At 42.1% G+C, this 144,179-nt stretch overlaps 5 protein-coding genes across 9 annotated transcripts in view; 2 read left to right on the forward strand and 3 right to left on the reverse strand.

The window, feature by feature from the left end:
* The window catches only part of CYB5B (cytochrome b5 type B), a 22,880-nt gene extending 14,332 nt beyond the window's left edge, over positions 1-8,548 (forward strand). The window contains exons 2-5 of the mRNA XM_075189104.1: positions 3,141-3,269; positions 5,035-5,061; positions 6,467-6,501; positions 7,896-8,548. Of these exons, the coding sequence (XP_075045205.1) occupies positions 3,141-3,269; positions 5,035-5,061; positions 6,467-6,501; positions 7,896-7,980 (276 nt within the window). The 3' untranslated portion in view covers positions 7,981-8,548. The remainder of the gene's footprint in view (positions 1-3,140; positions 3,270-5,034; positions 5,062-6,466; positions 6,502-7,895) is intronic.
* A 13,022-nt stretch (positions 8,549-21,570) lies between these two features.
* Positions 21,571-83,920, forward strand: NFAT5 (nuclear factor of activated T cells 5). Of its 4 annotated transcripts, none has more exons than XM_075189105.1 (14): positions 21,571-21,994; positions 48,715-48,840; positions 57,493-58,024; positions 60,088-60,274; positions 61,355-61,545; positions 62,433-62,605; positions 64,678-64,812; positions 65,706-65,758; positions 66,189-66,321; positions 67,577-67,654; positions 75,146-75,294; positions 76,032-78,315; positions 78,535-78,761; positions 79,617-83,920. In XM_075189105.1, exons 1-13 carry the CDS (start codon positions 21,904-21,906, stop codon positions 78,756-78,758), a joined length of 4,356 nt encoding a protein of 1,451 aa, XP_075045206.1. In that variant the 5' UTR covers positions 21,571-21,903; the 3' UTR covers positions 78,759-78,761; positions 79,617-83,920. The 4 variants fall into 4 exon arrangements, with proteins under 4 accessions (XP_075045206.1, XP_075045208.1, XP_075045207.1 ...); XM_075189106.1 differs by lacking the exon at positions 21,571-21,994 and adding an exon at positions 27,290-27,491; XM_075189108.1 differs by lacking the exon at positions 21,571-21,994 and adding an exon at positions 56,939-57,000 and having other exon boundaries at positions 48,713-48,840.
* Positions 83,921-85,479: 1,559 nt separating this feature from the next.
* On the reverse strand, positions 85,480-102,163 carry NQO1 (NAD(P)H quinone dehydrogenase 1). Its single transcript, XM_075189109.1, has 6 exons — positions 101,976-102,163; positions 90,274-90,438; positions 88,867-88,997; positions 87,720-87,833; positions 87,054-87,155; positions 85,480-85,846 (listed from the first exon to the last, which is right to left on the reverse strand). Exons 1-6 carry the CDS (start codon positions 101,980-101,982, stop codon positions 85,532-85,534), a joined length of 834 nt encoding a protein of 277 aa, XP_075045210.1. The 5' UTR covers positions 101,983-102,163; the 3' UTR covers positions 85,480-85,531.
* A 10,889-nt stretch (positions 102,164-113,052) lies between these two features.
* LOC142104445 (NAD(P)H dehydrogenase [quinone] 1-like) lies at positions 113,053-122,482 on the reverse strand. 2 transcript variants are annotated; one of them, XM_075189110.1, is made up of 6 exons: positions 122,033-122,482; positions 120,543-120,707; positions 116,456-116,586; positions 115,335-115,448; positions 114,435-114,536; positions 113,053-113,640 (listed from the first exon to the last, which is right to left on the reverse strand). In XM_075189110.1, exons 1-6 carry the CDS (start codon positions 122,037-122,039, stop codon positions 113,329-113,331), a joined length of 831 nt encoding a protein of 276 aa, XP_075045211.1. In that variant the 5' UTR covers positions 122,040-122,482; the 3' UTR covers positions 113,053-113,328. The 2 variants fall into 2 exon arrangements, with proteins under 2 accessions (XP_075045211.1, XP_075045212.1); XM_075189111.1 differs by lacking the exon at positions 122,033-122,482 and having other exon boundaries at positions 120,543-121,222.
* A 21,488-nt stretch (positions 122,483-143,970) lies between these two features.
* Positions 143,971-144,179, reverse strand: part of LOC142104446 (NAD(P)H dehydrogenase [quinone] 1-like) — a 10,369-nt gene continuing 10,160 nt past the window's right edge. The window contains exon 6 of the mRNA XM_075189112.1: positions 143,971-144,179. This exon is cut by the window's right edge and continues 379 nt beyond it. The gene's annotated coding sequence lies outside the window, so the exon portion shown is untranslated.

Genomic DNA, 144,179 nt, shown 5'->3' on the forward strand with positions numbered 1-144,179 from the left:
GTGTTTGTAAACCTTCATGGTAAAACTTGCAAATCTTGACAAGCTACTTTCTGTGCCATCTACGAGGTCATTAATAGAACAATTGAAAAGCATCGTACCCCTACAGATCCTGTGATACATTGCTAATAACTTAGGCATGGCCTTAATGTGTTTAATTTACAATGCCCCTCTCTTTTCTGCCCTCCAACCAATTATTTTCCCCTGCATACAATTTTTCCACAGTCCCTTGTACACTCTGCTTGTGTACCAATCTGAGTTGTGGGACAGCAGGTACCTCTTCGTATTTATCCTGTTGCGCTTTTTGAAAATGGTATAATTAGAATAATGAAGATTGATAGTAGAAATACTTCATGTCTAGGTGATTCATGGGAAATGTGTATAAAGATTATATTTTATTCTGTGGGTAACTAGGCATGTGCCAGACACAGGACACAAGTTGTATGTTTCTTTATCATTTGTTTTTCCATTTATTAGTATTTACTTGTGGTGGATTTTTGTCCTGTTTGTATTAAAAGGTTAAATAAAGCTTTTGAAAATTGATATAATCTGCTATAGCCTCCAGAAAGGAATGTATTGCTTTACTACTGCAAATGTAATTACATAATCACCTATACTAATTTGGTTTAAATGTATTTCCGTAACTTCTAATTGACCACAAGATGAGCAGCATTGGTCATAGTGTGGATTTTTCCCTAATAGAGAAGCATGAGAGCTACATAAAAGCACAGATCTATAGACCCGTCAAATTTCTGTATTTTTAATACCGGTTGAGACTATAAATTTTACATTATATGACATGACAGTGGACCTATCTTACAGTGGCCTGTACCATTATTATTGAGAATGCAGGCTAATAATTCAGTAGAAGCCAATAGCGATCACTGATTCCTAATGTATTGAAAGACTACACTAGAATATTGGTTCAACCCACACAATAGGTGAGGTGCGCACTGTAATTCACTGTCGGCGTAATGACTTAATGAGCAGTAAAAGCGGGAAATTCATCCCAACTGTCCTTGCTGTCGGGACAAAGTCCTGGCTGAGCTGGACAGTCACCCAAAAATTAGGACTGCCCCACCAGAATCGGGACAATTGGCAGACTGTGCTGGTCTCTCCTACCTGTTGTTGCCTGAGTCTTAAGCTGAGTTGCTGCTTGTCTGGCTCCTGGAATGTTGGGGCCCTGTTTGGGAACTAAGGGACAGGTACATAAAACATGGAAAGTCTGGCAGTGAGTGAACAATTTAGCACCCCCCCAACCAGCCCCAATGTTAAGTTAATAGCATCCACTTTTAAAAATTAGGCCTCCTTAACTGAAACCAGTGCTGACATTTAAATGCATAACATCCATATTTAATAAATCTGTTTCCTCTACCAACCCCAACATTGAATTTGTAACAGTCTCATTAAATAAATAGACCTCTCCCCAATTAGACCCAACATTAAAGTAATAGCATTCAGAATTAATAGATGTAATAAATACAGCTATTTTCCCCCAATGAGCAGCAATATTAAATAATTGGCATTCCCATTTAATAATAATAAATATTTGGGATGCACAATTAATATACAGTCCTGCTGCTCCATAATCTCAACCCCACATTAAAGTAATAGCCCCGAAATCACCCTAGCATTAATTAATTAATGTCGTCGCACAACCTTAAATTAATAGTCTTTACTTTGACCCACTATTTAATTAAATAGTCCCAACCATCAAATAAATTGCCAACACAAATTAATTTATATTTTTCACCCACTATTAAATGATCCTCGCCCAGCCTCCACCCCTATTACAGTAAAAGCATACTTGCCCACTCTCCCAGAATTCCCAGGGAGAGCAGGGTATTCTCCCGCATTCCTGACCACTTCCTAGTGAAGTGGGCAGGATAGGAGGCTCCATGACTCAATTTGCGGTGAATAGTGTCCATGTGGCCCCGCCCCTGCGGACAACTGATGCTCTTGCATCACGAGGGCAGGGCTAAAATGATGTGATTTGCTGCACCATGCCCCTAAATTTCGCCTACCCTCTAGGATCTCCTGGAGGGAAAGGGTATAAAAAGTTGGTAAGTACAAGTAAGAGCCCTCCCCCACACTTACCTTCTACCATCCGGCTGTGTCGATTTCGGAGGCAGACACTTCTGTCTTATTTCCTGCCCGGGAAAGAGGACGGCGTGCTGTATAATTTAGAAGCGAGGCGCGGAACAGGTCTGTGCATCTGCAACAGTAAAGTGACCGGTCTCAAGGAGGGAGGGGATCAGCCTGTCATGGAGTCCTGGAAGGGGGAGGTTCTGGGCACCTGGAAACTTTGTTGGTGACCTAGAACTCGCCCTGCACTGAGCAGATTCCTGTTGCATACGTTTCAGAGGGCAAATGAATACCTTGGGAATGCAATGGGGGTGAACTGGTAGGACGGCATTTTAGAAGCCTGAGGAAATGCATAAAAAACATTTCTACTCTTGGCACGGAGACGCCTGCATATCCTGCCACATAGATTATTTTCTACGTTTGCAAAGAAGTAACTATTCATTATCCCCATAAGTACATTAATAGCTCTGACACGGCCCTGTGATTATAGGGCCATTAAGTATAATGTATACCCTAATTTACTATGAAAGAGTACCTTGTAGCAATCACAAATGCAAAAACTCCCATAGCATTACGAAACATGAGCTGTTGTGCATCGTATTTACTGTACTGTGAAATGGGTGAGAATAGAGGCTTGTACCCAGCTGCAGACAGAGAGGTCTATGGTCTTGGACTTTAAATAAATTGATAATGGCCAGACTTGGAAAGAGAGTCTTGTTTTTCGGCCATATTGGCAGTTTTGAATCCTACTGGCCCAAAATTGCCGCTTCTGTGCACCCAAAACCAATGGTCAGCTGGGGAAAAAAATATTTGATCATTTATTGGCTTTTTTTGTAAATATAATAGTTGGGCAAATGAGTTGTTTAAGAGGAGCCTCATGCAGTGTGTTCAGCTTGTGGCCAAATACACACGCGGCTATGGGATGCACACCCGTTGGGTCATCCTGATCACCCCCTGAACTACTGGATCTGTGCATTTTAAGAGTAATTTTTTATTTATTTTTTTGTGCACCAGTTTCCTTAAATTAACGTTAATTTTACCCTTGGTTATTTCTGCAGCATCCCGGTGGAGAGGAGGTATTGTTCGAGCAGGCAGGATCTGACGCTACTGAGAGTTTTGAAGACGTCGGCCACTCGTTGGACGCGCGGGAGATGCTGAAGCAGTATTATTTAGGAGACTTGCACCCGGTAAGGCAAAGCAATCTGTGTATGTCTGCGGAGCTGAACCTTCAGTAGCCATTAAATACAAGTTCTTCCCCTACAATTCCATTACCAGTGCCTATAAATATTTAGCTGAACACCCACATCTATAGCACTATGCCTGCACTGTGAAGGCCACATTTGAAGCTGTTCAATCTGTTTACTATCTGTGCAATGTTTCAGGATTATCAAGCTCTTTTTTCACATTGTCTAAAGAGGACAATTGCATCCTTGCCATAATCTTCTTCTTCAGTTGTAAAGTTGACCTGCCGCGTACCACTGTGAACTCGGGCAAACGCAGGATTTGTAGAGAGCGGTTTCCACACCACGCCACCAGTGGGCGTGACCAGCATGCATGGGGGCGTGGCTATAATATTAGACAGTGCTTGGCTGCTCTCCAACTCTTCCTATCCCCATAATATACATGGGCAATGCTGCGTGCACTACTGTTAGGTGCACGCAGCTCTCCCTTTTCAAGCAGAGCCGTGTGAAGCGGGGGCAGGGTCCAGCCACCTCAATTATACAGTGACCCAGGCTTGGAGGAGGGGTTTCCGGGCACTAGGTAACCCCCCCTCGGTTTGCCTATGGAAGGCATCCCGTTTTGTGGGTTAAAACAGCATGCAGTGTGCTAGGAACCAGTGACCTTGCTGAAGTGCGGCCTGGGCTGATGTTCCTGCGTCCTTGGTTCCTAGTGATAAATAGGCCATATTCTTGATTAATGGTTCAGGCCCCCATAAAGGAGGCATCCACTGTGTGTACTTGACAGCACCACTTTAAAGTGAACCTGTTACCTTCACACAGTGGAGGCAGCTGTTTTATAGGCTGAACAATTATTCGCTATACAGAGTTCCAGAGGACTCAATACGTTCCGTAATATTTGTCCTTGAAGTTCCCTTGTGATGTCCCTATTACCTAGAGCGTTGATAGGGTCACTTTATAGAATCGCCAAATTCCAAAACAATGTCCTTTTCAGATACAAACAATGAAGGTTAAGTACATAGCTCAGTGTTATCCATACGTTGCACTATAGCACTATTAAAAAGTCAAGTTTTACCCCCCCCCCCCCCACCACTCCCCTGTCCACTACAGATGGAGCTTCTCACATATTTTTAGGATCATGTAATGATGGCATCTCGCACAGGTCAAAAAGCTGTAACTACAGGCATTTGAGTAAATTAGACCATTGTCCCTGCCCTATCTGTGAATGAATGAATTGAGCACTGCACTGCAAGTCTGCAAAGCTGTCATTCCTCCTGTTTCTTAGTCCAATGTCAAATAGTGTCTTTACTTGCTCTTAAATAAATAATTGATATGATTAATTTATTACTTTTATGTCTATAAACATTGCATTAAAATGCTTTTGAGCTGGTTGGCTTCACTTATTTATTAAAGATCCTCTTTGAAGTTTTAGAGAAAAAGAAAAAACTCTGACAACCGTTTTATTGTAGAATAGGAATAAAATTGCATAGTTACAGCGTGTGTACATTAATTATCCCTCTTATTACTATCCACTGCCCTGCCATCTTGAGTATATTTATTCTAAGTATGTCAGAAACCCACATAGTGAAAACTTGTAAAAAAAAACAACAACAATTTGTTGTATAAGATAAGCAGGTTTTTCCATAATCCAATATATAATTTTTTTGGTTTTGTTTAAACTGTGTAAATAATTAACCTTGAGACTGTGGTTTTATCTACTGTCTTCTACCAGTTAAACTGACTCTGTTTGTTTTCCTTTCACTTTTATTAACAGGATGACTGCAAAAACCGCAGTAAAAAGGTAAGAATGTCCTATATACAAGCTACCAAACCTTTAAAAGGAACATTGATTTTGTAAGGTGTCTTTTGCTTGTTTTGACAGTCGCCACTAGGGGCAGTGTTGTTATACTATTGAATCTACTGATATTTCATATTGGAACTGACAGGTTTCACCTAAAGGATATTTTACATAATGTCTTCTGCATAATGCACAATAATGTGTCCTAAAACCAACACGGCTCTCAAGTGTTCCTCTTTCCAGGAGAGGACACACAAATATTTTGCTATGTGCAAATGCAGGAGGTTTGCTGCAGAGGAAGGACACTTATTGCTGCAGCCAACAGATCAGATTTTAAAACAAAAATAAAAAGTTTATACATTATATTAAATATAGATATGTGTTTTGTATATAGATAATACTTTATTTTACTACTGTATTTTAGCTAATAACATGCCTTCCTTCTGTTAGCAGATATGCAATCTTGTTACATCATACTTGCCAACTTTTCCTCGTTGGCTTCAGGGAGATCCCTTGGGAGGTGGGGGTAGGGCTTGACGAATCGCATAAGTTTGGCACTGCCCTCTAAACGATTGTCACAATTTTGTCCAATTACAGCAGGGGGCGGGGCTAAGGTCTTTCATTAAATCTTGGTCTCCATGAAAATGGCCACCTCCATAGGCATCAATACATGGACATAGGACACAATTTTTTAACTGTCATATGGCGAAGCCAACCACGTCTTGTACTGGCTCAGCATCAGGGAGAATTCCAGACTCTTCAGGGAGTGAGGGAGATCACCCCTATTTCAGGGAGTCTCCCTGACATTCAGGGAGAGTTGGCAAGTATGGGTTACATTTGTGATGAATGAGCCCCTTGGGGTAGTTTTTTGGCAACCAGACGTAGCGATACCTAGAACATTTATTCTCGCCCATAGAAATCCCTAGCTCTTTACCTGCCAAATAACGACTGTAAATAAATGGAGTAACACTGCTGTCATCCTGCCAGTAACGTGTAGAGTATACACTTCATGTTACTGGCAGGCTGCCCTGCAGAGATTAAATATGACTTCCGACTTTCCTAATTAGACCTTCTTATAATTGCTGTTTATTTTCTTAATGATCTCTTGTGCCCCCCCCTGCACGTCGTGTTTACCCTGGGCTTGTTATTTCCGCCCTGGTTGTGTACACGCTGCAGGCTCCTCCGGGGCTATTAATTAGGTCACAGTGCAGCTCACTACTGGTTTCAAGGAGCAGAGTAAATAGTGTTTTCATGGCTTTAATAGAAAACCAAACCTAAAATACCACTTCATCCATTAACCAAATGCCACATGGTAACATGACCACAGTGCAGTACGCAGTGGCCCTAACACGATCACATTCTGTACCTGTCCTGCATTGGTTTATTTAACAGTTGTCTTTTCTTGCAGGATGACTTGACCAATGCATCGTCTAGTTCATCCAGGTAAATGGCTCTCTTTATGTTATACACGTGCGATATTTATGTATAGGTGTCTAAATAATGTACTTATAAAACGGTGCTTAGTGATGTTCTATGTTCTGTGTCCTTTAAATAAGCCCAAGTCCTGTGAATGTTTTTAAGGTTGCAAAACTCATGGTTGGCTTCTAATATCCTAATAATATACAGCAGGGGGGGGGGGGGTATTGCCTATGCCAGTGATTTCCCAGCTAGCATGTCACAACACCGAGCTTCCAGCACCACAAGACTTTATGGGTACTTGGAAATCTGTTACGATGAGTTTGATATGGACATTACATTTCGGCTATATTTTCATAGCAAATAAAATTAGCTGTAATATTTGATTGTCAAACGCTTATTTATTCATTTTATGTATTTGATCTTGGTGTGCATTTTGGGGTATCCATGCTGTCAGGTGTGGCCTTATATCCAATACAGGGCCCTCCAGGTGGCGGCTACTTGTATTACGCGCCAAGGTATTTATATAGTATAGTACACACACAGTGCCAGTTAGTAGTCTGCGATGTACACAGAAAATAAATAAGAAAGCTTGAGAAATAAGAGACAGAGGAAATACGTCACATCAGCAGGTGTGGCTATATGAACTACACAAATAGCTCACCATACTAATGTAGCAGATCATGCTTGGCCAGGGATCAAGATATAACCAGGTTTTCCTCCCCCATGAATACCAACCCCCCCCTTCCAATGCATAATGCACAATATGCCCCTGCCACGAGCACGGTGCCCAGCCATGTGCACCCCTTATTTACAGACTAGATGCATATTCAATAACTGATACCTCTTGAGCTTTTTTGATGATGATGATGATGATGATCATAGGGTTCTCCAGCTGGTCACCCCCTAAGTTTGACCTGCACTTGGATTTAAAAGGCTGGATGGGGGGGGCACTGGGAACAGCCTCAGGGTGGTAGTACCCGGGGGAGGGGGGGTGCACTGGGAGCAGCCTCAGGGTGGTAGTACCCAGGGAATGGGGGGTGCACTGGGAGCTGCCTCAGGGTGGTAATACCTGGGGGGGGTGCACTGGGAGCAGCCTCAGGGTGGTAATACCTGGGGGGGTGCACTGGGAACAGCATCAGGGTGGTAATACCTGGGGGGGGGGGGGTGCACTGGGAACAGCCTCAGGGTGGTGGTACCCCGGGGAACAGGGGGGTGCAATGGGAACAGCCGCTGGGTGGTTATACCTTGGGGGCCTTTTGTTTTGTTGTTGGATTTTTGAGGGGGTTTTTTCATCATAAATTTGCTAAAAGCAATATATACCTGTGATAACACTTACAGATTGTATTACACATAACATTTCTGTACCAAGGACACAGACTGCTTTATGACCTTTTACTTTGTTCCTGCTCCCCTTACAGTTCCTGGTCCAATTGGCTGATCCCAGCCATAGCGGTGCTGATTCTTGGCTTCATGTATCGGTTCTACTCCTCCTCCTCCTCCTGAATGTCACCCTGCCGGTGTCTTCACGCACAAGAAAATGAGCAGGATCCGAAACAGAAGTAACAGTCCTCCGACATCTCTGCCACAGATCCGGATGTAAAACTTTGAACGGAACCTCCTCATTTTTACCTGGTGAACGAGAACTGTCATCCATGCTGTGAGCGTGCATTGTGTTTTTATCCCTATCTCAACTCTGGATATTCTTAGAGGACTTTTTATCAGAATATTGCTGTCAGGTTGTGTCCCAGAGCATGCCTCTTTCTTTGTATTCTTATAACGCTCTTCATATAAGGAGCCTACTGGGTTTCCAGATTATCCGTTATTTGCTTGTATCATTACTGTTGCAGAAAAGCAGATTTTGTTTTGAGTCTGGTGAAGCTCTGGATGCATGTTGGAACAAACTGTATAATGTTCAGCTTTTTAAACTTTTAATGCTCGTGGAGGTGAATGATTCTCTGCTTTTTAAGTAACCAGAATAATTGTCATCAATGTCCTATTTACACTTAAAGCCATAACTATGGGAATTCAGAAGTCACTGATTTTAATAAACTTTCTTGTGTCTTAATTCTGATTCATTTGTGCATTGATTTTTTTAGCCTTTATAATTGGAGTCTTATGAGTGAGTGTTTAAGCATTTGTGCAGTTAATAGTGAATGGAACTTGTTTGCGACGATCTACAAATAACTGTTTGACACTAGTGGTCTGTTGCCATGGAAACGGCTTTGTTCGCACTGCAGTGTTACTCTGCTGCAAATGCACAGTACAGGCTGCCGTTGCGTTTGTCAAACCAATAGTCACGATCTAGCTGCTGAAATCACTAGGGACTAGTTTTATCATAGAGGTGTGAGGCGAAATTCCTCATGCCTGAGTAATGCCACTAGTCTTTAATGCAGCGGTTCCCAAACTTTCTCCGTTCGAGGCACCCTTAGGGTCTCCATCATTTTTACAACGGACCCCCTAAGCTTCTAGAGAAGAACTAACCTCAAGCATGCTTTTTTCTCTGATCAATTTATTTAATTGAGTAAGTATCCCAAATGTTAACACACAAGTAAGTCTTTGAAGTATTACTTGTTGGGAAACTTTAGAAGATGGTTATGGAGTCCTGAGATGGAGGACCTATGATCTTTTTCAAACAAATTATGTTGGTTCATACCCAATATTCTTATCTTCCATTTATAAGGCCCACAGGGGTTTTGCAGTGCGGGGAGACATTGTTGTGACGTTGACAGATGTCTAAATGGTTCATCCCATAATGAAGGCACGAGTGTGCCTCTGAAATGTTGCCGTAAAGTCTTTAGAATAGTCTTTGTATTCTACATTGTGTAACGGTATAGCCCCATCCTTTCCACCACTTTCGCCTCGCCGTATTGTAATGAGTAAAAAGTACACGATTTATTACTGCCACAATAAACACTTTTATCAAATACATGTTTATATTTTTGTTTTTGTGACTTGTTCCTGAATCTGCACTGGTGAACGAAAAAAAAAAGTAGGAAATTGACCTGTCTGATGAATAGGATAGATAAAACATTTTTAAGGACTGAAACAGTTGGCTTTCACTTCCTAAATAAACTTCAACAGAACTCCGTTTTATATTGTTTGGTTGTTCCATCAGAGACGCTTCTAAAAACCTTTTCCGATTCCTCCACTTTTACAGAGTAACCCACAATTGTCATTTTTACTGTGCAGTTTATAAAACGAATGCTAATGCTCAGTTGCTATGGCGCACGCCACCTTTTTTTCTGTGCACCAGTTTCCATCGTGTTCCATAAAGGTGTTTTACACTAAAGGCAATGATTTACATGAAGCATCTCCCTGTACCATTGGTAGAAAGATAACCAGGATAATCTCTTATATCTAACTTGAGTATCCTACTGTACTGTCCAAACGTTGGCATGGTATGCTGGGACTTGTAGTTTCCAACCAGCTGGGTAGCTGCAGGTCGCCATACCTCTGCTCTGCACTGTCTGTGGCCTGCCTTGTCTCCCGATGCCGTTCCTCTGTGAATCACGTCTTCCTCCCACTCCTTCATCCAAGAAGTTTGTTTACCATTTTTGCGTGCTCCCCTTCCCCTCATTCTTCCTTGAGAGACAGAGCTCCCTGTGTGCTGCGGAGTCTCACACAGTAAATGTTTGTTTGCTTGCTGTGCACCTCGCACAATGAGGCTCTGTAAAGCCTGTAGTTTGTCAGTACAATTGTCTCTCTGCCATCCAGGAGACAATGATACGGCAATGTGCTAAATGCTCGTATATGATGTCTAGAAACCATTTAAAGTGATTTGTTATAAAAATATACATCATACATGCTTCTTGGTTACAAAAAGACTTGCTTTCTAACCCTGTTTAATCATTTTTGCCCACTTTAAAAGGGAAAGTTCGGGGGGGGGGGCGAGAGAACTGCATAATTTTGGCCTTACTACCGCTGCAAAATGCAACGATTGGATCATGCCGTGATTCATTGCAAATCACTTAGTTGAGGCCCTCGTCCTGCCCACTATACTAGAAAGTAGGAGAGATTCTGGAGAAAGGTCTGCTTTGCCTGGGGCTCCAGGAGAACTACCCAAAATTCGAGAGTCTCCCTGACATTTCAGGAGAGTAGGCAAGTATGTTTTAAGGGAAAGGGAAGAAAGTGACCCATAGCTCTGGTCTGGTCAGTCTGGTGGTTCATGTGAACTCATTAAATAGGTTACACCCACTTACATGTCATGGTAAATAATATTCTCTAATCCAGGCACGTCCCACTGCACTCCTTGTGTTTTGCTATGCATCAAGATGTCTGATTTCAGAATTATTGCCTATGAACCAGCTTGTTTTAAATGGTCACCCTTTCCCTGATAGTATCCCTAACGCCAGTGTAATCCTGAATGCAGAGTTTTATTCTGCAGCATTTTCGGAGTTTCAGGACTTTAAATCTGGCCTTGGGCGATAACCATTGTTTTTTTAATAGGGAAGAGTGGATCCAGACAGTTTACTGAAAGTTGGTGTAGAGTTCACGTCAGGGGCAGAACGAGACTTTTTTTTTTTTTGGGGGGGGGGGGGGGGTGTTTTTTCCTAGCCCCGCTCCTTCTCCGCTCTTTAGTTGGCCTTGCCCCCTTCCTTCCCAATGATTGGACCACTCAGCAGCAATTCTAAGGTATGAAGATTGCTGCTAGGGGGGCAATTGCTCCTCCTATGGATCCACCAGTGATTCACAGAGCAAAAGCAGGAATAGTGGGCGGTCATTGGCTGCAATACCTGCTTTTCCTGAATGCAGTCCTGCAGCCTGGCCCTGCTTCATCACCCCTGTCAGCTAAATGTGAACCAGTACAGACCTGGGATTGAGAAACGATGTCTGCCCAGGGGTCCGCAAAGCGGCAACTGCACTGTTCTCCAAAACACCTGCCCGGTCCACACCACCGTGACACACCATTGTATCCATATTATTTGTCTGAAAGGTTTCCCTTTTTGCAAAACTCCTTCTGTGCCCTAATGTAAGAGCTCTCCAGTCACTTCCACCTTTAGAAACATTGCTAGAACATAACCTTTTCTTACTCAACATGCTACCAAAACTCTTTTCCATTCTCTCATCATCTCCTTCTTGACTACTGCAACCTCCTGCTATATGGCAATCCCGAAACACATGTATCTGCACTTCTATCCATTCTCCAAAACTGATATTCCTCTCTCACCGCTCCACATCTGCTGCACCACTCTGCAAATACTTACACTGGCTCCGTGTCCTCCAGAATCCAATTCCAATTACTCACTCTTGCCTACAAAGCCCTCAACAACACCACCCCTGCATAGATCTCAAATCTCTCAAGGGACCATGAAGCGGACGAGCACCTTGAAAAGTGGTAGTTGCATTTGTACATATGAAGTGGTATTGCAGGTACGCACGCTTTTCATTTCTTAAATGAACCTTATTGTACGTGTTCAGCATGGCGGCTTAGTGGTTAGCACTTCTGCCTCACATCACTGGGGGTCATGATTTTGAATCCTGACCATGGCCTTATCTGTGTGGAGTTTGTATGTTCTCCCCGTGTTTGCCTGGGTTTCTTCCAGGTGCTCAGGTTTCCTCCCACATTCCAAAAACATACTAGTAGGTGAATTGGCTGCTATCAAATTGACCCTAATCTCTCTCTTGTGCTCGCTTTCTCGCTATCTCTCGCTCCAATGGGGCAGGAACTGATGTGAGTTCTCTGTACAGCCGAATTAGTGGCGCTATATAAATAAATGATGATGATATATAGCAGGGGATTGCTGGGTTTACATGACAGTGGAATATATTTGTATATAGAGTACTTGTAGGTTTGTGCAGGACTTTCACTGCTGTAACAATGACATCACCAGGGCCGGATTAACCATAGGGCTAACTGGGCTACAGCCCAGGGGCCTATGGCATCCAGGGGGCCCTTGCAAGTGCTCAGCAGCAGTATTGATCGGTTGGGGGCACCCCCGGCGCGATCAGTGCTGCTGAGCACTTTCACTGTGGTCCTTCTCCGGCGCGCTGTAGTCTCCTTACTGAGGAGATCTCGTGAGTCTCGCTCTCACGAGACCTCCTCAGTAAAGAGTGTACAGTGCGCCGGGGAAGGAGATAAGTGCCGGGGGGGGGGTGGCGTGCAGGGCATTCAGCTTGGATCACGGTTGGGGAGGCCCCGTTAGCCCAGGGGCCTCCATTCCCTTAATCCGGCACTGGACATCACATATTAGTTTGAGAACCAATGACAATATTGAGTTTGCTGTAGATCACTTTTACTTATGTCTTTTATTATGCACCTGCCTTGGAGCTGGTGAGGGAGGATAGAATTTTAGAATACTACCTTAAAAAGGTTCCCTAGATTATTTGCTGTAAAAGACAATCAATAAAAGCATTAATGTGAAGTATAAAGTAAGTTAATGACAAGTGCCAGGATACAGAATTTATATCCTGCTACTCAGGAAAGGATTAAATCCTTGATGAGGACGAATTCTGTGGGGAATTCTGCTCCTCTCTGTTTCAGTATCTGCTTTTCTTCCACTACCGTTTAACAAAGGTGCAGATCTCTGTGTCAATGCAACAGACGCTTTCTTGGACAAACTAAACCTATAATGGGGATAACTAGTTTAAAGGGAATTGTCATGATATGCATTGAGATAGAATCATCAAAATATGTTTAAAAATACAATGTTGAGTGGAAGTATATAAGTTTTCTATAGTTTAAATAACATATATTTGTAAGAGGTGTCGATTTTACCAACCACTGCAAAAGAACAGTCCCGATCGGCAGCCGATTCCTGTGTACACACTATATACGTTTTACAAGATTTACCTTCAGATCTGTGCTCTTCATCTGTCATAACCATCTGCTGAAAAGATGGCGACTCTGCACACTCCATAGAGATCTATGGACACTGCTGGTCCTGAGTGCGTACACACTGCAGGATTGGAACGCCATCGTTGAACGAGATTTTTTTTTCAGGTTTAAAAATCAAGTGACAATAATCGTTCATCGTTGGAGCGTACACACTAATGAGATATCCGGCTAAACTAGGCCTGTCCAACCTGTGGCCCTCCCAGGTGTTGTGAAACTACAAGCCCCAGCATGCTTTACCAGTAGACAACCTGTTGATAGCTAGAAGGGCATGCTGGGACTTGTAGTTTCACAACATCTGGAGGGCCGCAGATTGGACAGGCCTGGGCTAAACAGTTTATTGTGGACTCCAGTCCTCAGGACCCCCTAGCAGTACATGTTTTCCATATCTCCTTGCTGGAGCACAGGTGTAGTCATTACTGACTGACACAGTGTAGCAGGTGGTATAATTATTTCACTGGTCACCTGGTAATCCCGCACTGTTAGTGGGTCCTGAGGACTGGAGTTTAGAAACGCAGCTATAGTGTGTACCCAGGCTACGATTGATCAGCTGTCTTCTTCTCTGGTTAGGGCATACTCACTAGGTACCTGGTCGCTGTGCAGTGGTGGATGTCATGGAGGACAAACCCAAAAGCTCCTAATGTTTTCTAGGTCACATTAAACACAAACAGCAGCAAATGTAGCTCATCCAGGACAGACTCTGATAACACCAGCACCATCTAACTCATTGAGGGGGCAACGTGACAGAGGTGGAGTTCTGAGTGTGCAGCCCTCCACCTTTTAAAGGACCCCCACGGAGTAAGAAGAGAGAATACAGTGCACTCTCTCCTCCGGATGTACCGTGTGACCTCCCTGCACGGTGCAGAAGGGATCACGGGACGTGGATGTCGGCTGCCCCCATTCTGATTAGAGCGGGAGCTGCCGACTGGGAGGCCACAGGTGAAGCTAAGCGGGTTGCCTCTTGCCCACCGTATGGACACACCGACTTACTAGTCCCTGGGGGATTGATAGGCCGCAGTTGCATGAATATTGATGGAGGCCGCCATCTGAAGCTTTACAAGTTGCTGCTCTGCATTCTCGACTTGTACAGTTGTTATAGACTATTCTGCAGAGGCTGTGGGCATAGGCAGATCGATTGCAGCCTAAGCACAAATAAGTGGGCCCCTAACTTACAACCCCCCCTTGATCTCTTCGCAGATGGTACAGCCCAAGATCCAGCGTTGGCTCTTTATCACGATGCCTCTTAACCATGCATTAGTCTTACTGCAGAAATGGGTCAAAACAAAATGTAAGTACAAAACCACTTTTATTTTATTTTTTTATTTTTTACGGCTGTAATTTCCCTTTTAAACATCTTTTTTTTCCCTCCTCTAAACTAAACCATATACAAGTGCCTCCCACAGGAAGTGTAGGACAAGTACTGTCTTCAGTGTACCTGAATCTTTTCTCAAGGTCAGAGCAAGGATAAATTAGCCCCATACTCAGTACCCAGTCTAACGGCTTCCCCCCTCCGCTGGGCGTCCGAGTAAGACAACCGTACCTCAAGGCAATAATGTTTGGTTATCAGCTCCAATCCTAATAATGTGGATTAGCCGCATTCCGATTTAGTAAATCTTAAACCGCTTGTTGTTTTTTTTATTGAAAAATAGGACTTGGGTACTCAAATGTCAAAGTATGTATAAATCGTGCCGATACCGTGTGACATGCAAGCTGTTTATTGCCTACTGTGTAATGTAAACAGAGAGACAGACCCAAGGCTTGACAGACCGGCTTTAGGGACAATGTTGTCTACAGTGTGGTTACTGGAGGCTTCGAAGCTGGTTTTTTAGTCTCTGACGGAATATTTCCTGATCTTTACTTAAGGTGGATTCATTCTCAGTCTGATGTCAAACGCTGGAGGACACAAACCTTCCAACCGCACAAGTAGAACTGTTTTGCTTGGAGATGTTCCTTTTCCGTTTTGTGGTGGAGTTTGTGTATAATTAGGGATTATTGGTTTAATTACCCTGCTTGCCATGTTATTGCTTCTCTTGTTCTTCTCTATAACTCAATAAAGGGTTCCGTACTCCGCTTAGTCTACCCACAAGAAGATGTTACCTTCTGCAGAATATATTACCCAAAAGAGTACGACAGATTCATAATGAGAACTTTTGTATAATGTTCCTGTTTTATGTTGTGTATCCAGAGTCAGGTGCTAGTAGTCCGACAAGACTAGATTTAGGGGGTTGGATTTAGTAAGACTTCCAAAAAGTAAAAGTGGAGATGTTGCCCATAGCAACCAATCTGATTTGACAGCTAGAATCTGGTTGCTATGGGCAACTTTTCCTTTTTTTTTTTATTGTTTTAGTAAATCTACGCCCAGGTCTGTTTCATACAGTGTGTTTGTATGGGCACCCTTCACCCCATACATCTTCACTTTCCAAAACAAAGCTCCACTCACGTGCCCCGAGGTTTGTACAACAGGCCACTTGGAGTCAAGTAAGTCCTGTTCATATTATAGGCAGTGGTTGAAGTCGAAATTTAGAACCGGCGGTATGGAAAATGTAAGTGAATGGAATTTGATAGTTTTACAATCAAAGCCGTAGGAGAAGTAGCGGTGTGCATAACTCCCAACCTTGGGGTATATTTCCTAAACGGCGGGTCTGGAAATGTGAAGATGTTGCCTATAGCAACCAATCAGATCTTCGCTGTCATTTAGTAGAATGTACTTAATAAATGACAGCTAGAATCTGATTGGTTGCTATAGGCAACATCTCCACTTTTTCAAACCTGCAGATTAGTCAATATAACCCCTTGTCTCTTCTTCATATCGGGACAGAGGTTGGGACCCGTCACAATGGTGGCATGACCACACCCCTGGAGGAGTGCCTAGAGCTTTTGAAGTGCTAGCCTGTCCTGTACTCTTCTCCCCTCCCATCCGAACACATTGACGAGCGGCACTCGTTCACCGCTGCTGTGCCGTGCAGAGCAGAAGGGAATGGGACAGATCTGGTAAATTCTCCACCCATGGGACAAAGCTGTCCTCACGGGCATGGTAGGACAGAGCCCTTATATTGGGGAAGTTAGGAGGAATGGGCATGGCATACCACCCCATACCAGCCCACATTAGGTTAATCAGGGCCATGCAGATGGAGTTGGGCCATGCTCTCCAGCCATGTATTTATACCATCCAGACAAAGCTGAATATTTCCATTGCCTTTGGATTCAACAAAGCACCTCTCTGCACAATCGTATTCACAAAGCATCTTTATATCATATCCAAGGGAAAAATAAATAAACATGGTTCTGAATGGTATGAATACATGGCTAAGAATCAGCAAAAGAAGCTAGAACGATAAAAACAGGTCATGTTCAGACCGATAAGTTAAAGTTGTCTGAAGGTGGGACCCCATTATACAAATTTTTGGTTCAAAACCCAAATTATGCAGCAAATTTTTGAGACAAATTGCATGACTGAGTATTTTCCGTCTTCCACTGTCAGAGGGTGACCGGTACACTTTAATGTTCCCTTGTTCCCCAGCAGGGACTCGATAGGGAACTATAGTAATTGTACATTGTATTAGCAGCCTGGACAAAGCTTGAATGATAGCTACGCAGCTGGGCGAGTGCTTCTGTAAGACACTTGCATCAGACGACTGTGGAAACAGACCCTCAAAGAAAAGGAAGAAAAGACATGTTAAAAAGCTGACACCAAGTACAATGGCATAGTGCTTACCACTGCTGTCTCACAGTGCTGGAATTAGAGAGAGAGAGAGATAGATGTCTAAAGAGAGGACAGGGCTGTATGTGACAGAGGCAGCGTCACATTGTCAGGTGGGTAATTAAGATAAGCAGGATGTCACAGACTGAGAGTTATATAGTGGAAGGAGCAGGGTCCCCCAACAGCACAGAGTAGCCCTGTGAGGCTCCTGTCACCCTGATGGAGGAAGAAGTGGTGTTAAACTCGCCTCTATATGAAAGTTCATACATAGATCTCGTTACTTACCCAATGTTATGTTCTTATGCCAAGTATCATCAAAGCAGTATGATGTAAGATTACCAGTTGCTGATGGTCTAATTATAAACATCAGATGATAATCCATCTACACTAGAATCACAGTGCTTTATCATTGCTTTTTGTAAGTGGACAAAGCACAAACAAACAGTCCACTTAGCTGGTCACTGCGCCCTTTGTTCATAATACCAATCATGGGCGACAGTCGGAATTCAAGAGGAATGTGGTAGGAGTCTAGATGCAGGGTCCTCTGCGGAGATTGTCGGTGCAGAAACTACTACACGTTACAGCGGACAAGGCTAAGTGAGCACGCTAAATCTGGCATTCAAACGTGGGTTAAAGGATTCCTATGGAAATATGTATTTATTTAGGGGATGTCAGAACTTAGTGGCAGAAATAAGACTGATCTCCAAGCCTACACACAGTGGAGACAGTTATTTTGTGGGCTAAACCAATTTTCATGACAATGTAGCCTAATAATTCACTAGGATCTGGTGATGTCATTAGTTCCAAGTGAACTGGGATAGGCTGCACTTCTAATCAATACTGGATGAGTCCCCCCCCCCCCCCCCCCCAAAAAAAAATGTCTGCCTCTACTAAAGTTCATTAATAAAGGTGCAAAATGGCAGAACATTTATTTTTGCACGAATGTGCTTAATTGTCCGCTAAGTGCCAGTGGTGGAACCATTGGGGGTACATCTGCACACTACATGTGGTGCCCGAGAGGTCGGAAGAGGATCCTGATTGGCTCAGGCTGTCCGATTATGTTTTTTAACACAATCGGTGGGGCTTTATAGCATCCTTTGCCTGATTCTCAGAGAAGGAACAGGGCCAACCAATCGGAGCGATGGGAGGAACGGGGTTCACCAATCAGAGTGAAGGAGGGGGTTTGAATCTGCATTTGAATGTTTTTATTACATTGGTGAATGTGCATCTGGAAATGAGTTTTCTCATAAAACTGCACCATGAAGTTGCAAAAGACATACCCTTCATTCATGTGCCTAGCGCGTACACAGCAAGGAACAGCCCTGGCCCCCCTGGCTCCTCCCATCAGAATATTGTGCACCTCCTGTAGATACCACCTGCACACTCCATAGAGATCTATGGACACTGGCGGTCATGAGTACATACACACTGCAGAATTGGAACAACATTGTTCCATTGTTGAACAACATTTTTAGTCCGGTTTAAAAATCAAATGAAACAATACGATGTGCTATAGAATGATAATCGCTCATTGTTGCAATGTATACACTAATGAGATATCGGGCTGAACATTTGTTTATCGTTTGGCCAAATAATCGTCTGAAAACACTGTAGGGCCTAAGTTATTAAGCAGAGCAAAGCATAAATGAGTCATTTTGCACCTGGGCAAAACCATGTTGCATTGGAGGGGGAGGTCTGTTTAAAATGTGATGGCAGATTTATAGTTGGAGTAGAGCATGTCCTAGATCAACTTTAGATTTCAGTGTAAAAATAAAGCTATCAAGTATTTGAGTGCTAGATGAAAAAACAGCCAGTATTTAACTTATGTCATAGTTGCCTACTCTCCCGGAATGTCCGGTAGACTCCCAAATTTTTGGGCGCTCTCCTGGACTCCCGAGAGAGCAGGCAAAAATCCCGGATCCAGCTGTCGCCGTTCTTTAAGCTGGTGGGGGCGGGGCTAAGCGTGCCATCGTGGCCCCGCCCCCTGCTGCGATTGGCTAAAATTGACCAAGATTGACAGGGACGGAGCCTAACGATGCACCGCGTGTGGCCACGCCCCCTCGACGGAACCCCTCCCGGACAGCTGCCTCCAAAAGTAGTCAAGTATGACTTATGTGCAAAATAATAAACTAATTCGCACCTCTTGCATTATAACATGGTTTGTCCCAGAAAACATTTACTCCTTTTTTTTTGCCTTACTTTCCTTAATGACTCAGGCCCGTAGTGTGTACCCATCCTAAAGGATAAATGCATTCTATGTCCTTATGCTGTGCTGTATTTGTCTCCACCACATTACAGTATGCAGAGCGTACAGTAGACCAGCGACAGCTCAGAACCCTGTGTAAATAAGTGGGATGTATTAAATTTATTTCATTTGGAGTTTCATTTGACACTACAACTTTCCCATGTTAGTTTAAGAGGAAGCTCCTGTCACTCTGGGGGATCCTTCTTTTCTGTGCATAGCAACCAAACAACTTTACTAAATACTGGCAGTAAAAAGTATAGGGGATAGAGGAACACAGGAACAGAGGTATCGAACCATGAATAAGAACAATTCTTTCCCAAATCTCCCCTGATATTAAAACAGCTAAAACTTTTTGTGTGGTCCAGATAATCTGCTTTCTACTAAGGTATAGATAGCATTGACTCTTTGTTCGATGAACACAAGAGTAATTTAAGAAGATACTGGTAGGTTAATTGGCTGCTATTAAATTGCCCTTAGTCTCTCTCGGTCTGTGTGTGTGTGTCTGTGTGTGTGTGTGTGTGTGTGTGTGTGTTAGGGGATTTGGGGCTAGATTTACTAAACTGCGGGTTTGAAAAAGTGGGGATGTTGCCTATAGCAACCAATCAGATTCTAGCTGTCATTTTGTAGAATGTACTAAATAAATGAAAGCTAGTATCTGATTGGTTGCTATAGGCAACATCCCCACTTTTTCAAACCCGCAGCTTAGTAAATCTAGCCCTTAGACTGTAAGCTCCAATGGGGCAGGAACTGATGAGTGAGTTCTCTGTACAGCGCTGCGGAATTAGTGGCGCTATATAAATAAATAGATGATGATGCTGAAAACGATTACTGCAGTGTCAACTGGTAAAACTTGAGCTGTTCTTGAACAATATCCAAAATATATTTCCAGCCAGTGAGTTCTATTTGAGATCTTGCACAAATGTGCACTCATGATTCTCTCAAAGAATGACCACAATTGTTATTATTATTATTATTATCCTTTGTTGATAGAGCTCCACATGAGGTCCACAGGGCCGTACAGAGGGCAGACAACAAGACAGTACATGGTATAACTACAATACAGTAAACAAATAACACTACAACTCTCACAACAGCTACTGGGGTACGAGGGGTATATTCAGTGCAGGCTGAAAACTGTGCCCATTAGTGTGGGCGCAACTAACAGGTTTAGAGCCACTGAAAGGTGCGAAAACAATGGAGGAGAGGAGACAATGGGCAGAGAGCCCAAGGAGGAGGTGCACAGTGTAGCTGGTGAGCCAAGGTTATAGGTAATGAGAACAGAAGGGAAGAGGGCCCTGTTCACCAGAGCTTACAATCTAAAGATTGTAATCAGTAACCTACAATAATTTACAATCAGTTTTCATTATTAGGCTGGGTACACACTACAGGGTTTGCAGCCGTTTATCGGGTCAATCACACGACCGTTCGGCCTGATATTTCATTAGTGTGTACGCTCCAACGATGAACGATTATCGTTCCAGTATCGTTTCATTTGATTTTTAAACCGGACTAAAAATGTTGTTCCAATTCTGCAGTGTGTATGCACTCAGGACCGGCAGTGTCCATAGATCTCTATGGAGTGTGCAGAGTCACCATCTTTTCAGCCAATGGTTATGACAGATGAAGGGCATCATCACCATTTATTTATGTAGCGCCACTGATTCTGCAGCGCTGAGTTCTGTAGAGATCTCATTCACATCAGTCCCTGCCCCATTGGAGCTTACAATCTAAATTCCCTAACATACAGAGAGAGAGAGAGAGACACTAGGGTCAATTTTGATAGTGGCCAATTAACTTACTAGTATGTTTTTGGAGTGTTGAGGAAACCGGCGCGCCTGGAGGTAACCCACGCAAACACGGAGAGAACATACAAACTGCTCACAGATAAGGCCATGGTCGGGAATCGAACTCATGACCCCAGTGCTGTGACACAGAAGTGCTAACCACTAGGCCACTGTGTTGCACAGGTCTGAAGGTAAATAGTGTAAAATGTGTTTAGTGTGTACACATGAATCGGCTGCTGATTTGGACTTTTTTTTAAATAGATTTACCTTCAAGCAACAGCATACCTCAATCTTTGTATACGCTGCTCTTTAATAAGTCTGTGCAAGGTCTTCCCGGTGTCCTAACAATTACTGAACGGCCTTTTACCAGCTACTGTGGATGACATGAAACCAGTTGACTGACATTCAGAGAGCCTCTCTTGCAAATGACAGTGTTTTGCAAGGAGTTAATTTTTAGCAAACACAAAAGGAAGAAGGACCAACGTGTTTAACTTGGAAGGACATAGCTTGTGAGCTGCCAGACAGGTTTAGGCAGAGTAGCAGAGAGGAATTCTCTTTAATGATCCACAGCTCCTGGCTCGCATAAGCTGCAACAAGCGGGTTTGAGACTACTGCTGTGTGACCTACTCGGACAAACATCTGACCCTCTATATCCAAAGTATAGGGAGGGCAGTCGCAGGTTTAACACAGTGCTACTGTGCAAATGCCAAAATAACCGAACCGATCAGGAATCTGTTCGTGAGAAGCTGAAGGGGTTGCTGTTCCTGTATTTCAGAGACAACATAAAGAGTCTTATTGATTCCAAAACATTGCTGTGACCTAGAGAAGCTGACAAGCGTCCCGTGGCACAGGAGTCAGCAGCGTTATGCGCTCCCTCTCCGAGGACATCTACACTGCTCCACGGCTTGCAAGTCGATGGCGACACGGTGGTCTCGTTCCTGGAGTGAGGCGGAGAGGTAAGCGTATATAAAAACATAATTGTAACATTTCCTGGAACACTTAGGGCTAGATTTACTAAGCTGCGGGTTTGAAAAAGTGGGGATGTTGCCTTTAGCAATCAATCAGATTCTAGCTGTCATTTTGTAGAAAGTACTAAATAAATGAAAGCTAGAATCTGATTGGTTGCTATAGGCAACATCCCCACTTTTTCAAACCCGCAGCTTAGTAAATCTAGCCCTTAGAATTGATACAAAAAAAGTTTTCAGAGACTAAAGATAACTTAGAGAAGAGACTGATGCAAAAGTAGTCATTTACTAGATATTTTGCATTTAATATAGATGACAAGGATACATTTCAATATTGTGAATGAGCTAAAACATTTTAAACGTTCTCTAGTCTTTGTAGACTTTTGCGCACTACGGCTAGCCATAGGGGAATTATCTATATGTAGCCACTTTAACTTTCTCCTAGTTCCTTGTTCACCAAAGTAAGTCTCCTCTTGTGCAAAATGCTAACTCATTGCTAGACTTTTATTGATAGATTAGATTCCCAGGGCTGGATTTACTAAACTGCAGGTTTGTGAAAGTGGAGGTGTTGCCTATAGCAACCAATCAGATTCTAGTTATCATTTATTTAGTACATTCTACAAAATGACAGCTAGAATTTAATTGGTTGCTGTGGGCAACATCTCCACTTTTTCAAACCTGCAGTTTAGTAAATATACCCTCCCAATGTCCAATGGCCTGTGTTGACCTTCATGAATGGGTGACGTGACTTAAACTTTAAATGCTTGCTGGGGGCTTTGACTCAAACCTGTGTAATTCTGCAGTATTATTCTCTTTAGCAGCCTATATTAAAAAAAAAAAAAAAAAAAAAAAGATGTTTGGCCGTCCCATCTATGGAGGGACCCTGATGAGCCTAAGTACAAGCGATAGGATTTTATTGTGGCACCGTATTTGAAGACATCCCCCTCCTATGAGACCCTCATACTGTATAATGCATGTTATCAGATGTCAGCACCACTATATTTCTGCCATAAGAGATTACCATGGCAAACACCAGTGGACTTCTTGGACTCAACCATTTCATAATAGAGGGCAATGCTCATGGACAAACCTTTGGGTTTTGCGCCTCTCTCCTGTCATAGAGACCCCACTTAAGAGCTGTTTCAGCATCTGTCAGGGCAGTGACGTATTTCCAATGTGCAATACCAGAAAACTGGACAGACAGGTTGTTCTTTTTATTTTAGATGTTGTTAATTACCTGCAATTAAATGAATATACGACTACAACTGCTGCACCCCAGTGAGTTTGCCTCTCGCTCTGTCCCTACATATCATTCAGTTATGTCTTCCTGTAAAGCCCCTCACACCAGTCTGACGATGGGATGTTCAGACAGATAGATAAGATCTGGACAGGGTAATGTTTGTGATTAAGACCGCTGACGTGTTCTAAGCCGAAACTCAACACTGTGAGATGTTGGGAGATAACTTATGTGCTCCTAGTTCAATGTACCACTCGCTTACCTATAAGCAGATAGGTGTCTATATCTGATATACTTTAATTGAGTATCATAGACTACTGCGCGTTACATAAATGCCTTTACTTGTCCTTGATTTGCATTGTTTTGATTTTTTTACTGTACATTTAACTCACTGTATCTGTCCTTGTTTCATACTATATTGGGGATAGGAAATCCTTGGCTCTGTGTGTAGCCGCTCAACCGTGGGGCAGGACCAAAGTTACAGATAACACTGCCCTAAGCTTTAGGAGTACACCCAAATTTCCTTATTGTCCTCCCCACATGCTCATCCATCCAACTACCCCAATCTCGGTTATTGCTAATGGGAAAAAAATGTAGTTGCAAAGGCATTTGCCTTGTTGGTCTATAGAGTAATTACTGCCTTGTCGTGGACGACAAGACTTAGGTTGGACCCCATACATTAAAACGGTTTTAATTCTGCAAGTTTTTGTGAACTGTGTTCTCCCCGTGTTTGTGTGGATTTCCTCCGGGTGCTCCAGTTTCCTCCCACACTTCAAAAAACATATTAGTAGGTTAATTGGCTATTATTAAATTGACCTTAGTCTTTCTCGGTCTGTGTGTGTGTGTTAGGGAATTTAGACTGTAAGCTCCAATGGGGCAAGGACTGATGTGAGTGTGTTCTCTGTACAGCGCTGCAGAATTAAATATATATATATATATATAAAAATAGCTGATGATGATGAAGGGTAAATTATAACAGGTGTAATAACTGGAACTGAAAAGAAAGCTGGAGGACTGGGTACAAAATATGAATTAAAGAAAAGGTTTTCCTTGTTTTGACTCCAATCAGTTCATGGAGCTAAGTGTGATTGCACAGTACCCAAAGTACCCTTGCCCTGATTCTATTATGTAGAAAGAAACATGCTTCCCAACAGTCCACATTTTCAGAGGCCAAAAAGGGCGTGACATGTATAGATTAGGGGTCGTGACCTACCGTATGTTGTCCCATTTTCCAATAGTAGCTATTGTGAGGCATGTAATAAGTACAGGTAGTCAGACCAAAAATAAACTAATTTGGCTGGAACGAGGGACAGCTGATTTAGTTCAGCAATGGTTTAGAGGTCTCAGACTCCATACACATGGTGCTTGTAACGTGGTCCATTCGTTTTGATACGTAGAGGTGTTACCCATAGCAACCAATCAAGTTCTGCAGGGATCAGTTATTTTGCAAAAATAACTTTATTTCTATAATATATTACTGATTGCTATGGGGCCAAATTTAAATTGCATCCGGCATCAATGATAATAAAACGTTAACATTTAAAAATAGAAATGTATTATTTATTACCATTCGTATAGCACCACCAATTTATACAGTGCTAATAATGTTAGAAGTGTACCAGGACCAGGCTGATTCACATGGTGGCTTAGTGGTTAGCAATTCTGCCTCACAGCACTGGGGTCATGTAGACTGTAAGCTCCAATGGGGCAGGGACTGATATGAGTTCTCTGTACAGCGCTGCAGAATTAGTGGCGCTATATAAATAGCTGCTGATGACGATGATAAGATCCTTTTTAAGCAGAGTGTCTCTTAAAATAGACAGCATAGGTAATGAATGCAAAAAAATGTACTTTAAAAAAGTAGCACAGTATTGTAAGAACATTGACACCATTCATAAATCTGACTCTAGGATTCTGTAATTTCACTGCACTAATACAACCTAAAACGGGTACAGAGAAGAAAGTGAGAAGATCACTGACAGGATATCACTTTCCTGCTAGTGTCCAGCTCACACATTGGTTCATTAAATTTGCATCTGGTGCAAAGAGACAGCTAAATTATATATGTTGAGACTGAAAGCACCTGGTAACAGGTACATCAGCCAATCTGTAAATTCAAATTAATTGTTCATGTTGCAGGTTACAAATGCGGTTCCAAACTATCCAGGTTCTAATTCCTTCTACCATCAAGGTCCTTTGACATATTATTAAAGAGATTATCCACTTACATCGTTTCCACTAAGCATAAGAATGGTGCGCCGGTTCAAGGTCAAACCGTTGTCTGTCCGGTTCGAGGTCAAGTTTGTTTTTAACCTGTAGGTGGACAAACCCTTTAATATGGACATTTATGATGCCAATGCTCTTGCGGTTCGGTACAGAGTAAGCAAAATATAAAAGCCATTATAACATTTGTAAGTATATTAAAAAAATTAATAGGCATAGAGAAACACTGTGAATGATGACACTGCACACAAGAGTTTACAATCTAAAGTATAAAAGGGATTACAAAAATAAACACAAAGAAACTTCCAAAACAATCTAATCTGTATTATACACAGTGGATTCTATTATGCGGAAAAGAAACAAATACCTTTAAATGACAATGCGGGAGATAAAATTCCACACAACAGAACCAATGTTCAGAGACCCACAGGAGTCTGACAGAGGGACAGGTGAATAGGTCCAAAACACAGGATTTACTGAAACTAATCAAAGGTGCAAATCTGCTCTAAAACCATACAACAATCAGAGATTTGCATACATTCTTGTTCTATACAAAAAATTAATTGCTAATTGCTGATTGGTTGCTATAGATGCAGTGCAGATTTGCGCCTTTGAATGGTGGTCGACCAAAATCCTACCTCAGTCTCCTTCAGATCATGCTTCTAATTTTACTTTTGACTAACGGGTCTATATATGAACAATCGGAAATTGCTCGTGTTTCATTTCCTGTTGTAATGATAAAAATTAATTAACATGGCAATTTATTAAAATTGAATATCTGGGACAGCGGTACCAATCTCCTGCGATGCTCTCCTCATAACGGCTAATGTCATCTTCAGATGGCGTTAGCTACCTGGATTAAGCTCCGACTTTCGGAGCTTGATAAATATGGCAAAGTCGTACTCCCCACAGCAGTTATCGGAGATATCTACTCCGATCCTCTATTAATAAATAATCTTGAAATTTGCAAATGCAGCAATCCCTAGAAAACTTTTCGGGGGATTTAAACCGGATTGGAGGTTTATGAATAAGCCCCTAAACATTTACATAACCTAATAACACGTCAGGAAGGGATGCTAGGGGCCAGTAGTATTAATATTTTTTTTTTATTAAAAATAAAAATACTCTATTTATATGGGATGGCAAGCCTGAGAGACCACAATGAGGAAGGCTGCTCTTAAAAGCTGCATCAATCACCAATACCAATATAGCAGCATTGTATGAAGAGGTGGGAGACAGAAAGTTACTGTGTTGAATAGAAAAAGGGATTGCAAAAAATGTGGATGAGAATATTGTTGCTTCCAGTACATATTTGCTTCCAGTATATAATATAGAGGTTATACTATATTATTATTATTTTATTATAGTATTAGTAATAGTATATGTTAGTAATAATATATATAATATTATGAATAATACAAATACTAATACATAGAATAGGGTCTGACACACTCAGCCTAGTAATAGGCGTTTCCTGCATCCTCGCTGATGATTGGCAGGAGCCCTACAAACACAGTCAGGCTGCAGCCAATCAAATGCCCCATCGAGCCATCAATAGCACATGCTGTAACCCTGCCCAGCGGATGACGTCATCCTACCGTCATTTACCCACCTCCCATGGGTGTGGTCATTTTTACGTCATCTTTTCACTCCGCCCACAGCTGAGTCTCTTGCCTGTCAAGGGAGTAGCTCCGCCCTTAGTTACCGTCACCACCGCGTTATTGCTCACGTCCGTGCCATGGTAACCCTCACCTGCCACTCAGCGCTTAAACCCCGCCCCCCCTCTCCACGGAACAGGCTCTGTCAGCAGATAGGCTCCGCCCCGCGCCTGCGCAGTGTGCTGCCAGTGGAGGGGGGCGTGCCGTCGGTTCCTGTCAGTGTTGTGTGAGCAAAACCGGAGCAAAGACCGGGGACTTAACGGACTGAGCCCGCACCTCCCGCCGGCCCGAGCGGCCATGCCCTCCGACTTCATCTCCCTGCTCAGCGCCGACCTTGACCTTGAGTCGCCGAAATCCTTATACTCCAGAGGTGAGCGGGGCCCGGGGGCAGCTGGAGGTGGGGGGCAGACGGGTGACTGGACCCTCACTGGTTCTCTGGGCTCCGGCCGCGCTTTGGGTCATACTTTGGTTGCCGTGAAGGATTCTGGGAAAGGAATAATGTTCTTGGCTAGTGTTGGGGGGGTGTTTAACAGTGTGACCTGCACAGGGGGCCTAATACTTGTCTCAAGAGCTTGCACTCTATCACAGCATGACCTGTGCTGTCCTTCCACAGCAGACATATCACTTCTATAGTGTATTGTAAGCTTGTGTACATTGCACAGCTAGGCAACCTGTGGCTCTTTATGTCTTATTATAAGTCCCAGCATGCCTTGGCAGGTAGGCTATGCTGGGACTTGTAGTACACTATAGCTGGAGAGCTACTGGTCCTTAACCTGAGGTGTGTTGAATAGTGTCTTTAATGTAAATCTCAAACAAGCAGAGCAGATATCATTGTATTATTAGTACTTAAGTGCTAGCTCTATGCCTGTATTCTTACTTCAGGTTTCTGGGTGGCCAGGCATTGGTATATTTGACATTTGAGTACTTTTTGTCCAAAACTAAAAACTTAATTGTGTAGTATTGACAATGCATATTCTAAAACAATGCTTATGTAGTAGAATAGACCTAGATATTTTCATGCTGGCATGTTTTTCTTTGATCTGCCACAGAGATAGCATAGCAAAGGTGTACAAGTATTGCATAGGACATTTTTACAGGTGTCTAATCCATAGCTAAGGGCTTAAATCATGTTGAGCCTAGTACACAAATGAATAACCTGATACATGTAAGAAAGTAGTAGTTGCTAAATAATTTTTACATGCAATTGATTTGCAAGTTTTAACCTTAAATTAATAAATAAATTCAATATTTGCTTGGTGGTTGCATGGAAATAGTGTTTTTGCCTAGTGTAGGGCAAGAGAGGACTTTGGTTTTGCGTTGGTCCATATCCATTCAAATATAACATAAATAGTTTAGATCCTGGTAATTAATGCAACAAGCCTAAAGGCAAACTTTTTTAAATTGAAATACCTGCTGTGAAAAGCTTATCATTCAGTTATGTAAAGTGCATATATATATGTCTTTATTTGTGAGATGAATAACCTGCTACTTTCACATTAAACATTACAAACTTTCTTGTTTGGCTAGTTCTGGTTAGTACAAAATTAACTTGTAAAGTTAGAGGTCTCCCAATGATATTCTTCCTTATTATTTTCTTGCCACCTGTTACCTAGAAGTAGTTTGACCTTAGTAATGCTAAAGAATGTGTTACTCCTAGAGAATATATTTTATATATTCATATTTTAGTTTATTTCATGTACAACTTATATAGTTATAGTGATCTGTAAAAGTTTTCTTAGTTTTACAGTCTTACAGTATCATAATCGCTGCAATGAGCCTACTTGCATAGGGTACTTTATAGTCTCCAATCCGTGGTCAAGTCTGTGAAGGGAACTGTGGAATGATCTTCAGCTCTTTGCAAAATGTCTGAGTTCACCACAAGATCTGTGGAACATCTCCAGGGACTTTGCAACTGCTGAAGCCGTCCAAGCGGAGACATGAAAACTTCAGTTGTCTGCACACAATTGTGGTTTGGTTGTTCACAGCAATGTGTTTGCAGTTTGGCGACTCTCGTTGGTGGCCAAATTGTACAGATATGGCTGTTCAGTCCCCATGCTTGTCTTATCTCTTGCAGGTCCACACTAATTTAAGAGATTGCCCATGAAGGGACTTGGCTGTAGCAAATATGTATGGACACTCTATTCTCAGAACATGTTTCTGCTTATCTGGGTAACAAGGACATCCATACCTGTCTTATGAAATACATTATATACCTATATTTCTTGGCTGTGCATCTCATCTCTGTAGGGTTTGGCACCTTGATGTTCAACAAGCTAGAAGTCTACGGGCTAGATTTATTAAACGGCAGGTTTGAAAAAGTGGAGATGTTGCCTATAGCAACCAATCAGATTCTAGCTGTCATTTATTTAGTGCATTCTACAAAATGTCAGCTAGAATCTGATTGGCTGCTATAGGCAACATCTCCACTTTTTCAAACCCGCAGTTTAGTAAATATAAATGATCTAATGAGGGCTCCCCTTTGCTCTCTTCTGCTTGGCCATACTTTCCTTCCCGTTGGTAATGCCTTATTTGAATAGTTTTAATTATTTCTGTTTACTTTTTAACTTTATACTCCTTTGTTTAAACCTGAACTAATTTGCTTAGTTTGCTGTTCCTTTTTTTATCATTAAAATGTTAATAGAAAAAATGTTTGCTTAAAAAAAATGTCTGTAGTTCTGTTTATTTAATGCTTCTGTGCATTAAATATGTTGACCTTCCGATGTTCAGCTGGCAAGATCAGTAATGGCTAGAAATAGGAGCTTTCATTTTAGGTATGATTTTTGTTTAACGCTCAGTGATCTGCAAAATCATATATAATCCCAAAGGATTATAAGGATACGTGTGACCATTTTGGTTTCCATGTTCTTGTAACAAAAATTCTGTAGATTGTAAACTCTTAACAGTTAGGAGCTCTCTCTTGCATCAGTTTGTAATGTTTATTTCCACCAATGTTACCGTAGTGCAAAAAATAAAATAAACAGCATAACATTTGCAGTTGTAAAAAGACTGACATTTGTGGATTGATAAAAAATGGTTGTATATTTTTGTTTGTAACATTATCTTTTTAAAGGTATGTTTCAAATGCTAGATTTTTTTAGTGCAATATTTGCTGCATTATATAATATTGCTTAAGTTTTACACATTGATATCACTTTTGCTACCTGTCGCTTTTCAGCTTTGCATGTTAATATGTCTCCCTCATTGTGCAAGTTTTCCTGACATGCATAAATTAAAAAATGGATGAAACCCGTACTTGCGCGTTATATCAAAATAACGTTACCAGACTGGCAAAATGTAAGAGTTGTTGTTTTTTTTTTTTAAAAGCACTTGTTGCTTTTGAAAATGCAGCCAACCAATTTACTGGAAAGTAGCCATACGACTGAGGTACTTTTGTGTCACTACTTCCTAGTGTGTTGATTGGCTGCTCTTTTTATATTAGGTTCAGCCCGCAAAATGGCTACATCACCTTCATACCTCAGCGAGGTGAATGGTTGCTAGCTAATTTGTAGGCTGCGTTCTCATGACTGGCTCCACCCTCAAAATATCTGTCTTCACTGCGTCTAGGCAACTGATATGCTTTAAATCGGGCCTGTCCAACCTGCGGCCCTCCAGATGTTGTAAAACTACAAGCCCCAGCATGCTTTGCCGGTAGACAACCAGTTCATAGCTGGAAGGGCATGCTGGGACTTGTAGTTTCACAACACCTGGAGGGCCGCAGGTTGGACAGGCCTGCTTTAAATGATGCATATATCCAAATATCTGAAGTTGTCTGTTCAGAGTTGCTTATTTTAGAAAAACTTTTAGTTAACGAAGCCTGAACGTGCATAACATTGAGGTTTTTTTTAAAATCAATGTGCGATACAATTTAGTTTGTGAATGTATCTTCAGGTCTGACCATTCTTTGAATGTTCTTTCAGATTTTATGGGAGTTTGTCATTGAAAGTTTGTTGACACAAAGTGGCATTCTGAGTTTTTTTTATTTATTCTCGGTAAGTTTTATGGTGCATTCTGAAAGCTTGAATTTTCCTCAAACCATGAGATGAACAGGTGTTTCAGGTGACTGGCGTTTGTTGCACTTGCAATGCATATCTGTTACCATGGGATTTGTCAAGGTCATTCACTCTGCCTGCTGTCCTTGGTTTGTACGAGGAGGAGTTCTAGCAGCGGAGGGTTTGTGAGGACAAAGCGATCCCTCACAATGCAGATGGCCAGCTTGGCACATTCGGAGGCGTCCCTGGACTTGTAGCCTTTTTTTTTTTTTTTGTTATTTGTTTTCTGTGAGGCATCAAGTTCAGGGAGCTTTTGATCTCGCAGTAACGTGACTCTGACATGTGAGGTCACAGAGAGGACGGGATCTAGTGGTTTCCCTTGGAAGTGACAGCATTTTGATTGTAGCAACAGTGCCAACTTCTTGAAAACCCTTGGCAGGTCCATTCACGTAGATGCCAAAGCTAGGGGCTGAGTTATTTTTGGGTACAAATGCATTGTGTATGCTTGTCCTGTCAACACCACGAAGAGAGAGGTGGGGTGGGGGGGTGGATGAATGTTTTAGCATGAAGCACGTGACTCTTAGCTGCCATTTTAATGTCACAGGGCTTGGAACTGCATTAGTATTTGCATGAAATTAATCCGGCCGCAGGCTTCCCTCCTAGATCACAAACTCCTTTCTAAGCTGGTCTGACGTAGGTTTAAACTCCAAAGTATCTTAGCAGCCTAGAAAAATGCAGTCTCCAGCATAGAGGCTATTACTGAGCTCCTCCAACCCACAAAGCTCTAGTGAGGATACCTGAAGGACCATACCTATTGCTGTTCAACCTGCTCACTGCCAAAGGGGGAATACACACAATATAGTTCTATATATACATACACACTCGGTGGGGATTTCAGTGTAAACTCATGAAATCAGCTAGCCATAAAGGAGCCTTTGTTTTGTCGTGCAATGGATCGCTCTGGAGTTTACACAGACCTTTAAACGGTGAATAAAGAAAAAACTCTACAGCTTTTGCAAAGTGTAAATATATTTATGTTGTCTATTTTGAAATATTTAATGTTGGTGTATCAAGTTAGCGTAAAAAAATAAATAAAATAAATTTCTTTCCCACTTAGCCGGATAAAATCATAATTATCCCATGTGTAGGTGACGCTTTTTGGTTACTAACTAGTCAAGGGAAATTTTGAATTGTATCTCATTTTTGAGATTTTAGGGGCACTGTTTATATGTAGTTTGTGGATGGCCTGTGCTCAGAAGTGGAACTAGCAAGCTGTGGGCCCTGGTGCGGGGAGGAGGGCCCCATTATCTCCATGGGCCCCGGTGCACAGTACCTGCCGGACCAATGTAGTGCTACCACTGCCTGTGCCCCTCTGTCAGCAGGTCAAACTATATTGCAGTTCTGCTTATGTTGACTAAATCCCCACCCTTTTACCCGGAGCCATGTATTTTGGTCCCTCCCCCTTTTATCTCTGTAAAGTCTTTTTTAGCTAGGTGTAGGATGGTTTCCCACCAGTGGCGGAGCTATCATTGGTGCCACAGGTGCCGTGCACTGGGGCCCCGTGGCGATAATAGGGCCCACTGTATGGCAGATGCAGATGGTTGGGGGCACCGGTTCCCTCCTCTCCGCCTCTCTGCATCAGAGCCCACAGCTCACTAGTTCCACCTCTGTTACCTACTGATGTTTTCTTAACGTGATTACGTGTGTAACCAGCTCCTGTGGTCAGTGGAGGACACTCTGTTGACCCCCGCACATTCTCTAAAGGTGAGCGTCAGTGAATAAAGCAGCCAGTGTCCAAACAACACGGCCTCCACCTCTTCCAACTACAGCTTCAAGCGGAAGTGGGTATTGGGTCATGGGAACTAATGGGTTCTATTCCCATACTTGTTTGTATGCTTTTACAAGCGTTAAAAACCACCAGTAAATGCAAGGTTTTAATGCGTGTGTAATTGGCACAGCAGAGCTTTGTAGAGCATCTGTTTTTGAGAGTATCAGGAACTATGAACCCTTTTTTTTTATTCTTTCACTTCCCATACTTTTGCACCGTTAAGGATAAAACATGTTGTGTGCTTAAAGTGCATTTTCTGGTTGTGAAGAGCGACTCAGAAGCTTTGCCTGAGAGATTCACAATCTGCTGCAGTTTTACCGTTAGTCACTAACATTAATTTTGCCCATTTTCCAGCTTTTCCGGTGACCGGTTGCATAGCTCCTATTCTAGGGATTTTGCTTCAGATGATTAACATTTTATTTGAGCTTAATTCCCTTTTAGGTATCTATATCAGTGTGTGTTACTATCGAAACTACAATTGTTCATGTGTGTCATTGCAAAAAACCTGAGGAGTTTTAAAAAATGAAAGATGCTCTTTCGAGATTAAGCCGGTCACAGGAAGGGTTAATGGGATGTTCTTCTCTTGCCAGATGCAGGACTCTGGCAGGAGCTGTGTGAACTGATCCATTGGTTTGAAACATGAGATTTTGAAGTTGTTTAAGCTTGGCGCTTGGCTCCACATATTCCCTCACGGCCCCCTCCGTCGGGCCATTGTAGTAGATGGCATTGTGTAGCGGCTATTACGCTAGAACACAGTGGTTCTGCCCCCCCCCCTCATCAAAAAACTATTAACCGTACGACTCCACGGTCAGATGTGCACAGCTGTGAATAGGCTATCTGGGGGATTTGAATGCTGAGATGGACATTTTAGTATATGATGAAATGTGCGCTCTGCAAGGTTGAGATGTTATGCCAAAGATGAAAGAGTCCATTCACGTTTTGAGAAAAACCTATTACTAGTCGTGTTCCACACGTATACTTAAGTTTCAGCCCTTAAAATAGTGTTATTCTGTAAGAAAATGGTCAGTCTGCGTGAGCGACATTTCTGCAGCGGAGATCTGTACTTTATTTAATTTGCTTTAGCAATACATTTACCCGTTCTTGTTCATAGCACATATATCGTTTGGGCCACAAGCTGGTCTCATACAATTATCTGTCAGATCTCTGTAAAAGAAGAGGGGAGCCTGCAAGGATTATTTATACACTTTGCTCAAAGTTGCAAACCTGCTGTAAAATACTAGCAAACCATAGCAACCAATTTATCTGTCTAGAGCCATTTAGAGAGCAAAAGTGCAAAATGTTCACCTCCCACAGTGCTTATGTCATCTGTGCTTATGATTAGAAGAAAACACTTATTTTTGTGGAGAAGTGCATGTGCAGGTGCATGAAAGCCCTGCCAGTTTGTTTTGCACTTTTGTAAACTACCTTTAGTGAACAAATATCTGGTGGCCATGATTTTAGTATGGATGTGCAACTTGTTTGTAAATAACTTTTATTATGTTTAAATATCCCCTTGAGGAAACTATCCTCAAAACACATGTTGGGAGAGCAGTTGGGGATCCTTATTTGTGATGATCACCTTTTCTGCTCTTTATCATATCACACTACCCTATGATAATATAATCAGTGTAGTTACATTTTCTCAGTAGCCGAAGTCGATATTTATAGTGACTATTTACTATAGATACACTTGTAACTGGTCATCCATTTAGTATATTGCATGTATTAGAGAACTAATTCTACATCTCTCTGTAGTGGCATTTTGTTATTAACATGCTATCTCATACTTACCAGCTTTAGAAAGTTGGTTTACGGGAGCCTGCCGGGGGAGGTGATGGGGGGGGGGGGAAGGGGGGGTTGGCGGGGCTCCAAAATGCGCGTCATTTTGCACCCGCTCCCATGATGTATTGACGCAAACGTGTCATTTGACAGCATGGGGCGGGGTGAATCGCGGCGTTTGGGACCTAGATCCGCTCTCTCCCGGGAGTCCGTGAGACTCTCTCAAAATGCTATGTTTGTTTTTGGTGGAATGCAAAAAGTCCAGCACTGCCCATACAATAGCAGATGTAGTTAAATCACTTGTCCAATCCAGTTGCACTGCCACACAGACTGGGCAGCACGTGGCACAGTGGTTAGCATTGCTGCCTCACAGAGTCAGGGTCATGGGTTCGTCTACAAACAGGACACTATCTGGGGAGCGTGTGTGTTATCTCCGTGTCCTCCGGTTACCACATGCTGGTCTATGCGCCAATGGGGGCAGGGACTGATGTGAATGACTAGGTATTCTCTGTACAGCACTGCGTATTATGGTTGGCACTATGTAAATAAACAGTAGCGATAATAAAAATAGTGTCATAAATCAAGTGGTTTATTAGGAAATATTTAAACAATTAAAACAGTGAATGGATAATAACCACAAACAAGCTGCAGGTACGAGCCAACCAGATTTTTAGGCTGTCCTGATTTGACTTTGATCAGATGCTCCTCTAATTACTGGCCACACACACACACGTTTGTGGCCAGTTTGGTCTAAAATGGGCCTAGAATAGCTGTGGGCATCTCAAGACTAACTATATCCTTTTTATTCCCCCATACAAACAGAGCACAGAAAAAAAAGACTGAAAAAAACCCCTTCTTCTTGAGTGTAAGCAATGTCACGTGTGGCACGTGTTTCTTCATACATGTACGTAGACTAATGGATCATGCTAACAGAATAAGTAATACTTTTGCCATTGTCACAACTAAAGATGTTCACTGACCCCCGTGTTTTGGTTTTGGATCTGGATTAACTTCGTGTTTTGGCAAAACTGCCCTTGCGTGTTTTGGTTTTGGATCCCTATTTTTTTTTTTTTGCTAAGATCACATAATTTTGCTCTTTTAGTTTTTTTTTGTTCCTACATTATTATTATTAACCTCAATAACATGAATTTCCAGTCAATTTCTGTCAGGTGACAAGAACACTGCTACCCCTGTTTCTGTGTGAGCAATGGCACTGAGCAATGTTGCTGAAGACTGGCGAGTGACAAGAACACTGCTACCTCTGTTTCTGTGTGAGCAATGGCACTGAGCAATGTCACTGGAGACTGGAGAGTGACAAGAACACTGCTACCTCTGTTTCTGTGTGAGCAATGGCACTGAGCAATGTTGCTGAAGACTGGAGAGTGACAAGAACACTGCTACCCCTGTTTCTGTGTGAGCAATGGTACTGAGCAATGTCACTGGAGACTGGAGAGTGACAAGAACACTGCTACCTCTGTTTCTGTGTGAGCAATGGCGCTGGATCTCCTGGGGTGGGAGGTACTTATGAAATCCAAAACCCACGAGATCCGACAACGCAACAATGACGTTTTGCCTCGAGTCAAACAAGAGGACGCGCAGAAGTACAGAGCCGGCTCACGAGCCTACTCGCATCCCTAAGTTCGGGTGGGTTCGGTTTTTAAGAAAACTGAGCCCGAGCGTCTCTAGTCACAACACACTCAAACATATTTGGCAGCCCGCTATATCAAGCCGATTACAGCAGAGTTTCCTTAAATACAGCCAACAGGTTATTTAAGATTTTAAGATTTCCTTGGCTGAGAACAAACAAGATCATTACTGATCCAGGTGATTAGAATACTTCCCCTGAGAAAAGTTAAGGATATCTACAGAAGATCGGCTTTACAGAGCATCTCCTAAAATACACTAAGCGTTGTGGTGTTTTGTAACCAAACCTTTGTATGTTTTGGAAAGAGCTTTGTGCAATACAAGTGACACAGACGTGCAGTCTGCGATTCTCCTCTTATTGACGCTGGTGTCTGTTACTGTGTCCACAACACGGTCATCTGTGTTATCAATCGGGCCCGTGCGTCCAATAGTCTTCATCATAAATGTGCGTGGGAAACCTGATCATGTTTGAGACCCGTGTGTGTACGTGTACATACTGCAGTCTTTGAAGAACTGGTGACACTGAATAGTTTATCACGTTCACGTTATTGCTCCCCTGCCTTAGTTACTGTTTAACGTAGATTATTTAACATTAATGCAGGTTTCAGCCCTAAGACTCTCGCTGTGCATTGGTAAAGAGCTATAAGGGAGGGGATGTTGCGTTGTTAATCTTTAGCGTTTTGTTGGCGTATAGTCATCCCCTGCATTCCTCAGATACTTCGTTGGCTTTAGAAATCGCCTGGCTCCTCATGGGGTACTTTAACCTCTCCACAGCTGAATTGCCCCTGACAACAAAGGGTTAAATTAATGTGCACAGAGAGCAAGCAGTTTTCATAGTCGTTTTTCATACTGACAGGTTATAATACTTACTGCTGAATAATACAAATACACTTTTTCTTTTTTTTTAAAGTAGGTACCTTCTTGCGTTGTAGGATTTTGTTTAGTGTCTGTAACTTGTTACTAATTATTGTTTACCATTCAGTACTGTGCTGTTGTTTTGTTCTCTGTCCCATAATCCCTTTCTCTCCTCCCAAAGCCCTCCCATCGGTCTTACTCTTGTGTACAAGGCCCTCACAATAGAATGACTTGGGGCAGCGCAATGGCTCAGTGGTTAGCACTTCTGCCTCACAGCACTGGGGTCATGAGTTCAATTCCCGACCTTGGTCTTATCTGTGTGGAGTTTGTATGATCTCCAAGTGTTTGTGTGGGTTTCCTCTGGGTGCTCCGGTTTCCTCCCACATTCCAAAAACATACTGGTAGGTTAATTGGCTGTCAACGAATTGACCCTAGTCTGTCTGTGTATGTTAGGGAATTTAGACTGTAAGCTCCAATGGGGCAGGGACTGATGTGAGTGAGTTCACTGTACAGCGCTGCGGAATTAGTGGCGCTATATAAATAATTCTTGATGATGATGACATGGCCAACTTGTAGTTTCCCAACACCCGGTGAGCCACAAGTCCCAGCATACCGGGCTAGCTACTGACAAATCATGTTGGGGCTTGTAGTTTCACAACACCTGGAGAACCACAGGTTGGCTAGGCCCGACGTAAGGTTATTGCCCAGTGGCCGTGGGCAGCAGATAAACCTCTTTCTGGATATGATATTATGTCATTGGGACAAGAAGAGTATGTCTGAAAATATGACACAGAACAGACCAAGGATGGCCGTAACAAACCCCTAGTTTGGTTTATAGCCATTATAGAGGATTAGAGTGATTGTTCATTCTTATAAAAATATATCATTGCATCGCGTGTGCCTTACTTGGAAATGTATCTAATCGTGGATGAAGTCGATTCATTGTTCTAAAACAGGAAACAGTTTGAGCCTATGGCCATACTTACTATCTTGTAGTAGAGGTTTGTTATCCTAGCAGATTAGTGTAGTTGACACAGGGTGATGTTTCGTAGACTGTTACTGAACGTCTATGTGCTCTTGTATTACAGGTTGTGCAGATAGTAGCAACCTAAAATATTTGGTGATTATTTAGCGCTTTTCCATTTCCGTATTGTTACTATGACCAGATAGCAAGTCTGGACTTGACCCACAATTATACTTTATTGCTTTCGACAAAACAATCACATCATCATCTTTTATTGTTTGATTAAACCTGTTAAATATTAACGATTTCCTACTGGATAGTAATAATTGTGTCTCTGACATCTACATTTTTGTAGTACATGTCTGTTTTTATCATGCTGCTACCATACCGAGTGAGCACTATGATACCAGGGCTATAGGACACTGCTACCCAGCATTCCACAGTACAAGGCCAGCATGTGATACACTTATAGACTATTAGCCAATAGAAGGCTGGCACTGTATGGTTTCCAGTGGTGAAACCTATTTTGGTTGGAAACAATAGTTACCCATTTTAATGTCATTGGGGATCTACATGATCAGTCTATTGGCCATTGACAGAGTCTAGAGCCCTGCGCTCCCAGTTTGATGATGGAGATATTGGTAGTAACTTCTATGTTTTTACATGCTAGGTATGGAGGACTGGAGACCAAATCCAGAGGATTTCTCCCAACAGGTCCGGCTGTCACGGACTTCCCACCAATCCAGGTCCGGTGTTGCGGTGTTGGCTTTGTATTGGCGCAGTTCGGAGTTTGTGGTGACAGCTTATTTAGCACAGTTCTACCCTTCTGCGTGCATCTACTAAACCCGCTTCTGCCAGTCTTCTTTTGTGAATGCCATTAATAAATCATAGTGTCATGGTGACCAGTTATTCATTCAGTGATTTTAGATCTGGGAGTCATAGACACTCTCCTCTTCATATCCTTCTCCGCTTAATTGGAAAAAATGAATAAATAACTGACGGAACACTACAGACAAAGCAAAGGAACATTTTATAACTTACAGAAATATATACTTCATACCTTTATTGAACATTAGATAGTTTTATCACATGTGCTTTTTCAGACTGACTGGGAAGACGGTTTATTACCCCCAGAGTATGTTTAAATAGCTTAATTTCACACTTCTTAATAATTAACACTTTTCTGCTGGAAGGATCTATATATCGTATGACCCATTTTGTTACGCAGATTATTTTTGTCATTTGTCTTCTCCCTCTTCCACGTTTTCAGCCCCTTCCTAATGCCAAGGGCTTCTGGGATTTCCAGTCTTTCAATCAAAACTTGGTCTGCCACACAAGCAGGAGCGGAAAGTCACGTGTGGTGACCAAATGGATTTTTCTGGTCTTTTCAATGCACCGTCTGTTATGAAAAGGCAGCGTTTATTTTGACTGGAAGGTGGTTTAACGCCAGAATGGCCCAGCTAGCTTAACGCCTTGAAAGTTCTCGGGAAGTGTTTTGCACAGACCGTTCGCCTCGAACAACTGGGAATAGTAACTGTGTATTTTCACCCGTCAAATACAATAATATAGCATAGTTTGTGCTGCTGGTTTACAGCAAGTCTACCTTTTCTGTAAAGTATGGCACAGAACTTAGCTGCCAATGTGTCCTTTTTATTGAGCTATAGAAGAGGTGTTTCCTATAGACAATACCCCCCTCCCACCTCGAAAAAAGAAAGAAAAAATAAAAAGTCCCATTGCAATATTTTAATTATGTTAATATTTTGGTTCCCTTGCTTCTGAGAATTGTCCAGTATTAGACCTGTAATCTATCTCGGCACGAGATGTCCGTTTTTAGGGTCCTGGTAAATGTTGGTCTACTGCAAATTAAAATTTCTGAACGTTTCATCAACCACTATATCTACCAGTATAATTTCAATGTGGGGAGGTTGGTACCGTCAAACATTGGTCATTTGCTATAACTGAGATGTATTGCTGTCATTGTTAATGATGGGTTTGGGACATGAGAGATCTTCACCAGTAAATGTGCAATTTTCCATTATGGTTGGCCACCGATAACAATATCACACCAAAGCGCACAGCAAGTGCAGCCAAACTAAACTGCAGACTACCATCGAGCTGGTCATGACGTCTGCAAAGGGCTCCAATAACCTCATGTATTTCCAACACTTTCTCACCATGAAATCCAGTCTGACTGCAGAAACTGTATCATCACATGGCTGGGAAATATTTTCTTTGGTATCTCCTTGTGTTATTTTGTTATTGTGGGTCATTTGGAGTTTATAGAACTGGTTGTTGCTGTTTTTACAAAGTTGTATATTGACAGTATTTTAAATTCTTCTTCTATTTGAGTCTGTACGTTTCCTCTTAGCAGAACACGGGGAAGGCATTTGTTTAGTGTGTGTTGACGTGGATTAGGAGGTATTGGGGGGCAGCTGCTACCTTGGCTATGGAGTATTCAGGGCGTTTTTATACTAGACAAACTAAGGTTTATAATGTCTAGTGGTCTTATGTTACATGTGACTTTGGTGAACCATGGTCTATTTTCACTTACATTGACTTTTTAAATGTATTGTTATACTTTATTACTGACTAAGTAAAGTAAATCAATAATTAAAAAAACAACAACAGATATTTAAACCATATTTGCCACGTGATAGGGTGGCATTAATTAGTGGTAATTAATTGTTAATTAGTTACCATTAGGTAATTGGTGTGTGGGTTGGGATGTAAGCGGCATGTGGGAAGTTTCAGGGATATGTGGGGAATCCTGAGGGCATTTTAAAGCAAGTGGGAGGTCTGAGTGGCATGCGGGGGTCTGTGTGGGCATTGTGTGGCTAGTGTTGGATTTAGGGCATGTGGTGGTGATTAGTTAGTTTTGGGCTGCTTTTATTTTTCTGTGCGTTTTAGAGAAAATATCTATATACAGAGACAGAAGGAGAAAGCATGTGTGTTTGGCAAATGTATTATTCTAACTTATTAAGGGTAATGTGCAGGTTAGAGGGCCACGCAGTCTTTTTGAAGGCCCTTGACGTATAAGCGGTTCTCCACCCATTTACTGTGCAGTTAAATATTGAGGTACTGGCTGGAACATGCACTGTGCACGTGAGAAACGTTCTTCAGTATCATCAAACAATAGGAAGTCTGCCAACGTTCTGGACCGGCTCCTGATCGGCTTTGAATGATCAGTGAGTTTGGGGTTACAGGGTCTTTGGTCCACACAAACCGCTAATATAAATAATGCCTAATGCTTTGTTGCTGCAGGAAATAGACATAAAGGAGGAGTACAGTTGTATGGCCTATTTTATCAAGAATAGAATGTGTTTAATAACTGATCTTTGCATAACTGGTCCTCTGTGCTAGATTAATATTTATTAATATTCATTTAGTAATAAACGTCAGTGCTGAAAGCCTTACCCTGAGGATAGAATTCTTGTGACTTTTCACTGTATTTATAAATATCCTGAGTGTTTAAACTATCTCACATGTACTAACACAATGACGTGGATGAGTTAGAGGAGTTCTCTATAACACAGGCACCCTGAATCTCTTTCTCCCGCTTTCTGAATTCCTACCACAGGCCTGGACAACCTGTGGCTCTCCAGGTCTTGTGAAACTACATGTCCCAGCATATCTTACCAGTTACCGGCTGGCAAAGCATGCTGGGACTTGTAGTTTCACAACACCTAAAGAGACACAGGTAGTCCTATCGGGTATATGGTCACAGACAGCTCATGGTACATCATCCTGACAAGTGTTCATGTGGCCGGTGGCATCACACGTTCTTATATCCTCTGTGCACCTTCTGGGCATCAAGCTGCATAGAGAACACAAACGCAGGCTTTTGAATGAATGGGGGTGGTGGGCAGCCGGGGGTGAGTAATGTATTATGTACTGACCATGAGCAATGTATAGGTAGTTTGTTACCTCTTTTTGTGGAGAAACCCTTAAACGTTTTTTTCTTTTTGGAATTGGGCAGCACGGTGGCTAAGTGATTAGCACTTCTGCCTCACAGCACTGGGGTCATGAGTTCAATTCCTGACCATGGAATTATCTGTGTGGAGTTTGTAAGTTCTCCCCGTGTTTGCGTGGGTTTCCTCCAGGTGCTCCGGTTTCCTCCCACACTCCAAAAACATACTGGTAGGTTAATTGGCTGCTATCAAAATTGACCCTAGTCTGTCTCTCTGTGTGTGTGTGTGTGTGTTAGTGAATTTAGACTGTAAGCTCCAATGGGGCAGGGACTGATGTGAATTGGTTCTGTGTACAGCGCTGCGGAATCAGTGGCACTATATAAATAGATGGTGATGTTGATGATGCTCTTTGTGTTGCATATTAAAGCTGCGCTCCCGGTTGACGTATTGTTCACCATTTTAGAATGGCCGTGTAAGCGGGAGGAGTAACAGTATAAACTGCACGCTTGGTACTTGCAGGTTTATATTGGTCCACACAGACACGGCCAGCTCTGCAGTGTTGCACAGCCCTGCCCCCTGAGATGACCAACGTGGTGGGTGCAGCCATTGGACGACCCTCCTCTCCTCTCCTCTTTTCCCTCCTTTCTTTTTTTCCCCATTTTTCATTCCTCCTGTTTTCCTACACCCTTTAGGGTTCCCTTTAATAGTAATGTCCACGCAGCCATACAAGGATCCAGCATTGACCACTTTATTTGCTGGTTCATATATGGTTCTGCTTCCTTGTGTTAATTTGACAGGCATGGCTCATTATTGCAGGCTATACTGTGATATCATGTATACATTACACTATAATGCGTTATCTTAGTCTGGCGCATTATACTCACTCCGGTATCTGAGAAGGTCCCACAGTGGTACATAGGAACTGTGACAAAAGCTGTGGAGATAACCAGCCTGGAGCCAGAATAAGATAATCGCCAGTAATAGTAACAGTCAGCACCGAAATGTGAACTGTAGATGGTCATTAACGTTCTAATCATACACTGAACGGGAGGTGGAATAGGATAAAGATCAATTGAAGGTGAATAACCCCTTTGAAAATAACTAAATTCTACCTTAATGTTGGGGAAAATGTATATTAAAAATCCAAATAGGATTAGATGTATAAATTAATGGGATGTATAAATTAATGGACATTGGCATCTTGTAAGATTGTAATAATTCTATGTTACTGAACATCTATGTATTTAAACTAAAATATATCACAACATACTATACGGTACGACTACCAGAGCTCAGTTGGAATTAATACTAATCTGAGCCTTTGCTAGGGACTGACTCTCAGTAACATTCTCAAGGTTCCTGAATACAATCTCGTACAAAGGGTCACATTTTCTGCAGCTAACCTCAAAGAACCAGCCTGGCGTTCGGCCAGCTAAAGATCCCTTTTATAGATGTCTTAAATGGGAAAGGGGGGGATACTTGGAACACAGAATAAGCTCATCAGTTTTTAATTTGGTCTTTAGTCCCAGATCTCGGGATCAGGCAGGGGTTAAATACTGTTTGCTCTGCTGGGATTGTCCACACACCACCACTTCCTTCTGAAAAAGCTGGTCATTGCTGATACTTGCTGGATTATGAGTCCAGCGGGACCGCGTTTCCAAGTTTAGGTTCACCTCGCAAGCCTACATTCCTCCTCCGCACGCTTTACTGTCCAAGTTTATGGATACTTTGGAAATGATCAAATTGCCGAAAATATTAACGGGATGCAAACATGATTATCGTTCAGGGAACTGGGAACTTCATGGTGCCAAACTGTTTTCCTTGTTTGGAAAAATGAAAGCATTTAACAGCTATGTTTGTGTTCACTACATTAATATTTTTTTTTTTTTTCTTGGACTAGATGCTGGGGTTATATGACAAAACTCTATTTTTAACATTATTGTCGTTGTTTTGAAGCTTTCAGCAGATAAGGTTCTGCACCCCTGATAGAGTACTTAACGTTGCTCTCGCCAGCAAAAATATCTCCTTATATAAAGAATCTTAAAGTGGGTCTGTCACCCGTTCATGTTATGGTTGTAAGCTTGAAAGCAGGCATCCTTACCTCTCTCTCTAACTTCTTGGAGGGGAACGCAATGTGCATTGCAAAGTATAATTTTCTTGGGTAGTTTAAACGTTCTCTCACCTCTTGCTACCTATCTAAACTCAAGTCTTTATATGTATAACTTACTCAGCCTACCAGGTTGCCTCCTTTAAGGACACACATTGTATCTGACTCGTTTACTGTCTAGCTGGTCCTGTATATTTCCTTCCCATCCTCATTTATGCATATTCCCAGACTTACCTCTCCTTTCATACAAACAGCCTTCAAATTTAAGACATCTCCTCGTTAGAAGTGCCCTCTCATCACCATCAGAGACTGGCACCTTCCCTTGCAAAAACCAAAAAATGCAAAACCTGCACCCATGTCCGACCAACATACACAGTCCACATACTCAACACACAACAGCACTATAAAATACTGACAGATTCTCATGTACATCCTCCAATGTGGTGTACATGATACAGTGTACAAGATGCCCTGAGGGAATCTACATTGGAGAGACCAAGCAGAAACTGCAATCCAGGATTAATCTACACAGACACACAATAAGGAAGTCTCTGGACACCCCTGTGGGTAAAGACTTCTCAGGACCAGGACACAGTATGACAGATTTAAAAGTCCTAATACTGAAAGGTCTTTTTTTTTTTTTTTTTTTAAACTCTTTATTTGTAGAGGAAACAACAGGAACAGTACAGATAACATTTTGGACAAGAAAAATATTAATAATCAAAGTGTTTCCTCTGAGTTTTATACTTTTATATCGGTGGGGGAAAGAGAAGGGGAGGGAGGGTGGGGGGTAGAAAGGCACAAATATTGTCAACAATATAACTAATAAACCAATAGGCACGCAAACTTGGAACATTGCTAGGAAAAGCTAGGGCACACAGTTACAATGACTGCACGAGAGAGGGGTAGCATACAGACATTACTCACCATCCGCGCACCAATTCCAGCCTGGGGGGTCCAGAGGCGGCCCAAGAGCTATGTTCCATCTGCAGGAGGAGGAGCCGTACTGGAAAGGCAGCTATGGCTTTCTAGAAAGTACCACGGGGCCCACACCTTATCAAAGTTATATGATTTATCATGAAGGTAGCACGTTATACTTTCCATGCTTGCGACATGTCCTATGTACGACCGTAACTCCTGCATAGAGGGAGCCCTAGGGTCTTTCCAGTGCTTTGCTATTAGGGATTTAGCGGCTGCCAGAAAATGAGAGATTAGCTTGTTAGAGGGCGCGCTCTCATCAGGTATAGGGCGAGAGAGAAGGAATGACCAGGGATCCTTACTTATCTGTTGTTCTGACACAGAGTTTATGAGTGTAAGAACCATGTTCCAGAAAGGAACAATGCGAGGGCAGGTCCACCATATATGTAGCATCATACCTCTCTGGCCACATTCCCGCCAGCAGCTCGGAGTGGCCGTAGGAAACATTCGAGACAGCTTATCAGGAGTATAGTACCACCTATAGTACACTTTATAGGCAGTTTCCTTAATTAATGTAGAGATCGAGCTCTTGGCAATCCCCTCCCTGACCTCCTCCCAGCATAAGTCGTCTGGAGGAGGACCCAAGTCATTTTCCCATTCCCGCTCATGTCGGCCTGGAGTATCAAAGGTATAATCTATGAGCCAATTATAGATCTGGGAGATCATCCCTTTAGTGAGAGGTGAATGTAAACACATGTACTCGAAGGAGGTCGGGGCCCGAAGAGCCTCCTGGGGGGGCAAAGACATGGCGTAGTGTCGGACCTGGAAGTACTCTGAAAGGTCTTTTTTAAAATGACAGGGAGAGAAAAATATGGGAATTCAAACTGATAAGAACATTCCAGTCATTGACTAAAGGACTCAATCTAACACCTGGATTTATGACCCACTACATGGACAAACTTCACAGCAGAGTGCAGACCTCTGAACTCGTAGGACTTTTACTCTTCCATCCATAACGAAAATCTCCTTTTTATTACTTTAGCTTATCTTAATGATGTATTTCCCCCTCCCTTCTCTGTACAAATTGCTTGATGTAACAGCTCTTAAATATTGTGCCTTTTTCTCAGTCATTCATTTGTAACCTTGCCTGATGAAGGGGCTCTGTGCTCTGAAAGCTAGCATATATAATAAAAAATATTTGGTTAGCTAATAAAGGTATCACTCCTATAATACTTTTTGTCTTTTTTGACACGAAAGTATTTAACATCACATAGATTTTTCTGGCTAACACAGTACTGCAATAATAATAAAAACATATTTTTTGCTACACATTATGCATATCCCAGTCACACCCGTGAGTTATTCAGCTTTTATACAGATAGACACTTGGATCATGTTTATCTTCAGAAAAAAATTAATAAAGAAATCTATTGTAAGGAAATCTACAAAAACTATTGGAATGAAATGTTAAAGGATGTTTGCACCATTGTGTGCAGTCTTATTTTACAGATTTAAACGTGAAATCCAAAATAAAGTTAAAACAAAATGAAACAACCAAACTATATAGTCAGGTGTATGTCGGGGCGGGGGGGGGGGGGGGGGGGTGGGGTTGTATGGGGAGGAAGGGAACATATCGACACCCTCTGCCACATCGTGGGATCAACATAGGCGGATTTGAATTGTAGAACATAAGTTATTTTGCGGTTCTGCAGTTGATTCATATGCCTGGATTGCGTAGAAGTTGGTCACCATTGGGGATCAGTTGGGTTACGAGAGAGCAGGAAAATAATGGAATCACATCTACCAATAGCCTTATTGTTCACAGGACCTTCCTGGTTTATGTATTTATTGATTTCACCTTCAGCTCTTCACCATATTAAATCCTTTATAACGTAGCCAAGTGGAAAACAAACACTTTTCTGATGCGCACCGTTGTACTATATTTGTGTGTACACATCTGACTTCATACGATGACACTACATATATTCAGCAGCAACTAGCAGGCTCTGGATCTCCTTAGTGCTGTAGCATGATACAGTAGTAATTGTATGTTTTGTCCAGGCAGATGAGGCACGATGGTCCTTTAATGTGGTCATGAATACGTAGGTGGTGATGTAGAGCGTCAGAGCTGCCGTAAGCTGACATAAGAATGTTATTAGAGTTAAGTAATCTGTAGCTAATTGTTCTGAGGTTAGACTCTCCCTTTCCTTCTAATTGACTCAGATCTCCTACCTGTCCCGTCCGTATGTCTCAATCACTGTTCCTGTAAGGAACTGCATTAACTCTCTGGCTGCATACAAATGTTCGTTTCCTTGTTTTATACATAATTGTCCCTTTTCTTTGCTGTTGCTTTATTTTACATTAATGAAAAGCTCCACAATAGTATTAGTAGTTTTAATGACTAATGTTTATATTGGGCCAACATAGTCTCTTGTTCAATGCAAGGATGCATAACAGGGAGAGAATATTTTGTCATTCTGTTCTGGGAGCCCTGCATGCAATTATCGTCTGTCCTTTGTGATTCCTTTCTTGGTTTCCTCAGGTGATGGTGATAATTGGTGCTATGCTAATAGACTATGGGTAGCGGATCAGTAATGATGCAGGAAGTGCGGCCCACATATGCTGCACTGTAGGTACCGATCATCACAGTGAGACCTGATTAAAGTCATTCGGATCAGTTGTGATCACTGGCCTTTGGGAAGGCTGTTAGGCCTAATGGCAATATTAAGTTTGCTATTGGGGGGGGGGGGGAAGCATCAAGAAATGAAAGTGTTATTCTTCTGCAAGTGTAGAGATTTTACTAATAATGCTGAACTTTCAAGGTCACATCAGGGAGCATCATCATCATTTATTTATATAGCGCCAACATATTCCGTTGCGCTTTATAATTGGGGGCAAACATAGTAAACTAATAAACAAACTGGGTAAAACAAACAAAGAGGTGAGAAGGCCCTGCTCGCAAGCTTACAATCTATGGGACTAACTTGCACGTCGGCTAGCCACACACGCTATTAATCTGTACCTAGTCTGGTCACTCGCCACATTTTGGAAATCTGGTCTTTCAGGGGCCTAACAGGTTTCGGGGATGTTTGTATTACTTTATGGACAGTGTTATCCTCAGACAAGACTTTTGCTTTGGCTCCCGATGAAACCAGATTTTGGTCTCCTCATCTTAATTGTCTTACAGCCTTGTTGCCATACTAAATGTATACATGGCGGATAGCTTTAAGTGACCGTAGGGATGTTACTAACTTGTTTGGTTTTGCCAGTGATAATTGGTGCCGAGACTTGTATGCGTCTATAATTTGGTTTTGAAGTTGATTCATTGACGGTTGGAAGCACGAGTTAATCCCAGATTCATAGCTCTTACTGTTTTATTTTTAACATCTGAGTCATTAGGTGTGAATGTGCAAATTTCAAAACATAATTCCGTTTCTCCAAAGTCATGCAGTAATATCACACGCTAGTGTTTGGTAAAAAGAGACGTCTTTACTTGTTTAGTACATGTTCTTGTGCTCTCTTGTAGAATGTATTTAGTAAAGCAAACCAGATATACATTTCACTTTTCAACGTTGACCTGTCTGCTTGTTCTTCTTTCCAGAATCCGTTTATGACCTTCTCCCAAAGGAGCTGCAGTTGCCCTCCTCCCGAGAGACGTCTGTCACCCCAATGAGTCAGACAAGCGGAGGTGAGGCCGGATCGCCTCCCCCAGCTGTAGTTGCTGCTGGTACGCATATCATTTCACTTTTATCCGTCTTCTGTAGATGTGCCATTGTTTTTTTGTTTTCCTTTTATATTTTCCCCATTTTTTTTATATTTCATTTTACCGCTGGCTGAAATGAACAGTGCTGTTAAAGTTGAGTGCGGCGTATGCCTTGACATCCAAAAATACATCAATAAATAGGATTTGAAGAATTTAACCCAACCAATGCCCCTGGGATTTCCAAATACCTGAACAGTAGTCGCCTGCTTCAGTGTGTTGTTTGACACTTTAACTATTGGAGCTGTATACTTGTAGAAATGCATAATATTGATATTCAGAAAGAATTATGTGAACCAAGCCAGACTGCTGTTATAAAATAGAAATGCATGCTGATATTTTGTTAAATGGATGGCTTATGCAATAAATGTATTTCTCTTGCAGTAGATATGTGCTGGGTTTCTCCATTTAGGTCCCGTTTAAACAGCTCAAAAAAGAGTATTTATGACTTTGCCGGATTTGGAGAACCGATTGGCAGTCCGTGTGCTCCATTTCTAAATAGTTATAAAATCCTGTTATATTACCTCCTAACGGCTCTTCCTTGGTCTAACCACCCCTGTGCCTGCTTTTTGCCCGTTTGGCAACTTGCTGCGTTTATACAGAACTTCTGACTTAGGCTGTTCTGTTTGTTTAATTCATCTGAAATTCCTATATGTACAAGGCAGTTTTGTGGTCTATATGACCCTTTGGAGACCAGAGTGAGACTATGCCGGTTTATATATGTCTGCCCATAGACTACAGTATTTAGATCACTTAAAACGAAAGTACAGACATAACATGGTCTTAACTGAGCGTATTGAGGAGGTCTGTGAAGCCGTACATATATGAGCCATGTTGTATATATTTTCTATTTTTAAGAGACTTTTTCTGCTTTACATACGGGCACATTGGTATTTATTAATACACAAGTTAGTTTAAGCCACTAGAAAAAATGTGAAGTATACTTTGCATACGCTGCATGTTTCGTACCCAACCACATGTTTATAAATAACTCTTTCTGCATACACAACCAGCCCAGCCAGGCAGCTTATAAAATGTCTTCTATCTACTCTGTGGTCTCTCTATTGATTTATGTTCTAGAACCGCAGAGCGATATTCTAAACCTGGCACCGTCTCCAAGATAGAACTGAATCCTACATACGCCTTACTCCAGCACCATCGTTTCACATGACATATAATACTTTACAGCACTGCTCATTGTTCTGTCCTCGCCAGCAGTTTTCCTCCAAATCTGTGGTTTTATTGTGTTATTCCAGACTGATTCATTCCAATACCTCTTTCAAAAAAAACCTTTTCTGGTGTCCAACAACCAGTCGCAAGACATCAGATTCATCAAATTGTCAACTGAGCTGAAATCTCCCAATAAGCCCACAGATGAAAAATGTCTATTGTATTGCTTGCTAACTTTTTAAAAAAATGTAATACAGATAGCCTAATTCATTACATGGAATTGTATTGTCCGTTGCCTCCATGCTTTCCCGCTAATCAAACCCAGTTTGGAATAAGCTAAAAATAATGTATCTTGTTGATATTGGCTGCGGTTAGTGACGGTAATTATGAGATTACGTTTATCAGTTGTGGTTATCACAGAATGTGCGCGGGATGATTAACCTACTAAATCAATTCTGACATTCCAGCGCCGTCGTGGAGCGGTTGGATTGAAGTTCACTTTGGGGAAGGGGGGGGTAATAAAAAGTATTATATATGAAGTTAAAATAAACGTGGCCCGCTGACTGAAAAGGAAACATTACCCTTGGCAGGGAAGGTTTTGGAATGTGTTTGTTTTCCAGAAACAAAAGTGTTTCCATTTATACTTCGCTGCTTTAAACAACTATTTAGGATATATTTTTTCTTTAAAATGCGAAATTTCCGCATTGGTTATGTCACAGACCAAATTATTTTATTCTTAGTTCCCCTCTTTCAGCAGTATATGTAGAACAGGGAACTGCAAAGGTCTGAGAGGGCTAACATTAAATAAAGATAATTTCTATACTGCTAGGACTAGGCAAAGAATAAAAATGAGAATTATAATGTTTTTGTTTCCTTTGCTCGTTACAATCTCGTTGCCTTGATAGTATGCCCTGGGAGAAGGTTTCATATTCCTTTTGATTGAAAGTAGCCATCTGAGCAAAAACTGCTTGGCCGGGTATCTGACTGGATCGATCATTAAGATTTCACTTTGAAAAGCTTCAATAGAAGACTCCAGCATGCCGAAATTATTTATTGTCTGGTCAGAATATATCATTTCTTTTTTTTTTTTTTTAAATATATACTGGTTTGAGATAAACACATTGCATCCATTGTTTATTTTTATTGGCTGTTTACAGGAAATAATCTATTGTCTCTAACTGTTACAGCAACCGTGTAGATTTCTTTGTCACTTTGGAATGTGATTTAGACGTTCTGCATATTGTGACGCCGGCGTCTGTTGATCAGATTGCATGATTCAGCTAGTAGTAACGGCGTGGTAGAGTGCGGGGCACTTGGTACTAAGGTACAGAAGCACAGTGAATAACACTGTTGCTTAGCATGAGATCAACAGGCTCTTAGTCAGGTTAGATGGTAGAACTTTCCCAGATCTGACCTGATGCACTAGTTTAACATCATTACTGGGTTTATATTCTGTAGTAAATAAACAAAATCCATATATTTAATAGACTATATAGAGAACATTTAAGCCATTGAAATGACACATTCCTTCATTATATGACGTTTAATGGAGAAAAGAAGGCAATATAATTACAATTTTTAATGACCTTTTTAAGAAAAGGTTGTTTTATTGTCTTTGTCTCTATCCCACAATTCCCGTTTGTCCTCACAAGCCCCTCATCATCTTCATGATTGACAGTGGTCTCGCCCTACAATGGCTAGGGGGTGGAGCCTAATGGCTTGGAGCCAATGAGACGTCATTGTGGGGACATGGTACGATGTCTTTTGGGGCACGGCAGGTCCATAAGGCCTAAAAATATGCCAGAGAGCAGGCAAAAGGAAGGTAGTCTGCAATAGACACCCCATTGGGGTGACTGCGCTACCGTCCAGTGATCCGAGAGCTGTAGGCTCTAGTCCTTGGCCCGTCGTCTTGTTATGTAACATCCAGAAGTCATGTTCAAATAAAAACTTCTGAAACACAAGACAATAATAGTTTCATTTTATTGACTAGGTTCTGTGGTTTGGACATCTGTCGTATAGTTTATGCTGAGCACAAGTCATAATGACAGGTCAAGGATAAAACAGTGGCTATCTGTTTTAGCTTTTTATTTTAGCTATCGTTTTACCACACTTTGGTTTGGTATGTTGTAGCCGGGACATCTGTGAGAATAATTACTTGGCGTATAACCTGATCATAACAAGGATGATTGAACTCTTGCGTGTCCCCATAAACTACTAGATCTCAGTCCTGTTAAGAGATATTATGCATTTGTATAGCCGTCTTTTTAATATGAATTATTAAGCAGTAAGATCCCAATGGCCGTTGTCCTCCTGGTTAATACTCAATCTCCGGAGATGGTGAAAACAAAGGGCCGTTGTATTAGTGGTGACATGTAATAAATGATGTCGTGCCTTGATGACCTCCTATCCGCTCCCTGCCATATACCAGACACCAACAATTGTGGGGGAGATTCTCACCAATGAACAAGAGGACAGGAGATTTTTGGTATTGTAGGAAAGAGACAAAGTCAATGACACTCTACTGAATGAGGAACTCTGCATTAACAGAATCCACGAGAACTTCTTTAATAACATAAACATTATACTATATTGATCTTCAGACAAATACATTTGACAAGTTGGATGTACGAAACTTGTTTCATATAGAGTTGTGCTTCGCACGTCTATCGTCCTAAATAAGTTTGACGGAAGCATTTTCTCGCTACTCTGTTTTAGGGGACCCTGCTCTGCCTCCTTCTACTGTCTAACTCCCAGTCTGTTTTGTTTTTTGCTTGCTCCCATTCCCCTCCTCTCATCATAACACTGTCCCTGTCACAGGCAGCTCTGTCCTCACTAATATAATCACGTGAGGGGACAGATTACTGCCTCCCAAAAGATTAATCTCCTGAAATAGTGAACAGTTCTGATGAACCGATTTGGCTACTGGTCATACTATACCCACCCACTTAAAAACTAAAGACCTCTTGCACTAGATGATATTACAGAGTCTGTGGTCTCTTGTTGCATAAAACCAGATTGATTACATATATTCCAATCCCTTGTTTATGAATATAACTTCACAACCACTTTGGATCTCTAAACGTATCATGGTTAGAATAATCCAAAAATAATTTTGGAGGTGCATTCTATAGTATCACTATATCACTAGTATCTAATGCATCTTTTTGCCTATGGAGTTAGACAAGGTTATTTCCATGTTTGCTTCTTTTGTTTAAAGGAAAATATTTTAGAAATCTGTTGTGTCATGATCATAGATGGTCTATAAGGGGCAAAGGTCTTTGTGTGATCTTTAAAGAGCAAGAAAAAAAGACTTCAGTATCTATAAAAGCCTGTGTGTTCTACAGCTAAGTAATATACTGGAAATAAATTCTATGTTTACGCTGGACTAAATCTGTCAGCAAACTTCCTGCTCTAATATTTAGAGAGAGCCATAATTTAGGAAAGTAATGCTTCTGTAAAAGTGGAAAGCCATTGCTTGGGAGATTGGCTAGCAAGCCTCCAAGATAACAGAAATGCCCTGTAACAGCCCACTTTATACACACTGGCAAGGCCAGTGATATCACACAGCAGATCAACTGACATACTCTGCTTTGCAAGTTAAGCTTTTTGTTCTGTCTCAGACCTTCCTCTGTTGTCTAATAAAAAGAGTGATTGCCCAATTTCACTTTATTTTTTAACAAAGCTGGCAGTGAAATATCAGGATAGCTGTGGAAACACCATTTTTTGTTTGTTTAGTTACCCTTTAATTTGCCAGGTGGCAGCTCCCACCCGATTTATAAAAGCAGCATGTTCTTAAACGTTTCTTTTAAATTTACCGTCCTAACTGCAGCCAATTACAAAACATACCGTGTGGGGGAAGTTGATAGAGAAAGCTGAGGCAACAGGACATAGAGTGTGTATTGTGCAGACTAATTAGTCTAACATGAATGTAAATATTTCTCAGAAGCTACCGTAAATGACAACTAATATTAATATATATGTTTTTTTTTGCCTGTGTATTAAGGTGCTCATTGTGTCTAGGGGAGAGGGAGGTGTGAATGTGGAAACTAAAATATTTCCGACTGAATGTAGACTAAAACAATGGTCAGATTGACCTAGAAATTCCATGTGATGATTGGATTGCTTTTTTTTATATCTGCTGGGATGCTAGCTGTTTTTTCTCTATTAATACAGTTAACTTGCATTCTAGCTCGGCCACTCAGAGGCAGGCATCGTGTGGTGGGTTGTGTGACTATGTCTGTCTATCAATAGTGAAGACAAATATTGCCAGAGACACTAAAAACCCATCCAAACTCACCCAGGGTTGTAGGTCGGTCTCGTTTTCAGACTTCTTCCTAAGCCTTTTATTTTATTTATTTTCTCTTTCTTCGTTTTATTTTTTTTATTTTATTTTTGTTTATTTTGAATAGTGGATTGATGATGAATGTTGGTAAAATGTTCATTTGATAATGTTTTTATTTATTGTTTTCTACTTCACAATATGAAGGAAAAACAAAATAATGGAGCAAAGGAAAAACAAATTGGCACAATAAGTTTTGACTGCAGATTTGCGGCCACTTTGCTTGTTGCTGTGGGTATTGTAAGGGGTGACCTGGTTCGATATCTGTCTTTTGTGCCTTTCATGGGTGTAGCCGCCCTTATCTGTCCTGTGGGATTTGTAGCAGTCCTTAAGATTGTTAATCCGATTACTTGCTGTTGCAATTCACACTACCGGTACCACAATGCGCTGGTTACACAGTCTCGTATTATGTTTAAGCAAATAGGCTTCTTTCTGTGACAGCCATGAATTACTACATAAAGCACCTACTTATGCCAGATTATGTGTCAAACTTTGCCTGTTTGGAGAAATAGGCCTTTTAAAAAATATCTCTGACCATACCGGAAGAGTAATCGTATTCTATTCAATTTATGGACACTATTCAGGCACGTTATGTTTTATATGAACACTTCTTCTTGAAGTTATTACAATATGACCCATGTGCTTGCTTCTAAAAGCACGTTAATATAGTGTATAATGTTTAACCACCCGGAGAATTTTTCTCTCTTACGATCATTATTGACGTATGCTGTATGGCTGCTCTTACTCGTTGGATATGCAGAGAAAACGTTTTCTGCTGACAATAAGTTATGCACATACGTGTTTATAGACAATAATAAAACAATTATGTGCAAATAAATCGCACTCCTATGCAGTGTAACATATCTATGAAATCAAAGTGTTTAAATATATTAAACACAGTTACATGAATATTAATATTTTTCTAAATTAATAAAGTTAGTAACATTGAAAAGATCACATGGACCGAAGTACTGCTACTGTATTAATGGTAGCATATTATTAATATTTTAACATTTTATCAGGCTTTTCTTAGAACTCTTTACGTCTCTGAGATTGGGAATTATGATTCTGGGTCACGTTTAATGAGAAAAGTCATATATGGCTCTTCAGGTGTTTGTGTGGAACTACAAGTTCCAGCATGGCCTACCAGCTATTGGCTGTCTATTTTCTGGCAAGGCATGCTGGGGCTTGTAGTTTCACAACACCTGGAGAGCCACAGGTTGCCCAGATCTAGTCTACAAGGGATCAATGATTTTCTACCCCAGAGAAATCCCTTCGTTTTAAATTTTGCTGAGCTAATACAGCATTTTAATTATTTTAATTAACGCTATGTCAACTTGGCTTCTGCATTGTATTTGTAAATGATTAAGAACATTGAGATGCTTTGTTTCCGATGATTGCTGATGTAAATGACAAATTCCCTCAAAAATATATCTGCGCATACATTAGCTGTGTAGACTTTAATACGTGTCGCACTTGTGCAAATCAAACCAAAGTGGCTGCAAATCTGCTCCAACAAAATTACTAGTAATCTCCTGTAAGACTGACGATGCAGCATTTTATTAATGCATGACCAAAACACACACACACCACCTATACAGTAATATGATTTTCTTTTTAAATGTGAATGCTTTGGAAAGTCACTGAATATTTTTTTTTTTTTCATTATTCTGTTTCAGCTGCAAAGTTTAGCAATGTGTACAAACGCTGTGTAAAATGGAACTGATAATATAATTCACACTGATCATTTTGCTCACCTTTAACGATCCCCTAAATTCTAAATTGTCCGTTATTTCAATACAGGATTATAGATTTAATTTAGGATCATTTTGGAGCAAAATCAAATCTAAATGTCTCAACGCCATTGTATACGTTTTACCGTACGATACCAAGGACCACGTTTTTGTACATTTATAATCAATACTGAATGTGTGGTCACCTAATCGAAAAGTCTGCACACATCACAAATCCTTTGACTGTTTGCATTGAGGTGTCTAAACCGACAGTTCTATTAAATACTATAGAATGAAACTGATCGGACTGTTATTTTTAATGGTTATGAAACGGTGGAACTGACAGATTGCATAAAGTAATATTTAACTTTCTATAGTCCTACCTTTATTCGGAAAGCAATCGCTGATCTCCAAAAAATAAGTCTTGACGAGTGGTCTCTTACTGGCACCCTGTCTGTGGCACTGCTAGCTTTAATAGTAAAGCAATCAGAGTCTAGTTCTGAATATTGCAAAACATTATGGAGATTACTCTTTAAAGTGTCTGGTTTTGGTGCCGGAACACCAGGAGACGCAACGAATCCTCTTTGTTAGCAATAAGTTGACACTGGGATTTAAAGTCGTCTATCCAGGAAGTCTGTAAGCATCAGTGTTACTGCTCTTAGCTTGAGGTCCTATAAAATATTTTAGGGTCCAAATTGTATCAGTTCCATTTTGCCAATACATGAGTTTGTTTTATACTCTATTTTTATTTTATTTTTTCATAGTTTATTACTGGAATACTAAGCAGCTGTTTCTGATTTATTTTCTCATATTTTTATTCCAGGATTTGCCTCTGAAGCAGGGAGTGTCTGCATTAAAAATGACCTGTAGTTCTCTGCTTCATAGGTTAGAAACTTATTTTAATATTTTGTCGCTACAGACAGTCCCACTTAAAAAAAATAAAAATATATATATTTTTTAAAAAAAAGAATCTGTTTTACTTACTAATTGGCATTGAATGTAGCACGCCTTTTGTAAGTGGGTTAATATATATATATATTTTTCTGATTGGCCAAAAAGAAATATCTAAATTATGCACCAAATGCAGCGATGGTCAAATAATGTAACCCCCCTTAGTTTTTGTTTTTTACAAAATCGACACAGTCAATAAAGTTTTGATATTTTAATTGACATGTGTCCCTATTGGCCAGTAACATTCTCAACGTTTTTAAGGCTTTTTTTTATTTTTTTTAAACCAAATTTCAAGCTTTTTGTGGGAATTAAAGTAATCGAATATATTTTTGAAACATAAATAGAATAAAATGGCCTAATTCCATTGGGACTGCTGGCCAGTGCCGGTGAAAATGTGTGTATTTACTTTTGGATTGTACACTGCAGATGCCTCATCTTCCTCCACTTCCACCATGGGCGGTGCTCGCAGTTCCTTTACCACCACTTCCAGTCCTTCTAATTACTCTACCTCACTCACCGACACCAAAGCTATGCAATCCTCTGCCACGGGGGTAAGTAAGCCAGGGGTAAGTGAACAGCTGTTAGCCAGTAACGCGGGAAGGCAGCAGTCCGTGCCATTGAGATGGACGGTCCTAAACATTTCTCCACCCCCGGAAGACCTGCTGGATAGCAGCCAGATGTCCTGCCAAGATGAAGGGGGTGGACCCGAGTCTGAGCAGAGCTGCAACATGTGGACCGAAGACTCCACGTCCAATTTCAGCAATATGAGCTCCCATTCGTACAACGATAACACAGAGGTCCCACGTAAGTCACGCAAGCGAAACACCAAGCAGAGGCCCGGGGCCAAGAGACGGGACTCCAACATGGACGTTTTTGATGCCGACAGCGCCAAGGCTCCACACTATGTTCTCTCCCAGCTCTCTTCGGACAACAAAGGCAACTGTCAAGCCGGAAATGGGTTAGTATTTGTGTGTCCCTCCTGCCTGTCGGCACACTCTACTGTCTCCCTCTTGCCTATCGGCACACTCTACTGTCTCCCTCTTGCCTATCGGCACAATCTACTGTCTCCCTCTTGCCTATCGGCACAACTCGCACTTCCTACTGCAGCTCTGGAGTAGGAACTGTTGACCTAAATTATTATATTCCATTGTTCTCTCCTTTTTGAGCTTATTTTACCTTAAAATGGGCCCATCATCTACACAGTGGGAACATCAAATTTTGTGTGTGGACCAATATTCATGAGAACGAACCCTATCCATTAATTAGGGACCAGTGACCTCATTGAGACGTAAAGTGCCTGAATATTGGTTAAGTGCACAATATGGCTGCCAAATGGCTACCTCTGATTCCTGGAGAACGGTGAGGATACATTCTCAAAAATATTAGTCTCTCACAAAATGGATGCGTTCACTTTGTGCAGATGATAGGTACAGTTTAATTTAGCTTTTGCTAGCTTTCATTCAATATTTAAGCAGCCTATGGGCTTTCCCACTCTTTATGCTATTGCATTTTAAGAGTTAGTAGCAGGATTACTACTAGTGATGTCTCCATCTGTCTGATAGGATGCTGGCTCAGTCTGTGCTCTTCAGTTCTCTTCAACCAACCGTGACTGTGGTATTATAATGGCCATCATCCCGTCATTGAAGCTGGTTGAAGATGTAGCACAACATCACTTGGAGAGCACTGTTTGACCTGATTTATGTATTATAAGCAAAAATAAAAGGTGTTGGAATGTGCCAGTTTTCTTACTAGGAAAGGTTTCAGACTCCTTGAATGTCAGCACACCCTGAGACATATATTGAAAGCATCAGACAAACTGATGCGTGGCTAATTAAGTAGCGTTAAACTTTGCATTACGCTACTATGGGAACAAGATATGCTTTGAATAACTCACCTTCCCTAGTTATGATTTTTATCCAGATAGTATTGCTTGGTAACAAAGTTTATGGTGATTTGGCCATTAGGGGGCTCTGTGTTGACATATTAAATAACATGATAGCACATACTAGTATTAATGAACACACATTTGCATAGAGGAATAACCTGTGATCCTCTTATGTACCGAGCATTTGTAGGAAAATAATCCCTGCTTACAAATATTTTATTATTATATAATATATATTTCTCTGCATTTTTAAGAGGATCATCCTGAAGAGCAGTATTTTAAGTGTAGCCATCATTTCCAGATTGTGGCGATCACTTACAATGCGCACGTGTTGCGCGGTGCAGACCCGCCAGTGTGTCTAGATGGTCAATATGGCGGTACAAACTGTCCCCAGAACGGCCAACTGTGTCAGCTGGAGTGAATAATGTCAGTAATGTCGCCCCGCAAAATGACATCTAGTATTTGTACTACTCCACAAAGTAGATGCCGTCCCGTAAGATCCTCCACAAAGTCACAGTCCACTATATGAAATGATTGATACGTTGCTTACGAGATCTTGAGAGAATAAACTTGGCCGTATTGATTAAAGGAGACGTCTTGTTTCTGATTTGTACCAGACTTCTCTTTGAGTCACTTGCACGAACACCTTACATCTACTGTAAGCTTGTGCATTGGTAAACGGTGCCACAAGGCCGTGGATTACTCCTAATGATCCAGAGCACCAGTAATTGTTTAAAATAAGAGCTCTCTCTGCCCTGAAATTAGTTTGCGAGACCTAGGTTTTTTTACTTTTAATTTTTATTGAATTTTTCTTTTGCAAACTTTGTAGATATATTTGTATTAAGCTTCAAGATTAGCTGTCTACAGCCAGCGGAGGAAGTAATTTTGCGACCTGAAGCATATTCATGAGACGCAGCCTATTAATTCACTAGCAGCCACCAATATTGCATTCATGATGTCACTACTTCCCAGGGAATTGATTGGCTGTATTTTATGAATAATGTAACTCTGCCCTCTGTACTGTGATAATAAGTCTGCAGGTTATCTGGGTTGTGGAGTAGTTTTGTCCTCACGCTTTCCTGTTGCATTTGTCGTTCTGTCCAGACAAGGAGCTTATTGTACCATGTTTCATTCAGAGCATCAGGGACTCAGAAGGGCGGGAAGAAGTGCCCATTGCTGTGTGAGCAGTTCCCATCTGAGAGTGAGGGGAAGGAGCTGAAGATAGTGGTGCAGCCGGAGACGCAGCATCGCGCCAGATACCTGACCGAGGGCAGCCGCGGCTCTGTGAAGGATCGGACTCAGCAGGGATTCCCTACGGTAAAGGTAGGTGTGTTTATCACACAGCGAGAGAGAGTAGTACGGAGACTTAGTACCGTGTCCTCCGTACGTGACTTCAGAGTTTATTGTTGTTTGTTTGTATATTACACAGTACACAAAATATGTAATCACTCACATCCGTCCCTGCCCCATTGGCACTTACAGTCTGAATTAACTACTACGTACACATGCGCATACATATACTAGGGCAGCATGGTGGCTCAGTGGTTAGCACTTCTGCCTTACATCACTGGGGTCATGAGTTCAATTCCCGACCATGGCCTTATCTGTGTGTCTCTGTGTGTCTCTGTGTGTCTCTGTGTGTCTCTGTGGGAATTTAGACTGTAAGCTCCAATGGGACAGGGACTGATGTGAGTGAGTTCTCTGTACAGCGCTGCAGAATTAGTGGAAACACAATGTAACCCCCTTTGTTGAGTGATAGTGTTCGAAGGTTTTTGCTTTTTAATACCATACAAGCAGTGTAAGTTTGTTTTTGTTTTTTTATTTCCTGGTGTTTTTTTTTTATTAGTATTATTTATTATTATTTTTTATCATTTATTTGTAACAGCAGAAAGCAGTTAAATTCCAGTCATAACAAATAAGGTGTACAAAATATGTATAAAAAAATAAATAAAAATATACAATTTCTAAGAGTCAAATATACATAGTTAGGGCACAAATATATATCAGATCTTAGGGCCAGCCTGCTGAGGTTAAAGTAAAGATCTGAATTTTTTTTTTTCATTCTAAATGTTAGGTCGACTACTGGTTGGCAATTTTTTGGATATGTATCTACGTGAATGTGTTGGACATTTTTAGTCTTTGGAGTGGTGGCAGCAAAAGGACTAACCCTGTGGAGTTAACAACTATTCATGAAAATGCAGAATTAACCACGTACTGTAGGCTGCCTTATGGATAAATAAAAGGCATATACGTGATAGTGGAGCCAGTGTGAATATTTCTTAGCTGTATACATGAGATTGTCTGTACATGAACGCAGAGATTAGTTTCTCCATGAGATGTTCCAGCATAATGTATCCTCATTAGGAAGGGACATTTATGTCACACTCTCTTGCTCTCTTCCAGCTGGAGGGTCACAATGAGCCCGTGGTGCTCCAAGTGTTTGTAGGCAATGATTCCGGCCGAGTGAAGCCGCACGGATTCTACCAGTCCTGCAGGGTGACCGGGAGGAACACGACTCCCTGCAAGGAGGTGGACATAGAGGCCACCACAGTCATCGAGGTCATGCTGGACCCGAGCAGCATGATGACTCTGGCGTAAGTAAATGATCTACCAGCAGCACACGCCCCCAGGAGCCAGCGTGTGACGGGAGGATGTCATTGTGCTATAGTGCACGCTGCATACATTGGCTTTTATGGGACGTTTTTATCTGAAATGCAGAAATACCAGATTTTATCACCGCTGGTCCGTGCCAAGAATGTGGACTTTCCTGAAACCCTGCATAGAAGCGAAAACCTTATAGTCACCCTGACTATTTTTTTTATTATTATTATTTTACTGTGGTCATATGTCTATAATCTGTTCTAAAATCTGCTTTTGAATGATGTAAGTGACAGACTTCGGAGGCATTTTCCTGACTAAACCTATTTATGTGAAACACATCATTCAAAAGTTGTTACAGGTGAAGATTTGCTCCTCTCGCACCTCCTTAGCGTACAGGCAGCCATCTTGTAGGCTGAACCAATGTTTATGTCAATGCAGCCTATCAGCTCGCCGGGAACCAGTGACGTCACTGAGACGTTTTGCGTCTCCATCGATCCTCGGTGATGTCACCGGTTCCTAGTGAATTAATAGGCTGCAGTGTCCTGATTATGGGCTCAAGACGATTACCTTCACCGTTCCCAGGTGATTGATACGATTTAAATTAAGATTAATTGTTCGTATTGAGAATTTGGCGATGTATCGAAGAGAAATAACGTAGAAGATGATCATTGGAGACAAAAATGGGAAACCAGCGATGGTCTATTAAGTTATATTTTCCTTCTCTTATTAAGTTGGTTTTCCCTTCTCTTTTTCAGACAATATGGTGTTTATGTTAGTTAAGTGATCACTGGGAAGTCTCAGTTGTTGTTGGAAAGTATTGCGCTAATGCCCTCACATTTCCCTTGTTAACCCTTTGCTTTCAATGGGCATGTTACCGCAGGGTGGATTGCGTCGGAATTCTGAAGCTGCGGAACGCGGATGTTGAAGCTCGGATCGGGATCGCTGGCTCCAAGAAAAAGAGCACACGTGCCAGGCTTGTGTTTCGAGTAAACATCACCCGGAAGGACGGCTCGGTTTTAACACTACAAACCCCCTCATCTCCAATCATCTGTAGTGAGTATCCTTCCTGCTCTCTGTTCCACCCCTGGGATAGTTTAGCTGCCCTATTCCAAATAATACGTAGACCCCTTTTGAAGGGTAATAATTCTCATGTAGCCTATCCGTTCACTGGTAATTAGTGGTATCACGGTTCAGTTCTGACGAATACCTGCAATGATTGGTTTGCAGTTCAAGATAAATCCTGAGGTGAGAGCTTTCCTCTTTCTTCACTATGAAGCGGACAGGTAAACCTTTCCATTGCCTCCGGCCTCTTGTGACCATATGAGGAAAACGTGGAATAGATTTGTGGGGAAAGAAAAAATTAACTATATTTTAATTGTGTGCCCGGACGTGGCAGTGTTTAAGAGAAAGCATTTCAACAGTAAGCTATGTAAAGGGCGATTGTTTTTGTAGATAATAAATTGTCAAAGAAGGATTAACGGATTGTTACTGTATGTAGATTAGGAAGTTTTTTTGGGTTTTTTTTTAGAGGGGGGATTCATGTGATTGGTATAACAAGCCCTCTTTTCCAGTGAATGCCCAAGTGAGGGCCTCATCAATGCTATTGGTTGCATTGTCAAGTGTAACACTGCATTTGCTTTATTTTAGCGGTGAGATCAGAACACTGTTTGACATAACCTGATGCTACAGAGATAATGCTCCTTTATTTTGTATAAATACTGCCCCTCCTGCAGCTTTTTTTTATAGGGTTGTTATGAATGTTGGTTAATGATTTGCATTCTGCATTGCTAAAATCATGTGAGAATTTGAATTTCTTTTCATCTTGTTATTTTGTCCAAGTGCTAACCACAGCGTTCTCAAAAGGAGCCAGAGTGCTGCCTTAGAATGGGAGGATCAGACAGGCTTTTGGGTTTTATCTCAATTGGGAGCCCAGAATAGCGAGGGCTCGGTATGTGGCAGCTGACGGTCCCACTGTATTCCCAGAATACCGGCGCTTTCAGTCTGAGCTATCGCATCAATCTATTAGTGTCTGTTTACATGGTAAAGAAATATTTCTGATGTGCTGATACAAAGCCCAGTCATTGTTATGCAGAATATGTTCCTCTGATGACCGGATAGATTCGTGTTTGCATTGTCTGTTTGAAAGCAATGTTGCGACACCATTGGCTGTAAAAGTATATATAAAATAGTATGATAGAGGCAATGACACGGCTAGTATACAGATGATGCAGATGAAGATAAGTAGTAACGGTACATAATCAAGTCACAAAACGGGACTGAATCCACCCGATGTGGATGTGACCTTGAATCATTAATAACAAGGGGACTGTTTCCTATACAGGGTCCTCTTAGCACTAGAGACAAGCTTACCTAATAACATGCAGGAGAATAGGAACGTGTGTTGCTACAGAACCGTTCAGAGCTGTCCTACTAACCTGGCGTGTACATTTCATTTAAATGCAAATTTTTCTGGTTGTCAGGAGGCAAAATATTTTTGCTTGGGATACGGTCCAGGCTGGGTAACCCAAAGATCATTTGTAACAATGATCCAGCCATCTAATATAGAGCTCAAGTATCAACTTTACAAGTATGCGCAAACTTTACACTGACCCACGACAACCAATCAGCAGTTGGCTATCTGGCTAGTGCAGACCAAGCTTCTATAATTTAGTACAAGTTTTGCATCAAAGGTGATGTTGGTAGACGTGCCCTAATGGGTTTTGTTGGGCTCTGTCCTAAGGTAATGACAGTATTATCTAAGCTTTGTGCACACTTTCTCCCCAATGACTAGTCACCATGTTTCTATAATGGTGTGAGCTGCTGAGTATGTGCTGATAATATGAATATATTACAATGTATGGTAAGCACTTTGCCTCATTCTGTACGTGGGACCAGACGAGAATATCCGGCATATGTTGTCTGGGCCACGTGGATGGCAGTGATTGACTTTTTTCATTTCTTCGCAAGGGCAGGTCCTTATCAAATGAGATATCTTTGTGCCCTGTGAATAGATGAAAGCAGGAACAACAATGCATGGTGACGCCGACATAAAAGATAGAGATCAGGATTAAAACCAGCGACTGCTCTGCTAACGTTACCCCCTTCTCTCTCTCTCTCCGCTGCAGCTCAGCCGGCTGGCGTCCCGGAGATACTGAAGAAGAGTCTGCACAGCTGCTCTGTGAAAGGAGAGGAAGAGGTTTTCCTGATAGGCAAAAACTTCCTTAAAGGAGCCAAGGTTGTGTTCCAGGAGACCCTCTCCGGTGCGTAGGATTCAGCCACTGTTCCTTATCATTGGCATATCAAGGCCCAATTCTTGAACTGGAAGGCATACACATCGTGTGCTTATATCTGTAGCTCCCATCTCTTCTTATGCTAATGAATATGACTAAAAAGTGAGCTGGCCTACTTGGCGCCACAATAAAAAGTGAGCTGGCCTACTTGGCGCCACAATAAAAAGTGAGTTGGCCTACTTGGCGCCACAATAAAAAGTGAGCTGGCCTACTTGGCGCCGCAATAAAAAGTGAGCTGGCCTACTTGGCGCCGCAATAAAAAGTGAGCTGGCCTACTTGGCGCCGCAATAAAATATTCAGAATTTTGTGGTCTTTTTGTTTTTTACATTCATTTATTTTCTGAATTAATCCACAAATCCAGTTTAAAAAATAACCTCTTTTTTTTAAGACAATAATGGACCTTTTTTCATCCTTAAATTAAGGTTTTGGTGTTAAATTGTATAGCTGACCCATAAAATACATTTTAAGACTCCTCCTCTTCTACAGAACACCCCTCTTTGTAGAACAGTGAGATTGATAGACTTGCTGTGTACATTATTTGTATCCTGGGGTCAGCTCTTTATGACCTTTTATCAGTCATGTTGTTGAGGCCGCCCAGAGTAAATTGTAAGCTCTTTGGGGCAAGGGAATGGAGTTCAACTATTCAGTTTTATAGAGCTGCATAAAAATTGAGTCTTCTAATTGCACACATTAAATAACAATGGTGCACATAGGACTGTGATTTGGGAGGACAGCCTTTGAAATATAAGAACATGAGAGTAGAGTGTCCACTTGGTCTTTAAGTTGTTGAGTTCTCCGGGTGTGATCCACCCATCAGCAGCAGTATGATAGAAGCTCACTATTTACTATTTCTCTCTATTTAGATGACAGTTCGTGGAAAGCTGAAGCCGACATTGACATGGAATTATTTCACCAGGTAACTACACACTCAGACATTATTTTATTAAATCCCTTCAAGGTGCTGTTATGTGAGGCTGGGTACACGCTACAGAAAATTTCTCACGATGCAATACCGTTTATGAATTTACCAACGACCGAAAGTTGGCCCTAGTCTGTCTGTGTGTGTGTCTATATTAGGGAATTTAGACTGTAAGCTCCAATGGGGCAGGGACTGATGTGAGTGAGTTCTCTGTACAGCGCTGCAGAATCAGTGGCGCTATATAAATTGATGATGATGGTTACATTGCTCCTTTGCATTGGTGGCTGGAAGCAACGTGATGACGAAAGGAGGCCGGACTGACAACAGGGTCTGCGGAGGTGGAATTATCCTTTTAATATGTAATGTATCGTACATCTGCTCTAACAGCTTGTCAGTAACAACGATCTTACTCTCTTCTCTGCTGTAGAACCACCTGATAGTGAAGGTCCCTCCTTACCACGACCAGCTGATCACTTCCCCCGTTTCCGTTGTGATGTTTGTGGTGACCAATGCCGGCCGTTCTCATGAAGTTCAGTCTTTCACCTACACTCCAGAACCATGTGAGTACCTGCCACACGCATGTTCCTGCTGCGCACCTCTCGTGTGTGGCATTGTATGAGCGGAGCATGGCGGCTTATGTGTTAGTGTCTGAAGAACACCGACATGTATTGGATTTACAGAAGCAGATGTGTCTAGTGAGCAATAGCACTGTGTAGCAGAAGGCGTATGCACGGTATACATCTAAGAGACGTGTACAGAAGACCAGGAGACCACTTATTATATCTGGAGAAATATATGTAGTTCTTAGTCTTAATGTACACATATAATAAATATATTGTGCTAAGCATTTACATTTCAAAAGTTGTTGTAGATTGAATTGGTCACACAAACATAATCACTGAACAAGGTAATGTTATGTACACTTACATGGTCAGTCACTGTGAGGAGCGCTGCTATGCAAGGTAATGAGGGGAACGTTTCACACAGACACGATCACTGAGCACCTCCTCCCGCTATTATCGTGTAGAGCACTGCTACATAAACATGACCACTGAGCTTCTCCTGAAGAGGAAAAAAGTTATTAAATAGGCCCCGTTGATTTTCCAAATGCATCTCGTACGTCCTATATAATATCTGTGAGTAATTATAATCACCGGTTGGCTTATTTATGGGAATAATGTCCTGGCTGAAGTAAACTATAAAACGGTATCAAAGGGACTCTACCTCTATGTATTTAGATTTTCTGATTGCATTTGGCTAATGTAAGTGTTTAGGGGTGACTGTCTAAAGATATTCTTAATTCAGGAGCTGGTTTGTACGTAAGTCTGCTTGCAGAGCTCCTCATAGTGTATTTATTCATTATCTCCTCCCTGACCAAGCAATAGCTAGGGTGCGTGGCCTAATCACAAGGGATGTGTGTGACATCACATAAAAAAATCGAATTTTAATTCATGTTTACTCTGCTGAAATGTGCCCTCTCCTGGTCTCCTGTACAAATAGACATCAGTGTGATTCACAGTATGGCCTGGCATTTCTATATCCGTCTCCCCTCTCCTTGTGTACCCTTACCCAATACAGATCTGAGATCTGTAGAGCCACAGAGGTGGAAGTGGGTCCTCCTACCAGAACCTGGAATATGGGGGAGACAGGTAAAGAAAGGGCTTAGAGACTAATAACAGAACGTGTGATTATATGTCGGATATATCACATTTTGCTCTTGTTACCGACAAAGGTGTTGACGTCACTATTTTTTTTTTTCGTCACTATTTTTTTCATTCTTAATATGTGTAATTAACTTTTCTCTTCCATTGGCAGCCATTCCTGTAAATGTTCTCATAAAGAAAGAGACATCCAGTCCAACACAGGCCTGTACTTTTGAAGACTCTATGAAAGGTATTCATCTACTTCATATTGATTCAAAAGTTCACAAAATTCCTTATGGAGATAAAAAAAAAAATGTTTTATAGGACAACTAAATCTTTTATTTTCATATATAAAGCATGAAGGAGATAAATCCACTGCTTAGACAGACAGTGACCTAACACTGCAGCTTTGTGAAGACGTAAAGTGTAATGGTGTATTCTCAGCCCTCTCCATCATAAAGTACAAGCCACATATCCCATAGCTCGTACTCGATGGCTTAACGGCTGCCAATTTATGCCAACAAACTGACATGGCAAAGAATATAACGGCTGTGTTTGAGAATCTGACAGTGTGTACTTTTTCTGACTGTCCTGCAAAGCAGCTCTCAGCAAAGACATAGGACAAATGCAGATTTAGCTGTAGAAAACCTCAAGTTTATTGCATGCGTAATATTTATAATTAGACTCCTGTTACAGCTGAGTTTTACCTGTCCTGTAAAGATGGGGGATATTACAGACTTTCGACAGTGCATTTCGGTCAGTGGCGAGACAATATTACGACCAACACCTCAAAAATAAAAAAAACCTGTTAATGGATATATACAAATTTAAGTAAAGTCCGTTTTATAGTAACAAGACCAGTAATGTTGTCAATGGATAAAAGGTGTCTTGAATTAGCAGCAGTTCTGTGTTATTTTATTTCCTAATTAATGCATTTGCCGGTTAATCGTTTTGATGACGGAAAACTCTGAGCGGACCGTTTCTGGGAACTGCTCTACAGATAACTGTATAGAAAAGGTGATGAGGTTCATAGATATATACATAAAGGGCAGTATTATAAACCAGCTTCAAGCTGGGACGCGATGAGAACCTGAATTTCTGAGTCTCGTGACAAGGTTCTCGCCTTGTCTCATGATAGCAGCAAGTATTTAACGTGATGATGTAAAGCCAGGTTCGGCTTGGCCTCTATACAGAAGGCATCGGTTATGAAACGCTGTTCTATAGTTTGGTGAGGTCTGATTGCAGTAATTTTATTCTGAAGACATTTGTGTTCTCTCTTCCTGCTTGTTCATTCCCGTGGATGAATCGGAGAGACTCTCGGATCTGCAGACATGTATGAGTCATTTGTTTTACATTTGACATTAGAATTACATTTCACCACTCTCTCATCCTTTGTGGCTCAGCATTTGCTAACATGGTTGCACTATTTTTCGACTATATGATTATTGAAGCCATCCTGGCAAAGTGCAGCGCCTATCTGAAGTTTTTACATCTGGATGAATAGAAATCTTTCTGTCGTCACATAGGGTTAACTAGACATGTTCAGGACATCTGGTTCATAGATGAGGTTTTTTTTAAAAAAAAAATTATGTTTCCCATTGTTAATACAGAGTATTTGTAAAGTGACTATGGGATTATGGAGAGTGAGTGAATATTCGTCACTACGGTCATACAGGAAAATATTTGGCATTGTGCTTCCCTGATACATCTGACAAATCATTCATCATCATCATCATTTATTTATATAGCGCCAGCAAATTCTGTAGCGCTTTACAGTTGGGAACAAACATTAATAAAACAATACTGGGTAATACAGACAGACAGAGAGGTAAGAGGACCCAGCTCGCAAGCTTACAATCTATGGGACAATGGGAGTTTGAAACACAAGGGCATGTGCTACATCATAGTGCACACGGGACCAGCTAGAATGCAAAGGTAAAAGTATTGAATGGGCTGTGTGTGTAGCAATGTTGGTCAGAGGGTTGTTGTCTTGTGTTAGCTGTGTAGAGCGTGGTAATAGGGTAACCTAGGGAGATTAAGATGGTGGTTGAGGAATATTATAAGCTTGTCTGAAGAGGTGGGTTTTCAGAGAACCTTGAAGGTTTGAAGACTAGAGGAAAGTCTTATTGTGTGAGGGAGGGAATTCCACAAAGTGGGTGCAGCCCGAAAAAAGTCCTGTAACCGGGAATGGGAGGAAGTGATGAGAGTGGAATAGAGATGGTAAACCTTGTGCGGAACAGAGATGTCGAGTTGGGAGATATTTTGAGACAAGTGAGGAGATGTAGGTCGGTGCAATTTTGTTGATGGCCTTGTATATTAGTAGAAGAATTTTATATTGGATTCGTTGAAATACAGGCAACCAATGTAGAGGCTGACAGTGTGGCTCAGCAGAGGAAGAACGGTTTGCAAGAAAATCAATCTAGCCGCTGCGTGCAAAATAGATTGTAGGGGTTCAAGTCTGACTTTGGTGCACTCGGGTCTTTCCTATTAACAATATCATTATTTATTTAACATAAACTGATTGGTGGGAGCAATGTTTAGTAAAGCACAGCAAGTTATTATTGCTTCCCTTGTCTGCTCTTTCATTCATAGTGCTTTGGTTTATGGAAATACAGCGTGATTTGCTTCTCGCTAAGAACAAGGCTATCAGTCACCTTGTCTGAAAACAACAGGCATGTGATTGAGAAGCAGTGTGTTTTGACGGGGTCATTTCAGTGCGCGGCGCAGCGTTTACAGTAGAGCCCGGCTATAAATGGGTAGTAAAGCTGTTTACAGCCAGCTGCCCTCTGGGCTCCAACGTGACCGGTGTTTTGGTAGACTGATTTGCATTCCCATTCTCGCAGGCTGAAGCCATGGAATGCGGGTTTGTGAATGGTGGATGTAATGGAGTTGACTTGTGACTTTGAATAAAGCGGGAGATTGAGAGCGAAGAAGGAAAATAGCTTCCACTAATTCCTTAAACACACAAGCACTGGTGGGAATGTCCGGGCTACGGAGAGTGTATGGACCAGGTGATGGGACAGAGGTATCGCTCTGTGCCAGACAGCCGTAATACAACATGGTGTTTGTGGCCCGCTCAGAATAGCGAGACAGACACGGGGGCCTTGCCAGGGGACTGCGCTATGAAATTCTTTTTTTTAAAAGTATTTTGAAAACCTCAGAGAGACTTAAAAAACACAGCTCCTGTTTTTTCCCCTGTCCCAGACTGGCCAAGAAAATAAGATGTCTCATAAGTTCCTCAAATAGAAAATCAGACTAGACTGAAGTAACAGCAAGATAGTAAGTATAATTGCTGGGAAAGGATTAGGCAGCGAGTTGTTGAACCCACAGTTTCTCCCCCCCCCCCCCCCCCCCCCCCCCGTCAACATCAGTCCGACATTTTGTATTCCCAGTCATCAGAAAACCTAAAATGGTGGTCGGTCTGAGCTATCGGTTCCTACGGCTTCAAAAAGCCAAAGAAAAAATAACGGTTTGGTTTTCCGAATATTTTTTTTTTATTATTTATCAGTTTCTACATAAACTGTTTGTTATGTGATTGAAAAATGTGATTTTTTTTTAGATTGTAATTCTAAGTTTGGCAACCGGGTCCTAAGCCACGTTGGCATCTGTCATACTAGCAAGTTAACCCTTTCCTAGTAAAGTCTTTTAAAAATAAAAAATGTGGCTTAATGAGGACACTGTTTTTCTAACATTTGTTAGAGCAGCTGGAAAAACAACAGTGTCTGCTTGTTATATAAGATGCGTTCTGTGTCAATCCTTACAGACCTGGGTAGCCAACTTTTTGTTGTGGTTTTGTTAGTTTTTTTTTTTTTTTTTGTTTGTTTGTTTTTTAAGTTCTGTCCAAAATAAAGTTAGAAGATGATGGGGTAGCTGTTTTCCTTATGCTTATACTGGTCCTGTCTTAAAAGGTTTTACAGGTATTTAGAATTAAATCAGACACTCATGATTCCTTTTCTTAGCTGCTTTTATAGTTCAGTTGATGCCTCTGAGATATATCCAAACATGCAATAAAATGTTCAATAACAATTCTCCTGTTGCTATGGCTAAGTTGAAAGCTTAGAGCAGAATATTGCAGAAGGAGGATTACAGCAGACTCCTTAAATTTGGGTAAATCATTGTATTGCATTCAGAATATGTATTTAGGGCGTCACAGGGTAATGGGCCATTCATTAATGGTTGGGTTTGTGAGACCTACATCCTTCCAGGCTTTCATATAAAAGAACAAACGTCACTTCTTTGATGTAGATGAGATCAGAAGAAGTGTCCTCCAGAACGTGCCCATTGATTTCAGGGCCCTCTTCCTGTGGGTCCCCAGGCAGGAAGTGGATCCAAGGACCGGCCATAGCGGTGGCATGTCATACCCAGCTTCTAGAGCGCTTTCTTGGGCAGACTTTGAAGTCTTATCAAAGGTTCCCACAAAGATTGGAGATTCAGGACTGGCACACAGTGACTGATGTCAGGGCAGGCTCAGGATGAGAAGGCGAATAAAATGTAACAGCTAAGTGAGAGAACAGATGGGGATGTGAGAGGTTCTCAGCGTCTCCTCAGATTAAACCGTTCTATTTTTGGTCTTTGAGCAAATATTCCGTGTGTGCTGCTGGCCGTTGTCCATCCTATTCACCAACCATACGAGGATGCTGCTTTTACACTGACTATGGAGATACCCAGTTCAATAAATGGAAAACAATATATTTTTATAGCAAAGAAGCCGTTTCCAGCGCCAGATTCTGACCCAAATCCCTGTCCCCCTTTTCTTACAAATTGTTCATCTTTTGTTTTTGACATCTAGTTCTGTATCTAGAACCTGTGCTTCTGACTTCCACGTGTCTGTCTGATTCCTGACTGTAACCGTTCTAGTTGTTATGATGTTTGTGCCTCTTTACAGGGAGGTTTCTGTTATTTTGTATAAATATTTGTTTACAAAGTTAAAGGGACGCACTTGTTCATTTTATTCATATGTTTTTTTTTTTGTTTATATAATTAAGTATGAGAGTCGAGATAATGTTGTAGGTTCCTCTCTGGTTTACAGGTTTGGGGGATGGCTGTGTGCAAGAGCCCAGCACAGGAGCCAGGTCTAAGCTGCCCACACAAGTTGTGGTCTTTGGCTGTTTTATTACAGCAAATTGACCAAACGTGTGTGTGTGTGTGTGTGTGTGTGTGTGTGTTCTAAAATGCATCAAGACACAATCATGTTGTGGGGAGGGGGGAATATATAATTAAAGCACTATTAATGTAATAGATTTCATCTGTTGACTTTGTTTAGGACTCTGTTGATAGTTTAGGACTCGTATAATCATAACCATGGCTGGGACATAAATATTCTTGGCTAGAACCATGTTTAGAAAACACAGAGCAGGAAAGAGGTGTAGTTGCTGCATATGTTGAGATAAAGCAACTTTAATACAAGGCATTGCACGTAGGATTGAGAGTGTTTGGGTCACTTTCAGGGCACGGGCAAACACAGGATTTGTAGAGAGGGGTTTCCACACCACGCCGCCAGTGGGCATGGCCAGCATGCATGGGGGCGTGGCTATCATATTAGACAGTGCTTGGCTGCTCTCCAACTCTTCCTATCCCCATAATATACATGGGCAATGCTGCGTGCACTACTGTTAGGTGCACGCAGCTCTCCCTTTTCAAGCAGAGCTGTGTGAAGTGGGGGCAGGGTCCAGCCACCTCAGTTATACAGTGCCCCAGGCTTGGAGGGGGTTTCCAGGCACTAGGAAACCCCAAACCCTTACCCCAAGGGACCATCTGACCCTCTGGGCCGATCCCATAATGGGCTACCGATTACATGTAGATAAGTTTATGGGTCCAGGTGGTTTACATCCAAAACTATTAAAAGAACTAGTATTTGTGTTTGCTTTTTTTTTTTTTTTTTTAATCAATCGCTGTTAACGGTTGATTGCAGAACGGCAAATGTAGTTCTACTACCCAAAAAAGTCAGAAAGGAAAATATAACTATAGACCGGTGGGACTCCCATCAATAGTAGGAAATTAATGGGATTACTTTAAAGGAAAGTGATTTCTGACTACGTAGATATGATGAACATGTTACAAGACCCAGGGCAGCATGGGGAGAGCATGTAAAACGCATCTAGTGGATTTGTTGATTCAATAATAGCTAAAGTGATAGACCTGGTTGATCAGGTTGATGTAGCTTATTTAGCGAGGCTTTCGATAATAAAATAAATCAGAAACTAAAAATGGTTGGATTTGACTTCAAGATGGTGTAATGGATAAAGGTTTGGCTGAAAGACAGGAGATAGTGTGAAAGACCATGCTGTAAGCTCCAAGTGAGAGCTGGTGACCAGGGGACCATCCCAGGGATCAGTCCTAGGTCCTGGTACGTTGTGATATTACTTGTGGTCTACAAGGGAGGTATGCTTTGTTTAAGAGATGATGCAAAGATTTGATACCCCAAAATGGGTAAAACAAATGAACATTGATTTTGAGAAAATAGAGAAATAGACTAAATTATTTGTGTTAACATTAAAAAGCTTTTCCACCCTTTAGAATTTTTGGGATTGTACATGCCCTCTTTCAACTTTTGCTAGTTACATAGATTTTTATTATTATATTTTTAAACTTCATGGCGTCCTTCTGGGCTTCCGAGTCGTGTATTATAAAGTCCGATAGAGACGTTTTAATTTTGTTGCTTTCTGATACGACACAAAGCTGCTCTCTTGGCAGGCCCGGCGCTCCCATTAGGCAAGGTTAGGCACTTGCCTAGGGCGCCGGGCTCTGGAGGGCGTCACAGAAACCGCTTTTTAAAAAAATGCCTAGGGCGCCATGGACCCTAGCACCGGCCCTGTCTCTTGGCTATAGCTGTGTTGAACGCAGAACTGCGCGCTATCCCAGGGCTGCGGTAATATGACTGGATAACTAAGAAGGAAAAAGCTTGCACTGAAAAAAGCAGTTTATGAAGCAATAGTTGCAGGAGCATATCGGGCAATAAATTAAAGTTGTCTGAAGATGGGCAAACCTCTTTAATGCTTCATAAGGCTATACTTATTGGACAAAACCGTTGTACTCCAATGGCTGAGAGATACCATCTTAATTAAACAGACAATAATACAGTAAGCAACCAATTTGACTTTTTAAGGACACTGTTTCATTGGAATGCATTTAGGAAATGTAACTTACTTTGGCAGAAAAACAATATGGTATACTCCTTAATACATGCAAAGTTGCAGAAAAATATGGTTCCCTATTTAACGTAACTGAAGCTAAGATTACCTGCACCTTCATAGATAAACCTTGTAATTACAATTGGGGTTTATTTTTGTTTTAAAATGACTGTTAAGCTCGATAGCAACAAAAAGTAGAAAATGCAGATTTTACAAAGAGACCGCACCTGAAGTCTATTTGTATAGCCTTAGACTGAGCGGTGGGCTGTAGCATGAGATCTGGATGGATTCGGGTATGGTAGACAATGACCATGACTGACTAGTACTGGAAATAATGTCCATTCTAGGGGGTAAATGTATCAAGCTGAGAGTTTTCCGGCGGGTTTGAAAAACCAATAAGATTCTAGCTATCATTTATGTAGTACATTGAACAAAATGACAGCTAGAATCTGATTTGTTGCTGTAGGCAACATCTCCACTTTTCAAACCCGCCGGAGAACTCTGAGCTTGATACACTTACCCCTAGATGTTAGAGGCTGGGATAGGTTGCCTGCCTTCCTACAGAGACTTCAGTGCCTTATTCCTCTCTCTATGTTGTCTCCTTTCTGCAGCTGTGACCTCACCTGTGTGTAACATTGACCAAGTGAATTTGCTTCCACCTGCACGGGGGTCTCCACTCAAATCAAGCGGCATAATAAAAAACGAAGCCATGGCTCCCATGGAGCTGACAGGAGAACAGAGATCTTCACCTCTGTACAAAGTACGGTTTTCCTCGTTCCCAGAAATGATGTGAAAAATAGTCGATAAAACGGTTCTATCTGTATTAGCTTAATTTAATAGAGTGGACTATACAATGTTCTCATAGTACCTGCTGTGTGCAGCAGATTAAAATGTGTCTGGACTAAAACAGTGGGTGCAGCTCTCATAATAAAGCAGTTAACACACAAAGAATAATCGTGTAATCTACATTCATATGATGGACTAAGCCTGTGTAACAGGCTGTGTTCTCACTGTGCTTTAGAAGAACAGTCCTCTGTACTAGTGTCTGCCTGCTCCTATGTGATCCAGACAGTGTGTGTACATTAATGAGTGGTCCAGTAAGTCATCAGTTTTAGATCATGAAAACAAGTTGTTGGTGGAGGTGGGTAGTGATTGCTAATCTACTGCTGACATCCCATAGTCTGCATTGCCACTGTTCAGCAAGCATAATGATTGGTAGCAACAGTCTAAAAAAATGACAAGGTGGTACATTCCTTTTAGCTTCTGGAAACTTGTAAACTTTCTGCCTGTTTTTCAACGCCACAAGTCGTATTCATTAGTTGTGCAGTGCCCTCTACTGGAAGCTAGTGTCTTCATTCCCAATGTCCTGTACAATTGCAGCTGCATTATCAACCAGAACCAAACTTTATCTACCCACCCACTTCTAGTAAATCCATTTAGAGCAGAAAGTAATTTTCTTGAGCTCTAGTCCTTGACGTTTCCTTACTTTGTTCACAGGCATCGAACGTTGTGTCAGCCCAGCAAAATCTGGAGAGCTCCTCCACCGGTGGGTCCTTCTCACCTTCCGTGTCCCATCTGCCACCTGAGAATGACCAGCAGACCACAATTCAAGTGCAGGCGTTCAATCCAGAACCTCTGTCCACCATCCAGCCTCAAGACATTGCCCAACCCAACGGTTTTCAGGCCGTCTCCTCTCCCAGCCAGGGCGAGGATTCCATCATGCAACAGACTACGGCGTTTCAGGCTATGGATTCTCAGGCCAGAGATACGTTGCAGTCAGATAGGACGATGGTCACACTCTCACAGATAGCCGAAGCCACGCAGCATGCTCAGCAGCCAGCATTACAAGAACAGGCTCAGACGTTGCAGCAACAGATGTCTACTGGCCTATTTTCACCATCTAACAATGTCAACCAGATGCAAAACACCATCCATCAGCTGCAGTCTGGTAACTTCCAGTCTGGTGTAACCAGCAACAGTACAGAAGTAGACCTGGTGCAGCAGGTCCTGGAAGCCCAGCAACAGTTGTCGTGTGTTTTGTTTTCTGGTCAAGATGGAAGTGAAAACGAGCAACCTTCAATGGGACAAGTGCAAGAGCAGCTGAACGCTGGCATATTTCAGCCCGTCGGGACAATCCAGGGTACGACCGGTCAAGGGATCTTTTCTTCCCCTGATCCTGTGCACAGCAGATCAGAGAACGTACTCTCTGGAAGAACTGAAAGTCTTCTCCAACAAGCCGAGAACTCCCTGTCCAGTCAGCAGCAAGCCATGGAGACCAACGCAGCCTTGGTCATGGAAATGCAGCAAAGTATCCACCAGGCACAAGGACCAATTCAGTCAGACATTTTCCAAACTCAGAGTCCTGGTTCGGGAGGCATCCAGCCACCAGTCTACCAACATCAACAGGGGTCTCACTTAATCAGCGGACTCTCCGCTAGTGAAGAGATGCAGATGCAGTGTGATATGTTCTCCACACCAGGAGTCTCTGGGAGTGACGGCAGTGCAGGGCAGCAGCAAGTATCTGCCTCGGGTGCCAACATCTTCCAATCTTCCAGCTCTGCGGACAACGACAATAGCTCGGCCCAGGCAGAGCAAATGCAGAACAGCGTTTTCCAAACGATTGTCCAGATGCAACACAGCGGAGATGGACAATCTCAAGTCAACCTTTACTCTGCAGAAGACATGCTTGGTGTCCAGACAAGTGGAGGTCAGCAGCAGGGGACTGGACTATTCCAACAAGCTGGGGACATGATGGCCCTCCAGCAGGGTAATTTTCTGCAGCAGCCTCCTCACTCACACGCTCCACTTTACCACTCCCAGAACACATTAACCGATAACCAGAATATGTCCCAAGAAACACAAGGGGCTCTCTTCCACCCTCCGGGTTCCATGGTGCAGCATCAAGGCTCCTCTTCTTCGCAAGATCAGATCCAGTCTCCGCTCTATCATCAGCAAGGCACAATATCTGCTCCTCCAGAGCAGTCGGCCACCAACATGTTCACTATGAGCTCCTTACAGAGCAGCCAAGTGCCTCAAGAGAAGCAGATGTCCTTCTTCTCGAGTCAGAACTCCCTCTCGCAGCTCCAGGCGGCTCCAAGCCCAGAGCAGCAGGCGGCATTTCAGCAACAGGCCCAGTTGTCTCACATCCAGAACTCGATGATTGCACAGGAGCAGCAACAGCAGTCCCCGCAGAACCTGTACCAGGCACAGAACCAACAGAACTCTATCTTCCAGGCAACTCACTCCATGGTTGGTATGCAGAGCAGTCCTTCTCCCCATGAGCAAACACAGAGCATCCTCTTTGGAGCTCAGAGTTCTATGGCCAGTATGGCCTCCCAAGAACAACAGCAAAACATGCTGTTCGGTCAGAGCCAGGAAGCAATGGCCACCCAAGATCAGCAGAACCAAGCCCTGTTCCATGCACAAAACATGGACTTCCAAGCTCAGAGCCCAGTTACCTCTCAACACGAGCAGCAGCAGTCTCCTATGTTTCACAACTCCCCACAGCTCCAGCTGGTTCAAGCGTCGCCCACATCTCCGGAGCAGCAGGTGACTCTCTATATGTCCCCCGCCTCTATGTCGGCCCTGCAGAACAGTATGAGCCAACAGGAGCTGCAGCAGACCAGCATGTACTCTCAGTCCATCCAGGGCACCACACCCCCTCCCCAGCAGCAGGCTGCTATGTTCCACAGTTCAGCAGGGGGCGCTATGAGCCAGATGCAGAGCGCGACAGCGTCCTCTTCACAGGCCCCAGGAATGTTCCTGTTTGGAATTCAGAACAGTGAGTGACGATGTTCTCTAGAACGTGTCACCTACACTTAGTGGAGTCAGCCAGTGACGCCGCTGCTTGCCAATGAATTGATGGGCTGCATTTATGGATATCGGTCCAGCCCATTAATTGGCTGCCTCCACTGTGTGTTGGGGGCAGGTCTAATACATTGTTAAATGCTTGAGGTGTAAGAGTCATGTGTGAACCTAATAGTCCACTTATCTCCCTTAGATTGCGGTCAGATGATCTCTCCAACGGCTGGACCCATGAATAATCAGATGATGGGCCTAGGTCAGCCGGGACAGTCTCAAGTGGATGGACAGTCGGTGACTACACTTCTGTCGCAGCAAATGACTGACAATTCCTCAATGGCGACAGATCAGAACATGGAGAAGATCAACAATTTACTGGTGTCTCTCCACAATCAGGGGAACAATATGTCCGGTTCTTTCTAGATGGTAAGTAGACAACAGAAGAAGGAACCATAAAGCTGTGTACATCTGTTATCTTATAAATAACAGGGTTTGGGGCTTAGGACTACCACCTTTCTTTTTGTTTGTTGGGCTCATTTTTAGAAAACCGTTCCTCTAGGGCCTGTGGGTGAGAACACCTGGGGAGGCCAAGTCCATCTGTCCCCAAGGCCTCACTCTTCTGTTGGGCTTTCAGTTTGGGAACATTTTAGAATGAACTTACCCTCCCCAGGACCCCCTGCTCCCCAATTGAGTATTACGTCCCTGAGAGAAAATCCGCCAGGCAGGGCTGTTGTTTAAAGCTGTGTTTATCAACTCCAGTCCTCCGTTGCCTCCAACAGCAGCTCATATTTTCTGGATTTCCATAAACATACACTTGTGATTTTTAGCTGATTGGGTCAGTAGTTGTGACTCCTGTTTTGTCAGAGGGTAGTTCTGCAGACATGACCCTTCAGGTCTCCCACAAAGGACCTGATATGCACCATTGGCCCCAGTTTAGCAATCTTGTCATGTTCCCCACCCCACCCCAAACCTGTCATTCCTCCAATCATATGCACCAACATCCTATAACATCTGAAGTGTCTTGGAGCCAATAATAACCAACGATTTTAATATGTCACAATGCTAGCGTGCAGAAATGGTTTAATGACCTGGGGGGAGGATCGTGTGCTCCCTGGGCCACAGATAGGGACCGGACATCCCGATTCTGGATTACTGCACAGTGCTGAGGCGGGGTCCTAAGGGGAGAAGTACTTAAGTTATAACAAGTATGAATTATCCTTTTAATGGTGACCCAGAACGTCCCTGTAGACTAAACCACACCAATCTAATTCTCTGTTCCAGGTGCAGCAAGAAGAGCGTCCAAACTGTCATAACTGGATTATTCTGCCACGGTCCAAGTACAAGAGGTTCTATGTGTCCCCCCTCCCTGGCTTGTTCTCGTCTTTCTTCAGTATTTAGCAACCAAGACTACAGATCTAACATAGAAGTCATACTCCAGAAAGCTGTAACCCTAAGAATCCTGGTCTACAGTGGTTGTAATGTTTACCTCTTATTTCATCCATGCGTGTTATGTAGTGTGTATGTATATATTTATAAATATGTACATAAAAATATATATCTCTAATATATACATATATAGTTATTAACTATATATAAAAAATTATATATATCTATATCTATCTAGATAGATAGATAGATATAAATATATAATTTTCTTTTTTCCCCTGAAGGAATCCATTTATTTGCTCCCCCCCCGAGAAGCTGTGATGGTGTGAGCTTGTCGCATTAACCTGTCTCATTACGGAGCTGTCCGCAAAGTGTTAGAAGCTGCTGCAATAGATTGTATATTAGAACGGTCCTGCATGTAAACTGAGCTTCTGCTGCCAGCGCGGCCCTTGTTATTGGGCCCCCTTTGGCAGCCGTGCAAGGTTTGCCATGCCAGTCTTTGTCATTATATTGATGGGGCAGTGCTTCCCAGTGTATCCACATTCTTATTACATGTGGCAGGGGAGCCCTCCTATGTCAGACAAGTAATGCTGCACTTAAATCTGTTTTCTGTCGCCCTCTAGTGGGCGGTAGATGCATCGAGTTTTATTTTATTGAGCCATGTAGATATTTTAGTTTCTAAACTGTTTATATTTGTAGCTAACCCATTTTTCTCCTTTTTGTGTGTTTGTAATTTTTTTTTTTTTTTTTAAATCTCTCCTAACTGGAGATATCAGATCCAGGATTGGCCGCTTTTAACCCTCTAGCTGCTGGACCACGAGCTAGCAAAGCATCGTGGGATAGATTGGTTCCACAGCCGCTGAAGTGCTAAAAGGCAGCCAGTCCTCGATTTATTTTGTTAATGGTTTCAATAGTGCGGGTTTATTTACCGATATGAAGGGAACTTTTTCAGAGTGAGGCCTGTTCCAGGCCATTTAATTTTTTTTGATTAGTTTTCAATCGTTCAAAAATGTTTTTTGTTTGTTTTTTTTTTTTGTAGGTTTCTTTTTCTTTTGTGGAAATCTCTATTTTGTATTTAGGAATCTGGTATTTGCTACATGTACTGAACAAGGTATGTTAGCAGAAGTATATATAAGTACATAAAAAAAAGGTTTATATATAAATATTATACATTTTTGCACACGTTTGTGGCAGGTTTGGTCAGTCTTAGTCTCTGTAGCTCCTTTGTACAAGGGGGCAGGGCAGAAATGGAAGGGCTGCTGGAATGGGAGTACATTTTGTGTTTTTGGGGGAGGAAGGAGAAGCGGTGTTGTTGACCCCTCCTTGGTATTTTTGTACAGGATGCATTTGTTGTTGTGTAATCCACAATGTTTAGGTTTCAGGACTTCCCAGCAGCGCTCAAGTTAACACATTCAGCTTATTGCCGGATCAGTACAGAGACGCCGTCTATTGTTCTTGTAGACTAGCACTGAATTACGTGGGCTGGAATGGCTGCAGATTCTGAACATTCACTATGAACAGTAAATAATATAACGCTCCTCTATACCGCTCAGAACCTGTGACGGCGGAGTTCAAGGCCAAAGAACTGGAGAATGCCCCCTCTGCACGGTTAGATTCTGGGCTAGGACATGGTAGATTATTATACTATGTAACATCACCTCTCTAAGGCTATTGCACCTCCAGACCTTTTATTCTTTGTCCTTATATGAATAGAGCCTGGTGGTATTATCGCCTCCACCCATGTGCTCATGAATGATCTTGCTTAAATTAAAGAGACAATATAGGACTGTATTTATCCAGTGCGTGTCAAGTGCACATGTTCGTTATGTTTATGAGCCTAGAACCCAGCTTACATTGGACCCATCACCTACACATAGCGAAGACAACCAGTGTGTAGGCAGAACCAGTAATCAAATATTCAGCCTATCGGTTCACTAGGAACTTGTGACATCACCAGTCTCTGGCCCTAGTGATGTCATTGATTTCTGATGATTCGATTGGCTCATAAATGGCTGCTTCTGTGGGTTGAAGGTTTCGGGTCCACTTTCAGTCTGCAGCTTGATACCCATGATTCAACTTTGATTTAATAGTATATTCCTTAAGTATAGCGGTTAGGAAATAAGGCTTATTTATAGAGTAATATTGAAATTGTACCAGTGGGTATTCAACAAACCGTTAGCCAAAAAGAGGATCATAGCGGACCGGCCAGATATGTCAAAGAGATTTTCCATCATCAATGCACGTAGTACAGTGTATAGAGGATGCAGTACCCACCCGCAGGCCGAAGACAGAGCCACCTAAGTTCTTACAGTAAAAATATAAAAGTTATCTGTTTCACCTCCAATTGTATTATATTATCTCCGGTTATAGTAAACATACGGTTATAAAAAATAGCTGTAGTGTCTCGTAAATGTATTTTCTGATCTTCTGGGGTCACTACTAAAAAGTAATATATTTTTAATTAAAAAAGTGGTGGGTTATACTTTTAAAACACACCCCTCCCTTCCAGACTGTAAGCCTTCCTGTAATCCAGAGGAATGATGCTTATTAGGTATCAAAATACAGGAGAGATATGGGATTTAAGGATTTATTCCTAGGGGTGCAGTGATTGCTGGAAATGAATCATGAACAAGTGTATTTATTTATTACTGTGTTATCTTAGTTAGCTATTATAACACACAAATATAAGACAGTGTTATATTAATAAATAAAAGTCACGATAACCAATATTCTTCACTCAGCAATCCAAACACTAAGGGGGGGTAAATCCAGCACTTTGTTCTTGCCCTCCATGTACATGAACGGTATGAGGAGTTCGTTTTAGATTATACATGTACGCAGCTCGGTGTCCTATATTGCAGTTGTGTAAGGCCGAGACCAGCCCTTGCATTACTAGGGAGGGGGAGATATTGTGACTGACTATTCTGCAGCTATTTGGGCATCAGCGGTAACGATAATTTGCTGCCACAGCAGAAGAGATCCGGAGATAAATGTTATTTCCGCCTGAGGCGCAGTACTTGTTGCTGTAGCAGAACGTGAACACACGACTACAGTGACACTATTTTGGTAACTAGATGTATTTTTTAAATAAAGATCTAGTGTGAGGAGAATCGTTGGCCAAAGTTACGCCATATTGTTGTTGGCGAGCCCCAGCTGCGGGCTGCATGCGGGGAGGATGGAACAAAGGCTTAATCACAACTTGCAATCATTATGGGACACAAAGTAGGACAGGCCAGAGTGTGGCCTCCTTTCAAAGATCTTTGTCCAAAGCAGTGGTTTCATTGGAGCAAGATCACTTCCGCACTAGAGTTGGCCATTTTGTCGGCTGCGTAGTCTATAAATTCACTCGGAAACTTGGGTGTCTCAGTGACGGCATTCATTTTGTGCAAGGAATGAAGGCCAAGTACACCTTAATACTCCAGATTTACTCCTTAGCCATAAGGAGGCTCCTTTGGGTGCCTGAACATCCGCACTTAGTCTTACATCTGATCTGTATAGTGCTTTTACTGAACATCACGTTACTTAAGAACATACAATGATGACGAAGACAGAACACTAACTTTTTACATTAATTTACAGCTGCAGGAGACTAAGTGGTTTATAATATGTATATTTTGTGTATTAACAGTTCCAAAGTTCGTTTTATTCATTGGTTACACAGAGGTTGTACCAGCTATGTCAGGAGAACCTCCAATGTGTGTACATTGTATTATATATACACTATTCAACTGACGGGTGGACATAAAGCATCTGTGACGGGACACAAATACTGGGCTTGTTACGCCAACTACATCTTCATGGCCGCTGACCACATCTGTGTGTGTGTGTGTATTTGTTTATAGTGTGACTCCAGGAGTGGGACGTTTCCGCATCTGAGGTTAGCGTGGTCACAGAGGTGCCAGACAGACCTGCAGAGCAGGTGCTTGGGTCTGCTGGCTGAGCCTCTCCATCCTCCTTCCATGATTGAGCGGTGCAGCGCACGGCTCAGGTGTAATGGGCAGCAATTCATTTTATACCAGCTACGCAGAGTTTGTTCTGTCGAGGGGCAGAGGTATTTTTATTGTTTATAGCAATCTTGTAATAACGTGTTAAATATTAAACAAAGGATATTTTGCTTCTATTGGGATATTTGTATACTCTTTGCAATTATATTTCTGTAAACAGCTCAAATCGATAAATAAAAACATTGAAAGTTTTCATTCCGTGTGTGGTCTGCTTTTGTTTATGTTTGTGGTCAAAACCATAGATGTATTGTCAGCCTGTAATGTAGTATCAGAGCCACTAGGGGGAGATGCTGCACTGTCTATCCAGTTTCTCCAAGATTTTTGCACTCCTGTTCCTCAATGTGCCCAATCTAGATTGTAATTTTTTTGGGGGGAAGGGGGTAATTCAGGCCCTGCACTCTTTTTTTTTTAACTTCTGTGCAGGTCATTGTACCTGTACATAGTGTGCAGCTACTCACAATCGGAGTGACTGGGCAGGGGGGGGGGGGGGGGGGGGGAATTGTGCCCCTCCCCCTTGATCCACCACTGGCCCATACACATTGTAATTTCAATGGCCACTTAGTCTCTTTTAGACCTAAGTGACCACAAATCAACTGCTAATCCAGACCAACATCTGTTTGCAATGTTCAGTGACTAAATCAAAGCGGTTGGTTGTTGGCCCCTGCCATATTCGTGACTTATTTTTGTGTGGATGGCTAGAAGATGATCTGCTAAATGTTTGCTGTTGTAGTGCAGGTATCAGATCACCTGATGTTATAATCTTACACTGTATTACTTGGCATGAATATTGGCTTGATTGCGCTCAACAGAATATGAATACAATCAGCTCTTTATTAGTGAACTATTAGAAATATAGCTAAGGAGCCAATCTAAGTTACAGTGAATCCCATGGGGGAAAAGGAAAAGTGTTTGTTTTTTTTGTTTTTTTAAATAAATCACTGTGGTAGGTTATAATTGAAATGTTGGTATTTACTACTTTCCCTTGTCTTAATTCTTCAGGTTACTTTAATAATTTTTGGGCTTCTATGGCAACCACAGGCACATGATGTGAGCAGAGAGCAAGTTGCTAATATAAACTTAAGTGTTATCTATTGACTGGGTAGCATCTATACAGCTATGAGTGAATGGAGAAAGACAGAACATTAGTGACACCTAACTGCTATTCAAGTTGCCTGGTAAGATCCAGTCTTATTTTTATACCATTAGTACCTGTTTTTATATTTAACAAATTATAAAATATATAAAAATCAAATTTTGTGATGTGTCCCTTAAGTAAAAGCAAAATGTTACGTTATTTGCAAGATTGACAATAGTTTATCCCTAGGACTATATCTTCCGGATGTTAGATTTATCAAACCTCAAAAGGAAAAGTGGAGGTGTTGCTATAGCACCCAATCTGGTTCTAGCAGTCATCTATCTAGTACAATGTTTCCCCAGTCCTCAGGACCTCTCTAACAGAGCAGGTTGTCCAGATAACAAGTGAAATAATTAGGACCACCTGTTACATTGTGCCAGTCAGTAATAAATGTATGTGGTCCAGCAAGGAGACACGGAAAACATGCACCGTTAGGACTGGGTTTAAGAAACAATATGCTAGAGAAATGATGGTTAGAACCTGACTTGTTGCTATGGCAACACCTCCACTTTTCATTTTTTAGAAGGTTTGATAAATCTAATTCCTCGTTCTAGGAATTTGAGAAACAAATATAATAATTTAGTTTGGTGTGTGTGGAAAGTAAAACATAACAACAAGATACTATGAAAGTCAGGTCTACTTTATTTACTACACAGGGGTATATACAGTGCTCAGAGACAGGTGCCCCCAGCCTTCACTTGGTTATCGGGTGGCAGAGGTTTGTGGACGTGTTGGCCTACAGTCAGCCCATACTTCTTGTCTGCGTTCTTCTCCACAACTTCCTTTTTCAGTACGAACCCCCCTGCAAAGGACAGGTCAAAGTCCTCGTTGGGCACAAAGTTGATGGGCTGCTCTTCCCAAATCCTGTCCAGACGAGCCTGCCACGCCTCCAGGATCAGGGAGCGTTTCTCCGCAGGGGTGTGGGCGATGCTGTAATTTATCTGGGGCTCCAGTACCTGGAAGCCACAGAAGTGCAGAGTTCCTTGCTGCGGAAGTAACACAGAGGAGGTCAGCTGGACTCTGTCACTAGAACCCTTTGTAGAACATAGCCCCTGTGTGATTGGACCCCAGCACCCATGAATCGGACCCCCCCCCCCCACTAAAGTGTGATAATCTTCTCAATACAACTGATAACTGTAGAAGATAAATCCTTCTAGAACCTACGTAAAGTCCTATATTGAATATTTGTATCCATTCATCCTTCAATATTTACATAAGGGAAAAAAAAAATAAGGATCTAGGAGGTGGTAATGTTCAACATGAATACAGTAAGAATCACAGCAGGAGATGATACGGTGTTATGTATTTTAAGGCAAGACAGGTACATATCTAACAACTTCAACATACCAAAGATTAGAGATCATTGCTCTCATAACACATTGTCTATGGCACATCCATGGGGTATAGAAAGTGGGATTCATTTAGTCTGTTGCTGGAGGAGCGAGTATTACTCTGCCAGCGGCTGAGCAGAGACATCACCACCAAGTCTCCATCTGGGACGGGACATTGGTGACCAGAGACTCCTCTACTGAGGGTCAGGAAGCAGCTTCGATTTCAGCAGAAACTGTCAAAGGCTCCAACTACAATACCCAATCTCTGGCGTCCCCCATTGGATTTAGAGAGAAGTATTTAACGCAAGTACAAAAATTTCAATTTTCTTGTTGAATACAGTACGAGAACAAGGGTATAGCGAAATGTTACATGAAGCAGGGAAAGCACCCATGTGTACAAGCCCTTAAACCAGCAAGATTTTGACTATCTAGTGCAGTGTTGGCTAACCTGTGACACTCCAGATGTTGTGAAACTACAAGTCCCAGCATGCTTTGCCAATATATAGCAGCTTATTGCTGGACGGGTATGCTGGTGCTTGTAGTTTCACAACACCTGGAGTGTCACAGGTTAGCCAACACTGGTCTAGTCCTTTACTGTTGGTCATCAAACAATGGTGCCAATGTTTTGTTTTTGAGTATTATAATGAGCCAGGATGCATTTCTGTGACACAGTATATTCATTTCATCAGGGAGTTCCTGCAATATTTTAGACAATGCAAAAAAATAAAAAAATATGACTGTAGCCTTTATTGTCTAGTGATTAAAATCACAAGACACTGTAAAGGACAAACTGCAGAACAAAACACTTAATTATAAAGCACATTTATAGACCAAAAGATGCATTTGTAATGATTAGTTCTACCTGTATTGGCCACAGTATTACATTGATGTCACCGTTAATCCCAGTTGGGCCGTACATGGATTCCAGCCCTCCGGTGGTAAAGGACAGAACTGCTTTTTTATTCTTGTCAGAGAGAAAGGAGGAAGGTTTCATGTCAGGACTAGATAAAGTTTATTTTCAATAACTATTTGCTTAAAAAAAAAAAAAAAAAAAAAAAAAATAGAAATACTTAGAGACAAACAAAATACAAACTGTAAAAGTAGGTAGCTCATTTTAAAGGTAAAAGTCACCCAAACACATCTCCCCCATCATAATGACAGGGCCAGATGCTGTTCATCATATAACCTCCCTCCATCAATAGAATTTACATACAGTGCTCAGGGGACACAGGATTTGTCAAGTGTTAGGAGCACGGACCAATCAGTGAATATCTACCTGAATGGGAGGGGTCTGCTGTTCTGATAATTTGGAGAGTGTGATTTAAAATGAAATATTTTTGGGTGGACTGTATTGTTGTAACCTAAAACTAATAATTTCCAGAGATGCTTAATTATTGGGCAAATACATCAGTTTGAGTCATGTATGGCACATTCTAAACAGCAATACACAGCCCAGTATAGTGGAATCTAACGCTATTGGCTAATATGGAATATAGTCAACAACAGTGTTTATCTGTTTCGGACTCACCTTGAAATGCCCATTGTCATACATGGCTGATAGGCTGTAAGCAAAGCCCTGGGTTAGTACACGATCAAACCAGCCCTTGAGTATCGCAGGGGGCCCGAACCACTGCACGGGGAACTGTCAAAAGAAAATACAACTGTACTGATTAATACCTGCGTAGGGACAATGGATAATCCACTTTACTTTATACCATTCTATTTTCGGTCATCAAAAAGTCAGTTTACTTGGGAGGCAATATAGACTAGAAGAATTTTTTTTACTCGCTCTAAAGTCCTTTTTTTCTGCCATTAGGGGACACACCAAAGTATACACAACTGTACGGCCATAGCAACGTGATGCGCAGCCCATGAAGCACCAACAACCCTGGTGGAATGGATATCACCAATACATAATGTTCCGCCCAGGACATGATCTGTGCAGTCTCCCGCATCTCCAAGGCACTGCGAGTTCCCCTCCACGGTTCAGGTAGGCTACCACTGTAGCGTTGTCTGATTGGACCTTAAGGGGCCTTCCGGCCAGAACCCTTCTGGGGGGATGCTAAGAAGGCATTCGTGAGAAATCAGCCTTCGCAAGACCCTGGACAGACTTGGCTAGAGTCAAATTGTATGGCCTATTTCTCCCGAGTATAGGAACACCACATATATACACAGACACTATATGGTAGAGTTGTGCAATTTGCACATTGGCCTTGACAGCCGTCAGTGGGCCCGATTAAGGAGAGTTAAGCAAAAAATTAAGTACGTTTTCTTTCTCAAGTTTTTTGGACAAAACCATGTTACAATGCAAGGGGTGCAAATGAGTTTATTTGCACATAAGATAAATACTGGCTGTTTTTTTTCATGTAGCACAGATACTTGATGGCTTTATTTTTTACACTGAAATTTAAAGTTGATCTAGGACATGCCCTATCCCAAATATAAATCTGTCTCCACATTTTAAATTTACCTCCCCCTCCAATGAAGCATGGTTTTGCCTTACTTACATTTCCTTAATGAATCGGGCCCAGTGAGGTTAAGCATTTTATCCCCTATAAATATAGAATAGAATCCCCTATATATAAAGAATGCAGCCAGTTTACTCTCTTTCCAGCTTATCACACGTTTCATATAGGAAAATACCCCTCCCACCTATATAAATATAATGATGGCACCTGAAATATGACCAAGTCCGCAGCGTCCAGCTTCTTCTGTTCCTCCACAATGTCCTTGCTGAGCCGTCCTTCCTTCCAGGCCTTCGCGGACTCTGCTCCATATTTGAAGTTCTCAGAGTCCTGTGGTTCTCCTGCACAAGAACATCAATGCTTCAGTGGAGAAGGAGGCCTAGAGCGAGCCGCACGCAGCTGGTCGCAACAATTTAGTTTTTGGTTTGTCTGGGGTTTTTTTTTTTATGTTGCGATGTTCAGTGACAGAGTCAATTTTACTCATTGTAGAGTTTTTAAATAACAAATCGTATTCTTGGTAAAAAGATTATGAATAGGAAATTGGGACTGTAATAAAATAGTAAACTGAAAACGTGATCGGTTTATAGTTGGATTAATGAGATTATTTGTTTCTAGTATGAGTGCATAAGTATTGCGGTTATAAAAACAGTTGAGAAAACAAAAAAAGGGGGTTTGTTTTATAGTTTTGTATACTTTACCACCCAACTTGATCGTACATTTTGACGTGGTCTTAAAAAGAGGTAGTAGCATAATGTTAGACACATTCACCAAGGAGGTTTATTGTGTTTGTGAAGTTGACAAGTTACATAAGACCATTTAGGTACAGGGGAACCAAACACAGGAGACTTGTCCAGTCAGATCTGTCATTAGTGTCACCCTTAGATCGCAACTTGTTTGACATTTTTGTTCTTATTCATCCTGCAATTACATATTTAGCTATCAGTGTCTGCCATAGGATTCCAGCCAGCATCTGTTCCACCCTGCAGCATCTTACCTACTTCAAACAAAGTTGGTTGTCGATGCCCCTCCCACTGCTTAGACATTACCACAGCTGAACCCTCCCTCTCCTGTCCTCTATGCCAATTTTTATAGTGAGAGGGAGGCACTGGTCCATGCCAGTGGGGGCGACAGACTGCTAAGCCCGCAGTTATCCTGCACAGGATGAGAGGGTGGGATCAGCACTTACAAGGGGAGAGGCACTGGGAGCTGTCTGTTCCTGATGTTGTCAAGAAATGGAGCATAACAACTGTTTGAGGGTAAATCCAAGAGGGGGAATACAGCGTCTGTCTGGGGACAGGTGCATTGAAGGACAAAAAGGAGCCCTAGACTTGGGGGTTATATTTACTAAACTGCGGGTTTGAAAAAGTGGAGATGTTGCCTATAGCAGCCAATCAGATTGTAGCTGTCATTTTGCAGAATGCACTAAATAAATGACAGCTAGAATCTGATTGGTTGCTGCAACATTTATGTTGGACTATTACGTGTGTCAGTGAGCGCGGGACATTCTCCTATAACCAACACAATCAAAGGATAAGCTTTATATTTCCTATTGGTTAAAGATACCTCATCTATAGTACAGGTCTATTGTCACTTCCTCATTCATCACAGTTTGGGTACCTGTAATATCGTCCCGCGACACCAGAGGGTTGAACTTCATGGCGTAGAGGTCTGACACGGAGACTTCCCAGCCCTTCCGTTGTAGCGCGTCTACGGCTGCCTCCTTCATGGCGTAATTAAAGGACGTCCGCTCCTGATGAGCCAGCACCACAAGAGCTCGTTTAACTGAAGACAAACAGCAGAAGATAAGGATTACATATAACTTGTACACATCATCATCATTTATATAGCGCCAACATATTCCGTAGCGCTTTACAATTGGGGACAAACACAGTAACCTATTAAACAAACTGGGTAAAACAGACGAAGAGGTGAGAAGGCCGCTGCTCGCAAGCTTACAAGCTATGGGATGCAATTTCTTTTACACGGCTAGATGATTCCAATACGAGCTACCACCTCCATTAAAACAATAAGTCAATTCTGAAGCCAAAAACAAACGTTAATAACCTCCTTACCTGGGGAGCGTCACAGCACTGGGCTAGAATACAGATTTGCAGGAATAAGGTAAGTATTAGATGGGTGGTATAGAATGCAATCCTGCCAAAGAGACACATAAAAGTGAATGGGAACCACTGTTTCACTTCTATGCAGCGTTCTAACCAATTTTTTTTTTGGGGTGAAAGCCTGGGATCGGTGCGTTTGTACCCAAAGATACGGTAGTTCAGGGCCCCCTCAAAAGAGTTAAGGCCCCTCTATCCCTAGACCAAAAAAAAAAAAAAAAGCTCGAAGATCAAGATCCCAGTGCTGTAGATCAGAAGAGCCAGTAGGTGGCGCTATAGGCACGGTTCTCTATATAATGCATTCTTCATGCGGAGCAGTTTTGTGACTATATATAAATTAAATTCTGTGTCGGATAATATTTTACGTATCTTCGGCATACGAGGTAGGGTATGAATGAACACGTCAGAGCATTTGAACATAAGAACAACGTAACATTCACAGATCTATAGTACATGTCAGACGCTTCCACGTAGAAGATGTTTGAAAATGTGCAGGTTCTAAAACGGAGGTGCACAATCAATGAGTCAGAACCCCAAATAAGTTCTCAGAATCTGTTTTTGGGATGTCTGACTGTCAGAGATGGGGTCTACTTTTGGAGGTCTCCGCCAAATACACAGAAGGGTAGAAAAACTCCTGAAAAGGATAAGTGGTTGCTATGGATAAAACAACCTCCAATCAATCAGATTTTAGCTATCAAGTTCTAGAATGTATGTGATAAATGACAGCTAGAATCTGATTGGTTGCTATGGGCAACGCCTTCTCTTATTATAATAAGCTTTAGTGTACAAACCCCCCCCCCCCCACCCCATTACCACAGCCAGATAAACCCACCTAGTAGATTTCTGCAATGTACCAAAACACAGGCAGCTATTGAAAGAAGGAATTATACATGTTTACTATGTACTTTGAACAGGCTTCATGCAGTAAATACAATCAACATTGTACCGGCAAATTGATTGTGAATGGAAATAAAGTTATCAAGTTTCATGCATTGTACATGTGAAAACGGCACAAATGGATATGGACCTTTAAGCACACACTTTAAATTGGCTCAGTATCAATGCCTGTGTGGCTTCCAAGGACAATCACATTGAAATGCATCACTCCAGCAGGATCAGCCAGTGTGCTAGGTTTGTGGCCTAGAATTATTTCAAATGCCTTCAATTCTGACAAGTTCCTTTAACGAAGGAAATTAAATGAACGTTTTATGATTTCTTGGCTGCCCCCTGATCGGTGCTGCCCGGGGGGATGTGTCCAGCTTGCCTAAATGGTAAAATGAGCCCCAAGGCAGAGTACCATTCGAACTTTATGCCTACAGGATTTGCAGTCTGCCCTTGCCACGGCAAAGCCACTTTTTCAGGTCATGGAAACTGTGGGAGAAGCCATTAATATTCACAGAAAATTTAAACTCCAGTAATTTTAAACCAGACTCTGTACATAGACAAACCCAAGGGGGGTTTCTAGTGCCTGAAAACCCCCCTCCCAGCCTGGGGCACTCTACCCTCAGGACCAACCACCTTAAAGCGTGTGTGCAGATCATTTCTGTCTGCACTGTTCACAGCCATGTATAAGTACAATAGTCCCTTTGTACACATAGGCTTGGAGGCTTTTAATATACGTGTTGGAGAGAGGGGGGGGGGGGGGGGGGGGTTTTAACGTAAGTGGATGGGGTATGAAATATTAATTTCATAGTCGGTTAGACTCTCCTGAGTCTGCGATTTTAGACCTTGCTAACTGATTATTACTGAGATGTACCTGCACCTCAATACTGGTTCTGTGGGGCGGGTTGCCTAGGTCTGCCTCTTACCTGTTTTAAACATATTCTACTTGGTCAGCTGTGACTTACAAGGAGGCTGTGAAATGAGAGTATTCTTTATACTATTCATTAAAATGTCCCCCCACGGTGGTTTTCATTCCCCCTCTTCCCTCTGTATTATATGTTATTAGCAATTATTGTTTATGGTTAGGATTATTCCTGGTTGGATACCCAATTCTTTAGTGGCCTGGTGCCATGATGTTATTTTTCCATCACCCAACCAAAACAACTCTGTTGTGGTATATATATTTTGGGGATATTTAATTTAATAGTGAGGTTATGGCGGATCTATTAAGGGTGGGACAATGGGACTATTCATTTAATGCTGGGGTGGTTTGGATGCTATTAATTGAATGTTTGGCTGAGTTTGGGGAGAAAGTTATTTCTTAAAAGTGAATGCTAATTTTTAATGTTTGGGAGGAAGTAGTATTTACATTTAATAAATAAACCTATTACTTTAATGTTGGGTTATTTGGGAGGAAAATGGATTTATTTATTTTTTATAAAGGTGAAGGACATTAATTTACTGTCCCGGTTGGTTGCTGGGAGGTCTAATTTATTAAACGTGGGTGCTTTCGATTAAATAAATCTGGCTCCTTTGGGGGAGAGAGGCCTACTGTGTTCACTCATTGCTGGGATTTCTTTATCATGTACCTGTCCTTTTTCCCAAACAGGGATCCAACCTTCCAGGATCCAGACAAGCAGCAATTGAGCTTTGGACATAAGCAGCAGCAACAAGTAGTGAAAGCAGCAAGAAGACAGTCTGCCAACTGTCCTGACGCACTCAGTCAGGGCTTTGTCCTGATTGTAGGGACAATTGGAAGGTATGTCTCCCTTCACACGACTGAGCTCGAAAAGGGAGATCTGCGTTCACCTAACAGTAGTGCAGGCAACATTGCCCATGTATATGATGGGGATAGGAAGAGTTGGAGAGCAGCCAAGCACTGTAATATTATAGCGTCCCCATGCATGCTGGTCACGCCCACTGGCGGCGTGGTGTGGAAACCCCCCTCTAACAATCCTGCGTTTGCCCCTGCTGCATATGCATGTACAGTATATGGGGCTCTAACAGCATGATTCACAAATCATCTACTATGGGGAAGGCATACATGTGGAAGGTATACAATGACTGCATATCACAGAACACAGGCTCTTCAAGAAGTTCATCAGCCTTAGTTGTTTAAATATACGTATGTGTCCATACCCCCTATCCAGTGTAACGGGAAGGTTGTAGAACAAAGGAGCCTATTCTGGAGACTGTAACTATCAGGTTTCCCTGATAGTTACATTGGCACTTGCATAATTAACAAGGACCAGATTATATTATATTTATATATACACAAGTCAAGTCTACAAAGTATTCCTGACACAAATGCACTGCAGAAAATTATAAGTTAAGCCTGACTGCAGACATCAAAATAATTTTATGGTAAGAGAGTTGTCTAAGTACATATTCATCCGACCTCAAGCATCTCAAAATATCTTCGGATTTGTTCAAATATTCCCAAAAAATGTAAGTAATTCATGAAGCATAAGAGGATCATCTAATAATCCTTCTCTGGAATGTCTTGAGGATTATTAGACAGCTGAAGGGGACATGGTAAAAAAAAAAAAAAAAAAAAAGAAGAAAAAGTCCACCAACTGTTTTGTAAACGGCAAATTTCTGAAACATGTAGTATGGTTGGCTCCCATAGACACCTGCAGGAGATCAATGTTTTACCCCCCAAAATGCAGTTTCCTGGTGGTGATAGATATATATATATATATATATATATATATATATATATATATATATATATATATATATATATATATATATATATATATATATATATATATATATGCATATGCAAAGCCTAGTCTCTGGTGGAGCCAGATATGAGGGTTAAGCTACGGGGCACCTTGTTAGGGGCTTACATCACGGCTGAACTCACACAGAGCATTTTATATCACTGGAAAGGTCTTTTCTCAAGAAAATGCTGCCACCATCCTACTTTTGGGGCACAGCTGCAGCATTCCTCTTTGCAAGAGGGACTGGGGACCCCCGGATGTCATAAAGCAGCCCCCCCACAAGTACTTCTAGATGCACCACTGTCCAGCTGCAGCACGAAGCCCCAAGTGCTGTATATACCAGCTTGTCATTTATAAGTAGTACGCTCTAACCCGGTATACCTCACACCTGGAAGCACCTTTGTTTGTTCAGCAAAGTTGCACAACTTACAGTTGATTTCTGAAACCTACGAGAGGTTGAGTCAGTCTCCCGAGTGGCCACATTGTAATAACAAAGTTATCAACATTTTTAAATAATGTCCCGAGAGGTTTTGCTGATGGGGAGCTGCAGCTAAGCAAGTCCAGCACAATACTGTGTAGGTGGATCTTAGTGCACCACAATCCCAGCATAATGTACTTGCTGAACTTGGTTATAATGTGATTTATTTATTTTTCTTAATTTTTTTTATTTTTATTATTTTGCATTTTAAATGCACCACTTATAGACCTTATAAGAATGTAAAAGAGGGAGTGAGAATTGAATTAGGTTATTAATAGTAAATATACTAGGCAGCTGGTACTGGAAAACATGGGCATATCCAGAGACTGGGACTGTGTCACAGCCACGGTCATTGTTACCGCCAGAGAAGAGTCAGATGTCTCTCACATGTACCAATCATCATGTGTCCCCTTGTGAGCACAAACATGTGACAGAGAGGTGACAACGACACCATCTGAGATCCTTAGCATCTATTCAATGAACAGTGTTGGCTAACCTGCGACACTCCAGGTGTTGTGAAACTACAAGTCCCACCATTCCCTTCCAGCAATAAGCTGCTATAAATTGGCAAAGCATGCTGGGACTTGTAGTTTCACAACACCTGGAGTGTCACAGGTTAGCCAACACTGCAATAGAAGCACTGCCTATGCAGATACAGGACATTATAACACAGCTCAGTAAACATACCATGTTGGGTGTTGTACTCCTCACAGCTCTATCTAGACCAGTGATGGACAACAGGCAGCCCCTGGCCCCTCTGAGCCCTCAACTGGGGCCCCCAGCTCCTACCCACTTTATTGTCAGATTTGTTTTTTTAGAACTTGTAACGCTTGTTTACAATGCCTGCTGATGTTATTACAGATAGAGGTCTTTTACTTTGATTAAATGTATTGTTTTAACTTATTACTGAAATTAAGGGTGATGTGCGGCCCTTTGAAGGTTAGAGGGCCTCACTGTGGGGCCCCCGAAACATATAAAGCTGCCCATTACTGAACTAGACCACATCACACAAGGTACGGAAATTAAATGTTGACAGCTCAGTAATACAAACGAGTCTGTTCTCCTTAACTCAAATCTTGTACAATGAGCCAGTGGTACAATATCCCACCTTAAAGCTACTGCATAGACAATGTATGGAACAAATAAAAACGCACATGGGAAATGAACAGAAGATGCTGGGGAAAAAATAAGATTTTAATATTCCGGGTTCATCATCAAAAGGAAAAACGGGAAGGGGAGCTAACCATCTAACATGGTAGCGAGCTGTAGCTTCTCAATATCTACAAATCTGTGTGTAAAATAGTTGACTTAGAGGGTAATTCACTAACTATGCTCATAGGTAAAACTCTCCTCTAAAACCGTAACTAGACATTAATTTTTCAGGTCTAATCCGTAGTTGGCAACTGTCCCCAATTTCACAGCATCAAGTGGGAAGGACAAGGCATCTGGGCAGGGGGCTCCCCCTAATTTCAGTAGGGCCCCCCCTATTTCTTTGTCAACCAAGACAAACCTAGACAATACTGCACATAACATGCTTAATTGCACCTGCTCAGCATAAAAATGTCCTAGGAAATTAATTTCAAATGTTGACAGATATACTATCCAGTGCTTGACATAAGTATCTGGGCTCTTAGTACATATTTTGCACCATTTTGAGCAAGTAAATAAGGCTCTAAGAGGTTATATTCTAACAAAGGCACAAACATGTCGTTTTTTTGGTGCCGTTTTCATAAAGAACAGACAAGAAATGCAATGCAGCAACACAATGTTACACTACATGGTGAAGGACACACTTGTACCTTTATTTATTTATTTAGGTTCTGTGTTTTGTCAATAGAAGTCTGAATAAAATACAGCAAAGACAATATGATCATGTGACCAGGTCCACTGTTTAACTAGACCAATGAAATCCAACGGCTATGTCATACTATGGGTACATACAATACACACTAATAGTGCCAATCTAGGCAAGACAGGACCAGTTGGGGCACATGAGTTAGTGTTCTAGCCTCACTATTGAGGGGTGTGATTGAGGATCGCTGCATGACATAGGGAATTGGGCGATTATGGTTTTAGAAGAGAACAATAAACATAGCCTTTATCTGGGTTAATACACTCAACCCCCTTCTCCTCATTATAAAGAATGACCAGTAATCTAGATGCATCCCTTGACCTAAATAAACCCACGGGGTAAATTGCCTTTGAGTGCCGATTGGTGGTTTTATTGCAGGTTGCAAACAGTGAGTCGTCCTAACTGCCAAACCACACATTACATAGTATGTTCAAACACTGCGTGGTGTGAAGTCGCAATCGAAAAATAAAGTGATTTATTAAGCTGCGTTCTGCAAAAGTGTATGACCGCAAAACAAAAGATTTTCTGGTTTGTTTTTTGAGACCTGGTTCTGATAGGTGAGATAGATGAAACCGCACACTGTTTGACCCATCTTGGCTGTCAGAAAGGTGCTGAAGAGAATGAATATGTGGTTTTAAAACGTGCAGTCTTGCAGAGGATTATGCAGGGACTCTGTATGGATAGTGAACAGCAGATACCGCTCTCACCTATTAACTATGAATGTGTAGGTATATATTAGCTTGTGTGTTTCTTTGAACCTGCAAAGCTCACCCTACAATGTGCAGGATGATATTAAGTAGGATTACAAGTTATACTGGAGTCAACTGGTCTAGCAGGACAATTATATCAGTATACACACAGACAAGAAACCAGTCAAACTACAATACTCTACAAAACATTAACACTAAGGGCTAGATTTACTAAGCTGCGGGTTTGAAAAGGTGGGGATGTTGCCTATAGCAACCAATCAGATTCTAGTTATCATTTATTTAGTACCTTCTACAAAATGACAGCTAGAATGTTTTGGTTGCTATAGGCAACATCCCCACTTTGTCAAACCCGCAGCTTAGTAAATCTAGCACTAAATCTCTCTACGTCAGACTTCTCTCCTGTATCATATTATTGCCTCTCCCCATTTGATTGAAAGCTCTATCCCTATGAATGTTACTGCAGGCTGCCTCTTGTAGGGATGCGTTTTATATTTATCTATAAGACCTGCGATAGACACCACCGAGCCTACATGAAAGCGACCTTACTTATGTCTGCGTCCTCAGGTTACATCCTAGCGGCCTCGATCTCTGCTTTCTACTATAGCTATACTTAGGCCAGGGTATCCAACGTGGGCTTTATATCTCAGATTCCCCATCTCCAATGGAACTCGCTGGGGGTACCCACTTTCTCCTTCAGTATTTGCACTCGCCACTAGTGGAGGTAACAAGATTAAATCTTCTGCTCCAGTTGTACAGAGTCAGTCCCATAAGACTTCTGTGTGCAGACAATATATTAGTAGCTGTAATTAACCAAATCCCTACCGGAGTAGAGTATCTTATATAAGCCGTGTCCTTTAAATTCTCTAAGTGATCTCTGACTCCTCATAAGAGCCTGTCTGGCTGCTCTAACCATGTAGAGACTCTGTATAAATAATTACACAGATGGTTCCTTGACCCACTCAAACGTCACAGAATGCTTCCATCCTCACCCACCTTTTGTTAGATAAACTGTGGAAATGAAACTGGGTTAGCTCATATATTCTCGTATCGCCCTTATCTCTCAATTGTGGAAAACATTTCAATTTATTTGTGGCCTAATGGTCACCTAGATCCCCCTGGACCCCTTTCTGACACCTCTCCACAAATCCTATTACGACCCAAGTAGGAAGTTGGTCCATGTTCTTCTCATCACTAGAAAACGGTTTCCCCAAGAAAAAATAAAAATCACATATTGGGCTATTTTCGTATAAAACGGAGACTCTCCGGCCCCCCAAGCTCTTCTGCTAGGACCACTTGCTGGGAAATCTAGGGCAGGACAGCAGAGGATTGAAACACTAATATACGTGACCTACCTTCCTTACAAATCTCATTACTGGATATGATATCAGGTAGACGATATCTTGTAGCCGCTCATTGTACCAGATAAACTAATGTGATTTTTATGGCGCCCTTCCTCCCACCTCGCCCCCATTTTCTCCTCTCTACGTCTACTTTGACAATATTTAAAATCAATAAATCTCACTGAAATATCGAAAAGACTCCAGGCCGCGAGGCAGCCCCAATCATAGAGGAATGCAGTATTGACAGGGGATCGTGTCCACACCCTCGGAGCATTTATATTATAATCATGTGCACCAGGGGCGTGAACAGATACAAAACAAACATACAGTTAACTCTGCTATTCTCAAGTGAATTTAGTGTACCCATATATACATGATGGGCTCTAAGGACTTGCATAATTTGATTCCATGTGTTCCATTATTTGGAGCAGAGCTTCCCCATACGTAGTGTTTAGCTACATGCGCTATATGTAGTGTTTAGCCATTACATATAACAGAGGAGACGTCGTTAGCGCACAGAGGAGGGGAGAGTGCGGTGCAACAACACAGGTGCGCTGACTCCTCCCCAAGGCAAGCCCCACCTCCAGGGAACTGCAATCCAAAGCGACCAAATATGGAGGAAAGACTGGAAATGCGCGGCTCTTTGCATATTTTATATATATATATATATATATATATTCCATATTTGCCTTAATTCATAAACCACAATGTGTGGGGAAATTATACAGTGTTATGAGCAATATAATGAGGTTTACCAACAATGCCCTTCCAACTTTTAATCAGTGTACATCTTAGAATGGAGATAGGGGCAAGGATGGCAACACTCATTTAATGCAGCGGTTCCCAAAGTGTGCGCCGCAACTCCTAGGGGTGCGGCAGCCAAAAAGAAAAAAAAAAAAAAAAAAAAAAAAAAAAAAATTTACCAATCTGGCAGCGACCAGGACCCGGTATCCTCCTCGCTTCTCACTGAATGTCGGGCGTGACGTCATTACGCCCAACATATTCAGGGAGAAGCGGCAGGAGAGAGGAAGATGCTGGGTCCCAGGCGCCGCTGAATTGGTAAGAAGACAGAAGAAATAGAAGAAAGAAGGTCAAGTATGGTAAGTAAAGAAAGGGGAGGGGAAATGGTGATAGGAAACAGCAATGGAGGGACAGACAAAAAAAATGAAGGAGGGCGCACAGAGTGTGAACGGAGGAGGGCGCACAGAGTGTGAACGGAGGAGGGCGCACAGAGTGTGAACGGAGGAGGGCGCACAGAGTGTGAACGGAGGAGGGCGCACAGAGTGTGAACGGAGGAGGGCGCACAGAGTGTGAACGGAGGAGGGCGCACAGAGTGTGAACGGAGGAGGGCGCACAGAGTGTGAACGGAGGAGGGCGCACAGAGTGTGAACGGAGGAGGGCGCACAGAGTGATGATTTTTGTACATGTTTTATTTTGTTTGACCTTATTCCTCTTAAGAGCTGTAAATTATTCTTTGACAGAAATATAATTGAAAAAAAATATATAAAAATATTATTTTCCCTCGGATTAATGTGTATTATTTTTGCAAACAACCAAGTATTTCTGTCCTGACCTAAACACTTATTACGTTATTTTGACCCAACCACTTATAAAACAGGACTGCTCAGTAATTATTTTGGAGGGGTGCCTTGAAACAATTATGGAGACTCTAAGGGTGCCGCGAACTGCAAAAGTTTGGGAACCACTGATTTAATGGCTTGCTTAGACCCTTCTGCAACTTTTACTAAATAACACAGCTTTATCTTTCAGACTCTCTAATGTGTTTTCAGCTGTGGATTTATATTGAAGTTGTTCATTTACACTGTCCAGGGTTAAGAATACTGTACACGCTTCCTATATGCCGTAGTTCTGCTGTGGTCACTGCATTGGATGCAGTTTGATCTAGACAGCAATTTTGTGTCATTAAAGAGAACAAGAATAAACAGCTCACAGGGCTTAAACAGAAATATCAGTATATCAGAAATTACAGTAAGTAATCACAAAGTATGCATTAAATGTTACTGTAGCAGGGGTAGGCTAGGCGGCATCTCTGCTGCCCTTCCCCCCCCAGACCAGTCCCATAGTGTGCATCCTTTGGCTGGGTCACTAGGCCACCTGCATTTTTGTCCCTTTAAAATAGGCTGCAGAGTCCAGTCTTGTCTCCCCAGGCTGCAATTTGCCAGCCCCCTCCCCTGTACTGTAGGGACACGTACAAACCCTTGTTTAACATTTTATTGCCACTGTAAGTGGGAAGACGGTAAAAGCAGGATCCATACTAAATATATACAAAAGTCACATCCACACTAAACTCACACACACAGATCTTACTGGGTCACACTGAATCACCCATATCCACATAAAAAGCTGGACCCATATTAAATTACAGAAAAAGCCGACTATGCGTGAATTTAGCGTGGACCCGCTCTTACCCACACCCCTGTATGTGTTACATTATGTTTATACATCACTAGTGTTTCTCAAACCCAGTCCTTAGTGAGCCCTAACAGTGCAGGTTTCCAGGTGACAGTGATATAATTACACCACCTGTGGATCTATTACAATGTATCAGTCAGTAATGATTACACCTGTGGATCTGTTACAATGTATCAGTCAGTAATGATTACACCTGTGCACCAGGAAGGAGATATGGTCAACCTGCACTGTTAGGGGTCCTGAGGACTGAGTTTAAGGAACTCTGTATTAGATGAACCTCTACAATTATTACTTTACACTGAGACCAGGGAGTGGTGTTTACTTCACAGCAATACAGTTATTATATATGTATATCTATCTATATGGACAGCTGAGCTGTGCACCTATCTGCGGGCAGAATACCCCTCTGTATGACCCGTGGAAATACAGGAAACGTGTAGTTTAATGTGACCTTGTTACCTCAATGTGTCCGGTCTCCGAATGGGGAGAGTTTGTTACTTGTGATCAGACGGTTTATAACAGCAGCAATATGTAAGAACAGGCTGACTACATGTGCTGGTAATTATATGGAAGTGTAGTGATATAGGTCTAACCCAAGTCCTGTAAGATGGATATATGTGTAGTGTATCTGTATATGTGTATGTGTGTGCAAGGCCTGCAATAAATATTTATAAATTATATATTAGAACATTATACTGCTACATAAACAGATCTGTTCCTATAATGACCTTTCCTCCTAAACTGCAGCTACAAAGTCTCCCCAGTCAGTGCTCAGACTCACCCGACATGTCGCAGTCTCCGCTGTCAGAGGATAATGTTACTGGGAGGAGGCGGCCGGGCGGGGTCCTTACATAGAGGAGGTCCGGGGAGGAGAGAGGTAGTGGGGGCTAGAGACCTTCGGAGTGCCTGCTCACTGCTCCTATCCCGCTTTTATACTGTGGTTATCCCTATATTACCTCACACTGCTCCTGTCCCGCCTTTATACATGTGATTATCCCTATATTACCCCCACACTGCTCCTATCCCGCTTTTATACTGTGGTTATCCCTATATTACCTCACACTGCTCCTATCCCGTCTTTATACTGTGGTTATCCCTATATTACCCCACACTGCTCCTATCCCGTCTTTATACTGTGATTATCCCTATATTACCCCACACTGCTCCTATCCTGTCTTTATACTGTGGTTATCCCTATATTACCTCACACTGCTCCTATCCCGTCTTTATACTGTGATTATCCCTATATTACCCCACACTGCTCCTATCCTGTCTTTATACTGTGGTTATCCCTATATTACCTCACACTGCTCCTATCCCGTCTTTATACTGTGATTATCCCTATATTACCCCACACTGCTCCTATCCTGTCTTTATACTGTGATTATCCCTATATTACCCCACACTGCTCCTATCCCGTCTTTATACTGTGATTATCCCTATATTACCCCACACTGCTCCTATCCTGTCTTTATACTGTGGTTATCCCTATATTACCTCACACTGCTCCTATCCCGTCTTTATACTGTGATTATCCCTATATTACCCCACACTGCTCCTATCCTGTCTTTATACTGTGGTTATCCCTATATTACCTCACACTGCTCCTATCCCGTCTTTATACTGTGATTATCCCTATATTACCCCACACTGCTCCTATCCTGTCTTTATACTGTGATTATCCCTATATTACCCCACACTGCTCCTATCCTGTCTTTATACTGTGGTTATCCCTATATTACCCCTCACTGCTCCTGTCCCGCCTTTATACTGTGATTATCCCTATATTACCCCACACTGCTCCTATCCCGCCTCTATACATGTGATTATCCCTATATTACCCCACACTGCTCCTATCCTGTCTTTATACTGTGGTTATCCCTATATTACCCCACACTGCTCCTATCCCGTCTTTATACTGTGATTATCCCTATATTACCCCACACTGCTCCTATCCTGTCTTTATACTGTGGTTATCCCTATATTACCTCACACTGCTCCTATCCCGTCTTTATACTGTGATTATCCCTATATTACCCCACACTGCTCCTATCCTGTCTTTATACTGTGATTATCCCTATATTACCCCACACTGCTCCTATCCTGTCTTTATACTGTGGTTATCCCTATATTACCCCTCACTGCTCCTGTCCGCCTCTATACATGTGATTATCCCTATATTACCCCACACTGCTCCTATCCCGCCTCTATACATGTGATTATCCCTATATTACCCCACACTGCTCCTATCCTGTCTTTATACTGTGGTTATCCCTATATTACCCCACACTGCTCCTATCCCGCCTTTATACTATGGTTATCCCTATATTACCCCACACTGCTTCTATCCCGCTTTTATACTATGGTTATCCCTATATTACCTCACACTGCTTCTATCCCGTCTTTATACTGTGGTTATCCCTATATTACCCCACACTGCTCCTATCCCACCTTTATACTGTGGTTATCCCTATATTACCTCACACTGCTCCTGTCCCGCCTTTATACTATGGTTATCCCTATATTACCTCACACTGCTCCTGTCCCGCCTTTATACTGTGGTTATCCCTATATTACCCTACACTGCTTCTATCCCGCTTTTATACTATGGTTATCCCTATATTACCTCACACTGCTTCTATCCCGTCTTTATACTGTGGTTATCATTATATTACCCCACACTGCTCCTATCCCGCCTTTATACTGTGGTTATCCCTATATTACCCCACACTGCTTCTATCCCGCTTTTATATTGTGGTTATCCCTATATTACCCCACACTGCTCCTATCCCACCTTTATACTGTGGTTATCCCTATATTACCTCACACTGCTCCTATCCCGCCTTTATACTGTGGTTATCCCTATATTACCCCACACTGCTCCTATCCCGCCTTTATACTGTGGTTATCCCTATATTACCCCACACTGCTCCTATCCAGCCTTTATACTGTGGTTATCCCTATATTACCTCACACTGCTCCTATCCCACCTTTATACTGTGTTTATCCCTATATTACCCCACACTGCTCCTATCCCGCCTTTATACTGTGGTTATCCCTATATTACCCCACACTGCTCCTATCCCGCCTTTATACTGTGGTTATCTCTATATTACCCCACACTGCTCCTATCCCGCCTTTATACTGTGGTTATCCCTATATTACCCCACACTGCTCCTATCCCGCCTTTATACTGTGGTTATCTCTATATTACCCCACACTGCTCCTATCCCGCCTTTATACTGTGGTTATCCCTATATTACCTCACACTGCTCCTATCCCGCCTTTTATACTGTGGTTATCCCTATATTACCCCACACTGCTCCTATCCCGCCTTTATACTGTGGTTATCCCTATATTATCCCACACTGCTCCTATCCAGCCTTTATACTGTGGTTATCCCTATATTACCTCACACTGCTCCTATCCCACCTTTATACTGTGTTTATCCCTATATTACCCCACACTGCTCCTATCCCGCCTTTATACTGTGGTTATCCCTATATTACCCCACAGTGCTCCTATCCCGCCTTTATACTGTGGTTATCTCTATATTACCCCACACTGCTCCTATCCCGCCTTTATACTGTGGTTATCCCTATATTACCTCACACTGCTCCTATCCCGCCTTTATACTGTGGTTATCTCTATATTACCCCACACTGCTCCTATCCCGCCTTTATACTGTGGTTATCCCTATATTACCCCACACTGCTCCTATCCCGCCTTTATACTGTGGTTATCTCTATATTACCCCACACTGCTCCTATCCCGCCTTTATACTGTGGTTATCCCTATATTACCTCACACTGCTCCTATCCCGCCTTTTATACTGTGGTTATCCCTATATTACCCCACACTGCTCCTATCCCGCCTTTATACTGTATAAATCGTCCGCTTCTGTGATTTGAAATATAGTCTTAAAAAGTGAAAATAGTAGAAGGTTCTTGTTAATTATGTGGGCGCCACTTAAAACATGGACTCCAACCACCTGTTATTTGGTTGTCCAGAGCATAATACAATTTAGTAGGACTTAAAGGATTGAAAAGAGTGGCCTCAGTGCCATATATATATAATTTTTTTACTAATCTCTATTTTTTCTGATATAATTTACATATTTGTAGCGCTTGTCAGTAAATTTACTGACGTCTGCAAACATTGTCGATAGATGCGTCATCTAAATGTCCTGAGTTAACTTTTTGGAAAATCTGAATGTAACAGGTAAGCCAGAGTAAATACTGCGAGAGCTGTGCCCAAATCCTGTTTGTATTCTCACTGGTTCCTTTGTTTATTACCTGCAGAGCCCAAACCTAATGCCAACAGCGCTCTGTGATAACATACTCGGGTTCTTGTCTGGACAGCATTTGAGTCAGAATATTTATGACTATTATGTGCAAGTTCTTACATAACAATCTGAATATTCTGTCTTGCACACGGCAGCTATAGGAGTCTGCCCGTCAGGTCGGCACAATGCGCTACTTCCCGTTTAATCATCTCACCCCAAATACTAAACTGTGTAGCCAGTGGCAAATTGCACGGCGGTTTCGAGGAGTGTCATTACACCAAGGACAGGGTTATTTAGAAGATCTACTGAATACCATCTCAATTCAGCTGCTGGACCCCCCCAAGAACGTGAAAAAAAGGAGCTCTAGGCTGGTATTGGCAAAATCGGGGGGACAAAAAGCCAGGGATCGCCCCGAAATTGCCAAAGCAGCTCTAGGCTATGCCAGCCAAGACAAACGGCGTCAAATTGTGGGATTTGCGGCAACTAAAGCACTAGGTCTCTTCCAACAACCCCTGGGTGTGTGTGGGGTAATTAAGTAAAAAAAAAGAGGTTATATTCCATTACGTATGTGGTGCACTACAGCTCCCAAGCATGTCAAGAACTTCTTTAAGTGTTCGGGCATGCTGGTGCTTGTAGTATTAGAAGCGTCAGCATATCCATGACTGCCAGGTCATGCTGACACTTGATGGAGCACAAGTACCAACAAGCCATAGCAACCAGAGCCCTCTGGGATCTGTAGTGCACCAGAGAAAACTAAGTAAAAACACAGAGCAATTTAAAAACAAACTAAAAGAATTAAAATCAAAACCCTCCCACGCAGCCTTGGTTGACCCTCTCTATTTCCTCTACTAATCAGAAGGTTGGCAGGGGCCCATTGGCAACATCATCTGGAAACTATCCAGACTTGTCAAAATAAAACAAAACATAATAGACCTTTCTTCTATTTGTGTTATGTTTTTCTTAAACTGTAAATAGTACAAATGATAAGTTTGATCTTCGCTGTATAATGTTTCTTGCCGTTTGTAGATGACACATGTCGATTTCAATAAAAATAGTTTACATTGATAAACGTAACAGACACCAACACAACTCGCTAGTTAGCACATTAAATAAAAGATAAGATAATAATAATATTTTAATATCCTGTTGAATTTTTAAAGGGACGTATGTATTGTTGTACAGTTTTGTCCCTGCTGCTCTGCGTTGTGAGGCCAAACTCTGCTGAAATCTCTAATTTCCGAATTGGCAAAGATAGTTTTTATTTTTTTGAGGAACAAAAGGCCGCTAAACAGAAAACGTTTGTCTTGAGGTCAGAGGTATTGTAAATTCGGCTGGGTACAGGACAATATCCACAGCCTTTTACTGAGTATTATTAAGATCTATTCTGTTGATGAATATGGGTCCTAACTCTCTTGTCCTGGCTCTCTCCCCTAGTTAGTACCACCCTTTTTTGTGTCTCCCCCTTCCCTTTAGGTTGTTAGCTCTCATGAGCAGGGCCCTCTTTCCTTGTGTGCTCCTTCTACTGTTCCTTCACCCTCTGTACCTCTTGGCCTGCTTCGCTAGCCCTGTTTTACCTGTTTTATTAATCTTCGGCCTTCTTCCTGCTGATTTCTACCATCCCTTTCATTATCTGTCAGATATAATCTGATTTGCTTTACCCTGTCACCTGTGTTTGTATATATTTGTGTATCATGTTGTGTCTTGGTTCTGTTTTCTGTATATGTAATGTATGGCGCTGCGGACCCTTTGTGGCGCCTTATAAGTCAAAGATAATAATAATAATAGGTCACCTCTGCTCTAACAGATAATACACTTCAGGATACGTCTAATACATATGTGGTATATAAAGTCATGCTCGGAAAAAAAAATATCAATTGATGTCACCTGTTATAGTTATTAATGACAAAACGTTAAAAATAAAAAAGATAAATTACATTTTTTCGCTCCATAAAATACATTTATTAGGATGTTATTAATGTCTACTGTACATAAAATAAATTTTTACAGTTTCTCAAACACATGTTCTAGCATGCATATATGACCATTATTGCTAGTTATCAGTACTTACACCTGACCTGTAGCTGGTGCAAGTGATATGATAAAAAGTCATGTAGAAATATAAGATAATCAGATACCAAAGGCTTTTGCAGTCAGAGAAATAGAGGACTCCAGTTGTGGCTGGACTCTCTCCACTGATGGTCAGACTGAGGTTTATTGAGTTTGCTGGGACTTGTAGTTCAGAAACATGGCCCATTCCTGATACAAAGTTACTGATCGAAGATAGTGAGAAAAGTCTATTATCTTTCTTAAAGAAATAAATGGCTCAGTGGGCTAGTAGCCTGGCTCTTTACCTGCAGTGATAGAGGAGGCTCATGTTTAAGTCCCCTGTCTGGTTTCCTTTTAGTAAATTGAATGTTGCAACAGGCTTGATGAAGTTCATGAGAAAAGTCTCTATATCATCAACACATGTTCCAGCTTGGTGGCGCAGTAGGTAGGAGACCTGTTTACAGTTATATGGATTCTCTGGTTTGAATCCCCAACCAGGTAACATTTACAGCTACTTTTATTTTGCTCCAGACCCCTTGTTGTCATTTATAAAAAGTCTCACTGCTGCTCACATCATGTACTGGCTTGGATGGCTCAGTTGGTTAGTAGCCAGATTGCTGACTGTGATGTGGGAGGTCCTGGTTTGAATCCCCAGACAGGTTGTTGGTTTCTCTGTCATCATCCTGCTCAGTGGGTTCTCTCCTTGTAATGATGGGTTAAAAATGTTTGTTCAGCATTCTTTAATAAACCTGGCTGTGGGGGTTTCAAAAGAAACATCCAACTTATAAAAATCTCTCTTTCTTGCATTTTTTACCTTACCACTAGACCACTTTTTTCTCAATATTGATAGCAACTCAGTTGAGCCCTTTACTGCTTGCTCACTAATTCATGTGAAGAGAGTCAGACCACTCTACAGGTAAGTGTGCATCCTGTTCTCCATGTTATGAACCAGCCAGGTGCACCAACCAATGGTTTAAGGAGGATTTGAACCAGTACCTCAGCCATCACATAACATGAGAGCACTTGGCTACTAGTCATCTGAGCAAACACAGGATACAAATATGTGAGAAGACTTTTCTCAATGTCTTCAACAAGCCAGATATAAAATCCAAGGTACAAAAGGTACAAAAGGTACAAAAGGTACAAAAGGTACAACTGTTGGTGGATTTGAACTAAGACCTCGATCATCTACTACATACAGTGAACCAGGTTACTGATTCTCTGAGCCAGCTAAGCTTATGTGAGTGATGTCCCTCAGAGTCATAATTCATTCTGGTGCATCAGGCAAGGTAGTTAAAAGAAGTCTGTCTCAGGGTTCATACCAGAGACTCCAACATTATCTACAAACAGAGAAGCTGGACACAAGTCTGCAGAGCCACCTTGGTTGCTTGGTATAGGTGGAGGAGATTATGCTCAATGTCATCAACCAGCCTGGACCAACATTCAAATGCCTAAAAACAAAACCTGCCTTAGGACTCAAACCAGGAACTCTTCCATTGCTGTCAGTAGAGCAGAGCTACTAGTCCACCAAACCTGCTTGTTTGTTATGTTAGTGCAGAGACTTTTCTCGGTGCCATCGCTGAGCCTAGCTTCTCAATGTCATTAGAGACTAGTGCAACATCCAAGATACTTAAAGGAAGTTTACTTGCAAAATCAATCCAGAGCCTCTACTACTGTCTGTGTATTCAAAACCTGGACAGAGTTATCTTACTCCTTTCTGCTACTCAGCTAGTAGCTCTCCAATCCCCAGCAGAGATATGTCTGTCTCAGGCACAGTCCACTGAGTTGATTATGGAGAACAAGGGTGACCCAACTATACGGAACCAGCTGGTACAACTAGAGACAAATTCAACACCTTGATCTCTTTGTCATGTTCCTCAAACAATTAATGAACACTTTTTGCAGTGTGGCAGGGCGCATTATCCTGCTGAAAGAGGCCACTGCTATCAGGGAATAACGTTATCATGAAGGGGTGCACTTGGTCTGTTCAATGTTTAGGTAGGTGGTACGTGTCAAAGTAACATCCACATGAATGTCATGACCCAAGGTTTCCCAGCAGAACATTACCCAGATAATCACTCTGCCTCCGCCGGCTTGTCTTCTTCCCATAGTGCATCCTGGTGCCATCAGTTCACCAGGTAAACGATGCACAAGCACCCGGCCATCTACATGACGTGAAAGAAAACGTGATTCATCAGAGCAGACCATCTACTTCTGTTGGTGGACAAGGGTCAGCATGGGCACTCTGACCGGTCTGCTGCTAAAATGACACGATTCACCGGACTCTGCACCTTTCTATGCGGATTTTTCCCCGGAGTTAGTAAGTATGATTTATTTAATTCTTTCTGCACATACAATTCAATTAAATTTGCATATTACTATCTGCTCAGGTACGCTATTGGATAGCACAAAGGACAGATATTTTCAGCTCATCTGTGTTATGATTTTTGCTATTTTATGCTGTAAACCTGTATAATTGGGTCTGGTTTGATCATACCTGTTGCTTTGCAACCATAATGTCACATTTGTCAGACTCGCAAGACTTTCCACACGCAGCAGGTTATACACCCAGCCCTGAGGCACATTTGTAAATGTTGCAGTCTTAAATGTATCTTTAGAGTTATGTGCATATTTTCAGAATAGGTTGCGGTCTACCCGTGTGGCAAAACCTACATTATTACAGTAAGTAAATATAATAAAAATACAAAACTTGTGCATACCTAGGTTTGGTATAGCATTGTCCATATTATCCTTGAGCTTTGAGGAATGTAGAAAGATTAAAATTTAAAAAACACATTGTTAAGATATGTGCAGACACAGACACACTCGCCTTAGAGCTTGGAGACTGGGGGTAAATGTATCAAGCTGGGGGTTTGAAAAAGTGGAGATGTTGCCTATAGCAACCAATCAGATTCTAGTTATCATTTATTTAGTACCTTCTACAACATGACAGCTAGAATCTGATTGGTTGCTATAGGCAACATCTCCACATTTTCAAACCCGCAGCTTGATAAATTTACCGCTGGGTCTACATGAAAGTACATGAAAAGAAAAGCTTTCTCTAGGGCTTTACCAAGTACCCCCTGATTATGCACAGTGCAGAGGGGGTAACTCCTAGGCAGTGTTGCACTGGGGCATAAAGGACCCACCGGGGGAATGCAATTGGAGAGGCCCACAAAATAATGTGTGTGCATACCACGTGTCCAGCCTCCAGGGGGGGGGGGGGGGGGGTGGCCATCCACCAGAGGTAGCATGGTCACAGGAAAAGTTATAGGTTTTTTTTCTTTTGATACTTAGAATTATTCTCTCTTCTGATTTTTCCAGTGCAGCTATAAAGCTGTGCAGGGAGACCAGCCTAGAGGTGCATAGGGAAGAATGGTGGCAGGTGAGATGCAGCAGCAGGGGATGTCTGACAGAAGGGAGGAGAAATGTCTTGGCAGGGCTAACATCAGCATTGGTTGACTGGCATTGAGGACCAGTGTGGCATCAGAGACAGGAGTGTGGCAGGTGGGGTGTGTGGAAGTAGGGAAGGAAAGGGTGGCAGAAGGGCTGTCTGTAAGCAAGGAGGGGGGAGATGGCAGAAGGGCTGTCTGTAAGCACGGGGGGGGGGGGGTTGGCAGAAGCGCTGTCTGGAAGCAAGGAGGGGTAGGGTTGGCAGAAGGGCTGTCTGGATACAAGGAGGGGGGAAGAGTTGGCAGAAGGGCTGTCGGGAAGCAGGGAGGGGGGGTTGGCAGAAGGGCTATCTGGAAGCAAGGAGGGGGGGTTGGCAGAAGGGCTGTCGGGAGGCAGGGAGGGGGGGTTGGCAGAAGGGCTGTCGGGAAGCGGGGAGGGGGGGTTGGCAGAAGGGCTCTCTGTAAGCCAGGGGGGGGGGGTTGGCAGAAGGGCTGTCGGGAAGCAGGGAGGGGGGGTTGGCAGAAGGGCTGTCTGTAAGCCAGGGGGGGGGGGGTTGGCAGAAGGGCTGTCTGTAAGCCAGGGGGGGGGTTGGCAGAAGGGCTGTCGGGAAGCAGGGGGGGGGTTGGCAGAAGGGCTGTCTGGATGCAAGGAGGGGGGAGGAGTTGGCAGAAGGGCTGTCGGGGAGGAGGGAGGGGGGTTGGCAGAAAAGCTATCTGGAAGCAAGGAGGGGGGGTTAGCAGAAGGGCTGTCGGGAAGCAGGGAGGGGGGGTTGTCAGAAGGGCTGTCAGCAAGCAGAGAGGGGGGGAGGGGTTGGCAGAAGGGCTGTCTGTAAGCAAGGAGAGGGGAGGGGTTGGCACAAGGGCTGTCTGGAAGCAAGGAGGGGGGGTGGCAGAAGGGCTGTCTGGAAGCAAGGAGGGGGAGGGGTTGGCAGAAGGGCTGTTGGGAAGAAAGAAGGGGGGGGGCTTGGCAGAAGGCCTGTCTGGAAGCAAGGAGGGGGGGTGGCAGAAGGGCTGTCTGAAGCAAGGAGGGGGGGTTGGCAGAAGGACTGTCTGGAAGAAAGAAGGGGGACTTGGCAGAAGGGCTGTCTGGAAGCAAGGAGGGTGGGGGTGGCAGAAGGGCTGTCTGGAAGCAAGGAGGGGGAGGGGTTGGCAGAAGGGCTGTCGGGAAGCAGGGAGGGGGGGTTGGCAGAAGGGCTATCTGGAAGCAAGGAGGGAGGGGTTGGCAGAAGGGGTGTCTGGAAGCAAGGAGGGGGGAGGGGTTGGCAGAAGGGCTGTCGGGAAGCAGGGAGGGGGGGTTGGCAAAAGGGCTATCTGGAAGCAGGGAGGGGGGGTTGGCAGAAGGGGTGTCTGGAAGCAAGGTGGGAGGGGTTGGCAGTAGGGGTGTCTGGAAGCAAGGAGGGGGGGTTGGCAGTAGGGGTGTCTGGAAGCAAGGAGGGGGGGTTGGCAGAAGGGCTATCTGGAAGCAGAGGGGGGGTTGGCAGAAGGGCTATCTGGAAGCAGGGAGGGGGGTTGGCAGAAGGGGTGTCTGGGAGCAAGGAGGGGGGAGGGGTTGGCAGAAGGGCTGTCGGGAAGCAGGGAGGGAGGGGTTGGCAGAAGGGGTGTCTGGAAGCAAGGAGGGGGGGTTGGCAGAAGGGCTGTCTGGAAGCAGGGAGGGGGGGGTTGGCAGAAGGGGTGTCTGGATGGAAGGAGGGGGGAAGGGTTGGCAGAAGGGCTATCTGGAAGCAGGGAGGGAGGGGTTGGCAGAAGGGCTGTCTAGAAGCAGTTATTATACTTCAATGCATTATAATCTTAGGAAACTTACCAGACAGACAAATGTATTGATTATATGTTCAAAACAATGTTTTTGATTATAAATGTTTCTCATAACAATGAATCTTTTTTATTGCATATAAATTACTGTTTATGGCAACTAACGGAAACCATCTTGAAGATATAATGACTGTGCTGATGGCTTTATGATAAATATATTTGTTATATTTTTATATTACGCTTTTTATGCAACAACAATTATCATTCTGATCGCCTACAAATTGACGCCTGATATTTTTTCCACCACACTCTGTTTGCTGATCTTAAACCTGGCTAAAAACATCAGTTCTAACCATAATAAACCCCAGGAAGACAGAATGACCGAAGGCATTGAAATAAATATTTTAATGTCATCTCCAACAGAGACACAAAGACAGTCACACTGAGGTAATGGTATTGTAAAGATAATGGAAGTGTACAGCAAATCGTGCCTGGTACCTCTCTGTATAAAATGATGAATAGGCCTAATATACAGTTATATAGTAGTTTACAGACCCCATTCGAGCTGGACTTCCACATGTTGCTTGCCGCGTGATTCCTTTATTTTCGGATGACAGCTGTGCCGTGGCTTTAGTGGCGCGCCATCCTCTATAAACAGTCTATCACAATTTGGTGATTTCAGCCTTCACCTGGCTATCGGGTGGCAGGGGCTTGCCCAAATGCTGCCCCACAGTTGGGCCATACTTATTCTCAGAGCTGGCCTCCTCCACTTCTTTCTTCAGCAGAAATCCGCTGGACATGCCTTCAAAGTCCTGAATAGGAAGGAACTTGATGGTTTTCTCATCCCAGACAGTCTCCAGCCTCTTCTCAAAGCTCTTGAGTATCTCGGTACGAGCTTCCTGTGGGATGTGCGCCACGGCGTGCAAGATTTGTGGCTCCAGGACTTGGAACCCGCAGAAATTCAGAAGGCCATTCTGCAAATACAGACATATCAGTCAGTCTGTTTGGTGACCTGACAAAATCATATACTGTGGAATTCTAGTAAAGGTCTGACTACGATGAGGCCTAAGACTGTACCATGCAGCAGAGGGTAGCCTGGAGCTTGTGACAAGTAGACAGGGGTAGCCTGGAGCTTGTGACAAGTAGACAGGGGTAGCCTGGAGCTTGTGACAAGTAGACAGGGGTAGCCTGGAGCTTGTGACAAGTAGGAAAGGGAGGGCAGAGGCTGGGGGGCCGAAGTGGGCCCCAGTTAAAATGCTACATCTGGGCCTGATTGCCCAAAGATACACCACTGTAATTTTTTAAGCTGTGTACTCTGGAAATGAAAGCATTAAAATGTTATTTAAAGAGGCAATCTGCTGTTCAGTGCAACCCCACACACTTGATTTTATTTATTTATTTTTGTCCTTATAAATCCAGTTTTTCCACCGCTAAGAAGGAACAGAAATATGGCACTCTCATTTTTTTTATACCAGTTTTTGGGAGTCTTCAGGAGACTCTACGGGAAAGTTCGGTTTCACATTTACGTTTCACCAACATGTTTACATTCTTAAACTACAAAAAAAAACAACTATAATTATCCTAAACTAGTAACATCATCAAATCAATGCCTAGTGCTGCCTTGTATGTCCTTCTGTATGACACTTGTAAGTTTTTGATGCAACATGGCGTAGGATTGAACTGGGTACCTGAGGTACGACCAGGCAGGAGCAAACTGGAAGTTAATCCCCCTGAACACAAGTAAAAATTAACATGACTGATACATTACCTGCATTGGCCATAAGATTACATTCATGTCTCCATTGGGCCCTTTAGATGAGGACATTGACCCGGGGCCACCAGTAGTGAAGGACAGCATGGCTTTCTTATTCTGTGACAAAAAACAACATATATATTAAAATATTTAGAATTATTGTGAAAGCATTCGCTAAATGCATGATGAGTATTTATTTTAGGAGCCGACAAAGAGATTATTCAGCAGAGATAAATTAAACAACAGCTTGCCATGAAACAGTGCCCCCCGATGGTCAAAATTATTGCGAAAAATGTACAAATACTTGTTGTGTACAACAAGTAATATCCTTAGTAACCTTTTTTTTTTGTTGCTTTTTTAAAAAAATAAACAAAAATAATGTATAAAAACAAGTTTGAATCAGCAATTGCATGAAAAAAATCAGGTGTGGTTATTTATTTTTACATAAACAACTGCAGCAGGCTATAAGAAGAATGTTGATAATTACTATTTCCCCTTTTATTTTACTTCTGGCTGTTCTTAGTGATCAATGTTTCTGGATTACCATGGCAAGCACAGTTACATGGCAAATTATGTAGTGTGCAGTGAGGCTTTGGAACGCCCCTCTGAGCTCTGTCTGCACTGTGACATGCTCCTTCTCCCCCCTCTGACATCACATGGCATGCTGAGAGCAGTGAGCCTGTGTCTGTGTAGCAGACTGACAGGGTTGATTAATTAATGATTTTTAGGAGGATCGCTAAGTTGCACGCTACAAAGGTAATTAACTTGTTATTTAAAAAAAATTAAATACATATTCTATGTGAATTGACTAGAAAGTATGAGGTGAGGTGCCTCAGTGATGTCATTGGTTCCTAGTGAATTAATTGGCTCCATTTTCATGCATATTGAACAAGCACTTAGATATTGTCACCTTACCTTGAATGGTCCTTCGGAATACATTGTCTCATAACTGTATGCAAACTTCATGGTGAAGACTCGCTCAGCCCATCCTTTCATTATGGACGGCATCCCGAACCAGTATAAGGGAAACTGTGATGACACAATGACAACATTAAAATCCAAACACCACAGTGCACCCAGTAGGGCAGCCAAACGCTGGCCGTATGGTAAATATTATACAACAGGTAACTTGTAGCCATTACTGAGTGTAGGTGACAGCTGCAGAGGACAGCTGACAGCTATATATGGGGTAATGCTTAACTCCCCAGCGGCCCAATCTCAGCGAGATAGTCCCAATTGGCGGACTTTGAAAAGGGGCGGGGCTTAAAGAACTTCAGCGGAAAGTGGGAATAAATGTACGCATTAGGTCTGGGTTTGTGTGAATTGATTATGTGGTTTATACAATTGTTTTGTGGGCAGTTAAAATGACTAATCATTATAATCACATTTCTGTTACATTAGATTCATACCTTCCAAAAGTCCTGTTTTTTTTTTTTGTTTTAAGGGGTGTGGCTTAGTGAAAACCAACAGATCTTTTTTTGAAGTGGGCGTGGTTTGACCAGGTCTGGGTGTGGTTTTAATGTTGCCTGGCCTAATTATTCATGATTTTTCAGTCGTAAATGTTCAGGGGCAAACGCAGGATTTGTAGAGGGGGGGGGTTTCCACACCACGCCACCAGTGGGCGTGACCAGCATGCATGGGGGCGTGGCTATAATATTAGACAGTGTTTGGCTGCTCTCCAACTCTTCCTATCCCCATAATATACATGGGCAATGCTGCGTGCACTACTGTTAGGTGCACACAGCTCTCCCTTTTCAAGCAGAGCCGTGTGAAGCGGGGGCAGGGTCCAGCCACCTCAATTATACAGTGCCCCAGGCTTGGAGGGGGGTTTCCAGGCACTAGGACCCCCCCCCCCCCCCTCGGTTTGCCTATGATGTTAACAGTCATAATTGCATTGCAAACAAAGATTATTGTGTTTTGTGCCTGTGGAATAGCATGCATGCTATTTCTGTAGTCTGTCTATGTACCCTCCACTGCTAGGCATTTGTTTTATCTGTGAAGAAGGTGGAGAGCAATTCCACATGTAACATATGTACCTGAAAGATAACAAGGTCGGCCATTTGGACTTTCTTCTGCTCTTCGACAATATCTTCGGCTAAACGCCCTTCCTTCCACGCCTCCGCGGTCTCTGCGCCGTATTTGAAGTGTTTCGGGTCCTTGGGTTTACCTGTGTAGAAATGTAAAGAAATAACAGGTTGGTATAATCATGACTGGGCTCACCTTGTAACCTTGGGAGGCACACAGGCCAAGACAGGCTAAGTAATTAAACAGGAGCCGTCACCTGTATGCTATTCTGTGTGATGAACCCGTATATTCCGACATTACAGGACACAAAACCAGGAAAACAATGGACCATGTCCGTGATCTATCCAGGTCACACGCTGCCCAAACCACACCCTCATCTGAAAAGGACACACCCAAATCATGAAAACGCTGCTTATTTTGAACACTGAGGGCCTGATCCACTAAGGAACGTAAATCCTGACAGTGCCGTATTTTGTGTAAAATTGCTCTGCGCATGTTCAGAAACGGACTATACGTCAGTGAACGCAAGTACATCCATTTCATGTTTGTACGCAAAGGACACTGTCAACAGCCCACGATTTCATGGGCGGATCGGGGAGGGGACTGGGCATATGCACGTAGTCATTGCACACAGGGCCGTCTTTCCAACTGGGCATGATGGGCAGGTGCCCAGGGGTCTAGCGGGCAAGGGGGCCCAAGGCAGGTTGAAAATAAAAAATCTTGTAAAAAACACAACAACAAAACTTACCTTTTGCGGCCGGTCAGGTGGCGATCCGGCTCCCTCCCTGGTCCCCTTTTCTGTGCTGTGCTCGCAGTGAATGTCGGGCGTGATGACACAGCACGGAGGAGCACAGAACGGAGGAGAGGAGAACAGCGACAGTGACGACTCAGAAAAACAAAGAGAAGGGGATCGGACTCGGAGAACAAGGAGATTGAAAGGTAAGTTAAGGGGGATTTGATTCTCTAGCGGAAGGGACGCTGAGAGAGCACATGTAAAAAAAAGTGATATATATATATGTATATATATATATATATATATATATATATATATATATATGTATATATATCTAATATATAAATGCTTAGTGGCGTCTGTGTGTGTGTGGAAAAAAAAACCAAGTTGCAGCGCCACCTGCTGGGCAGAGTTATACACTGACCTACTAAATTCTTAGTGTGTGTGGGAAAAAAATTTCAAAAAGGGCTGAAATTTGGTAGGGCTCAAACTCATTTTCGTGAAGTAATTTTACCTCATGAACACACATGTGTAGGGGCGTGCGTTAGTGTGTGTGTGTGTGTGGAAAAAACTATTTTCTCAGAAAGGGCTCATCCAATTGACCTGAAATTTGGTATACTGACATTATTTGACAAAAAAATTAGAATAGTCAAGTCAGTTAACTTCCATCATCCCCCCTTCCCCCCGTGGGAGGGGTAGTAAAGGCTAAATTTACGAGTTGAGGGGTGAAACTCATTTTCGTGAGGTAATTTTACCTCATGAACACACATTAAAAAGGGCGCTTGCGTCGGGAAGTAACGATCTTCCCCTGAGGAGGCCTGGGCTAGGCCCAAATGCATGACAAGAACCTTTTTAAGACCTTAAGTAGCTTGATTTGACTAGAATGCATGAGTATCATGCACGGGTTAACTTGTATATATATATGTATCCATATATGTATGTATGTATATATATATGTATATGTATATATATATGTATATATGTATATGTATATATATATATATATATATATATATATATATATATATATATATATGAATATATATATGTGTATATATATATATATATATGTATATATATATATATATATACATACAAATATACATTTGTATATATATACATACAAACTTGAAATAGGTGAGTAAATAGTAATATGAATAACCAATCTTGGTATACACTATTCTTCATAAGAGTAGGCAGCCTCCCTCTCAATTTTCGGATGGTACTCCGATCGAGAAATAAACAATGTTAACATAGAAAGAGGGAAGATAGCACCAAATACGGTAGTGTAAGCTGGTAGAAATCGTCCAGACAGTCAATATTACTGTATATAGAGATGCAAGTACAAAGTGTTCATCATGTCAGGCTGGTATAAGCAGTATCAACCAATTTTCATAATTCCTGAACATATGCCGAAATACAGACAGAAGAAAGCAAAAAGCAGCGTTTCAGATGTATCCGTGACAATCAGTAGCAAGTGATAGGTGGCAACGTACCAAAAAGATATAAACAGCTTATCTGTATCAGAGGTGCTTGGAAGTGGACTCCAGTCAGCTTCAAGAGGTCAGGAACAGGCGTGTAGATATCTTATGTAGGTATATGATAACTGGATCATCAGCCACAGCACAGTCACTGCTCACTGCTCACTGCGTACCTTAATGAATCAGGCCTTGAAACTCCCATGAAATTCATCAACATTGGCAGATATGTGAGGCAATATTCAGTGTATCAATTCAATATCAGATGGGTGGTTCCCTCCTACACTGTAGAAACACACTGATAGCTTAATTGGCTCTTGATGACATTAACCCTAGTGTTTGTGTGGTAGGGAATATATAATGTAAGCTCCATTGAGGCAGGGACTCGTGAATGATTAAACAGTTGCTGTAAAACTCTGTATAATATGTAGGTGTCATATACATAAAGGTTAATAATAACTTTTTTTTAGAACTGATCTCTTTTAAATTGGCCAAAATAATTCCACAATCATCTTTACATTGTATGGCATTGTGTATTTATCATACAAATATTTATGTTACTAACAGTAAATTTGCTAAATCTTGCGCCTCCATTAAAACAAGTGTCTATCAGTGCAATAGCAATGGACACCAGGCGGTAGACGTACTAAAACTTAAAAAGAAAAAGTGGAGGTGTTGCCCATAGCAACCAATCAGATTCTAGCTATCATTTATCTCGAGAATTCTAGAACATGATAGCTAGAATCTGATTGGTTGCTATGGGAAACACCTCCACTTTTCCTTTTTAGAAGTTTTAGTATATCTACCCCTCTGTGTGTTTGATATCTTAGTGGTGGTACCGCCTCCTAATGAACGGATAATCTGCATTCTCATGAATATTAATTCAACCCACAAAATGGCTGCATTGGGTTATATTTTAGATTATCCTCTGCCTCTCCATTTCATTGGATTTTAGTATCATCTCTATGCAGATGATACCCAAATCTATCTATCCTCTCCTGTTCTGTCGACATCTGTGTTGTCCCTTGTAACTGACTGTCTTTCTGCCATATCATCCTGGATGTCCTCTCGCCAACTCAAACTTAATCTTTCTAAGACAGAGTTAATAATATTCCCACCCACCAACAAGAACATACCTGACATTTCTATCTCTGTTGATAACATGACCATAAATCCCACCCCACAAGGTCGCTGCCTAGGTGTAATCCTCGACTCACACCTATCCTTTGTTCCCCACATTGACTCTATATCTAAATCATGTTATATATATCTAAAAAACATTTCTAGAATTCGCACATATCTCACTGCAAAAACCTTAATTCTTGCACTTATCATCTCCCGCATCGACTATTGCAATTCCCTCCTTACTGGTCTTCCCCAAAACAGACTCAAACCCCTACAATCTATTTTGCATGCTGTGGAAGATTAATTTTTCTTGCAAATCATTATTCCTCTGTTGAATCACTTTGTATATCTCTACACTGGTTGCCTCTTTTCTACATAATCCAATATAAAATACTTTTACTAACTTACAAAGCTGCACCAACATACATCTCCTCTCGTCTCAAAATATCTCCCAACTCGGCAACTCCGTTCTGCACAAGATCTGCGTCTCTCATCCACCCTCATTACACCCTCCCATTCTCGGTTACAGGACTTTTTCGGGCTGCACCCACTCTATGGAATTCTCTCCCTCGCACACTAAGACTTTCCTCTGGTCTACAAACTTTCAAGCGTTCTCTGAAAACCCACCTAGTCAGACAAGCTTATAATATTCCTCAACCTCCCTCTTAACCTCACTACATTACCCTATTACCACCCGTTACACATTTTTACACAAGACAACTACCCCCTGACCAATATTGTTGTGTGACATTAGTTTATTACCTTTGATATCATCACGTGACAAGACAGATTTAAATTTCATTTCGTAGAGATCCGACACAATGACCTTCCACCCAGTCCTCTTCAGAGCCGCCACGGCCGCCTCCTTCATGGCGTAATTAAAGGACGTGCGCTCCTGGTGAGCGAAAACAATCAGCGCTGTTTTGCCTGAGAGAAGGGGAAAATAATATATATCAACAAATCATTCCACACAAACAAAATATATTTTAATAATATGAGACTGAGGACAATCTCATTTATAAAATGGCCGCCTCCTTTCAGAAATGAGATTGCTGTTTTTTTCTCTGGGATAGCTTAAATTCAGCAAATATCAAAGTATTCCACCTGTCATGATTTACCCCCCAACAGTCCTGTCTATCATGGCAAAATGAGTGCAGCCTCACAATTTTGGGCAAATATGAGCAGATTGTGTGTGGCCTGGTTGGATTTGAATTCTAGTATAAAATGTCTAAAATTTCAAACGAGGAAAGTTGTGAGGTAAAATTGCTGGTTTCTTCCCTATTGATAGACCTAATAAAGAATGGCGTTATAATATATGTCATTTGTAGAATTCTTTATATTTTATAGAAATGTGTTTTATATTAATAACAATATTTATGTTTTGTATAAGACTAGAACAGGCAGCCATTTTGTTGAGGTCCACCTTGGCCATATTTCCATATTATTGCATTATTCCACAGGTTTTTAATCCCAATGTTATAAACAGATATTAAATCAATCTATTTTATTTTTAGAATTGTATAATGACACTTCATGACATTGACACAAGATTGTAGTTTTAATGACATTAAAAAGGCATTATAATAATGGCCAATGACATCAAGGTTTCTTTAAGGCTTAACATAGCAATTGGAAAACTGTGAGAGATAAGTTGCAACTCTATCCAGGGGTGCCAATAGCTGGGTTCTAATGCAAACTAATGCAATCTTACTTTACATGCCATTTCTGAGACTCTCTCTAGCCCAAAATATAATCCAACATTGCAATAAAGTATTGACTAATCAGACAGGGGTCCCTGAGTACAGGCAGATCCCATATCCATTCTGTGGTCACTTCAATATACAGCAATAAACGAGGAGACATGTCTACTTTGCTGCTGGACATCTAGCAGTCACATGGGTTGCTATGACTATAGACAAATACAAATCTCATACAATTGCCTTGAAGTGAAAAGAAGATGTAAGATGAGAAATGAGTGAGAGTAAAAAAGACAATAAAATAAAATGTCACTAAAATAGTGATTAGCGCTGATAGGAATTATATGGATATTTATGAATAATGTATTTCCCTTCAATTAATTCACCATTGTCTTCAAAATGAATATTGAATTAAAATGGCAGTTGTTCACATTCAGTTTGCAAAGCAAAATTATGGCCACTTACCTTTTTGGCCCACTGGAAATATTCTACGTTAGTTCATAGTGATTATCATAGAGATTTGCAAGAATCTTGTAAAACATTTGGAATACTCACCAGTCATGATTTCCTTGAGCGAGCTCCCTGGGGGGAATAGTCCGAGTCTTGTTCACTTGCAGCCTAGAACTTTGGAACTGAAGGAAAGAGCTGCCTTTTATAGTGCGAGCATATGACCATCCCAGTTACACAAGAAATCCCTCATCATGACACAGGTAAATTATATCAGGTTGTCAGGTTAAACATTTGACAAGAGAACGTTCCCTCTAACCGCCTTTAGTCCTACAACAGACTAGATTAACTAGACTGGTCTTGTAGCTGGGGACTAGGTGAGATAAAAGCATTCACGTTAAAGGGGCATTTATTTTACAATATTATCCAATTGATTCATTTATTACAATCAAATAATGTGTGCGCTTGTTATTTATAATGTATAATTATGTAATTACTCTGTACAGGGGTTTACTTGTTTATTAATCTTTTTAAATATGCAGCAAGCAGCAGCGACATTGCAGGGAAAGGTTTGTGTACATACAGTATATATGTATACTATATATATATATATATATATATATATATATATACAATATATATATATATATACAATGTCATAGGTACAACAGAACGAAGGCGCAATGGTGATATTGACAGATAATGCTGAACAAGGTGGGTAAAATGTAAATAAGCATATGGATTCAGTTCAAATCTCTGGGTTGGTATTCAACAAGATATACAAATAATCCAGTCTTAATCCAAATACAAGACAGAGTGACCAATCATATCAAACATGAACGTGCAGAATCCCACTCTGATAACAGGGTGGAATAGAAAAGTTCAAGTGCAACTTATACAAGCTTTGCCAGGCTGCTGTGACACAACTTACAACTCTTCAATCAATTGTCATCAAGGGACAGGAATGTGCAGGAGGTGTATAAAATAATGCAGTTCATCAGATAATAATACAAATCAATAGATGAAGGCGTACCAGAGAGTAATATAAAACCAGCTTATCTGTATCGGGGTGTCCACAGCAAGGCTGTGTTCCTTGAACTATACGTGAGTTCAGTGTTTATCTTTTTATTAAAATTTATATATATACTACATTTTATTCTCCTACATTTTATTACACCGCCGTTGGAGGAGTGTGGCTCTCTATAGGAATCTGGCTGTCTCCAAGGAAACATCTCCTGAATGTTATTTTTGAGGTTATTTGATCTCCAGCTATCTGGTACGCATATGATTTGTTACTCACACATAGATGTGGTGTTGTTTCTCTCTGGTTAGAATATATGCACTCGGGCTAACATTGGATATCACACATTTCAAGTTGTTGTAGTGTTTCTAAGCCTCACGTGGTGTATTAACGTAAATACGACAATATTATGCTATGTTTGCCCTTTTCCACATTTCTTTACTGCTTCTGAGTTGAGATCCAGAGTTACAGTACTCAAAGAAGATCCACTCGTTTCTAAAGTTCTACGAATCAAATTTGACGGTACGCATATATATACATCTTCCCTTGCGTTATCATCTTGGTATTACACTATGAGGTGCCCTGCCTGTGCTTTGTTTTAGTGAACTATTCCTTCTGGACTGACCATCTGGATTCAGGCTGTGTGGCTGCCACTCACACAAGAGTAAAGTGATTTTTCTGATATATTGGGATTATCATTGTACTTAATATTAATGTACTTTAAAAAATCTCTGAATATTTTATAACTGTTACCAATGTGATAGATAGCGCCTGAGTATATCAATTTTTGTGTTCTCATATATATATATATATATATATATATAAATATATATATATATATATATATATATATATATATATAAATATATAAATATATATATATATATATATATATATATATATATATATATATATATGTATATATATATATATATATATACATACAAACACACACAGTGGTCAAAGTGCAAATTTAGAAGTGACGGTATGGAAAATGGAGTGTGATAAAAGGCAGTAGGAGAAGGGGCAGTATGGCATACCACTGTATACCAGCCAACTTTGACCACTAAATACATAAATATGATATAGCATAATAGCGGACGTGTGGTCCAAAATTACAAAATTCAAGTATGAGCAAAGCTCCAGCAATTACAGGTAGCACAAAAGGATATCGCAGGGACAAACAAGGCAGACAGACATTGACATAGGGTAGAGAGGACCCTTCCTGTGATAGCAGGGGCAGACCTAGACTTTATTTTTAGGAGGGACGATTTAGCACAGACACTGTGATGTTATTGCATTAGATATGCTTAATGTTTGTAGACACTCCCTTATATGTTTAAGCTTGGATCTTTAGTGATGGTCCCTAAGACCATGGGGAATGCTGGGAAGTGGGTGTGGGCAGTGTGCAATGTACCTAAGTCTGCAAATAGCTGAATAAAGAGCTCAGCAGTGCCCACCCATGCTTCAGTGTCCTGATGAACTGATTACAAGTAAATTAACAAAACATGGTGTCAGAAGTAGTTTTAACTGGACTGCTAGAGCTCAGAGTGTGAAAGGATCCTGCAGAAGTCTGTAAAGCTGTGACACGCAGTGTCTGAATATCTGCCTTGTGCTCTGGTCACATCAAACAGTGAGTAACTATGGATAGGCTGTCTCCTCCAGCAGGCATGCTCATGTCTGGCAACTTGTCCGAAAACTGGAAAAGATTTAAACAAAGGTTTAATATATATCTTGCTGCATGTGGAGCAGATGCAATGGAGGATAAAACAAAGTCATCCATCTTCCTCCATGTGATAGGAGAGGATGTGCTGGACATTTATAACAGTTTTCAGTTTGCTGAAGGGCAGAATATGGTGCTATCTTCTATAATGCAAAAGTTTGAAGATTACTTTGTGCCAAGGAAAAATGTAACATATGAAAGATATAAGTTTTTCACCTGTGATCAGAAGTCTGGAGAAGGATTTGATCATTATGTTACAGAACTGCAATCACTCAGCAAAACCTGTGAATTTGTTGATTTAAAGAACTCACTGATTAGAGATCGTATTGTCTGTGGAATACCTGATAATGGACTCAGAGAAAGATTGCTGAGAGAGCAAGACCTAACACTAGACAAGGCAATGACTATGTGCAGATCTGCAGAAATGACCAGACTGCAAGCCAAACAGTTACACAAGGAATCTGATACTACTGTACATGTGGTGAAGAAAACAGAGCCAAGCAAACCACCATTCTCTAAAATGAAGCAGTCTAAAATGCAATCTAATAGGAAAATCTGCAGTAGATGTGGAAATACTCACAATCCTAAAATGTGCCCTGCTTATGGTAAAACCTGCATGAAAAGTGGTGGACTTAATTACTTTGCCAAATGCTGTAGAACCAATAGTGAAACAAACAAAGTGCATGCCGTTGAACAAGCTACGTCTGAAGATTTTTTTGTGAATTGTATTGAACTTTGCAGTACAGACAAGAAAGAATGGATTGTTCCTTTAACAGTGAACGAGATTGTCATTCCCTTTAAGCTTGATACTGGTGCGCAGGTAAATTTGATATCGTTTCAAGACTATAAGACTTTTAGAGTAAAACCTAAAATTCATCCAGCCAATGTGAAAGTTACAGGCTACACTGGGGAGGAAATTCCGGTGAAAGGTACATGCCTAGTGACCCTGAGCTACAAAGGACAAAAGTTCAAAACATCTCTACTGATTGTGGATAAAGATGTACAACCGATTCTAGGATTAAGTTCATGTGAGAAGCTTAACTTGATAAAGAAAGTTTTTATGGTGACATCACAAGTAGAAGATGAATGCAAATCAGTGTTTACAGAATACAGAGACATGTTTGAAGGTTTAGGTTGTCTGCATGGTGAGCATAAGATAAATCTAGACACGCAAGTTCCTCCAGTAATACACCCTTGTAGAAAAGTGCCATTTGCGCTGAGAGAAAAACTAAAACAGGAGTTAAACCATATGGAAGCTTTGAGTGTGATACAGAAAGTTGATGAGCCTACTGAATGGGTGAGCTCCTTAGTAATTGTTGAAAAGAAAAATGGACAACTGAGAATATGTCTGGATCAAAGAGATTTAAATAAGGCTATTAAAAGAGAACATTTCAAACTACCAACCAGAGATGAAATCATGTCACAATTTGCGGGAGCAAAATGGTTCAGTAAATTGGATGCATCTTCAGGATTCTGGCAGATGAAGCTAGATGAAGCCAGCTCAATGCTGTGTACATTTAATACCCCAGAAGGTCGATACAGATTCCTTCGACTACCATATGGGATATTGTCTGCTCCAGAAGTATATCACAAAAGGATACACATGATTTTTGAACACATTCCAGGTGTTGAAACAATGATGGATGACATTATTGTCTGGGGATCTACAAAAGAAGAACATGATTCTAGACTGAGACAAGTAATGGAACTTATCAAGAAAGTGAATCTAAAGCTGAACAAGGACAAATGTGAATTTGGTGTGAAAACACTTACCTTTATGGGTGACGTGGTCTCGGAGGAAGGTGTGAAGCCTGACCCGAGGAAAATATCAGCCATAATAAACATGGAACGTCCTAACAACAAAGACGACGTGAGAAGATTCCTAGGAATGATTACTTACTTAGGAAAGTTTATTTCTCAACTCTCCGAACAAACAGCACCTCTAAGATGGTTGTTGGACAAAAATAATGAGTGGATGTGGTCACATGAACAAGAAGAAAGTTGGCAAAACTTGAAACGGACCATCACAGAGCAACCGGTATTAAGATTCTTTGATCCTACAAAAAGTATAAGAATTTCAACAGATGCCTCGCAATTTTGCCTAGGCTCAGTGTTGTTACAAGAACATGAGGATACATGGCAACCGGTAATCTATGCATCAAGAGCATTGACAAGTGCTGAAACAAGATATGCTCAGATAGAAAAAGAACTTCTAGCAATCACATATGCATGTGAGCGATTTCATCAATTTGTGTATGGTCAAGCGTTTACAGTGGAAACTGACCACAAGCCATTGGTAGCTATCATGGCTAAATCGTTACATGACTGTCCCATGAGAATTCAACGAATGCTTATAAGACTACAGAAATATGATGTCCAATTGCTGTACTGTCCTGGTAAATACATGTACATTGCTGACACACTTTCCCGTGCTGTGGACAAAAGTGAAGGTTCCGAAAGTCTGATGGATAAAGAGATAGACGCATATGTTAATTTGATTGTAGCTTCTCTACCTGTGTCTCTTGCAAGACAAGAACAGATAAGAAAAGAAACAGAGACAGACATCACAATGAAAGTGTTACAAGACATCATTCTGAAAGGATGGCCAGCAGAAAAAAATGCGTGCCCACTGTCTATTCATGATTATTGGATGTACCGCACTGACCTTACAGTTGTCAATGGTATTATTTACAAAGGCAATAGAATTGTTATACCTGCACGACTAAGAAAAATTATGCTGTGCAAGATACATGAAGGCCACTTAGGAGAAGAGAAATGTAAACGGAGGGCGCGTGAAGTGATATATTGGCCAAGAATGAACCAGGACATAGCACAGACAACAGCTACATGTGAACTATGTCTTATGTACAGACCAAAGCAACAAGTCGAGCCGCTGAGTCCTCATGCAGTGCCAGAGAGACCATACCAGAAGGTAGGCGCAGATTTGTTTGATTGTATTGAAAAAACGCACATTGTCGTGACTGATTATTATTCTAATTACTCTGAGGTGCAGACTCTACCTACAACTACTAGTAAAGCCGTAATCAGTTGCATGAAGTCAATCTTTGCAAGGCATGGTGTTCCTATGGAAGTGTTCACCGACAATGGACCTCAGTTTTCCAGCGCTGAATTTAGACAATTTGCTGAAGAGTGGGAATTTGTCCATACAACATCGAGTCCCCACTATCCACAGTCAAATGGGTTGGTGGAAAGTTCAGTAAAAACTGTAAAGAGTCTAACGAAAAAAGCACAAGACGGCAAAGAAGATTTCTACAAAAGTCTTTTAATCTACCGCAGTACACCTCTACAGAATGGACTCTCTCCTGCACAAATGCTGATGGGAAGGAGGATTAGAGCAAATCTTCCGATAAGTGATGAACTACTTAATACGCATAACTCAGCATTGGTGAGACTGAGTAAGGTACATCACCAGGAGAAACAGAAACTGTACCATGACTAGGCGAGCAAAAAGCTTATCTGATCTAAGATCAGGTGACCAAGTCCGTCTCCGAGATCATGAGAAAGGCATTTGGATGCAGAAAGGTATTGTGCAAGAACAAGTAGCACCAAGATCTTATATTGTACGTACTATTAAAGTAATTTTATCGTTTTAAAATAAGCATTGCCCAATCAATTGAATGTGTGTCCAAAGCACAAAGTGATTTATTTTTAACAGATGTAAATAGTCAACAATTCAATACATTATTATATCATGATAAAGTACAGTACAGCACAGCCAATACCAAAAGATAAGTACATACCAATGCAATCGCTTGCGCACGCTGCGCACCCACCGGACCCGATGGACAATATTCTGTATAGAATATTGTGTCAGAGTTGACTGAGGCCCCAGTGAGATGCAGCTAATATATATACAGTCAGTGTTTCATTGTGAACAATAGAGATGACGTAGATTGTTTCTATAGGTCCAGACGTTGGGTGGGTTCAGGCCAGACAGGTAATAGGTTGATTCAATCTAAGGAATCCAAAGGTGGGGGTCTTCTCTCCAGGGGGTCTGCTCCTTTTCATAGCCAGTATCATACAAAGGTTTACTCTCTAATATCAATAACTAAAGTATGCAATGTGCGATCTCTTCGCCGACTGCACCGGACAGCTGCTGATGATTAGGGCTTCAATATGATATCAGGCATGACACCTTTCCTATTACCTAAACCTTTAATAACACTATAATGTACATATAATCACTATATATATATATATATATAGACTAATAATAAACCGAATACTATCTGCTCCTGAATTACAGTGTAACAGAACCAATATGAAATTATATAAATAACTAACTGTTGTAATGCGAGTGTGTGCGTGCGTATTTTACCGTGCGAACGCACCACGTCACGTAACATGTGGCGTACGCTTCGCAATACGCACGGCAAACCAATATTAAACCAATATACTTTCGTTCATCCAATTATACGACTTTGACAGTACAGATCATGGAACAGAATTAAGAAGAAATCGGGTCGATTTAAGATCTCAACCCAACCATAGTGATGGCAACACGACTGAAGAATACCCTTCATCTGACATGTATGATGGACTTGATAATGGTGAACAAACCATGATGGAAGAAAGGTCCAACATGGTTGACGAAACACAGACTTTGTGTGAAAGACCCAAAAGAGAAATACGCAGACCTGAGAGACTCATTGAAACGTGTTAGATGATGTTCTTAATGTTATATCGTTGAATTGTTATACTGAAGGATACAGGGCTAGTCTTTAAAGAAAAGAAGATGTGATGTTATTGCATTAGATATGCTTAATGTTTGTAGACACTCCCTTATATGTTTAAGCTTGGATCTTTAGTGATGGTCCCTAAGACCATGGGGAATGCTGGGAAGTGGGGGTGGGGCGGTGTGCAATGTACCTAAGTCTGCAAATGGCTGAATAAAGAGCTCAGCATTGCCCACCCATGCTTCAGTGTCCTGATGAACTGATTACAAGTAAATTAACAAAACAGACACGCCCCTCCATTCTGATTGGCTGGCTCTGGTTGGCCCTGCCCCCACCTGGCCACACCCTCTCCTGTTTTGATTGGCGTCTGGGACACAATTCAAAGGTAGGCCTATGCTGCTGGGTGAAGGGGGGGTGGTCAAGGGGGGAATCTGTCACTGATTTATAGTCTATGAATACATCTAACTAGATCAGTGATAGGCGACCTGATACACTTAAGGCCCCAAACAAACATTACATCACTGGGGGTGGGGCCAAAATGATGCAAATCGCGAAGCCCCGCCCCCTCTGCCCGTACATTCCAGCTCTAATTTTATTGAAGTGGGCAGATGACCCAGATACGGGAGAATCGCCATCTCTTCCGGGAGTCCGTGAGACCGACCCGAATTCCGGGAGAGTTGGCAAATATGAATTACCCATGATCTCAGTAATCAATTAAAAAATACATTTCATCAAAGAATATGATACCCATCTGTAATACTAAAACAGTGACTATTTTAAACAAGTGTTACGAGCTATAGCGAACAAATCTGGCAATACAGTATGAAGGAGCTGGGGGCCGCATGTTGTCCATCACTGGTCTAGATAGACAGACTGTAATAGAATATGTAGTGTTAAACTTATTACAGTGCAGGTAGCCTTACCCTTCACAGAATATGCCTTAGAGACGAGATGTATCCAGCAAGAGATAGCCATTTTCGAAGCCGCCCTACCTTTGTGTGGTCCCAATGGAAGGACAAAGATGGTGCCAGAGCTTCTGAATGAAGAACTAGCTGATAAGTTTGTCCTTTTTGGTCCACACCACATTTAAAGAGCATAGTGTCACCTCCCAAAGATGCAATGGACAGAGGCAAAACGGAAGAAGGACTATGCCATGCCTTAGGTGGAAAAAGTATATTTCCAAGGGGAGAAATTTATGAACTAGACACAGCATTATCTAATCTTACCGGACAGCAATAAACAGCACAGTGGAAGAGGGAGCGACCAGCTCAAGTATCCTACTGGTTGAAATGATGCCCACCAAGAAGTCTACATTCAATAGCTGTAGAACATAATCACAGTCCTCAAGCACCATCATGTTTTAAGGATTTTTTCTCTGTGGAAACAGGTATAAGTCAGTATAAATACTGACTCAGCCAAGTAGACTAAGTCACCTGTGCATGTTTAAAGAAATCATAAACTGTTGGGCGTGAATCCTCGTCACATCTTTATCGCTGTTCTACTTTTCATGCCTGCCGATAGGCTATTGTGGTGGCACTGTCTGATTGTAGTTGTACTGAGTGGTGAGGAGTAATGCCGCCACCTGCCCATACTTCTATCACAAGCCACGCTCTGTCATTGAATGTGGCAGGAGAGAGAAATCATATACAGGTAGTGTAACAAAGGGAGTGGTTGGCCACAGGCCTCTAGAAATCTGAGTGATACTGGAAATTAACTGGTGGACCAACTTCCAGAAAGGAAGTAGTTTTGGACAATGCCACCATATATGAGACAGGGTGCCCTCCTGACCACATTGACGCCAGCAAAGCGATGAGGAACCTGGATAAATCATGTGAATACGGTGAGGCACCAAGTACCAACGATAGAAAATCTTGCGACTGGTTTCGCTTATCTTGACGCAAATAGAGGTCTTTGAGAGGTTCAGGCGAATCTTAACCCATTCCCCAGGAGTGAGCGACTCCCCCATGTCCTCCTCCCATTTAAGCTCGTGAGAATCCTTAGTGGGGCAATTGTATTTTACCATAAGGTGATAGAACGTGGAAATCAAGCCCTGAGAAGAGGAGCGGAGACGACAGAATGAGACCAGAGGAGAAATTAGGTGTATGTCAGTGACTGTACGTCGGATAGAGTTATAAAAATGTCGAAGTTGGAGGTATTGAAAGAAGCTGGACGAGGGGATATGAAAGCGCGTTTGGATATCAGCAAAAGAGGGAAAGATTTGTAGCAGAGTGATGTCGGAGAGGAAGTTGATGCCACACCGCGTCCAGTAAGAGAACTGAATCGGCCGGAGTCCAGGAGGGAAGGCGGGATTGTTCAAGCTCTTTTTTATTCATAAAAATATGACTTTTTGATATTGATTTTAACCAAGATTTTGTATTAAATTCAAAGCAAGGTGCCATCTAAAATCTCTGCTTACTTTAGCAAAATTGAGCTGGGATTCCTCTGCCATAATAACTATAATTGTGGATGTGAATGCTGACTGATTAGTCACATCACGCGGAATGGGAGCACCAGGGACTTTGCTCAGGAAAGCCACTTCAGTAGACTTATACAAGTAGACAAAGTATACGCAGGCGCGAAACGCGTGAGGCTTTGGCAGGATTTCATGGTTAATTGAATTCTTCCCTTAGAGTTCAAATAAGTATTTGATGGATCAGGTTTCAAGCTAAAAGCCACACCACATATTTTTGACTCACTGTTTGGGTGAGGATTACGTTACAATTCTAAGACTTTTAATACATAATACAATTTTCCAAATTAGTCTGGCTCCTATTCCAGATAAAACTCAGGGCATTGATGTATCGCTTTCATGTACATAGTTAGAAAAAGGATTATCAAACCAGATGAAAACATTTTCCCAGAACCCCATTGACAAAGGCTCGGAGCCACTAATGTTCCCATAGCAGTACCAAAGCATTGTAGGTAAAAAAATTACCTACATACACTCCTGAACAAATTGTATGGTTACCTGGAAGATTAGCATGTCTTAAAAAATATCTTGATGCAATGTAAATGATCGGCAACTGAATACAAGGACTTTGTGTCATGAAATACTAATATGTATGTTCAAAATAATAATGGCAGTGCATTCCCTAATAAAGGGAGGAAGGGTATATACAATAGGTTGAAGGAATGAGATAAGACATCTCGATAACTGTGATGTAAAGGATTGTATAAGAGAAATAACGGGTTGTATACTGGAAATAATGGGATTTTGGGGGGCTGATGAAAACCTGAAATTCTTTGCTTGTTTATTGTATATAAAATCAAATTGTGTTTGAGTAATGGCTCCTTGATTCAAACATCTTTCTAGGAATCCCGTTTAGTATTAAATACTTTAGAATGAAGTTTACTTAAACCGTTACGAGTATTATCATCAGAATGTCTAGAGATTCTATACCAGTGATGGCTAACCTGGGACACTCCAGGTGTTGTGAAACTACAAGCCCCAGCATGCTTTGCCAGCTATCAGCTAGTTATCTACTGGCAAAGCATGCTGGGGCTTGTAGTTTCACAACACCTGGAGTGTCACAGGTTAGCCATCACTGGACTATACGTTAGTCTGTCTTCCTCAGAATGTTAATCTTTCGCTGTTATTTAGATTATCTCTAGATGTGGACGCAGATTTGTAAAACATTTAGATCCCAGAGTGACCCTACACAAAGCATCTAACATGTTCATGTGCAGATTACTTTCATACATTCTGTGCTGAATGCTGGGAAACCCTCTACAGTCTGATGAAATCACAAATTCTGCAGGAATATCGTCTACTGAAAGTAAGTTCGATGGTCACTATTCCTGTATAGTTATAGCTGCTCAGAAGATGACAGACAGATCTGTAGGTGAATACTGAATAAACTATACATTGGAAGGCGGAGGGGCTAATTTTATACTTCATAAACGGCTTCCACTATATGTAGGTAAAAATGTAATTAATAACTGAGGCGTAGAGCGGGTACAAAATCTATACTTGTGCTGTGGCCGTTCTGCCCATCGTGAATGACTTAAGACGCTTTCCCTGTCGTTCTAAGAATCTGCTGACTCACCCTGACTGTTACATTAAAGCACTTGTTTAACTACCGACCAGGAAGGAATTCCCCAGGCCAGCCGCGTACAGAGACTGCGTCTGTGGTTGCTATTCATTAACATTCCTGTCATCACTCTCCCTTTTCAGTACTGTATGACACTGTCTACAACTCGACAGACAATTGTACAACTGTAACTGAATAATTAGCTTCATTAGAAATAAAAGTTTTCACCATTACAATAAATATTATTAATTGACTCAATGAATGTTTCTATTGTACAGGTGTAATCTTCACATTAACGCCCAAACTTCTACCCCTTAATTACTACCCAGTGCTCAGGTAAACTTAGTTTGACGCTCCCTCACAATCATTCCCAAATATATAATTTGCTTTGTATATACATTAAAGAGATTAAAGTCTTAATATGTAGTTTGGAGCAGAGAAGGGAACAGGGGGATATGATAGAAACTTTCAAATATATGAAGGGTTATAACAAGGTGCAGGAGGGAAACATTCTACAAAGGAAGAGAAGAATTAGAACACGAGGACATGTACTGACACTGGAGGGAAGAGAAGTATTAGAACACGAGGACATGTACTGACACTGGAGGGAAGAGAAGTATTAGAACACGAGGACATGTACTGACACTGGGGGGAAGAGAAGTAGTAGAACACGAGGACATGTACTGACACTGGAGGGAAGAGAAGTATTAGAACACGAGGACATGTACTGACACTGGGGGGGGAACAGAAGTATTAGAACACGAGGACATGTACTGACACGGGGGAAGAGAAGTAGTAGAACACGAGGACATGTACTGACACTGGAGGGAAGAGAAGTATTAGAACACGAGGACATGTACTGACACTGGAGGGAAGAGAAGTATTAGAACACGAGGACATGCACTGACACTGGAGGGAAGAGAAGTATTAGAACACGAGGACATGCACTGAGACTGGAGGGAAGAGAAGTAGTAGAACACGAGGACATGCACTGACACTGGAGGGAAGAGAAGTATTAGAACACGAGGACATGTACTGACACTGGAGGGAAGAGAAATATTAGAACACGAGGACATGTACTGACACGGGGGGGAAGAGAAGTATTAGAACACGAGGACATGCACTGACACTGGGGGGAAGAGAAGTATTAGAACACGAGGACATGCACTGAGACTGGAGGGAAGAGAAGTATTAGAACACGAGGACATGTACTGACACTGGAGGGAAGAGAAGTATTAGAACACGAGGACATGTACTGACACTGGGGGGGAAGAGAAGTATTAGAACACGAGGACCTGCACTGACACTGGGGGGAAGAGAAGTATTAGAACATGAGGACATGCACTGAGACTGGAGGGAAAAGAAGTATTAGAACACGAGGACATGCACTGACACTGGGGGGAAGAGACGTATTAGAACACGAGGACATGCACTGACACTGGAGGGAAGAGAAGTATTAGAACACGAGGACATGTACTGACACTGGGGGGGGGGAACAGAAGTATTAGAACACGAGGACATGTACTGACACGGGGGAAGAGAAGTAGTAGAACACGAGGACATGTACTGACACTGGAGGGAAGAGAAGTATTAGAACACGAGGACATGCACTGACACTGGAGGGAAGAGAAGTATTAGAACACGAGGACATGCACTGACACTAGAGGGAAGAGAAGTAGTAGAACACGAGGACATGCACTGACACTGGAGGGAAGAGAAGTATTAGAACACGAGGACATGTACTGACACTGGAGGGAAGAGAAGTATTAGAACACGAGGACATGTACTGACACGGGAGAAGAGAAGTAGTAGAAGACGAGGACATGTACTGACACTGGAGGGAAGAGAAATATTAGAACACGAGGACATGCACTGACACTGGAGGGAAGAGAAATATTAGAACACGAGGACATGCACTGACACTGGAGGGAAGAGAAGTATTAGAACACGAGGACATGCACTGACACTGGAGGGAAGAGAAGTATTAGAACACGAGGACATGTACTGACACTGGGGGGAAGAGAAGTATTAGAACACGAGGACATGTACTGACACTGGAGGGAAGAGAAGTATTAGAACACGAGGACATGTACTGACACTGGGGGGAAGAGAAGTATTAGAACACGAGGACATGCACTGACACTGGAGGGAAGAGAAGTATTAGAACACGAGGACATGTACTGACACTGGGGGGGGGAACAGAAGTATTAGAACACGAGGACATGTACTGACACGGGGGAAGAGAAGTAGTAGAACACGAGGACATGTACTGACACTGGAGGGAAGAGAAGTATTAGAACACGAGGACATGCACTGACACTGGAGGGAAGAGAAGTATTAGAACACGAGGACATGCACTGACACTAGAGGGAAGAGAAGTAGTAGAACACGAGGACATGCACTGACACTGGAGGGAAGAGAAGTATTAGAACACAAGGACATGTACTGACACTTGAGGGAAGAGAAGTATTAGAACACGAGGACATGTACTGACACGGGAGAAGAGAAGTAGTAGAAGACGAGGACATGTACTGACACTGGAGGGAAGAGAAATATTAGAACACGAGGACATGCACTGACACTGGAGGGAAGAGAAATATTAGAACACGAGGACATGCACTGACACTGGAGGGAAGAGAAGTATTAGAACACGAGGACATGCACTGACACTGGAGGGAAGAGAAGTATTAGAACACGAGGACATGTACTGACACTGGGGGGAAGAGAAGTATTAGAACACGAGGACATGTACTGACACTGGAGGGAAGAGAAGTATTAGAACACGAGGACATGCACTGACACTGGGGGGAAGAGAAGTATTAGAACACGAGGACATGCACTGAGACTGGAGGGAAGAGAAGTATTAGAACACGAGGACATGTACTGACACTGGGGGGAAGAGAAGTATTAGAACACGAGGACATGCACTGAGACTGGAGGGAAGAGAAGTATTAGAACACGAGGACATGTACTGACACTGGGGGGAAGAGAAGTATTAGAACACGAGGACATGCACTGACACTGGAGGGAAGAGAAGTATTAGAACACGAGGACATGCACGGACACTGGGGGGAAGAGAAGTATTAGAACACGAGGACATGCACTGACACTGGAGGGAAGAGAAGTATTAGAACACGAGGACATGCACTGACACTGGAGTTAAGAGAAGTATTAGAACACGAGGACATGTACTGACACTGGGTGGAAGAGAAGTATTAGAACACGAGGACATGTACTGACACTGGAGGGAAGAGAAGTATTAGAACACAAGGACATGCACTGATACTGAGGGGAAGAGAAGTATTAGAACACAAGGACATATACTGACACTGGGGGGGAAGAGAAGTATTAGAACACGAGGACATGCACTCACACTGGGGGGAAGAGAAGTATTAGAACACGAGGACATGTACTGACACTGGAGGGAAGAGAAGTATTAGAACACGAGGACATGCACTGACACTGGGGGGAAGAGAAGTATTAGAACACGAGGACATGCACTGAGACTGGAGGGAAGAGAAGTATTAGAACACGAGGACATGTACTGACACTGGGGGGAAGAGAAGTATTAGAACACGAGGACATGCACTGACACTGGAGGGAAGAGAAGTATTAGAACACGAGGACATGCACGGACACTGGGGGGAAGAGAAGTATTAGAACACCAGGACATGCACTGACACTGGAGGGAAGAGAAGTATTAGAACACGAGGACATGCACGGACACTGGGGGGAAGAGAAGTATTAGAACACCAGGACATGCACTGACACTGGAGGGAAGAGAAGTATTAGAACACGAGGACATGTACTGACACTGGAGGGAAGAGAAGTATTAGAACACGAGGACATGCACTGACACTGGGGGGAAGAGAAGTATTAGAACACGAGGACATGTACTGACACTGGGGGGAAGAGAAGTATTAGAACACAAGGACATGCACTGACACTGAGGGGAAGAGAAGTATTAGAACACAAGGACATATACTGACACTGGGGGGGAAGAGAAGTATTAGAACACGAGGACATGCACTCACACTGGGGGGAAGAGAAGTATTAGAACACGAGGACATGCACTGAGACTGGAGGGAAAAGAAGTATTAGAACACGAGGACATGCAATGACACTGGGGGAAAGAGAAGTATTAGAACACGAGGACATGCACTGAGACTGGAGGGAAGAGAAGTAGTAGAACACGAGGACATGCACTGACACTGGAGGGAAGAGAAGTATTAGAACACGAGGACATGTACTGACACGGGGGAAGAGAAGTAGTAGAACATGAGGACATGTACTGACACTGGAGGGAAGAGAAATATTAGAACACGAGGACATGCACTGACACTGGAGGGAAGAGAAGTATTAGAACACGAGGACATGCACTGACACTGGAGGGAAGAGAAGTATTAGAACACGAGGACATGCACTGACACTGGAGGGAAGAGAAGTATTAGAACACGAGGACATGTACTGACACTTGGGGGGAAGAGAAGTATTAGAACACGAGGACATGCACTGACACTGGAGGGAAGAGAAGTATTAGGACACGAGGACATGCACTGACACTGGGGGGAAGAGAAGTATTAGAACACGAGGACATGTACTGACACTGGGGGGAAGAGAAGTATTAGAACACGAGGACATGTACTGACACTGGAGGGAAAAGAAGTATTAGAACACGAGGACATGCACTGACACTGGAGGGAAGAGAAGTATTAGAAAACGAGGACATGCACTGACACTGGAGGGGAAGTAGGTTCAGAGGAAATGGGAGAATAAAACTACTTCACAGAAAGGGTAGTGGATAAGTGGAATAGCCTCCCATCAGAGGTGGTAGAGGCTAATACAGTAGAGCAGTTTAAACACACTTGGGATAGACATAAAAAATTACAGAAAAAAGTACCAATGATGGTAAGAGTATAAGTCACATGATTTGTCAGCTAAACTTTTGGGTAACAATATATAGATGTATATTTTGGGAAGCATATGTTTGTAGTTGCAGGCTGCTTTAATAAATCAATGCTAATGTTACATAATTTTTTCAGGACCATTAAGGCCTAATAAATATTTTATTAAATTTGTGGGCATTCATTATACAGGAGAAAAATTAAGTCTTCATTCAGCCGCTACTTTCACAAGACGTTAATTTAACTGACAAAATATACCCCTTAACATTTACAGGGAGTCAAATATTTGCTTTGTTACTATAGGCTGTGATGTCAATGTCAGAGCATGCAAACACATGCTCTACCACTAGGGGCACTGTGGCACAGATTATCTGGGATGAAAAAAAAAAAAAAGTGTAAATTTGGGCACCGCTGGACGTTTCTTTGTGTGGGTTTCCTCCAGGTTCCTCCCACACTCCAAAAACATACTGGTAGGTTAATTGGCTGCCATCAAATTGACCCTAGTCTCTCTCTATGTGTGTGTCTGTGTGTATATTAGGGAATTTAGACTGTAAGCCCGAATGGGGCAGGGACTGATGTGAGTAAATTCTCTGTACAGCGCTGCGGAATTAGTGGCGCTATATAAATAGCTGATGATGATTAAGAACAGGTCATTGTCATCCTCTATTCCTCACATTATCTTCACGGTTCACCCTAGTACTAGAACTATCTTACATGTATTTGCCAGAAATAAAAGCACAAATCGAGAGACATAATTATCAACTAAAATCAAATAACTAAATAATGATATCAGATCAATTTGATACTTTTAAGGGATACAAACTTAGGGGAACAGCTAAGAATTTAAACAACCTGAATGCTTCGCAAAAAAAATCATCTGGGAACAAAATAATTAGCATATGAATGTTCTCTGGAGAGTACAATATAATTAACTGTGGCAGCTAATGACATATTAAAGTTGTCTTTAATTATCAATGTGCTGTTTTTACTGTGACAGCTAATAAGATGTGCAGTCTATAGGATCATTATATCTCAAAAGGTAAAAACAAACAAAAAAAAACCACAAACAGCTCAAGCAAGTGGTTTAAAAATCATTTATTTCACGATATGTTCCTGGAGATATTGTGAGGAATAGATAATGACAACGATCTGTTCTTAATGGTATATAATGATTGACAGCTGTAGAAATGTTGACTCTAAGTCAGCTGAGATTTAGAACCCAAATTAAATTGTTTATTTATTTATAGAATTAAATGAAGTGTCATTGCCTTTGTAGGAGAATCTGCAAATTTTAATATTTATTATTACTATTATTATCCTTTATTTGTTAGGCACCACACGGCTTCCGCAGCGCCGTACACAGTACAAACAGTAGACTACACAGGGTATAACAGTACAGAACAATAAACAAAAGTACCAATACTTCAGAAACTCCAGGCAGGCTGATGCAAAAAACACGGAGCAGAAGAACGGGTAAGGAGACAGGAGGGAAGAGGGCCCTGCTCATGCGAGCTTACATCCTAAGGGAGGGTTAAACAGACCAGGCACAAGAGGAGCCAGTTGAGGCAATGGGAGAGAATGAGCGGAGGAGATGGGGGTTGGTATGCTTTGAGAAAGAGGTGAGTTTTGAGTGCACGTTTGAAGGAGCACAGAGTAGGAGAGAGGCGGATGGAGCAAGGGAGGTCATTCCAGTGAAGGGGGGCTGCACGGGAAAAGTCCTGGATTCTGGAATGGGAAGAGGTGATCAGAGTGGAGGAGAGGCGGCGGTCATTGTCCGAGCGCAGGGAGCGGGCGGGAGTGTGAATGGAGAGGAGGTTAGAGATATAAGGGGCAGTAGAGTGGGAGAGAGCCTTGTAAGTGGTGGTGAGGAGTTTGAAAAGGATTCTGTAGGGGAAGGGGAGCCAGTGTAGGGCGAGGCAGAGAGGGGAGGCAGAGGAGGAGCGGCGTGAGAGGTAGATGAGTCTTGCAGCTGTATTGAGTATAGAGCGGAGGGGGGAGAGAGGGGAGTGGGGGAGGCCAGTGAGGAGGTTACAATAATCGAGGCGGGAGATGATGAGTGCGTGGATGATGGTTTTGGTGGCCTCCTGAGAAAGAAAGGGACGTATGCGGGCGATGTTGCGTAGTTGGAAGCGACAGGCTTGGGCGAGGGAATGAATGTGGGGGGCAAAATAGAGAGAGGAGTCAAGGGTGACACCCAAGCAGCGGAGTTGGGTGACAGAGGAGATGGTAGTGTTGTTAACGACAATGGAGAGGTCATGGTGGGATGGGAGGCTGGGAGGAGGAAAGACAATGAGTTCATTTTTAACGACAATGGAGAGGTCATGGTGGGATGGGAGGCTGGGAGGAGGAAAGACAATGAGTTCATTTTTGAAAATGTTGATTTTGAGAAAGTGCTCCGACATCCAGGAGGAGATGGCGGAGAGGCAGTCAGATACCTGAGCGAGGAGGGTGTAGGAAAGATCAGGTGAAGAGATGTAGAGTTGAATGTCGTCAGCATAAAGGTAATACTGAAGGCCAAAGGAGGAGATGAGAGCACCCATGGAGGAAGTATAAAGCGAAAAGAGTAGAGGGCCGAGAACGGAGCCCTGTGGGACTCCTACAGCGAAAGGGTAGGGGGAGGAGGAAGAACCAGACGTGGATACAGAGAAGGAGCGGTTAGCAAGGTATGAGGTGAACCAGGCGTGGACAGAACCGGAGAGGCCGAGAGAGAGAAGAGTTTGCAGCAGGAGGGGGTGGTCCACAGTGTCAAAGGCCGCGGAGAGGTCAAGGAGGATGAGTAGGGAGAAGTGACCATTGGATTTGGCAGATATGATATCATTGGTAACCTTGGCCAGGGCAGTTTCGGTAGAGTGGAGGGGGCGGTAGCCAGATTGGAGAGGGTGCCTGGTTAGGCGGCTGCAGACAATCCGCTCAAGTAATTTTGAGGCATAGGGGAGAAGAGAGATAGGGCGATAATTGGCAAGAGATGTGGGGTCGAGATTGGGTTTCTTGAGGATAGGAGAGATGAGAGCGTGTTTAAATGAGGAGGGTACTACACCAGAGGAGAGTGATAGGTTGAAAATATTTGTACACTTTAACTTAATCACTACATTTAATATCACTCAGTTTTATCTTTATTTTGCTACTTTCCTAGAAGCAGGAGAAATACATTATTTTAATGCATATCAATAAATATTTGTAAATGTTAAATTAATCAAACTTCCTGCAGGGCCCCAACTTAGACATATTTACAATAAAGAGAAAAACTAGTGTATGTGTTTGGGTGCGATCCTATAGATTATATACATATATACATATATACATATATACACACATACATATATACACACATACATATATACATATATACACACATGCATATACACACACATACATATACACACATACATATACACACATACATATACACACATACATACATATATACATACATATATATATATACATACATATATATACATACATATACATATATATATACATACATATATATACATACATACATACATACATACATACATATACATACATATATATACATACATATATATACATACATATACATACATATATATACATATATATACATATATATACATATATATACATATATATATATATACATACATATACATATATATACATATATATACTTATATACATATATATATATATATACATAGGATGCAAGGAGGGGGAGGTGTTGGCAGAAGGGCTGTCGGGAAGCAGGGAGGGGGGGGTTGGCAGAAGGGCTGTCTGTATGGAAGGAGGTAGGGGTTGGCAGAAGGGCTGTCTGGATGGAAGGAGGGAGGGGTTGGCAGAAGGGCTGTCGGAAGGAGGGAGGGGGAGGTGTTGGCAGAAGGGCTGTCAGGAAGCAGGGAGGGGGAGGGTTGGCAGAAGGGCTGTCGGGAAGCAGGGAGGGGGGGGGTTGGCAGAAGGGCTGTCTGGATGGAAGGAGGGAGGGGTTGGCAGAAGGGCTGTCGGAAGGAGGGAGGGGGGGGTTGGCAGAAGGGCTGTCTGTAAGCAAAGAGGGGGGGGGTTGGCAGAAGCGCTGTATCTGGAAGCAAGGAGGGGGAGGGTTGGCAGAAGGGCTGTCTGGATGGAAGGAGGGAGGGGTTGGCAGAAGGGCTGTCTGGATGCAAGGAGGGGGGAGGGGTTGGCAGAAGGGCTGTCGGGAAGCAGGGAGGGAGGGGTTGGCAGAAGGGCTGTCGGGAAGCAGGGAGGGAGGGGTTGGCAGAAGGGCTGTCGGGAAGCAGGGGGGGGTTGGCAGAAGGGCTGTCGGGAAGCAGGGAGGGGGGGGGGTTGCCAGAAGGGCTGTCGGGAAGCAAGAAGGGGGGAGGGGTTGGCAGAAGGGCTGTCTGGATGGAAGGAGGGGGGAGGGGTTGGCAGAAGGGCTGTCTGGAAGCAGGGAGGGGGGGGGGGGTTGGCAGAAGGGCTGTCTGGATGGAAGGAGGGAGGGGTTGGCAGAAGGGCTGTCAGGAAGCAGGGAGGGAGGGGTTGGCAGAAGGGCTGTCGGGAAGCAAGGAGGGGGGAGGGGTTGGCAGAAGGACTGTCTGGATGGAAGGAGGGGGGAGGGGTTGGCAGAAGGGCTGTCTGGATGGAAGGAGGGGGGAGGGGTTGGCAGAAGGCCTGTCTGGAAGCAGGGAGGGGGGGTTGGCAGAAGGGCTCTCGGGAAGCAAGGAGGGGGGAGGGGTTGGCAGAAGGGCTGTCTGGAAGCAAGGAGGGGGAGTTGGCAGAAGGGCTGTCTGGAAGCAAGGAGGGGGGGTTGGCAGAAGGGCTGTCTGGAAGCAGGGAGGGGGGGGTTGGCAGAAGGGCTGTCTGGAAGCAAGGAGGGGGGAAGGGTTGGCAGAAGCGCTGTCTGGAAGCAAGGAGGGGGGAAGGGTTGGCAGAAGGGCTGTCTGGAAGCAGGGAGGGGGGGGTTGGCAGAAGGGCTGTCTGGAAGCAAGGAGGGGGGGTTGGCAGAAGGGCTGTCTGGAAGCAGGGAGGGGGGGGTTGGCAGAAGGGCTGTCTGGAAGCAAGGAGGGGGGAAGGGTTGGCAGAAGGGCTGTCTGGAAGCAAGGAGGGGGGAAGGGTTGGCAGAAGGGCTGTCTGGAAGCAGGGAGGGGGGGGTTGGCAGAAGGGCTGTCTGGAAGCAAGGAGGGGGGGGTTGGCAGAAGGGTTGTCTGGAAGCAGGGAGGGGGGGGGGTTTCGCAGAAGGGCTGTCTGGATGGAAGGAGGGGGGAAGGGTTGGCAGAAGGGCTGTCGGGAAGCAGGGGGGGGGGGTTGGCAGAAGGGCTGTCTAGAAGCAGTTATTATACTTCAATGCATTATAATCTTAGGAAAATTACCAGACAGACAAATGTATTGATTATATGTTCAAAACAATGTTTTTGGTTATAAATGTTTCTTATAACAATGAATCTTTTTTATTGCATATAAATTACTGTTTATGGCAACTAACGGAAACCATCTTGAAGATATAATGACTGTGCTGATGGCTTTATGATAAATATATTTGTTATATTTGTTATATTTTTATATTACGCTTTTTATGCAACAACAATTATCATTCTGATTGCCTACAAATTGACGCCTGATATTTTTTCCACCACACTCTGTTTGCTGATCTTAAACCTGGCTAAAAACATCAGTTCTAACCATAATAAACCCCAGGAAGACAGAATGACCGAAGGCATTGAAATAAATATTTTAATGTCATCTCCAACAGAGACACAAAGACAGTCACACTGAGGTAATGGTATTGTAAAGATAATGGAAGTGTACAGCAAATCGTGCCTGGTACCTCTCTGTATAAAATGATGAATAGGCCTAATATACAGTTATATAGTAGTTTACAGACCCCATTCGAGCTGGACTTCCACATGTTGCTAGCCGCATGG

The sequence above is a fragment of the Mixophyes fleayi genome, chromosome 10, assembly GCF_038048845.1.
Source record: "Mixophyes fleayi isolate aMixFle1 chromosome 10, aMixFle1.hap1, whole genome shotgun sequence".
NCBI lineage: Eukaryota > Metazoa > Chordata > Amphibia > Anura > Limnodynastidae > Mixophyes > Mixophyes fleayi.

What these genes read in the sequence shown, in the direction of transcription:
- NFAT5 (XM_075189105.1), top strand. Translation starts at nt 21,904, where the DNA reads ATGCGCTCCCTCTCCGAGGACATCTACACTGCTCCACGGCTTGCAAGT. An exon ending in AGCAGCATGATGACTCTGGC is followed by an intron (nt 61,546 to 62,432) that starts GTAAGTAAATGA and finishes ATGTTACCGCAG; the next exon opens with GGTGGATTGCGTCGGAATTC. An exon ending in ACATGGAATTATTTCACCAG is followed by an intron (nt 65,759 to 66,188) that starts GTAACTACACAC and finishes TCTCTGCTGTAG; the next exon opens with AACCACCTGATAGTGAAGGT.
- LOC142104445 (XM_075189110.1), bottom strand. An exon ending in CCGACCTTGTTATCTTTCAG is followed by an intron (nt 115,449 to 116,455) that starts GTACATATGTTA and finishes GTGTCATCACAG; the next exon opens with TTTCCCTTATACTGGTTCGG. An exon ending in TAATCTTATGGCCAATGCAG is followed by an intron (nt 113,641 to 114,434) that starts GTAATGTATCAG and finishes CTGTATTTGCAG; the next exon opens with AATGGCCTTCTGAATTTCTG.
- NQO1 (XM_075189109.1), bottom strand. An exon ending in ATGACAATGGGCATTTCAAG is followed by an intron (nt 87,156 to 87,719) that starts GTGAGTCCGAAA and finishes CTCTCTGACAAG; the next exon opens with AATAAAAAAGCAGTTCTGTC. An exon ending in TAATACTGTGGCCAATACAG is followed by an intron (nt 85,847 to 87,053) that starts GTAGAACTAATC and finishes TTACTTCCGCAG; the next exon opens with CAAGGAACTCTGCACTTCTG.